General features: G+C 36.0%; 3 protein-coding genes and 1 long non-coding RNA gene across 4 annotated transcripts in view; 2 read left to right on the top strand and 2 right to left on the bottom strand.

The window, feature by feature from the left end:
- LOC105232403 (proteoglycan 4) overlaps positions 1–1,187 on the top strand; it is a 2,234-nt gene extending 1,047 nt beyond the window's left edge. Inside the window, exon 2 of the mRNA XM_011214067.4 lies at positions 1–1,187. This exon is cut by the window's left edge and continues 797 nt beyond it. Coding sequence (XP_011212369.2) covers positions 1–1,111 — 1,111 coding nt within the window. The 3' untranslated portion in view covers positions 1,112–1,187.
- Positions 1,188–8,406: 7,219 nt separating this feature from the next.
- LOC105232479 (uncharacterized) lies at positions 8,407–13,422 on the bottom strand. The gene is made up of 6 exons (XM_049446880.1): positions 13,350–13,422; positions 10,971–11,559; positions 10,731–10,884; positions 10,313–10,446; positions 10,133–10,261; positions 8,407–10,041 (listed from the first exon to the last, which is right to left on the bottom strand). The coding sequence occupies exons 2-6, from the start codon at positions 11,364–11,366 to the stop codon at positions 8,407–8,409; spliced, it is 2,448 nt and encodes an 815-aa protein (XP_049302837.1). The 5' UTR covers positions 11,367–11,559; positions 13,350–13,422.
- Positions 13,423–52,883: 39,461 nt separating this feature from the next.
- On the bottom strand, positions 52,884–58,269 carry LOC105232402 (protein gurken). Its single transcript, XM_011214066.4, has 3 exons — positions 57,484–58,269; positions 54,209–55,018; positions 52,884–53,961 (listed from the first exon to the last, which is right to left on the bottom strand). The coding sequence occupies exons 1-3, from the start codon at positions 57,545–57,547 to the stop codon at positions 53,693–53,695; spliced, it is 1,143 nt and encodes a 380-aa protein (XP_011212368.3). The 5' UTR covers positions 57,548–58,269; the 3' UTR covers positions 52,884–53,692.
- Positions 58,270–62,584: 4,315 nt separating this feature from the next.
- On the top strand, positions 62,585–134,385 carry LOC125775849 (uncharacterized). The gene is made up of 3 exons (XR_007421419.1): positions 62,585–64,204; positions 91,865–92,329; positions 132,984–134,385. It is a non-coding gene; the product is annotated as an uncharacterized LOC125775849 (long non-coding RNA).
- Positions 134,386–144,179: the final 9,794 nt, after the last annotated feature.

Genomic DNA, 144,179 nt, shown 5'->3' with positions numbered 1-144,179 from the left:
CGGACCAAATGAGTGGAAACGTAAAACGGTAAAAACTTCTACAAATACACAAGCCCGACCGGTAGAAGAGCCATCTACAACAGTGCGTAATATACCAAACTTAGACGATTTTCTCAGAGAACAATATAATCCTAGCCCGAAGGCCAAACCAGAATCCGTTACACCCAGCACAACTACTTCAACCACACCTAAAATCATAAAGACTATCAATGTTCAGGACTTACCACCTATAGCTTTACTCAATCCCAACAAGCAGTTAGATGAAGAATTTCTACAACCACTCACACCCAACGCTGACGGTGAACAACCAAGACCCATTAAAACACTGCGGGTGGATAATATACCACCCAGTTCGATTCCAGATATGGATACGGATCGCTTTGAGCAAAGAAAAGTACAGACGCTTACGAAAACCATCCATGGCAATCAGATGCCAACAGCAGCCGATTTAGATCCCAAAATGTTGGATATGTTACAGCGTGCTGGCATAACACCTGAAGACATTGCCAACGCGAATGGACAAACAATAACAAAGACACGCGTTGAACCAGACGGTCGTACGGTGACCACTAAATATAGCATAAATCGCGGCAACACGCTTGCACCTTCCTCCTTCGATGCACCCAACCGTGGTGCTACATACCCTGAAGATACAAACAACTGGCGTCCTTATGGTGTACCGTCGGTTTTCCGCGTCTCGCTGCCACCTAAACATCAGAGTGCTAGCCATTTTGGCGTCGACTTCACACCTTTCTCCGCTGGCTCAGTGGCAGCTGCTGTCACCACAACTACCACTGCGCGACCACTGGTACGCGACCGTGAGCCTTTGGAGCCGCAAGATGAAGATAATGAAAATTCCGTCACTTTAAATCCTTTACTCATTCATCCGGTACAACCGGTCGTCACAAAGACTTTGGCTCCTAGTGATCCGAAATTGATCAGGGTCAGAAGCCCTATCGCGGAATTTTTGGTGAAATGTGGCTTATCGGTGCCTGATTTGCGGGCCAATAAAGGCGAGTATGTCAGAACTTTTCTCGATCCGGATGGAAGTGTACTAACGGCTCGATTTATACTAACTGGACCAATTATGTACCCCGTTTTAAATTACTAGATTAGTTACTAGATATTTTACGAAATCATTTGCTCGAATAAACTATATTTACGATATTACAAAAAATTAGATGAAACATTTGTTTAAAACTTGCGAAAGTTTGTGGAATTTTCAATGATATATTTGACTGAAATCGGAAGCAGATCCTTCTCATTTTTCAGAACTACAAAATATGGATATTCGAAATCAGCATTCTTTGTAATAAAGCAATAAAAAACTTAAAAATGTTAAGAATTTTGTTGAAAGTAAGTTGACGTAGGTGTTAATCGACTGTAAGAGAATTATTGTTTCGGACCCTTTGGTCCGAAAGCCCGAAACCTTTCTTGGCTTTATGAACGTAATATAGATGAGTTTTCAGAATTGTTCTAAGGATAGGTGGGTTTGGAACGGTACGACATTTATTTCTGGCCAAAGACTATTTACTTCAACAGTTTTCAAAAAACCATTTGAAGATTTTGTTGTCAATATCTATAACAAACAAAGTAACTTTACGAGTGCTTTAAGCTTACGAGAAGTATCATTCGGTCATATTGGTATGGATTGAAATTTACATTTTGGTTAAAGTTTTGGGTATGAAGCTAGTCAATACTAGACTAGTACCTAAAGACCTGAATATTTTCCAAAAACAACGTCAAGTAGAACCTTACCTTACTCAAACGCATCAATACTGGCGCTCTAAAAGGAACAGAAACCGAAAAACCGAAAATCACTGAAAGGATTAAGAATTTATTTTGAAGAATTAAGAAGATATTTTAATTAAGATTTGTAGTAAAAAGCGATAAAATTAGTTTCTTGTCTGTCGGGCTCAGATTTGATCAACTGGTAAGTATATAGGTACATATTAAAGACATCTGACTGAATTGATGAATGGATATGGGTCTCGAGCGCACTTTTATTCGAAGCATAACATCAACGAATCGGTTCGATTTTTCAACTTAGCGGATCGAAAAGTAAAAAAGGACACCTTAGGAAATACGATTATTTTCCCTTTGCTCTGGAATCTAGTGATGAACAAACTTTTGAAGGAACTTGAGGAAGACGCTGCCAAGTTACATACGCAAGTGATGTACATATGTAGCTCTTTTGATAAAAGGAAAGTTTCTAAACACCGTTTACGATCTAACCCAAGGGTATCCAAAAGTGGTTACCATATGGGTAGAGGGCTTAGTCATAAATCCAATAAAACTGTTATGATTCCATTTACAAGAAGATACAAAATCGCTGGGACAACTGTCGTTTCGCTGGTCGGTTCCTTTGTTCAACCAGTGGACAGGGTGAAGTACTTAAGGTTTGCTCTTGATACGAAGCTCCCATGGAAGCCAACGATCTAAAAGAGAAGGAGAAAATCATCGGTCATGAAATCGCAGATAAACAAATATGTCAGGTGAACAGCGCATTGAAAAACTACACCAACTAAGCAGTCGGAGCGTGCTAAAACTGTGGCCCTCATTAGCAACTGTGGTGCACTAAGGACAACCCGAACAATTACGCTCAAAATTATTCTCCAATTTGCATTTGTGAACAAAGCTGGTAGGTGCTTGGCGGGGATGGCTGAGACACTCGGATATCTTCCACTGCCTTGACTGCATTCCTGACAATCTAGATCACTGCATCACAGAATCTTCTCCTGGCGGTTCCTTCTTAGCTCGCAAATCTGGGAAGAATTTGTGGGCGAAAGTAGCTGTTGGGTAAGGAGTATAGCGAGCATTTTCACTGATAGATCGAAGTTCAAAAAGTGTTTCTGCCAGGAGCTCTTCATTAACTCTAACTTCACACTAACCTCTTTCAAGCGGATGTAGCTGCCATCAAAGTAGCAGTAGATTTACTGCTCCCAGGTGCGGCTTTCTTCAGATAGGCGTGCATTAACTTCGATAGCTACGTTACTATACTGGCTTTGAGCTCACTCAGTATCGCCGGAAATTCCAAAATTGATAACCTTGCAGAGATGGCACCCTTTTCCCAATTTCAATTGGATTCGATTGGAAGCAAATCGGTGTTCCGCTATCTTCCTGCATTCAAGCGTTGGAACTTTCGATTACCAGTGAGCTCAGCAAGCGCTGGTCAACAATCAGTACTTGTGCAATTGTAAGATCCTTATGGCGCAAAGTGAACCGTAAGAGATCCTCCAAACTACTGGCTCTTAAGAAAGTCAATTTCGCCGCATTAATACAAATGGGTCCAATGGGTTTACAGCCATATACTGTGAAGTTATATACTGCATTCTGTTGCGTGCTCTTTGCCAAAGCTGTTTGTGTTTGAGCGAGTTGAAATCATCTTGTCACCGCCTCCTCTATTGCGCGACTTTTGCCGGACGGAGATCGAGTTATCAAGGTAGACACATCTGTGGCGAACCTAACGAAGTGGCTGACCTTGATATTAGTCGGCCCCATAAATTTGTGTTAAGCTCAGAACGCTTACTGAACTAAGGTGAACATAAGGTCTAAGTGAGACCGTTTCATCGATTTTGGATCTACCTTACGGCCTAACCTAATCACAACTTCTACTTAGCACTACATATGCCAAATGTTATAAAAATTGACTTGCTAATCAAAACAACTTGTTAACAATAATTACAGAAACTCGAAATTACTATTTTCATTAATTATTTTAAAGAAGAAAATTTTTCTGGGTAATGAAAAATACTTGAATTTTTATAGCTGTTAATTTTATATAGGGCCCACTCCATTCAGTCATCAGCTAGTCATCAAGTACCACGTATAAATATATTATTTTGCATTATATATGAATTGAGTGTCAGCACTTATGTACTTATATGTGTATGTTATATACCACTTTATATTCATATATATGGATATATGTATGTATATATATGCACATATATACTAGTGTGTTATATGTACGTAGGTACATATGTGTAGGCCCACTTGCATTATTAATTTAGCTACCCAACAAAATCAATCAGTAGCCCTTAAACAATAAATTTTCTATAACATATTTCCATCAAAATTTTATATATAATTTCCGTTTCACATAAATAAATTTTTTGCGCACGAAAAAACGACAAACAAACATTTTTGCTTTAATTTAAAATACTTACCGCGCTTCCGTACACAAGTGTAGGTGTGTATGTGTGCATAATCTTTTATGCTATTTCTAAATTTTTTCCAGATTTTTTTGCATTTTTTCAGTAATATTTTTGCAATTTTTTCGGAAATTTTTTTGCAATACTTTTCGTTTTTTTTTTAAAATAAATTTTTCGTAATTTCTTTTTCCTAATTTTTTTCATAAGTTTTCCTCAATTTTTCGCATAATTTTTTCACAAATTTTTTTCGTCTAGATTTTTTGCATAATTTTATTCAATAAATGCACTAAAAAGACACTAACACATGCAGAGGCTGACGCAGCGCACACAAAGCAGCAGCGGGAATTAACGTGCAGCGCCGCCATAGGCGAAATAATTGAAACACGCAGATACGCATTTGTCAGATACAGAAAAATCGTGCATAGATAGTTGTTGTTATTGTTGTTGCATTAGTTTTTGTTTATTTATTTTCTACAACTAACATTTTTGCATATTTTAAAATTGCTCGGGCGTAACAACAAAAAACCTGACGAATGCAGCTACAAATAAAAAGCGCAAATTTCTATTATAAAAAAGTGGCAGCGTCGATATATTTTCAAGCGAAATAGCAAATACAATTTTATTTAAATTTTTTTGTATATTTTTTTTTTTATTATTATGTATTATTATTTTATAAACCAAGCTGCGATTTATTAAAATCAAGCGAATTCCAAATGAAACGAAAATGTAAAAAGTAAAATGAAATATGAAGAGAAAAAAAATTGTGAGAGAGGGAGAGGGAGAGAGAGAAAAAATATAAATGAGTACATAACGGAAAAATTATTATAAAAGCATTCAACTAAATACAAAGCATACAACAAACACACGTACATGCTCACCTACGAACATATAAATATAATATTTATATTTGTATGTGTGTGTGTGTGCATGTGCATGTGCGTAAAAAATAAATGCATAAATAAATATATATATATATATGTAACTAAAATAAACGCACGAGATCGATTTAAAGCAAGAAAAAGCGCGCAACAAATCAAGCTTGAATAAAATAAAGCAAAATTAAAATAAATTAAAGTAAGTAAAAAATTTTCTAAAATGAAGTAAATAAAAAAATTGCAAACAATATAAGTAAGTATGTGATAGGTATGATACAAGCAGCCTTTTGTTGTTGTTGGACTGTGCAGATTTGGTTTATGCTTACAGCTTAAAATTTTTTTCTATTTTTTCTAGATTTTTGGGGCTTTAGCTTGACGTTTGTTTATTGCTAATGTTGTTGTTGAAATTTTTTATGATTTTCTATTGTTGTTGTATTTTTTATTTTCTATTGTTCATTATTAATGTTGCATATTTTCAAGATTTTCTATTGCCTATTGTTGTTGTTGTAATTTTTTACAATTTTCTATTGCATGCTGTTGTTGATTTAACTGATTTGTTGTTGTATTTTTTGGTGTTTTTGTACTTCCAGCATTGCAGCCCATGCGCCTACGTGCATTATACGCACGCTACGCTTAAATAACGGCAATAAGAATTAGCGCTAGCATATATACACAAGCTACACAAACTACAAGCGAAGCGTTCAATTGGCAGCCGCCGCGTTAGAAGCACAAGAAGAAGCAGTTGCAGTTGCAGAAGCCGTGCAGTTGTAGCCTTTACACACAAGCGTCAGGATAATGTCTTGTTGTTGCAGTTGTTGTTGTGCATTTTTATCCTCATTAATGTTGTACGCGAGGTGCGTATTGTTGTTGCATTTGTTTTTGTTTGTGTGTGTATATTTTTTACATTTGTTACGTTTCAAGCCAAGCATGACATAGAAAAGAAGAACTAGATTAGTTAAAAATTGCGTTAAAAAGCGTTAAAATTTCAATATAAAATATATGCGGCTAATATAAATAAACAAAAAATATAAATAACGTATGATTGTTTGTGTATTTGTAAGTGTTGTCATAATACGTGCGCATTAGTGGCAGCACCTAATGAGCATACTTTTAGGCGCAGAGTTAATTTGAATATCAATATTTTTACACAAATATTATTGTGTGTATTGCAGAAAGTATTGCCTAATTTTGGGCGTTCAAACATATAGGTATAAGATCGTTGCCTTCTTTTGGAAGTTTAAAATTTCGAGTTTTGAAAAATTTGTTGCCTGCTTATGGGCACTAAAAAAAAGTATTTTAGATGTTTGGAACAAACCATTCGTGACTTTCAGGAGTGAATAATATCCAATATTTGAAATTGTATTGCCTACATTTAGGAATTTCAAATCTGGGTGAGTGAAATTAAAAAAAAATCATTGTATACTTTCAGGAGAAAATAATATCGAGTACTCAAAAGTGTATTGCCTACTTTTATGCATTCAAAATACAGGTTAGCTGTGAGAAAATCGTTGTGGACTTTCAGGGGTACAAAATTTCTCTTAATTAAAAAATTGTTGCCTGATTTTAGGCGATTTTTATTCTTTTGATTTTAATAACAGTTCAAAACATCTATTATTTACTGTGAGGCTTTTCTTATTTCAAACAGTGTTGCCCACTTTTTGCGATTGTCACACGAATAATTTTAAGAAAGTTTTAAATATCAAATTTCGAGTGTTAACCTTTTTCGCAGAGTTTTCAAATGAAACAATGCATTTCTTGCTCTTAGGTCTTCAATCACTACATAAGTGGGCATACCTACTAAGTTGAAAAGAGAAGGGAAATCTCTGAAATTGTTTCATGTTCGCCAAAGCATGTTCATTCGTTAAAACAGAAAAGATGTATTTAACAAATATATTTAATTAAAGATTTCCCTATACTGTGCTTGAGAATGGTATTCTAGAGAGCTTATTTGAAGCATTTCTGAAAGACTTGACAAGGCCTCTTATCTGAAACATCAAGTCAGATACTTCGATAAATATATTTATATAAGTATTAGCGAATAAGGTTAAAAAAGCAGTGTCTGCTCTCGTTTACTTCCAACTTCCTCGAAAAAGTAATTAAAATTGGTTCACAACTAAAACCGACAATGTGTCAGAAAACTATTTTCGCTTTTACAGATATTTCGTATTTCTCTGATATATGGGTGAGTCTTAAAATGACGTCATACATCTTTAGGAAGCATAAGCAAGCGAAAACCTAATGAAGAGGTATGTTGGGAAAGTATTTTTTTATATACGCTTTGTTGTCATTCATATAAAAGATGTCTGTAAAGAGCATAGCATCACCCACCCTCTTACAGGTAAACTTTTGGATTTCCTGAATATATTTTATTTATTGTTTTGAAACAGTATTTGGTTAAAAAAAATAAAAAGATGCTTCTGAAGTTGCAAAAACTAAAATTGTTACTGTGAAATTATAAATTTGTTTTTTTTTTTTTAATTTTAGCAAAGACACACACCCAACCACTTTTTGGTAGTGCATGGTTGCTGCTTTTGGAATCAGATAAATCAGTGCTACAAGACTTCAAGAGTTTCAGCAACTGAAGAAGATGTCACAGTCCTCCGTTACTGAAGAGAAGATTATGCAAATTTCAATTTATCCAAGTTTTTTTTAAATATAGGCAACGGAGATACAAACCTAAGGAGCTACTGAAAGCGCTTGGTTGCTGTCTAGACAAGTTACATATATACTGCTGCAAAATAATGAAGGTATGTTACGACATACCTATAGGTTTAATGCTTTATGAAGATTAAAAAATCTAATATTTAAGAACCCGAAGTGAGAACGGAGCTATATTTTTAATAGCGGAAATATTTCATTCCACAAAAATGTCGTAGAACAAAAAGTACAAGAAAATATAAATTGAGGGATAAATATATTTTTTGCAAAAACTTTACTTTTATTTTTCTCTTAACCTGGACCTAGCATTTTTTTTTTTTTTTTAAAATTATATATTTACCTTATCAAATCAACATAAAAAAAAAAGTTTTGTTTGAGAGCAGAAAAAAAATGTCAAAATTGTCGGCTAGTGAAATTAGTGTTAAGAGAGTCAACAATTATTTCATATTTGAAAAATAATTATATTGTCAGTAAATATTTAAACCAAAATATATAAAATAAAAACTTGAACATCAATGGTGGGTAAAAATTTGCATCATCAGATACAAGTACGAGTATATAATCGGTCTTTTAATAAGATAAAAGATAAACTTAACAATTGCTGCTTGGAAGAGAAAATATTTCAACAAGTAACATTCTCTCTGCCAAAAACAAGTAACTTAACAAAAATCTTAAAAAAAAAATATTCAATTGGGATAAAAAATATATATGATTCCCTTTTATAGCGTATAATTGAAATCATTACTCACCAGGTTGTCAAAGCGCAAGGCATCCTCATCGCTTAGGCCCATGCTGCGTGTCAATTGCAAATATGTCGAAGTGATCGGTTTCAAACGCTCCAAATCTAATGGCGGCAAGCGCGAAGTATACCGCGAAGCTGACGAAGGCGCTGGACGATTGTCAGCGCCGCCTGACGACTTGTACTTGGACGAAGAAGCTCTCACTTCGGTTGTGGAGGACTTAAATGAAAGTGCCGACGACAGATTGCTTTTGAGCACTGTGGGTGTGGAGGTGACAAGCTCTGACAGCGCTGACGAGGCTAATGTTAGCGGTGTGGTTGGTATGACGATGTGCGGCAGAGTTGGCAACGGCTTTGTGTGTGACGTCGAGGTACCATTCGAGCGTGTAGACCTGAAAGTAGAAGTTGTTGACAGATTAATTGCACTGAGCTGTGTGGGGGGAGGGGATAGGGGTGGAAGTGGCGCCATTGCCTCGGTAACCATTTCCAGCTCAGCAGCAGTGGACGAAGCCACCGCAGCAGCAACAGCACTGGCTGATGTGGTCTCACGAGCTTGCGACTCGGTTGGGTTGGTGCGCAGTCTCAAGGTTTTCTCACTTTCTGGTGAGCTTTTGAATTTTTTTATTAAAGGTTCTTGAGTATTAACGGGCTTGGTGTGAATGGAGGGACTTTCTGGCATTGCTGAGCATTCCTGTTGAACAGCGGGCTGCTTTACATTGCCAGTGGCTGGGATTATACCTGAACCACGCGATGCACCTGAGTTCGAATTACGCTGAGGGGTTAACAACTCAACAGCGCTGGTAAACTCAGCGGGCATCGGTGGTAGTGGCAATGGAAAGCTGCCGGCATAGAAACGACGCATCATTTCATAATAACGGAAGAAGCTCTCATGTGTCTTTAAGAAATTCATATCAAAACAAAGGGGATGATAGCCGAGGTAAGGAGGCGGCGCATGCGTAACCGGTTCGCGCACCACCAATGGTGACGGTGACGGCGATGCCGATGTTGATGAGACGGTAGCCGCAACAGAAACTGAAACCGGTACAGGAGGCGGAGTCAACGGACGCTGCAATTGTGGATTGATGCGTATTTTCGGTTGCGCGACAAGCGCTGTCGGTGTCGGTTTAGATAAAGGTGTCGTTCTTTCGGATACCAAATCGATGGTGATAATGGGTGCTGCTGCTGTCGCTGTGGCTACGGCTGTATCTGTTGAGCTAGATCTGGGTAGCGAGGCTGGCGCCGCCAGAGGCTGCCGTGACGGTGCTGTAAGCAAAGCACGTGCAATTGATTGCGATGCTGGAAAAAATTTAGTATTATCAGACGCTTCCTCAAGCTGTGAGTAGCGTCGCTTCAGTGGCACCACTTTGTGTGCAGTGGTTATGTTAGTGGCTGCTCCTTTTGTTAGAGTTTTCGTCGGTCCTGCTTCCACAGAGCTTTCAGTATGCGATGAGTAGTTAAGTCCTTCAACCTCCGATGAGCTCTCATTGCCACAATCCTCCGGCGGATTAATGGATGTGGCCGGCGAAGTGGCGCGTAAATTCTTCTTACATTCTGGACAAATGGATAGAAACCGTGTGACAGCTTCACGCGGTAAAAAAGCATAAGTTTCAGTAATCTGGAATAGTTTTAAGACAATGTTTATCAGGTTAAAATATATTGATGAACTCGAGCTTTGAATGTTACTATCGTTTTGATTTTACACTCACTATGCGATATGTGCGCTTTTGCCCGGCATGCATGCCACTACGTCCACCCAATTCCATATGTACATTATAGATAATGTCAAAGAATTCTTCTACCACGGCCACTTTGCGATAGGTGCGTTTGCCAAAATCCTTTGAAAGAAAATATTAGGACTTGTATTGATTTGACTTACATGGTCTTACCTTTGTGGTTGAAGCTACAAATAGGTCCACTAGACTGGGATTATCGGAAAGCACGGCGTTCGGGGGGAGTGGTTCGAGCTGCCGATGACCGCCAGCAGCTTCTTTGAACTCAACTGGACGTTTTGTGGTGAAAGCTGTGTTAGGTATTCAGAATATATTTTACTGCGTTAGTGTTTTACTTATTACTCTTCAGTAAAAAATTTTACTTTTTTAAAAGCTTTCAGTTCAGCTTTCACAGAAGCTTTCACATATCTAATTTTTTGGTTTAATGTAATTTTACAGTTCAATAATTTAATAAACAGTTATAAATTATTAGAGCTTTCACAAAAGCTTTCACATAAGCTTTCATCGAAGCTTTTTTAAAACTGAAGTTTCGTTACCTAAGTAAACGTTGTATTATTCTCGAAAAATTACTTACCTTTGGTTTTCACCCAAAACCGGAATTTCGAACTATCAGGCCGACTGTGCTCCTTGCCCTCCAACGCTTTCAAAATGCGTGTTTTCTTACGCAACGTTATGGTTTTCGTCTTGGCTTGATCGCCGTAATTCTTCAATGCCCAGGGTTGAAAAAGCTACAAAAGCACAAAAGCTCGTCGGCATTACAAAATTATCTACTACAAGTTACTGCTTCTTCCATTTCCTTACTATTATAATTTACCTCATAAATATGCTGGCGTTCCGCTTGACGCCGCTGCTGTGCGCCCAGGCTCATTTCAGCTGGTACATACGGCATCTTTACAACATCGCGCGCCGCTTGCTCGTGCTTATGATTATCAGCAACAATTGGCATATCAACATCATCGACATCAGCCTCGTAAGCAGCATCAGAGGCAGAAGCGGAGGCCGAAGCCGAAGCAACACCTTGAGTTTCTTCTTCGACCACAAAATGCGGCTGCCGCTGCTGCCTCTCATGTTGCAAGTCTTGCAAATGTTGCTGTTGCTGTTGTTCAGTCAATGGTTGCCGCTCATCAAGTGGCGGATCCTCCGGCCTTTCATATCTACGAGCGTTTTCTTCCCCGGCATCGACGGGAGACTGCTCTCGCGATGAATCCATCTTTTATGATTTTGTTTTAATTTTAACGATTTTTAATAAATTATTAATATTTTTCGATCCCCGTGTTATTGTTTTTTTATATTTATTTAGACTTTTGTGAACAGAAGTTGCATTATAAAAAGGTTTTAGTCATTGAATTTTAGTGATCGAAATCTGTTTCGCAAAAATTGTTTATTCTCGAAGTATTTATTATCTGGAAATAAGTATATAAAAATATCGTTAAATGCAAATAAATTATTTTACATTTGTAAAGTTAAGTATTCCTTGCTATAGCGATTATCCAAGCCCTTTTTGGTGCCAAGATGCTTGTTAATTGCTTCAAATAGACGTCTTAGGAAAATTGCTGTTTCGACGAGGAAAGACCGAAGGGGGAAGGTTATTAGTTCGTTTCATAGGTTAGGTTAAATATTTTCGAAGTATTTGTTCGTATGGTTAGAAATTTTGAAGAAAAGGTGACTCGAATATTATAATTCCTTATTATAACCGAGCGTAATCAAGGGTTCATGGAAATCATTTTTGGACTAATTAGCATATGTAAGTAGTATAGAGCTTATAGTCTAATTTGGTATAGTTTAATTTGGTCTACTCTATAAGGTTTGAACTAGACGTCATCTGTTATTACAATCTCTTTGATTGGAGTATTTCTAAACATCGGATAAACATTTATTGCCACCAGGAAGTGTGCCAAGAACATGTGTGAAAGTTACGCCCAATTTTTGAATAACGTAATCACAGGTGAGGATTAATGGATCTTTGAGTATGATCCCCAGAGAGAGTGGCAATTTTCCGAGTTTTGAGACGATAGAGTATGCACCTCGACTCTGAAGGATATTCCAAAGAATGCCTTCCGTGACGCCTTCAATGCTTGGAAACACTGCATCGACACAGAATAAGCCTATTTTGAAAGTATTTGAAGAATTGTAACTATTTGTTCAACAATTTTTTTTTTTTTTTATTTTTAATTTTAACCTGTATATACCTTAACCTTAGGCTTCTGGTAGATATTTGCACAATAATTCAAACATGTTATAGCTTTAGCTGAATCTCGGTGGAGACAAAACCTGACTTTCTCAGTAAGCGAGCAAACGTTATACAATATTAATGGATAATGGGCCTCACATTCCGACTATTAAAATTCGGAAGAAATGCCATATCAGCAGAATGGGGCACCGTACAATGATTATTGTAGAACCTGCCAAGAGGTAGATGAAGAAAAGTCATCTTCCATTCAAGACTTTATATCTTAAAACAAGCAAAACTTTCGGTCAAGGGTTTATTGGCGATGTCTCACAACTTGCACATATAAAATTTTTCGCATTGGTGAACATCAACAGAAGCACGAAGTGGTTCAGAGCTGATATAAAAGCGCGAAGGCTCTTTGTAAAAGAAATTCACTCGAATCCCAAAATCCTACATGTCTGCAGCACTAGTTGTATCACGGAACTCCTGCACGGTATTCTAATAAATAAAATATCCAAAAAGCTGATTTGCTTCGAGGCTAAAGTACTTTCGAAGATTGGAAAAGTGCCAAAAGCAAATTTGGTTCAAAGAAAATCATTCAGTTTTCAATTATAAGTCTCTACAATTATTCCTCAATGATGAATTAATATCCTTTGAATAATTCAGGAGCATGAACAAAGGAGCTGAAGCAAGGCACTCAGTTTTTGAGATATCGGTCTGAAATTTGATATGGGTCAACTATAGAATATAGCTGCATACAAAGGACTGATTTATATCAAGTGTTTGGGCGGAAACATTTCAATTTGAGATATCTTTACGAAATTATGGATTATTGTGCAAAGCAACCTCCGAAAATTAGATCGGATCACTAAAGCATTTTTGTTTTGATATTGGAATTGCTTCCAGTTTATAACTGTTCCGACGAGTCATGTACGGTTTAAAAAAAAACTAGTAAAGAAATGTTTAGCGATACCACAAGTTTTGCGGAAACACTTTTTAGAACATTTTATTATACAAACTTACACATCACACAAATCTTCGCACGATTAGTCATTAAAATTTAGATGTCAATGTATTTCGCATAGTTCAAGCAGCAGTTTAATGAGTAAAAATGTAGAAATAATGTTACTCAAAATTTATAAATTCTTTGTTTCATAAAAGTTAATCGACACAATTGAAATATTTTTCTTAAAAACACTTCACCGCACAAATTAACAGATCATTAGATAATTATATATTGCTGCCACAAATCAAAAGTCAATTAATGGTTCAATACAAAACTCAACAACAACACCAATCGAAATTTTATAACAAAAGTAAACTTAATAAAAACGATAACGTTAACGAACACGACGCGAGCGAACGCGAACGCTTTAAAAGATCAACAAAGACTGATCGAAATGTGAGTTTTCTTCAAGAAAATCACGCTGCTGTCAAAGGCCGGACCAAAGAAGCTGCGCTGAGCTGGACAACGCAAATGCACCAACAAAGGTGGTGGGGGACTGACCAACGAAAGGGGTGCAGAAAGATGCGCAAGGCGACTCAAATAAACAGGTTTATGACACAGAAGATGCAGCAGTGAAGATCGCAGGAAGCAGGGACAGTCTGGCATTTAAGCGTGTATGTGTGTCGAGTGTAAAATGTGCACAAAAGTAGAAGAAAGAGCAGCTAAACACAGACAAAGTGAAGACAGACGGAAAAATGAACTTTCAACCTCAAAGCGTAGCGGTTTCTGGCGCTGTGAGGTAGAGGCCGCCGTTAGTTTAAATGGGTTGCAAGCAGCGGGGTGGTTGTGTGGTGCTTCAGACGGGAGTTGGTTTCACTGACGCGTCGTTGAACTTGAATTGCTTAAGAAAAAATAATATTTAACACAAAAGATATAAAAATAAAAATGCAAGTACTTATGTTAGTTGTAAATAGGAAAAAGTGCATTGCAAACAGCCACACGAACACAAGCATAAAAAATGTGTAAGCAAATCAGTGTAATGAAATCTGACAGTCAATATGACTACCTCAACAAATTTGTATGTATTTTAGCTTTAGTTATCTATACGACAATGTATTTTTACTTTTACATATACTACATAGAGCTTTTTCTCTTATAATGTTTTTTTGTTATTTTGCTTTTTTTATTTGAAGTACTTTTTGAACCCTTTCTTTCCTAGGAGAAAGTTTCCGCTCAGAACACAGTCTCAATAACTACTTTCCCACAACAAGTTTATATATGTATATGTTTGTATGTCTCGTAAATATATTTCCATTTTTTTTTGTTTTTTTTTTTTTTCTAATAAAGCTCACTCCCCACAACACACCCGATTTTCCTAGCAAATACACACAAACATTCCTACACCACCTTTGCTGTTCGCTCTCTTAAAAAACAGTACAAATATACAAGCAACAACTGGCAGGCTTCGCATAACAACGCGCAATTCTTTGTTTGTCTCTTTAGACAACAAACTGTTGCATATTATTTGTAACGCCTGTGTGTATGCTAATATTTCTTAGTGGTTTGTATTTCTTTGGCTTGCTATATGTGTTGGAGTCACGTGCTACTTACCAACACTTGTTTATAAAACGACGGCTTTGGTAGGCGTTATACAATACATTGAATGTATGGTAGGTAGCTGGCTGGCTGGTGGTGGTGGTGGAGCGAAAGTGCTCAGAGTATACCAAATAGCTTTGATGAAGCGAAAAGAGTAAGTTTAGACCGTAATGTGTTTTTTAATGGAAGTTGTTGACTTGAAACAGATTTGTTTCGTTCTAAGATTGAGAAATAAATTAAAGGACAATAATATGCTGAAGTAAGTTCTAACGAACTCTTTGATTCCAAAACCACTTTCTAGGAAGTTCACCGAAATAATATTTTTGGCGATGAAGAAACCTTTTCAGTTAAAAATTAAGTTAAATCCAAGAAACAAGCAATTTTGCAATTTTATTATAACCATGTATGAGTGCAGTTATTGTTCAAAAAACTAGAAAAAATTTGATTTTTGACAAAATGGCGGCTTAAAAAAAAAATCGTTTTTTTTAAACTTCAGAGAAAGACAGCATGAACTTAAAATTTCATCAAAAAATGTATTTCGCCTATCATAACGTAAGAAATATGTCTCGAAAGGTCGTGTGAGATGGATAGATAGACGGATCTATTTGAACTACTCACACGACCGTCTCGGAGTAACCTTTTTCATTCTCACAGTGTTTCCAGAAACTTTTGAGAGCAGATTACACTAAATGAAAAAATCTTTCGACTACGCTCATACATATCACCGAAACTATTTGCTGGATGGGTAACAAATTTTCAGACAATTTTCTGAAATATATTCAGTCCGCTTATTTGATAGTTACAAGTAGATATAACCTCTCAAATAACATACTATACGCAGCCCAAAAATACATTTTTTCTAACCGAAAGTCATTTCCTACTTCACACTATTTTTCTTTTTTTAATACAGCTCTTCGAGTGCCTCCGAAATGAGGTCATACAGAAATGTCAACTTTTTAAAGTTTGTGTAAACATGTATTAAACTGATAAAACGCGAATTATTAAAAACATTTTGAAACTAACACTGTTATCAAGTAAATATTAATTTGTATGTCAAAAATATTTTCTGTTTTTATTGATAGAGTTAAAGCTTGAAAACTTAAACAAATGCTTCTATATTCCCATTTTCCAGCCCTCCGTTAACCTATAAATGACACCTTTGTTTTCCAATGACCGGTTTATGCCTTCTTCGTCATTAAACTCTAAGCTCTTTCAGTTTGCTCCGATGTTTCCAACACCCAGAAGAAAATGTTGGATAGATAGACAACAAAGTGAGAGTTTGAAATGTTCTTAGGTAGCTTAGAAGGCCGGTCCGTTGCGTTACCTAAGGCTGCTATACAGACGTGTGATAGATCATAAGGCCCTTACAGATCGCTGAAGCGCTTTGATCCTTTCACAAAATTGTTGAGACGGTCTCTTCCCAACATAATTTTAACAACTTGCGTGCGTGAAGATTTTTAGACTTACCACATAAAGAACAATGTTCAGCAAGAATCCTAACAATTGCGGCAAGAATATCTTTGCGTTCTACTTTAGACCATAAGATCTTGCATAGGCACAGCATCGGGTCGTCAACTACTGGCTGCTAAGTGCACGCGAGGTCTAATGGTCGCAAGATACTAATGGAAGTCCAACTCGGTCTCATTCAAATGTGAGCGAGGCAGGGGTGTCACTTCTGGCTAGCACACCGGCTTTGGAGTTTCCAGCGATTCCACCATGACCTGGCACACGAAAGGATCTGTTGACACTTCTTTAGCCTTACCACAGTGAGCGAGCTCAGCGCTAGTATTGCCGCTCTGCTATCGGAGTGAATGCTAAATACCCAGAAAGTCAGTGTACTTTGTAGCAGGATGTCTACTGCCACCATAATAACAGCCATTTCTGACTGAAAACCACTACAATGATCTCGTAGTCTAAAATTAAAATTCACGGTGAGCTCCCCCACAAACCTTCCCTCCTAGCTTCGACCAGTCCGCGCAAAAACTCACTGTTTCTCTTCACTAGCAAAGAGATGCTTTTTCTTTCAATTTAATTAGAAAATTTCGGTCAAAAAGTTAATTTTAAATTTATTAATTAAAACTCGCTGACTCTCAATACAGTTTTTCCGCCCATTTCCTTCACTAAACGATAAACATACTCTTAGTCCATGCAAAAACCTTAACAATGCTCTCTTAGTGCGCTCTTAAATCTACTTTTTACAATTTTCTATTTTCTTCTCTAACTCACAATATTAGATTACACTCTCTCTTAACCAAATGCGTCTCAGACGAAACTAAAAGGTGTGAGAGCACCTAACATGCAAACACTGACACATACATACACTAATTTACCAACAAAGTACAACAAAAAATGCTCAAAGATATGTGTGTGAGGCATTAGAATGGACGTCGGACCTTCTACCACCCAAAGAATTTCAATTTTATAGACACATACATACTCAAGCTGTTGTTGTTGTCTTTTTTCAAATATACCAAAAACAACACATCGTCTTGCATAGAAGTAGGTAGACGTCTAATGCTGCTCTAAGATTTCGGTTAAACAAAAGCATGTAGATAAGGAAGTAGTATTAAATATATATATTTGTACTACTATATATATACATATGTATATACGTGCCAAGATGTGCAGCTAGGCGTTAATGGGGTGGCATTGCCTGCTCCTTTGTCATTTCTTAAGTTTTTGTTGTTTCATAATTATTTTGATTGGTCGTCGTCGGCCTACCTCATCGTCCTTGCAACGCATCCTGCCAAAATTTATTGCTGCTGCTGTGTTTTACTTGCGCTCATTGTTGTTGCTATTGTAACTAGTGTATTGCATACATTCTATTTTTCGGCATTCAAACGCTTAAGGGTGGGCCAATGCTGACTGCTCATTTCTTGTTGCGTGTGTGTGTGTGCGTGCGACTCCTTTCGTGTATAGAAATTTACCCTAATGGTCGACAGGATATGTCCGGTCCAAACTGGTTGCGCAACTTTGCTTGCTGCCGTGATCTGTTGCTGTTCATTTTGTTTGACTTCTTTCTTCGCAGATTTCTGCAGCTTTTCTTCTCAAAATTTTGGTACATTTATCCTTACTTTTTAATTGTATTTTTCGGCTTGCTTTCAAAATGTCCGTTAACTGCAATAACAACAACATCGATACAAAATATTGCTGTGTATTAGCATTTGCTGTTTACTGACCTTATTTCGGCGCCAAACCATTCGTTGCCCGCCGTCTACCTTTGGCCGCCTTGCTGTCGGCCAGCGTCATTAAGCCTGCCGTTGTAACTTCTGTCCGTTTCGACGGTTAAATGTCAGTATGTTATTAATGTTATTACTTAAGTTATTACAATTTCCTGTGTGGACTGGTTTTATAATCTTTTGTAACTTCTAGTCGCATAACTAGATCTGTCACTAAATAATTACATTCTTCCATATTAATTTCCCTTCCCTCGTCTTGATTTTTGTTTCATCTCAGTAATCGCTTTATCGATACTCTAAATCCAAAGACAAATCAGAATTATTCAAAGCTCTCATGTCATTTTGGGCTCCTCTCAGTAATCTCCTCCTCGTTTTCCGCCTTAATGATCTAAATCCAAAAGTAGATGGGAATTCTCTAAACCCTACTTCTCCTGGTCTTGAATTTTGGCTCATCTCAATAATCGCCTCTTCGATTTTTGTTTCATGGATCTAACTCCAAATGCAAATCGGATTTCCTTAAAGTTCTCGTGTCGAGTTTAGACTTCATCTTGATATTAGTTTTAAGACTTTAAATGCAAAGACAAATCGGAATTCTCCAAAGTCCTCATTTCGTTGTTAGGCTTCATCTCATTAATCGTTTCGTCGATATACGAACTAAACCCAAAAGCAAATTGCTCCAAAATCCCACGTCAGTTTTTGGCTACATCTCATTCTCCTCGATATTGACTTTAAAGATCTATGTCCAAAAACAAATCGGAATTCTCCAAAGCCATAGTGTTGGATTGTGGCTCATCTCAGTAGTCGCTTGCTCAATATCCACTCGAAGGATCTAACCTTAGAGACAAATTTGGGAAAGAAGCGTCAAAATATCTTTTCAAACTTGTAGATTAATAGATAGGTAAACATATTGGTAAATCTTGTGGACAACATAATGCATTAGTGGATCTCATAGCGCCCGCCGGGCTAAAGTGACTACTAATATCCACTCGAAGGATCTAACCTTAGAGACAAATTTGGGAAAGAAACGTCAAAATATCTTTTCAAACTTGTAGATTAATACATTGATAAACATATTGGTAAATCTTGTGGAAAACATAATGTATTAGTGGATCTCATAGCTCCGCCACGGCTAAAGTGACTGCCACCGTATACTACTACTATGAAGCACTCCAACTGAAGCTCATTCCAGCTGGCGTAAAGCTTTTGATTTTTAAAGCGATCGGCCACAGATATACTTAAACGGCCTCGGTATGCATTCCACCCTCCCATAAATTGCGTAAGCCGTTCGAAGTCGGCTTGAAACTAGCAGATCTATCCATTTACTGAGGAACACTATACTACACAACGGAGATGTGAAAAGGGACTCCAAAAAATTGTAAAAGCGGGCAAGAAAGTAATCTTTTAATAGTCAAACTGAAATAAATAAACAACGGAGTCTTATAACAAAAGCTAGACAGCTACAACTGGCAGAGTTTGCTGTCTCACAGCAGTGACTCGCAAGATTTTGTCGAATGTTCGAAGTGGATGATGAAGATATAAAATGTTTAGACCAGCACCGGTCGCTGAGGATGGTGGTACGCAGTAACGAGGTTGTAAGAAGTCTATGTCCGATATTTTTGTAGATCTATGAAAGAGAAACAAAGGATCTTAGTTAGCAATAAGAGAAGGGCTTTAAACGAGAGGTTCATCAACATATAAGTTAATTAGTTCAACTGTCGAACAATTCGTTTGTTATACATTTGGGAGCGTTCGGTCTCAGCCATAGGGAAAATTTGCAGCGCTCTTATTGAAATGGGAACGGGTTGGATATCCATTGCCACTAAGCGTTCTATCGGCAGTGTTACTTTCACCGAACCAGGAGGCATAGCCGAAACTGACATTAGCCGCCTCAGCAAATTTATGATGGCCTCAACGCGCCTTATCGATTTTTTTTGAGGGTCTTATGCTCAATTATATTAAGACGTAAGATTCTTGGTAGGATCAGACTCTTAATTTAAACTCGATCTAGTACTATTTGAGCACGCCTCAAAGATGGACACCAGGAAAAAGTTTATGTGTCTTACCGTGCGATTCTGTAACTTGAGACAGTCTCAAGTCTCTAAATTTCAGATTTTAGGTTAGAGACAGTTTTTGAGACTTGAGACGATATTGCTATTCTGTAAGTAACAGTCACAAAATCTATTACATTTCGTTATTCAGAGCTGTTTTTACACTTGAATGAAAATAAATATGTCGATAATAAATATTAAATTTTCTATAACATAATCAAAAAACATTATTATCAATAAAAATAAAATATATGTTGACTTTGTTTCATAATATTTACGAAATTTATGTAAAATTGAGTTATTTTTCATCTTTTCGTGTTTGAGTTGCTTACAAAATATAAAGAAACGATAATCGATTAATATCTATGATGATCTCTCTTCTGTATATTCAAAATGGCAGACAAGAGCTCTTTGTAGTTTTGTGACCAGCTAACTACCAGGTCTCAATATTTTGAGACTAACGCTAGAGACTGTTTAGTGAATAGTATCTAGTCTCAAATTGAGACTTTGTCTCAAAATGTCTCAAATAGAGACTAGAGACTGGTTACAGAATCCCGCTATTATTTTACAGTTCTTCTTCGATGAAGGTGAAATCGGAGGCCAGTCGAAAGCTGAAAATATAAATAGTGTTCATGGTCCTAATCTCGTAACGAAAAATCATTGACAATTATGGTTTCATCAATTCCATTCCGGTAATTTTAATGTTGTGAAGCATGGAATGCCAGTTCTCGAAAATATTGCAAAAAATAATGTAGTCATCGAGTTGGAGCGTTATGTAAGCACTATTCTGATAGCCAAGTATCTAATTATGGCACAAAAAAACGATTGGGACCATTTGAATAAAGCTGGATACAAAAAGAAGCTCGATGTTTGCTTACCCCACGAGTAACACAACAAAAAACCTCATGAACCGAATTTCCAACTGCGAATCGATGCTGAATCGCAACACAATTGATCAATTTCTGAATCGAATGGTTACTGGTGATGAAAAGTGGGTTTCTCACTACAACGCCAAATGAAAACTGTTGGAGTCGAATTGACGGGAAATCATGTACTTGTACCGAAGAGGCTTTCATGACAACCGCAAAAATCGAATCATTCCAAATATGCTAAATAAAATTTGGAATTTAAGCCAAAATTATTAGACCTCAAATATGTATAATTTGAGAACAAGTCTGCATATATCATTTCCGAACTACTAGTTCACTGCATTACGGTTTCTTATAATTTCAGTCATTCGAAAATCCACCGAATCCAAACGAAAAATTTATTAAAAAACCTTACTCATCCCAGCCAAGTTCAAAGTTCACTCCTCGCAGCTTCCCAAGAGTCATGCAAGTTCCCATCACTAAAAGCCAGTTTTGATTTCTGGAAACATTTTTCACCATACAAAGAAGATTTTCTCACGCCACAGCATCACTAAACTGGATATCCCATTCAATATTATTTTATATCCCTTTTCTTGCATCGAAACCGATGAAAAGGTTCACTTTAAAATACTGAACTTTCACATGAAATTTCAACGCGCATTTTTAGTCTCAAAAGTAGCAGAAATCCAAGCACTCTTCTAGTCGCTCTGCAATAAAAAGGGTTGCTTGGCCGGTTTGGCAAACTGGACAACGGTCAGCGGTGGTAGCGGCTGAAGAACAGCATCAACAGCAAAGAGCATCAAACGCTTTGATGCTGATGTCTTCTACTCAGGTCGCTGATGAACTTTGACACATCCGTGCGGCATCCTTCGGCGCCCAAACAACCCCTTCGTAGATGCTGCTGAGCGACTGCCGAAATATTGAAAACTTGTTCCTCAGCGCTGGCATATCTATACAGTTATCTGCTTGTAGCCGCTGGTCAATCGGTCAGCGCATCGGCATCACTGCCGCAGTTTCAAGTGTAGATAGCGCCTATGCGATCGCGGCTAAGCTTTGTTGGGGTAGTTCACAGTTATCTGGTGTGAGTTCGCCTAGTTTGTTGTTGTTATAGCGGTGAAAATATACACATCTTGTGAAGATAAATGCATATGTTTATGTTAGTATGCAAATAAAAACATTTGCATTTTAGAGATTTTTTTTCTTTTCTGAGATAGTCTCTTGTCCAGTCTGAGCGAAAGATTTTAGTGTTTGTTGCTATTCGAAGATTTATCAGCACCTTCATGCTTAACGTAGAACATTTTTTTGTTGACCGAATAATTGTTGTTGTACTATATAAATTTGGCAGTTACATTTTTTTAAATAAGCTGTTTATGTGATGGACGTATCATTGGCTGTGATTTGTAATAAAATATGACAAGCCACAGAATCCAAAAAAATATCGTAACCTAAAAAATATTATATTGGATTAATTTTCAACCCTAAGCGTCAATAAATCCATAAATAACTTAAGAGTGCAAAACAGTGGATTGAAAGTACACAAAATTCATATTGGCACCCGATAGAAAAGACTGTAGGAAAATGATCGGAATTCTAACTGGTCCCAGTCTGGTGGCGACCCACGCCCGCAGATTGGTGCTGACAGATCAAAAGAACTGTTGAAATTCGCGTCAAGCGCAGACATCGTAAAGTATGGCTACTCCTCATGGACCTAGCAACTGAACTCCATTTGGTATCGCATTATGTGAGGTCAGCGACATAGAACGCTTAAGTCAATATTTCTCACAATGCTCTCTCCTTAATTATTCTGCAAAGAAAAAGTGTTGTGTTAGAAATCATTAGATCGACTTTATGAGGAAGGTGGTTAACTTGTATAATGAACAGCCGCTAAAACCAAATATTTCTTCAATTAATTCATTTTTTTTATAATGTAGAAAGGCATATTTACGTAAGCTTACAGATTTGGAGAACTCCAGACTCCTACATTTATTGACCTACATCGATTATATCGTGAATCAGTTAAAAAAAACCACCTTCTATCGACTTTGCCTCACAAAGCCGTGAAAATTTCATAAACATTATACCAGTAATCGTTCAATGACACCAAACTTGGCGAATCGAGAAAAAAATGTATTAGCTGGAGCCAAAGTAGAACCAAAGCAGAATTCAGAAAGAAGCCGGTTTAACACCTCAAATTAGTTTAGGGCGATTTTCTAAAGTTAACAGTAAGAGATTTTGAAATATCGTTGATATATATATGTATTATATCCTATGGCTCCAAGGGCACAATAAACCTTAGATCGTGGTGTAATCCTCATTTACTTATCTAAATGCCTGCGCGAGGAAGTAAAGAGAAACAGTGGGACTCTTCCATTTATTTCAATATTGTACAAGCCTCTTATCTTTATATATAAAAATTACGTGTCTCGCGTTTGTTCGCGTTGGACTCCTAAACTACTGAATCGTTTTAATAAAATTTAGCACACTGTGTCCCGTACGAACCAACTTATAAGATAGCATAGTCAAAACAATTCATAACTAAAAAATATAGTGATAGCTCTATTAAATGGACGTCCTATTAGGGGGTATTAACTATTAACTTGACAGAAAGACTGGTAACCACACATTAAGAAAACGGCCTTAAATTCGTTATTTTTTCAAATGAAATTTATTTTTATGAATATATTCAAAATTAAACCTCAAGTAGTTACAATACCTTAGATTCTTATACCGATCAGCAAGCTTTCGCCTTTATTCGTAAATAAAACGTTCACTGTATTGAATAGTTTATTGTTTGAATAATAGTATAAAATATATAAAACAGCAACGTGTGGCCGAATCTCCTAGTTTGAATATAATTTTTCTGAACCTTATATATTTCGTTGTCTAAATTTATTCTCCAGGTTAGAGCGCTTCTGTTTTTCCATCGGCTAAATCTTGGATTCAAGTCAATAAAATTGGGGTGATTGTGTCTGGTTATCGTCCCGATTTTCTTTTGAGAATTTAGGTGTGCTTAATTTGTGCACAGTCCTGAGTCCATACTAGAGACAGCGATGAGCCAGAAAATTTTAAAAAATAATGAGAAGGCATCGATTAATGAAAACTGTCAGCTTTCAAATGTCATAGGCCGCGAGATTCCATTTTTGGCAGCCGCCTAGAAGTGTAGACTTGCACTGTGTGTCGAGTGGTGTGTGTTCTATATTTTTATTGCGGTACGAAAATTGGAAGTTCTGCAGAGAGGCATTGACAAGCCTTTCTTTGGTTTTGAGGATGTTATATCCGAGGCCTAGTTATGCTGCAATTTTTTACAACATATTTCCTTTGTTTTTTTGCCATTTCAGCTGAGATGTTTGTTATTGAACATATATCATTTGCATAGTCTAGATATTCGAGTCGTATATTTATACCCCAGCTTACTCCTGTCGTTTCTCGCGTACCCCTTTCCACTACTATATCCAATGCATTGTGATAGAACGCAGCCCGGACGGACGCTCACATTTACTTTTGTTCGATTGCTGAGCTCTTCTTCGCACAAAATACGGCAACCCGCCTTAGAGACAAGCGCTGTTATTATTTCATTTAGTTTTGAGGAGGCCACTTTACAAACTAAAACGTTCCAGATTGCATGATGGTGAAGTGTATCCAACGCATTGCGGAAGTTGACAAAGATCAGATAGAAAGGGGAGCGCCAAACGACCAATTACTTCATTATACAAAGTAGGCTATTTACCTCCTACCTCATCCTAGACGAAAGCATGTTTGCTCTTTTCTAAATATCGGTAGCAATACGATTGATATTTAAATTACAAGAGTTAAATCATTCATTGAGGATAATTCATGTTCGAAAGATTTCGACGACTCTGCAACCCGTATAATGGTTGTGATAAAAGAGTTTCATATAGAAAGATCAACTAAACAGTAGAATTTGACTTTTGAAGTTTAAAAATATTTACAAATATTCCGAAAATGAGACCGATAATGAGAATGTGATTCCTGGAAAAGAGTAAAAGAAAAAAATATATTTTTAGCAGAGTCAAAGTATTATAAATGCTTTTAACCAGAATCATCCAAAGTTATATGGAATTTCTGAATTGGCCTGATGTCAAATAAGAATTGTTATGACGGAAGCGTGGTTAATTCGATTCTTCGATACGCTAAAGCTTTCAGAAATCTTGGTGCTTGAAGTCAACAATATACTACTATCCACGATTATATTCGTATGTAGTAAGTGAAATATTGAGACCCGGAAAAACTTCACTGGAAACTCTTCGGATGCCGCCGGCATGCGTAGAAGTTTGTGCCTTACTGACCACTAGCGAGAAAATTTTATACTTCACGAACTCTACTTTTGTTGCTTAGCTTAACAGTTCGTTTGTCTGGATGACAAGTTACCGAAACAGAAACAGAAACAGAAACAGAAACTACATAGCAAATCAAACTAGATTAAACAATATTCGAGTATCCCTTACTGAGCGGACGGAGAGAATCAAGAAATAAAGTAATTAAGGGAGAGATCCATTAAAATGTTTGAATTGATTACTTGGTACGAACTGAGATATTTAAAAAACAACATATAAGCTCTGATTTTGGAGAAATCATACTCAGCCACACTGGGCACGACTACATAGGTTAAGGTCTGATCAAGAGTACAGTCGATTTGGTCAAAAAATAGTGCCATGAAAATCGTTGACAATGATACTGAGAGGCAAAATTCTCAAACGTTAACTATTTTTGAGAAATTCAACCTTGAATACCTTGAAAACAACATTGGATAATACCCTGCTTCCTTAATAAGTTCCCGGTATCAGCGGGAACTCCAGAACTCTGAACGCCAGCAAACACTGACTTCGAACTAGTCAAATCAAGTTATTACAACTTTATTCCGACTTTATAGTCAAACCATTGTTCATTGTTACCCTTCTATATTTTTTAACTCGACACACATTTCCGCGTACAAAGCGCTTTAATTGTCAAAGCATTCAGGCTGTCAAATGCAGCAGCGAAACTACGAAAGCTCAATTTTTTCGTTTCCTCTACTCAGTATTTTTTATTCATACTCATATTTTTTCGTCGACCTCATTTGTTAGCGTCGATTTTTGTGTGTAATAATTGCAATTACTAACCCAATTAACAAATTATATTTATACAGCATACTTTTAGGGGCAAGTGCTCAGCTCATGCAGATGGCATAAATGCAATAATTCTATACAGCGCGCAAGAGCAAACAAAACAAAGCACAATAGAAGTATGAGAAATTGCAGCAGAAAAAGTATTAATAAATAAAATGCTGAATTCAAAATTAAGAAACAAAAAAACTGCAACAAAAATATGCGTCATTAATGCAAACAAATAGTCAGTCAGGAAAAAAATAAATTTTAAATACCGTTGCTGCATGGAAAAAATATTTATTTTAATGCGCTTATGAATAAGGTAAAAAATTAAGCAGCAGTTTGAAGTGTGTAGCTTCTATTATATATGAGATCAAGCAAAAACATGAGTGGGCATTGAGGGCAGGCGTAGCGCGCATAACCAACACATATATAAACGTTAAACGGCTATATGTACATGTAAGTGTGCGGCGCGCTAGAGCGCATATGTACCGCGCCGCTCGATCACACAAGCAAACACTCCAACCCATAGACAAAACACACTTATTGCCATGTAAGCGCACAGGATCCGACAGCGCCTAGCGGCCATTGTTGGCACATTGCTGGACGTCGAACGGAGCGTCACAAGAACCGTGCCCGCTTCCAATTTGTCGAGCAAAAATGGACAAGCAAAAAATGAACGGTACCCAATGCATTTGAGCGCGCACAGCAGCCAACAAGCGGTCACCGTATACAAATACAGCACACCAGGCGCACACTTGTCAGCTGGCGCGGGGGCGCGGTCACTACGCCTGCCTGCCGGCCAGCGCCGCATATGCGTGGCTACCGCGCGCGCTATTGCCACACTACTTTTACCACGCGCTTTTACAATTCGGGCATCTCTTTTTCCTTTTGCTCACTTTTTACCGCGCGCACCCACCGCCCGCGCCACGCCTCACCAAAATTTATATATAGGCGCGCTAGCACGCAGCGTGCTGCATTTTCACATTTTCCATTTTTCGCATCGTATTGGACGAATGTGATTTTTCGTTTCATTTTATTTTTTCACTCACTCACGCATGCAATAAAAATTACACGAAAAAACTGCAACGAAAAATACAGCAAAAAAACGCAAAATAAAATGAGCACAACAAAAATTGCGCAATTACAATAAAAAGAAGCAGCGCAGCGCAAAAAAAACCAAAAGCATATAAGCCGAACGGTCGGCGCAATGTGTGTGCGTGCGTGTGTGCGGTAATAAGATAAAAAAGAGAAGGGCAGGACACAAAAGTACACATGTGCGAAACGCACGAAAATACGCGTGCAACGCCGCGGTCATTGCAGCGAAAATGTATTGAACAGCCAGCGGAACGCGTGCACTTGGGTAACTATGTGTGCCGCTTTCGGTGCATTGGCAACAGCAGCGCGCGCCACTATACGGAGCCTAGTAAATAATATAAAAAAATGAGATATACTTTTAGGCGCGCAACGCTGAGGCTGAGTAAATGACCTGCTGATTTTCGTTTGGATACAAGCGCAGGCAAATAAATAAATAAATAAATAGGCGCGCTGGTGTACATTGCCGCGCGCGGCTGATGTGTGGCAGATGCGCGGCGTCGTCACAGGCGGCATGGATATGTGGAGCGCGCGAAGCAAATTAAGTGCGAGAAGATGAGAAATGAAAAAATACAATGTGATCTATAGGCAGCAGACAGTAAGAGCACCGCTACCTAGTCACCACTCCGCCGTTTTGTTGTTTGTGTTGACTGGCAAGGCGTTCGCGTGGAGGCGCTTCACGATTGTATATATTTACTGTATTTTTTGTGTTGCGCGTTGCAGCAAGTAAGGAGTGCTAACTACAATAACAACACAAAGCGTAGGGTATATACAAAATAAAATAAAATTTATAGCGGATTGGCTGACGCGGTCGCGAAATGCGTGCGCTTATGCCCGCATATGCGCGACAGCAACAGACGTGAGTTAAGCGGCGGCAAGCAGTGAGGGATCGCAGCGTTCCCTATTGATGCCAAGCATTAGCATTGTAAGAATACACACACACAAATGCGCTCACTTTAAAGCTACAAGTATACTGTATGTATGCGCGTGTGTGGCTGCTTGGCCCTCGTGTGCGTCGTGCGGTGTAATTGCATGTGCGCGGTGTGAGCGCTTGTACATGTCCATGATGGATGATGATAATGTGACGCGTAACAGCCAAAACACACATAGAAACAGTCGGGCGCACTTGCTTACCCCGATCGGTGTTCGATAGTTAGGTAGCGCATACATCGTCGCTGCGGCAGCATGTATAAGACAGCAATCGGCACACGCACACACACTCAGACTCACACCCTACGCATTTTCATGCAACATTAACAATTATGTTCGTCTCACATTGTTTTAAATGTACACGCCTCAGCACTCTCGAGCTGCCACTCGAGCGTTACTTTGCCCCTTGCGCGCGCCTTCAATGCTCCACCTGCCCCACCTACGTGCCGACTCAGCTCATTGCGAGCTCATTAAAATGTGCCCAGCAATGCATTTGTATTCCGTCGCCTTGTCCATCTCTTTGTTCGTTTGCCGATGCATTTCTATGTGTTTGTGTGAGAGTGTGTGCGCGCGCTTGCTGGTGTGTGGGTATGTCCGTTCACCGGCGCTGGCACCCGCATCCGCTTGTCGCTTACGCTCCGCACTCGGCTTACACAACTTTTATACAGCGGAAATCGGAACTGATTAAAGTTGAAATTTAATGGATATTATAAAATCTGGGGGAAAATTCGGAAGATACAAAACAGATATATATCCCCGTATGTGTGTATGTAGTTGTCGTCAACAATATTATTAATTAACAGAAAACTGGTAAATTTAAAAGTTAAAAAGTCCACAACTTATAATTACATACTTCGGGTTGAAAGAAAAGTTGATTTTGGTTAAAATAAAAAAAATTAAATTTCAATATTTTTAATTATAGGATCGTTGAATTACCTAAGATCTACCATAAGTAGGCAACCTTATAGGTTTCCTCCACGCGTATTCTGAAGTCACCACTCTCTAACAATGTATTGTCAACAAAAAAACAAATTCTCTAAATTCAGGACATTTTAAGGGTCTTACTGCTCGCAAATGTCGTAATAACGATCTATTATCTTCCTAAATGTTACTCAATAGTCCGTGCCTCTGTCAGTAAAGTCAGCTAAGCTCCTTCTCTACTCTTCTAAAAATTTATTCTCAAAAGCCTTTTGATTACTATGAAGAGACCCCGATCTGACCTGTATAAAGAGAAGACCAAAAAAGCAAAAGTAATCTTTACATGTTTGGAGAACTTATTATTCTGGATTGACCACCGACGCTCAACTCGGCGTTATTTTCCGCTGAAAGTGAAGAAATATTCAAAATAAAGGCAGAAATTGCTAATGAGAATCTTTCGAGATATTTTTACTTTTAACAGAAAAGGAACTAGTAGCGATATATGTACAAGTATATCAGATTTTTCAACGACTTAGCGGGTTACAACAGCATTTTTTAGCTCTGACCTTTTAGGTTGGGTTAAGAGGTCGAACACCGTTCCGTTGTGGTACCTAAAACTTTTACTCAATTAATCCTTACAAATCGATAAGGATAGGCACATCCCAAATTTGTTAAGATAACTCATGGTTCGTCGAAGGTTTCATCACCAGATGTTTCATCCACAGATTTTATGACATAGAAATATAAGATAATAGATTTTGAGCATCCAAACCGTGAAGTGAACATTTGTCGTCCGGGCGATATCAGTTTACTATTTTGAGTCCTAACTACTACAAAGCGGTTAAACGTTAACCTCTTTCAGTGATCAGAACTTTCTTAAGGCAGCTCTTCACATAGAAGGGGCCTATTGACAAGCTAAACAGAGATTTCATTTAAGACAGATTATTTTGGTTCATCGTTAGTTTCGCTTCCAAAGAGAATATTAAATATAACAAGGCAACGGAAATATGATAGTTTATTTCATATAACCCTGAAGACTAATTAGATGAATACTCTAAAACTACTGAGCAAGTATTGCTAGGCTCTCAAGATAAAAACTGCTGACATGCTGTCAAATAAAAAGAAACCTTAAAGAACTTGATTTGATCGTTCTGAAGCACTAGTTCGCGTATATTCCTGTACAGACTGGCGTTTAAACAGGCGGACATGACTAAATCAACTCAGCTCGTCACCCTGATCATTTATATATGAATATGATACATTGAGTCCTTCACTAAGTAAATGATTTCGATGACAACAGTTATTCTAATTGTAATTTTTCGCAGTCAACTTTATACCTAACTGCTTTGCCGTTATACAAGGTGCGTTCCAAATGGTTACTTAAAAAAATACAGCTTTTTGCACGGTTCAAAAGCATGTCGAACGAGTGTTCTAGCTCGTTGGTCGGTATGGCGCCAGTATGCCGTTGCAATCCTTTTGAATGGCCTCTAAGTCTGCATAACGCTTCTCTTTCATGGGCAAATGCATTTTTCCGAAAAGGAAAAAGTCGCACGATGCCATCTCAGGTGAATACCGGGAGTGGTTAAGGGTTAAAATGTGATTTTTGGTCAAATAATCGATCACAACCTCTTCAATGATGTCCTTCGAGGATTCTGAGCAATTTGTGGTCGTCAGTCAATTTGTGCAGAACAAACCGTGTGCACACCTTTTGTAAGCCCAAATTTTCCGCCAAAATGCGATAAATCGATGTTTTGGAGATGTTCAATTCCATTTCCATGAATTTCATTGAATCATAGTTTCGATGGAATTTTCGGTAATCACGGATTTTGATTGGCCCACATGTAGATCGTCATTTATGTTCTCACGACCACTTTGAAAACGTTGAAACCACTCGTGCACTCTGCTACGGGATAGGCAATCATCGCCATAAACTTGTTTCATCAATTGAAACGTTTCGGTAAAGATTTTTACCAATTTTTAAAACAAAATTTAATGTTGGTACTTTGTTCGAAGCTCATTTTCGCACCGATAACACAAATATACTGACACTTAAAACGCAACAACTTCACTTCCAATCTATGTCAAATGTCAGGAATTCTCACTGGATAATCGATACAGATAGCAGCTGGAATGTTGAAATCGATCTTGTTCGATGCAATTCGTCGAATAACAACTCGAGCGATTGCGGAAAGAATAAATTTGTCTAATACCACCATTCGCAAGCATATAAAACGTCTGGCATTAATTACGAAGCTTGACATATGGGTTTCCTCATGTTTTTACAGAACAAAATTTGCTTCTTTGCATTGACGACTGTGATTTGATTTTTAAATATCTAATAAGTGGCAGCATTTTTATAGCTTTTCATTGTCAACGAAAAGTAAGTTGTTCACAATACTGTAGTGCGCAAAAGATCATGGTCTATACGGAAGAGATGTGTTCCGGCAATTTTGATCTTAAAAATGTATTACGTCCTGGAAGGACTCTTGAAGTCGATCTTGTTCCATGAAAATCGTCGAGCGATTGCGGAAAGAATAAATTTGTCTAATACCACCATTCGCAAGCATATAAAACGTCTGGCATTAATTACGAAGCTTGACATATGGGTTTCCTCATGTTTTTACAGAACAAAATTTGCTTCTTTGCATTGACGACTGTGATTTGATTTTTAAATATCTAATAAGAGATCTATTTTTTAGCTTGTTATTAGCGACGAAAAGTAGGTTGTTCACAAGACTGTAGTGCGCAAAAGATCATGGTCTAAAGAGGATGAGGCTAAAACCACTTCGAATGCCAAAAAATAAAAGCTTCTGCTGTCGGTTTGTTAGATTTCAAAGAGTTCGTTGTTCAGCTGAGCAAATGGAGTGATTTAATTAAACGGAATAGGCCACAATTGAGCACCGGGATATTGCGAGACTTCATACAAGTGTGATGACTCCATAAAAGCTTTAACAGCTTGAATGGGATATGCTATCATGCGCACCATATTCTGCAAACTTAGCACCTTGGACTCTTACTTGTTCCGGTCTCTGAAAAATGTTTGAATGAGAGAACTGCCACCTCAAATCAAGATTTCAAAAACCACTTGGTCCAGATTTTTGACTACAAGTATCGAAAATTATACGAGCGTAGAATCAATATCTTGCTCGAAAGATGGCAAAAGGTATTGCACCAAAATGAAGAATTAATAAAATATTTTAAACAATAAAAAATCGTTCTTGAATTGCACTAAAAAACGAAATTTTTTAGGAAAGCACCCAATATGTCTTAGAGAAGCCGACTTTTCTCCTAAAAAACGCTGTACACGATATACATATAAACATTTTAGGTATGTAATCGTTACATGAAACACATTGATTCTTAGTCTAGACAACCCTTAAGCACTCACTTACAATTCTTTCTTAGTAAAGAGACGGTTAGACATTCCGCGTTTCCACCAGCAACAACTAGCAAATAATACCACTCTAAACAGGTGGCAATCAATCAAATATCTTATTCATGCAATGCAATTGAGTAGTTTGAGAAAAAACCGACTTTTAAACAATTATCTTTCTTATATATACATATATACATATATTTAAAATAATATACATAAAAAGTATATATACAAGTATACAATAATATTCATAGAGTTTAAATATTATTTACAAAAAAAAAAATAATATCTTCTCATGCTCGCAGAATTTTTCCAGTTAAACTACTAAATAAATAAATACATATTAGCTTACAAATAATTTTCCTACACCAAATATTGTATGTGAAAAACAAGGTCACAGTTATTCTACTAGCATTTATGTCATTATAATTCTCACCACAATAAAATAAATTTACTCAATAATAAAAATTCAACGGTGATCAAACTTTTCATTTAGATAATTCAATACAAAACTTTCGGTCATTTAATTTACTCAAACACATACTATATACATACATATTTTTGCATTTGATTTGTTTTGAAACTTTTGCTTCGGTTTATCTGCCTTTCCTATTGCCTCGCTGTTTACCTAATTGCCAATCGATTGGCACAGAACTAAGTCCATCAAAACGTTGCCTTCCACCACGAGTTCGGTAACTGTTCCGTTTAAATTTTTAATTCATTGCTAATTTCCAGTTTGACCCTTTCGAAAGCGTGCAGAGAAGAGCGCAAGAAGAAAAGTTGACGTTTTGCAAAACCAAAATGTCTTTGCATGTCTGATGTGTGCGGCTGAGTAGTTAATAATGAAGTTGGACTTTAATTTGACCGATTAGTTTAGCGAGTTTAAATTGCTATTAAATAACTGTAATAACAGTAAGAGAATTGTGAAGAAATTTTAAAAGATAAACATGTTAGATTTGGAAGAAGATTTTGAAACAAAATATGACTTGGAAATTGTACATATATAGCTAGAACTGCGCTCGAGAGTTCTGTAAGTTCCAGGGGTTGTGGGGTAAATGTACTTTAAAAAAGCTGAAGAAAATCACAGTATTAACGCAAAACGCAGAGTTTTCTCTTAATTCGCTGAACTATGTCAATGTCGTCGTATATCTCGTACAGCTCTTCGTTACCTGGGAATATGGTATTTGCCTTTGCCAATGCCCAAAGGACCATAAATCATCCGCAAAACCTATGTCAGGAAAACTCGCAACGTCGACTCATCAGTTGTTGTCATCGCCCATGCCTCTTCACCATTTAGCAGGCCGGGAATAATTAGTGACTTACAGAGTTTGGTTTTTATTCGTCGAGAGAAGACTTTACTTCTCAATTACCCGTAGGCAAGAGTTATTCTGCGTTGGATTTCGAAGCTGACATTGTTGTTGCTGTTGGTGCCGTTTCCAAGTTAAACGAAATTATCTACGATTTCGAAGTTATGACTGCCAACGCTGACATTGGAACCAAGTGGCGAGTGTGACGAATATTTGTTTGATGACAGAATTTCGTCTTTCCCTCGTTGACTACCAGGCCCATTTGTTTCCCTTCCTTATGCAGTCTGGGGAAAGCAGAACTATCGGCGCGGGTATTGAGACCAATGATATCAATATCTTCGGCGTGCGCCAGCAGCAGCCCAATCTTATAAGAGATTGTAACGTTTCTATTTCCACATCAGTTTCCAGAAAAATGTTAAAATTACCAAAAAAGTGGTCGCCGGGATCTTATGCGCGAAGCTGTGTCCCAGGCAACCTTCAAGCTGTCGGAATGTTGCAGTTTCTATCAACCGGAAGTCTTTGTGGCCAAAAAAGCTGCTGAGATGGCTAACAAGAAGAAACAATATCGATTAATATGTCGATAGTGAAGCGACAATAAAGGCAATAATTCCACGTCGGTCACTGAAGTGGGTATCCTTAGAAGCAGAGAGCAGTATGGGGTGGCTTGCAAATCAGTTGCATATATCCAAAGTAGTACACAAGATGCTGAAAACAATACACAATAAAATTTCTGAAAATGGTGACAGACAGATCAAGGTGAAATGGATTGCCTTGCCTTGAGATGGAATTCACTTGCAGCTTCGACAAGACCTCAAAGGAAAACAATAATGCTTTTAAACCTAAGACTTACTGATCCAAACAAGGTTAGAAAAAAAGTTACCCTGCGCATCTTCGTTCTGCTTACTGCAGCAGGTTAAACCTCTACTTATCCGGAATCGACCGCCAACGTACCAGATACGAGTATATATCCCCGCATGTCACTAACCACCTCGTTGCATGTCCAGCCAACTTCACTCATCTAATACCCCTCTCTCAATGGTCCGACCCCGGCGAAGGATCTAGAACTGCTCTTAGATATCTAGGAAATCTGCAGTTCCTGGAACTAAATGATGTATTACAATTAGATGTCAAGTTTCCTTTAAACTTCGCAAATACAAATGAACCTCTTTCTAGCATTACTAAAGGCCAATAGTTCTATGTATGGCGTAACAGCTGGCCACTATAACCTAAGCTAACCTATGATGTACAAATTCAAACTCAAGAAACCAAAACCGGCACTTAAATCGTAAACTAAGCATATGACAGGTCAATTGATAAGTCCACGGTTTGACACTAAGATGGCGCCTTTGTTTCTTCTTGAAATACAATTGAAGCAAAAACTTGGAACCGAAAATTGGTATGCTAAGATCAGACGTGGCGAAATGAGCACCGAAAATGGAATGGAAATACCGAAAGGGAAGTTGTTCGCAGGCGAGCAGGCATTCTATAAGAAAGCTCTATACAAAATGGGTGCCCAAGCTTATTTTTGACGAAAAGCAACGATGAGTGAGCAGTATTTAGATATGTTCAAGTATAATAATCCCGAGAAGGTTTCAAGACGGGAACGCCCAGACGTGATCTAGTAACCGATGCCCAGAGTATACTAAAATTATGGAGGGAACACTTCTCCAGCCTGCTGAATGCCAGTGAATGCATAACACCAGGAGATGTCGAACCCGATTCCCCAATCCATGACGATGGAGCAGACGTTCTATTTCCCGACCATGAAGGAGTTCGAATAGCAATTACCCGTCTGAAGAACAACAAAGCGGCGGGGGCCGATGGATTGCCGGCCGAGCTACTCAAATGTGGCAGCGAATAAATGATAAGGAGCATGCTCTGTGCTCTGTCCAATCCACAAACAGGGAGACCCCACAATTTGCGCCAACTACAGTGGGATACGCTTCCTCAATATCGCATATAAGGTTCTATCGTACTTAGTGAAATACTAAAGCCCACCGTCAACAAACTGATTGGACCTTATCAGTGTGGCATTAGGCCTGGAAAAATCAACAACTGACCAGATATTCACTATGCGTCTTATCTTGGAAAAGACCCGTGAAAAGAGAATCGACATGCACCACATCTTCGTAGATTTTAGAATCCCCGCAAAAATAATATGGCTATGCTGACTCAGATTTTAAAGGAATGTTCGCTGGAAAGAAATTTTCGTTGAATAAGGAGATGATCACCCAGATGGAAGCCTAGTTTGAAGCAAAAGACGAGTCGCACGACAAAAACGGTATCGAAATGTTGGAGGGTCACTATAATCAGTGTATGACTCTTGGAGGAAACCATGTTGAATAAAATAAAAACGAATTTTGTGAAAAATATGGTTTACTATGGTAAGCCAAGGACTTTTTAAGTGACCACTAAAGTTAAAAAATATGGTTACATGATTCATTGGGAAGGTCTTAACTTGTAGACGAAGATGGTTCTTACATTAATTTTTGTGATCTGCAATCATTGTAGCGATCTAAGCTGTGGCTGTTGAAACTTAGATCGAAAGTAGAATATATGTATGTTTACCAAGAAGTATTGCTGAACAATTGTGTTCTCCGTTCGCCTCTAAATCGGATATTCGTGGCAGCACTGTGTGTGATGAAACATTTGTTGAAAAATCGAAAAAAAAATGTTGAATTTAGTAAAATTAACATGTTTTTAATTATCGGTAAGCAAACAAATAGCCTGCGCGCATAAAAGTATGCTAAATATTTAAAAAAAAAAAATTATGTAAAAGTTGAAAATGTCAACAATAAAATCTAATCTTCTGCCAAAGCGCGTCATTAAAATGGGTGCACAATGCATTACAATAACAAAAACAATGCACGTTAATGGTACAAAATCAGAAAAATCTCATTTGAAAAATTAGTCAGTGCAAAAAGTTTAATGAATGAACCAAACAACAACAAAAACCAGCAGAAAAAAATCGAACCGAACAGATAACAACGCCGGCTTTAAGGGCAAAAAGCAAATGCATCACAACAACATAAGCAACAATAAGCACAAAGCGCCAATTTTATGTTGCTGTCAGGGCATAAAATCAGGCAACAACAAATTTAACAGCAACGGCAACAACAACAACAGCTGTGCTGCAAGTAAACAAGTAGCATTAAATGCTTTAGTAACTGACAGCTCTCGCGTTATAAGAAGGGAAAAAATAAGCGAACAACAGCAACAATAACGCAAACAGTAGCAAATGTCGCACACGCACCAGCAGCGGCAACAACAAGCGAAATAATGAGCAACAACAACAGCAACCAGCTGGCGTGCAACGCAATGCCAAAAAAAAGCAAACAAAAATGGCCGCTGCAGCTAACGACCATCGATTGCCCCAGCAGCGGCCATAATAAAAGCATAAAAAAGCCGCAGTAAATGCCGTGAAGGGGCAGGGGGCGCAGCGAACAAAGCGAAAAAAGGCGTAGAAAAACAGCGCTGCATACTTACAGGCGTACAAGGGAGTTGCATACGCGGCGGGGAAAAGTGCGTGCAATGTGAGCAATAAATAAAATTGCAGCGACAGCGCGAACAACAAGAAAAATAAAAACAATAAAAGCAACAACAACAACAATACAAGCGATAAGGCCACCAGTATATGGCGGCAGGAAAATAAATGAAATGAATTGAAATAAAATGAAATAAAGCAAAAAAGTGCAAAAATTCAACCATGCAACCATGCGTGTGTGTGTGTGAGTGCGCATGTAAATAAGCAAAAAATAAAATGCAGCCGCGTTGCGGCACTATGACAACAAAAAATATGGTGCACAAAATCAACGCAGCTCCTCTTACCGCACACTTCGCAGCCCCCTTCGCCCAGCCCACGCGCCCATGTAGGCTTCAGCGGCGCAAAGCGCCTGAAGATAGGCACCAACATTCACAACCACCACCCCTAACACCACCGACAACCGTCTGTAGAGGATGTGCGTGGCACGCATAGTACAACGCACTGCAATGCAAGGCTAACTGTGAAAAGCGCTGTAGAGAGCAGAGGGGAGGCGCGCCGTGGCGGTCGGTGCTGGTGTGTGCCAGCTGTTTGACAACCGCAAAAATTTTTAATTTAAAAAAATCGACAACAACCGGAAAATGTGCTGCGACAACAACAACAACTGCCATAACTATGAAGAACGAAAAGCTCATTTTTGTTGTAGTTGTTGGGGAGGGGAGTGCGGCGCAGGAGAAAACAAAAACTTAATGAGTAAAAAGCGTTGGACAGCAGCAAGCAGAGGTGGCAACGCTTGTTTTTCTGTATTTATTTTTGCATGCCCCTTCTCCCCTCAACGTTTTGTTGTTTTATTTTTATTGTTTTTTTTTTGTGCCAGGCAGCTGGGATGCGGCAGAAAGGCAATAACAAAAAAACGATATGATTTTTTGTTGTTTTATTTTCATTTAATTTTCAGTTCAATGAAGGTTTTTGTAAAAAAAAGCTAGATATTTCCTTGTTGCTTTGTTGACTTTATTTCATTTATTTGTTATTTTTCGCCTTTTTATGCAAAAATTTGCTTAAAGTGAATGTCACCTAGAAAAATGTAAAAAAGAACTAATGAGTTATAGTAATCTTAAAAGAAAAACACAAACCATTTAAACCCATTAAATTTCTATAAAAGCACCAAAACTTATGCAGAACCGATCCTTCTTTCTTTCTGTTGCAATATAAATAACCCTCTAGGAATTTGTCCATAAAATATTCTTAAATATACTATATAAATTAAATATTTTTGTTGAAAGCATCATCGAAAACTATGTTACTTTGGAATTGAAGAATTGTAATTTCGGGATCCCGGAAAAAAATCGGGATCCCGGAATTAGATTTTTTTATTAATTAAATAATTTTCAATTTTAAGTCATGGTTTTGAATTTTTGGACATAGTTTCATTTGAAGGTAAAATGATACATTGTTAAAAATACCATCCAAGAAAGATAACTCAGATACATATGTGTGTGTGTATGTAAATTAAAAAAAAATTAATTTCGGGATCTCTAAGTTTTCATTTTGGCAACCAGAATTTTTTATTTTTTTTTATTTTCGAAGGGAAACGACACATTTTTGTTGCAACGTAAATACCGGTATAGGAACTTGTTCATTATATAATATTAATTATTTATTGTTATTGTTAACATATTCAAAAAAATGCATAATTCAAATAATTCTCGACTAAAAATTGTAATTTCGGGATCCCGATTTTTTTTTTTAATTTTAAATATTTTTTTTCGAAGAGAAAATAATACATTATTGTAAGCATCCTCGAATGCATAACTTACTTGTTTTGAAAATAAAAAAATATTTCGTGGTCTCCTTCTTTTTGTTGCAATATTAATCTCCCTCTACCAATTTCTTCCTCAAAAATATTAGTATTGTTGTTTTTAAACATCCTTTAATGGAAAGATGTTTTGTATTAAAAAATTTTAATTTCGGGATTATGATTTTTTGTTTCGGGATCCCGAATTTTTAACACTAATTTCTCAAAAATATCAGTATTGTTGTTTTAAACTTCCTCGATTAAAATGATATTTAAAAATTAATATTGATTGATACATATATTAAAAATTAAATTCGGGATAGCGAATTATTTGTTCCGTGAGCCCGAATTTTAAATTCTACGGCACATTTTCTGGAAAGGACAACGATGCATTTTTGAAAACATTAACAAAAATTAAGCATAACTGAAATAATTTAGCATTAAAAAGATTCAATTTCGGGATCCTTTTTTCTGGGATCCCGAATTTTAAATTTTAAGGGATGGTTTTCGGAAGTAAAATAACACAGTTTTCTTCAAAAATAATCTAAAGCTCAAAATATTCGGGATAAAACCATTTTCATTTCGTGACCCTGAACTTTTTATCTCAGAATTCCGAATATAAGATTGTGGGTTATAGTTTCAGTCGATGAGAACAAGATACGTTGTGATGAGCATTCTCAAAAAAATTTATAATTAGAAACTAAAATTTTTTCGGGATCCCGAATTTTAATATTTGGGGCATAATATTTTCGTTTTTTTGTTTTTGTAATAATATCTTTCTCAATCACAATTTCAATTATTTGTTATAATAACGACCTGAAAAGTCGAGAATATTTAACGCCCTTTAAACTAAAACTCATGAGATGATTTTTTTTTTAATTTTACACAATCATTCTAAAAAGAAATTGTTAAAAAATAAAAAAAATTCGAATCGAATTTTCAGTGCCAGGCGTTTCCACAGGGGTGGCACTACTGCTCAAGTTTTTATCCGTAGTTGTAATTGTTGTTGCTTTTAAAATTACAAAGCTGCGAGGCTTTAGTTGTTGTTTATATTGTTGTTGTGCGCATAAAAACAACTACTCATGTTTGTTTTGTTGTTGCTTAATTTTGTAATATGCTACCTACACGTGTTGTTGCAGTAATTTTCGAAATTGTTGTTATTGCCATAGTGTTTGTTATTGTTTTTGTTACAGCGAGCTTTATTAGTGTAGGCGCGCTTTCGCACCTACCGTGAACCAACACGCGCACGCACACAGGCGTAATTACACAAAAGCATTGCCTACTTTTGGGGGTTGCACTTTGCCGAAGTATATAATTATCGCTTATATACCAACGAAAATTATATACTAGACACAAACACACGCGCGCCACATAACCCGAAATATATTTACATAATGATATGGCAGCGTACAAATAGTTGTATATATGTATGTGTGTATAAATAAGCGCGTATATGCAATTTAAAGCCTATATACTTATATACATATGTACAAACAAGTATTATATAATTTGTCATGACAGTTGACACGCGAAAAGCGGCGTGGCAGTGGTGCGCGCGGGGGGTTAAGCAAATTTCCATTTAAATATATATTTGTATTGCGTGTATGGGTGTGTGTGAGTGCGCGAATGTCGTTAAGACGGACAGTTCGCGAGGTTTCTGTCAATTTCGCGTATTGTCCGGTGCGTAGTTGAGTAAATATGAGGCTATCGATGCTTAAAACCAACCAACACACACACACATACGTGCATACATATATGCATTTATTATAATGTATATACAAAGCACACAGTTTGGGTAATGGCATGTTGCTTACTCTGCATACACGTACAGAGTATGAGTACAACTGCTTATACATGAGTGTGCATGTGTGTGTGCGCTGATCGCCATGCTGAGTGTGTTAGTCTCCAATTTTATATGCAGAACTCTCCACTCCCACTCGCTAGCAGCGCCTGCTGACTGCTGACTGATAAATATCTGCGTATAACTACATATTTGTGTGTGCGTATTTGTGCAAGTGAAGGGTCTGGCAATTGAGGTAGGCTCCAGCGTACTCACACAAATACAACACTTTCTTTACTGCCGCTCATATGGCAATTTGCAGCCCTTCCTCTTTGAACTTCTAGACGGTATTTATATAATTATATACATATTTCGTTGCCTATCGCTAAGGCGCATCTGCAAAAGTATTCTTAATACTTAAGCACAAAGTGGACAAACCAATAATGTGTGTATGTGTGTGTGTGTATGAATTGGCGTTTTCTTTGCCACAAAGTGCGTAGGCTTGCCACACGCAAATACAACGCCAACAAACGGGCACTATATACGCAAATACATACATACATATACATATACACAAGTTCATACGGCATATATGTAGGTGTATTTCAGTTAAGTATATAAGCTATGTAGTTTCATAATTATATACCAAACGTTCACAATCAATTGATATATAGCGCAATACATGCAATAAGCACACAAGCTACTCACACACACACACAAACACAAACATGTATAAACACACACATATTCATTAAGTTAATGCATACTGCTGTATGTATATATAAGTATATGTTTGTACTTTTAAGTGCCACTGTGCAATGGAAAATTGCATCTGCACATTAAAATTGTGTTGCACATTTCTTCCACATTTTCTTTTCCCTCAATACCACAACTTTTTTCATGCAACAAACACAAGCGCATACATATAAACATCTCAGTAAACGCACGCACTTACATTTGCATGCGTTTATGTGTGTTTATAACGGTAAACTTCTAACCCCAGCTTCTTGCCCTAATCTTCGATTTTCTTAGCTTTTGTTTGGCAAATGCTGTATTTTCCTAATTTTGTCATATTTCCCAAGCACTTCTTGCCGCCACATCCTCTATATATCTAAATGTACTTTCTCAGACGCACTTTATTGCATTTTCTTACTATTAAGCACATAATTTTCATGTTTTCTAAGATTTCCCTTGATTGTTGCTGAAGAAATTCCTTTTTGTAGTTATGCATCCCTTTTGGACTACTTTTGGACCAGTTCATACATGATTAAAAAATGGAAAAATTGATTTTTTCGTTTTTGCAAAATGGTATTTCTAGTTCAAGATCAGTCCACATTTTAAAAATAAATAAATTTTTCCTGAAAATTCGGGCCAATGCTACTCGGAGAATTACGCACTTAACAACCTGTAATTTGTACTGTCGGTGCGCATTAAGATTATCTAGTAAAATTTGTTTAATTTACTGTTAAAATTTTCGGTCAAAAATTTAAAGCTTCTTCACAAGTCCTCCATTATACAAAAAAACTGCTGAAAGTCTAAAAACGGATATGTTTTACTGAAGAATCTTATGCAGATTAAGACCACATTTTTTATTTGGTCTCATGCAAAATGAGGTGCATGAACCACCGTCGTTCGTAGAGGGTGATATTTCGACGATTGGCCCAGTAGCAGCCAAATGGACCAAAGTGTTATTATAGTGTTCCCCAATATGAATAATGAAGCTTAAAATAAAGATGTTAAATTTCTATTTTCTTACCTCAAATTATCAAATTCAGGACTCTGTACTAGAGAAATTTAAGACAGATCCGCTTTGTTGTTATTATTCATATTTTCGCTATATCACCTGAAAGTTTAACGCTATAAGATCAGATGTGCTTTTGCTTCTGGCATTCATCACCACATTCGAGGAGGAAGTGTTGAGATGATACTATCTCATCTACTGCTAAACGGCTGTAAGAGGAAGCACCCGATAAGTTGTCCAATCTTATTGCATGAATCCCAGTGCCCAGTTAGAACTGCTACAGTCATTGAATGATGAACCTTGCCGACAACGAAGAGCTCTCTAGATCTTTTCCGATTTACTCCTGGCCAGAAGGAACTTGCGACTACACAGCCGCTGGTAATCAACAAATCTTTGTTAAGAAGGTCGAAAGATTCGTACCATTCGTGTTATCAAACCACATGAAATCAACGGAGCTCCTACCCATTCCTATTCAGCAGTCATTAAGACTGAAGTACCTGTCCTAACGCACTCTAAAGGTGGCTACGCTCCGGAGCAGTCGATCTAATGCTACCTTTACGGCAGCTACCTCCGCTTGAAAGACGCTGCAGTGGTCAGGAAGCATAAAACTAAAATCAACTCTAGGAAATTTTCCGGCAGTGTGCTCCTGAATGAATACATTTAACTTTTTCTAAAGCAAAGTCAACCAAAAAGCAAAAGATAGAAATAATACTCGTACAATGATCTGAGTGTGAAATTCCAAGGCATTTATTATTTTATATAAATGAGAGAGCCGATTTCAAGTATTAACAAGTAATGATCTAATTATTCTTCGAAGAAAATTACTTTAAACTTTTGTATTATAAATTTGAAATACTCACCGGAAAGATCAAAATGTGCCTCATACCTTTTTGTATTTCATTAAATTGAACCCTCAGTGATCCGATTTAAAAAAAATCCATAATTTTATTATTTCACATTCGGGATTCCAATACTTTTCGGTACTGAGCCTTGAAATTATATATACATATATTTTCCCGTGGTTCCTAGGTGGAACATAGGGCCTCAATTAGGAAATTATATAATTATATAAAACATGTTTCAGAAATGAGTTTAGTAATAAATCTTATATGTTTGAAGACATGTGTATTCAATATGGATCAATATTGTTGACCTCGCTGGGAGCAGTTCGCTTTAAAGTTGTTTAGTTGAGAAGTAATCAAGAAGCTATAGTGTAATGATTACAAATATTTAATGTAGTGATTGCAATAATTACCAGTATTGATTACAGTAATAATTGTACTAATTACAGTAATAATTACAGTAATTATCAAATTAAATACAGTAATGATTACAGTTATTATCAGTAATGCCTAAAGTAATTATCAGTAAGAATTGGATGACATTAATTATTAAAAATTATTGCAATAATTAACATTAATGATTACAGTAATTATCAGTAATGAATACATTAATTATCAGCAATTATTACAATAACTATCTGTAAAAATTACTGTAATTGGCATGAACTATTACATTTATTATTAGAAATGATCACAATAATTATCAGTAATGATTTCAATAAGTATAGCTAACTATTACGGAATTTAATAACTAGTAATTATTGAAATAATTTTCAGAAATAATCATATTAATTATCAGTAATTATTACAGTAATCACCAATATTTATAACAGTAAGTATAAGTAATGATTACAGTAATTACCAGTAATGATTATATTAATTACCAAGTATGTTTACATAAATTATCAGTAGTGATTTAAGTAATTATCATCAATGATTACAATACCTATCAGTAATGACTACATTTATTATATTACACAACTTTACTTCTAAAATCAAAAAAGATCTGCTGGGATTGTAGCTAAGTAACACATAAAATATCTTACTCACCACATATACAAGTACATATACATAAAGGTATATATTTAATATATAATATATTAATATATATTTCTTATGCATGTATATACATAAGCACTAGTCATACTTTGAAATTTAATTATTTAAAATTTTAATACAAAACACAAATTTAAATTTATATTTTCAACTTATTTCTGTGGCAGGCGAGTTATTGCATAAGCATTACTTACAATATACATATGTATGTACATGCATGGCAAACATATACGCCTTGCTGCTTTATTACGAAATTTGTTTTTGTTGCTGGCACATCTTGAGTGCAATCTTATAAGAAGCCTACGCACAAAAATCTATAGGCCGATCACCTCAAAAGCGCCTTTGCCTGGACATTTCTGCAATTTTCTAATGCCGAACTCGAACGCTTTTGTTTGTATTTAATAACTGCGTTTAAATGTGTGTGTATGTATTTATGCACATGTGTGTGTGTGTGTAAGTGCTGTGCAACTACTTCAAAATTTTCTCAACATTTTCATTTAATTGCATTGGCCACAGACACAAACGCTCTGGCAAAGAGTCATACATATATATTTATATTTATATATAATAGAAGCCATTGCGTGCACACACACACACATACATACAAATGTATAATACATTATTTCATATGCATTATATGCTTATAAGATTTCCTCTGTAATTTTCAATCATTTCTAAGTTTCTAATAACCGACCATAAAAAGTATTTGTGCATATGTGAATGTGCACCGTTATTTATGTATTAATGTTGCTTCATTATATGCGTGCGCCTATGTATGTATGCTTATTTGTGTGTATATTTATGCATTGCCAAGCAAATGCCTCAAGTAGCTGCAACTGAAATTCTTTCCCTACTGCAATAATAAAACACACATTCAAATAAATATACATGTATGTGTGTGCGTACGTTCTATTTGCTTGCATTTCTTTGAGTTGTTGTTATTGTAGTAATATTATTTCGGCAAGATTTTGTAATAATATTATTGAAGAAATATCGAAATTGTCATCGACTTCAACGAAACTCATTTAAAATTAAGACTACACAGATTTTTCATTTTGATTTCTGTGTTTTGGTAGGTGTGCGTGTAGATGTGTGTATTCAAGCAAACATAAGCATGCTCTTAGGCGTTTGCAGATACTTAGCTGTTGCATTATGTATAGACAATGCACTTCTATAAAGAAATTTTAAATGAGAATATTTTTTTGTGCAAATTTACATAATTTATGTCAATAAGCAGAGGTTTTTCTTAACCGATGTTAAATGCAGATTACGAAGCTCAACGTTTTCAAAGAAATCACAGTCTCAGTGACGATTTTACTATCAGAGAAGTTATTTCAAATGCTCTTAGTTTGCTGTTTTCTACCCAAAACTTGAAATTATTTTAACTTAATAGGTGGATTGGTCGGTAGAGAGAATATCTGAAGACGCACCTATGCCTTTAGGAGGCCCATTGTGTAATCGCCGGTACTAAAATCCCTTTACTACACTATATGCCGTTTCAACTACCCGTTGCTCCTTAGTAAGTTCATCAAAAATGATTGCAGTAATTACGAGTAATGACTTTGTTAATTAAAAGTAATTATTATAGCAATTACCAGTAATGAAAAACGGGATTATCAGTAATGATTACAGTAATTAATAGTAATGATTAAAGTAATTACCACCAATGGTAATTAAAAGTAATTATCACTGTAATTACCAGTAATGATTACCGTAATTACTAGCAATGATTTCCATAATTACAAATAAAGATTATTCATTCAATGTCAATAATGAATGCAATAATTATCGGTGTAATTAGAGTAATTACTAGTAATGATTACAAAAATTATCAGTAATGAATACAATTATTACCAATAAAAAACCAAATATTACCTCCAAGAAACCCTCGACCGATAGTTGTGATTCTTTTCTTGTACAAAGCTTTGCATTCGCATAGAAGGTGTTCTATAATCTCTTCTCCCTACAGCTTCTACAATAGTCATTGTATGGTGTTCTCCGTCTGCTGGCATATCCAATAATTAGGCTGTAAGCTCTTAGCACTCCTGCAAGAGTTCTTATGTCATTCCTTTCGAAATCCTTCAATAGTCGACACGTGCGGTCCATATTCCATTTATGCGACGTCTGCCTGCTTATTAGGTAAGTTAACGGTTAACTCTACTGATACTCTATTTTATTTTTACTCTACTCTACTCTATTTTATTTTTAATATTTTTGTCGAATTAATATATACAAGTCGCCAGAGGCATATACATATATTTCGACTTAAGCGGAGTCTAATCGTTGGGTCGTGCCTTCTCTGATTAGTTCGTATGCTTCACAGTTACCAGGGACATCACTTTGTCCCAGAACCCATTGCAGGTTTATAATGAAATAAGATGCCAGGTGCACTAAGAGATCGAAGCTTTCTTTCACCATCTAGGATAAAACCCTTATAGACTTTACATATTTCAAACTTTATTGACTATCTGTAATATATGTGTGTATAAGTATCGTCTGGTTCCATCTACCAAGTGACTCTGATATCTAATTTTGCTGAAAAGACGCGAAGAACGAATAGGACACCTAGCTTGGACCCATCATAGATGCTTATTCCTGTATCTCTTCCACCTCACCCCTTTTCCACTCTTCTATGGAAGGAAAGACAATATGGAGGACCGAATTTAAGTTTGATTCTATAGAAGTTTGAAAATCCGTGTTAATGGGTACAAACGATAACTTACTAAGTATTTTATTGAAGTCGCTTATTACAGACGCCTAATACGGAAGATTTCCTCAGTTTAAGAGCTGACTTCGCTACCGGAAGGCCGAAATCGCGGCAGCAATGGAGAAACTTTTTCTAACGATGTCGGAAAGCATCACAAAAACTATTTACTTTTCTTCTTCGAACTTTTTATTATACGTATATACCAAAAATATGTATAAATATACATACGTATCGGTTTTAAAAATATAATGAAGTACCCCCTTTACCCTACATTCTAATAAATAACTTTGGTGGAGGGGTCATAATGTCCGCAGCTTTATCATTCAAGAACAAGAACTTTAATCTCATAAAAGTTGGGGATATGGCTTAATTAGAAATATACATAACTACCCTACTCAATAAGTGGGCTTTAGTCCTTTTTTGTTTAGAGATTCTGCTATATTCCTCCGAACAGACTACACACCGTCTATATTCAGTATTCAAACAATTATTTCATTTAATATACAAATTTTATTCCTATGAAAAATAAAAAATTTTAGTGTGAAAATCCAAATGATCTATTGGCAGAGCATCTCCATGTGATTACTAGTGAAACTTCGACCAGCTGTGTTTGAATTACAAAGAAGTTTCCAGCATTTTCTTTCACAAGCTGTCTGAAGTTCATTTGATGGCTTTACTTCGAAAATGTGTTATTATGACATAAAATCTTTCTTACGATATGATTTCAAATAAATAATAACAACAAGATACTTGAAATTGATTCTTAATAAACTTATGTACCCAGATGTTTTTTATTTGCCGTTAAATTCGAATTTAAGGGATGAAACCAATAATATCAGTGTTGCCATGTACTACTTGAAAAATTAACGTTTCCAGTGTTGTCTTTCTTTATTACCTGCAATAAAATTTGAGCGACCTCTGCAGCAATTTTTTGTAAGCTCTGTTCATTGGTGCAAGTTACTGTAGATGTCGCCCAATCGGAAGTGTGCTGTTCACGAATATGAGAAGGTTTTTAGGTCGTGCGACATCTAGCGGTACATAGCAAAAGAAATTTTCTTATATAGAATAGGTACATACAAGCTTTTATTGTATTTTTTTTTGTTTTTGGGTTAATCGGGTAGGACTATCGTTAGTTTTGGAAAAATTGTATATGTATTGCTCAGACATCTATAAGCGAAGAACACCATTAGATTTCAAAAAAAGGAAGTAATTTTTGACTTATAGCTAATAATTAATAGGTTAATAAATATGTTTTAAACACATACCCACTTTAATCAAAGTATCTCTGAAACTCTTCCAAATATGCTGATAGAAGAAAATAATTAAATTCCCAATAAGATCAGCCGATCTTAGCTCTACTAGTAACGAAAGCTACATTTTCGGCAACTTCCAATTTCCTCTTTCAATTATCTTCGCGAATTTATTATCTAAACCGGCTGCGTGGCATAGCCGTGATGTAATTTTTGATCAGTTTAGCTCCGGGATATTCCTCCCATACCTTGGCTATAACGGCTTTATATAGTAAGACCGATCTCCCGCTGTCCCAGCCAGCATTTCTGCATGACGGTGGCGACCTCGGTTTGCTTAGTAGCATCTCAAGCGCCACGTTTGTCATCGCAGCTTGCACCCATTTTCATTCGGCTCTGGAAATTCTTCTTTTGGAATCTTCCTCATCCAGCACTCCAACGATAATGCGGTTCCTAAGTCACATCAGCAAACGATTTTGCGGGCGTTACTCATTTCGCCTTCGGCCTTTTGGCTGACAGCTTAGCTTCGATGACCTTTGTCGTGTGGCTTCCACTGCTGGCAGTTCCAGCTTAAAATTAGGTAGAACTGCTTTCGCGCAATCAATAGATTCTTGGAACTGCGTTAAAAGCTCCTAATTGGTTGCCGGTTGCAGTTGAACTCTTCTCAACAGGTAACAGGCAACACGTCACTTCTCAACATATCTTGACTTCTTCGGGTAATCGGCATACAAATATTTCACTTCTTGGCAGACGCACTATTAGCAGCGACACCTTTGGTGTCTTCAGCACCAAGCTTAGATTGTTGTTTTAATGCCGGCAGTTTTCGAGCTAAACCGATCCAAACGAGGTCAGATCTCCAAAAAAAACAGACCTTGGCCGGATGAAACCCGGATCAATTCCGATAACGTAGAACCAGGTGTCGTAGGAATTGGCTATTTTCGAGCTATTTGCAAACGATTCCCTCTTCTGGACCCAGTTACTTCACGGCTTTTACGGGAAATCCGGACTCCTTCAATTCTTCTTTGTTATTATTAATTTGGTTTATGTTTTCGACTCACGAATGTCTGTCTTATTACTGAGGACGCCATGTATCAGTAAGCCCCGTTCGAGACTGGGCTGTTTAAGCCGTGTCGATCCTCGGTACGGGACGCATGACCCCTTGGACTCTTTGATCCAGCTCTTTCTTGTAAAGAAAACTTTTTTATTTGAAAATGTATCTTCACGAAATTTGGTAAAGATTATTTTCTAAGACAACGTTACAATTACCGAATAAGTTATTCATATTGGACCACTTTAGAATATAGCTGCTATACCAACGGATCGTTAAATATCAACATACAGATCCTTGTACACCATTTTAAGCTGTAATCAATGTAAGTAAGAAACATTATTGATTCACTCTTTGTTTTGATAACATGTCATGAATTCAATGCCTCGGCTTTCAAAGGATTACAAACAGAGTATTATAATAATACAGCCGAAATTTTCCCAATGAATGCGTGTTAATAAACGAATGCTAATTAAAATTCATGCTGTTGAAAATTAGGCGCAGTATACATATTTGAAATCTGTGTCTAAAATCTCAAAACAACAAAAACAAATATCGAATAAAAACAATAAGCATTTGAATTCATTTGAAAATATGCACATAAATGAAATTATTTCAGCAGAGGCATTCAAAAATACTTACACAAATACACGTACACGGGTATACGCATGTAAAGTCACGAGTCCAAACCGCAGACCGCACACAAACACACGCGGCCATACGCATTAATCATTTGCCCAGCCACCCCCCATCAAGCTGAATCGCACCAAACGAGATGCACATAGCAACCCCACAATGCATTCGTTAGATACACAAAAATATATTCGCAACCCAACACATATAAACGCCACCGCGCATATATACACACAACCGGATTTCGAAAATCATTTTCACTTTCATTCCAGTTTCCCATAAAACTTACAACGAACTTTGCGGCCACCCACCACCGGCGCCCTCTTAAAGCCGGTCTCCAGCGCATTGTTGAACCTCACTCAACCCAACTGCGGTTACCCCGTACACCGGCAGCGAAATCACGTGCTCGTTAAACCCCACAGCGTCTGCCGGCAATGTGCTCTGAGAGCCACCCCATAGTCTAACCCGGTGTCGTTCGCTTAATTTCCGCTCCACCACCTCCGGCTGCACATGCCGCTAATCGCTTACACCGGCTATAACGGCATTTTACACAACAGCTGTTTCGGCCGACGAGGCGCTTGGCAACAATTTTCCAATGTCGTCAATGTCGTTTGCCGTCGGTGACTTCCAGCTGAAAATACCACCGTGCGCCCAGTTGGGAGCGCAAGGTATTTTGTAAAGTAACACAAATATGCCTGCGTTTAACTGTTGTTGTGAGCAACACCTGCTGGGGGATGCCCAAAATTTGTTGCTCTCACCCTACGCTTTCTTACTGCTTTGATAGTACTAATTCAAAGATTAACACTACGCTCTTTTACACACACTCTCTCTCGCGTTTTTTATCATCAGTTTGCTTCCAGGGTGGTAGCTTTCTCTCATCCGTTTAATTGCTGGTTCAAAAATAGCTTTTTCACAAACTGCCTATATTTAGCCACTCATCCTTGTGCCGGTCGCTCACACTCTGTTCTCAGTAACGCGCTCTTTCTCTATCAGTTAGGCTGGCTGACCAAACATTTGTGGTCCTATGTGACCCTAAATACAGTTAATAATCATATACAGTTTTAGCACCCACGTGACAGATGCACACAGTGTCTCGAAGGTGGAGAAAAGTAAGAAAATGAAAAATCTCTGGCATTAGTTAGGTGAGCTTAGGTTACACTTGCTTATTGTCACGCTATTTATAGATTTATAGGTCCTTAGTAATACCAGAAGGATGTTCATTATTAAACGAGCTGAAGTTTACGTCATGCCGGATGTTCTTTGAACTGCGAAGCTCTTAGATATATAAGCCCAGCTCTAGATAAGCCCGAACAGATACAGAGGAGGTGTACCAGCGTCTTTACTTCCCTTGTATTAGTTCATTCTCATCAAAATTCGATCCACGTTTCATTGAAAAATATTTCAATCTCTAAAATTTAGTATGAAACCTGTCAATCTAGAGCATTTTCTTGCCTCTCGGAGTTTTCATATGTTATAAAGAGTCAGACCTAACATTTCTGGCTGTAATACCAGAATTTATCCGTAAATTTTTAGCGATTTGTAGTAATTATTATTCCTCAAAAATTGTTTTGGACCTATTATCCAATCCCACATATTCCCTCTCTCCCACACAAGCACCAACGAAAGGGTTCCTCTCCAAATTTGCAGCCCTCAGCAAGTGACTACATCTAATTTTGTTGTTGAAGCAGATATGTAATTCAAACAAACAAACTTTGCTCTCATTAACACTTCAAAACTCTCCCACCAGCACCCACGCTCACAAAAAAGCTACAGTGCTCCATCACTACTACCCTACACTAGGCCACCTTCTAGGGGTCGATGTTCGTTGCCAAGCATAATAAAATAAAACAATCTCTTTCAATAGATAGCAGTAAATGTTTGTCTTCTCGCCCTTACCAAGTCCACATTGAAGGTAGTTAGGCATAACGTGCTTTTTACGTCGACAGCACGAGCAGCACCAGGCAGCGCGGCGACTTACCAGCTGTTCCGACGAACTCACGTGCGTAACATGTGCCGATTTGTGAGAGCGAGCTTTGCAGTTTCTGCAAAAACATAATATCTCTCGCAAACATTTTATTTTGCTTTGGTTGTACTCACGAGTATTTGCTGTGTAACATGTTGGCATGTTGCGCTTCATTGGTTGAATCAAACGAGTATAGAGGCTATATACATAGTTTGATGGTCAGATCATATATGGCTACGCGGCAATTCTTCCATAAATACCAGAAGGTTTAGTTAAGGGGATGATCCTAACAGGGATCTCGATTCCGCTATGACCAAGCACCCAAACGAGTTTGATGATGCAGTAGCTTGATGCTATTCCTTTTGAGAACAGATACTGTTTGAATAGCGAGTTCTAACCACAGAATCAGGCAAAGTGGACTCTTTTGTTGAGGTTGAGTTGGCCAAACCAATTGACCTTGTCTACCAGTGTTTGATTTTCTGTATAATTAATCTATCCACAAATCTAAAATGTATCTAATATCTATTTATCGTAAACTTAACTTTCTACAAATCTAAAATTTGCATCAGAACATTAAAGTCAACTTAAAAAGCTTATTTGGCATTTTCTAAAGTAAACTTTATCAAAACTTACAATCTTATCCGTTTCTGGCGGATTTTTTGATTAGAACAATATTGGCTAACCATTCGACAAATCTAAAATCTATATAAAAATCTTAGAGAGAGCCTAAAAAGCTTACAGCTTTCGACCGTTATTGATAGATTTTTCCATTAGATCACTACCACCAAAACTTTCCAAAGTTTTAATCCGATGTTTAAAGTGAGCTTAAAAAGCTCTTTTGGTGTTTTCTAAAGTTTCGCTTATCAAAATGTTCAGTCTTATTCGCTTCTGAGAAATGTTTTTATTAGATAAATATTTGCGCACCTTTCCACAATCAAAAGTGATTATCGTAACCTTAAAGTGAGCTTAAAAACCTCATCTTTTGAAGCTTTTTAAAGCACACTTTAATAGAAAGACCACTTCCGAGCTTTTTTCATGTTATTAGTATTTTTTATTTTATTTTTTTTTTTTTGTAAAAAACAAGTACATTTTACGAATGTGGAAAACCGGTTTCCGTTATTTTTTTTAGAAATTTATAAATGTGCATAAATATACTGCAAAATGCAGTGAAAAAGTGAAAATTATTATTAGTACATAGCAATGTATAAAGATATTTGATATTTTTAAGAAAATACTACAAATTTCTACTGAAGCTTCAGTGAACTATGCTTAGAATACAAAAAATATATATGCATAACGGTATTTTAACCAAATTTGGCAAAAACAAAACTTAAATGGGAATGCGCGCTTTCCCCAAACTATTATAAATTAAAGCTATTAAAAAGCACTAACATACTAGTATATGGGAGGTAAGCTTTAAAGCTCACCAAGAATTGGAAAAAAGAGAAAACAATATCTTTCACACGAGCGGAAAGTTGAAGCGTGAATAAATTACTAAAGTAATAAAGCTAAAAAATATTTTTTACTTTAAGCATAATTATTTACAATAACTAAGTATGTGTGCGTGAAAGAAAGTGTTGAAAGCGCTACAAAACTACTGCGTTGCATTTAAAAAGCACTAAGCATAATATATACAAATAAATTAAGTACTTTCTTTCGAGAGAAAAATATTGAATTTGAAATTTGTCTGCAAATAATTTTGCACTAGTCCATAAAGCTTGCGTAAGTGACTGTCTGGTCGACGACTGGATACGAATTCAACAGAATAAGCTCACCAGCGTCGTCATCAGGCAAAAGCTCGATACGTTCTTTCATGGTGTGAGGCGGCGGGACGGGACGCTTGAAAACGATCGCCGCGCCAACCATTATATATATGACAGAGAGCGCCACCAGCATGGGGAAGGAGAAGACGATGCGCGCCATAAGTATTTTCTGTTTCTTGCCAGCGCCTGCAATGGAGGGGATGAAGGAACCTGCAAGGAAAAATAAAAAAATATGAAAACTCATTAATTTTGCTGAGGAGATCTCAGGAACTTTGTCGCTACGACATAATATGTGCGATATTTGAGGCATCACTGCCACAAACTGTCACATATTAAGCGTTTGTAATAAGCTCTCTTTGTACCGTCAGTTAACTGAGTCCCAAACAGCGCTAGCAAAAGTTTAACTTTCTCTTCAACTATTACTTACAAAAAGCTTTCGAAAAGCTCCACTACTCACCATTCATACTCTTCGATTCGCAACGCTCACCGATGTAGCCATCAGCGCAAATACACGAATGTATCGTATCATTGCCGATGGGATAACGAAAGCAGCGTCCACGATTCAAGCAAAACTCGGTATTGAACTGACCACTGCAGGGAAGTGACAAGAGATCACGCACGGTCTTCAAGTCGTTCATAACCTTCTCCATATCATCACCCAGGCTACTGGCGATTGTCGTGGATGCAGGGGTCGGCATTGTTGTGGAGCTCGCTTCTACATTCTGCTGCTCATCCACAACGGCAGAAGTTCGTGCTCTTTGAGTTGTGCTGATCGCACTCTCAGGGCTTGTGCTTTGCTGGTCGATCGTAGTCGCCGACGTTGTGGTTGAGTGTGGAATGGCACTGCTTAAGCTTGTTGTACTCATTTCCGTAGTAGTTGCCGTTGTGGTTGTTGTTGTGTCGAAAGCTGCTGCATCAAATATACCAAGCAGACTTTCAAATGAATCACTATCGAAGTTCCCCAACTGCATTGCAGCACTGAATATATCCGCTTCGGTGCTATTCTCCTCATGCCCATCCTTATTCTTGGAGCGCGTGTGCTCATCTGTGTAGTTTTTTATATAATCAATATCGCTTTTGGCTAATTCCACATAGTGTGGTAACTTTTGTTGTTGCTGCTGTTGTTGTTGATGTTGTTGCTGTTGCAACTGCTCATAATCATCGTGTTCGTAATCGTAATCATCGCTTTGCGAATGGTGCAAACGCTGTTGTTGTACGATCTGCAGTGTGTGTTCCTTGAGCAGTAATAATCGGCTCGAACAACAATCTGTAAGGAAGCGGACAAGATGACAAAGTTTCATTAGTCGAGGTTAGATTTTGATATTTATAGAGATTATATGAAACGAATGACAGTAGCGTCGATATTTGAATGAGAGTGATACGAAAAAACTTAAGAAAGCTCTACAAGCAGACTGCTTTCAAGTCGTGAAGGGAACATCGAACTTCTCCGCCAAAGCAAGTGTCATTCTATATAAAACTCAATAACGAAATCACTGAACTCTTAGAACACTATGGTAACCAAATTTATAACGGGTGATTTTTTTGAGGTTAGGATTTTCATGCATTAGTATTTGACAGATCACGTGGGATTTCAGACATGGTGTCAAAGAGAAAGATGCTCAGTATGCTTTGACATTTCATCATGAATAGACTTACTAACGAGCAACGCTTGCAAATCATTGAATTTTATTACCAAAATCAGTGTTCGGTTCGAAATGTGTTTCGCGCGCGTGTTTTGTTCAGCGATGAGGCTCATTTCTGGTTGAATGGCTACGTAAATAAGCAAAATTGCCGCATTTGGGGTGAAGAGCAACCAGAAGCCGTTCAAGAACTGCCCATGCATCCCGAAAAATGCACTGTTTGGTGTGGTTTGTACGCTGGTGGAATCATTGGACCGTATTTTTTCAAAGATGCTGTTGGACGCAACGTTACGGTGAATGGCGATCGCTATCGTTCGATGCTAACAAACTTTTTGTTGCCAAAAATGGAAGAACTGAACTTGGTTGACATGTGGTTTCAACAAGATGGCGCTACATGCCACACAGCTCGCGATTCTATGGCCATTTTGAGGGAAAACTTCGGACAACAATTCATCTCAAGAAATGGACCCGTAAGTTGGCCACCAAGATCATGCGATTTAACGCCTTTAGACTATTTTTTGTGGGGCTACGTCAAGTCTAAAGTCTACAGAAATAAGCCAGCAACTATTCCAGCTTTGGAAGACAACATTTCCGAAGAAATTCGGGCTATTCCGGCCGAAATGCTCGAAAAAGTTGCCCAAAATTGGACTTTCCGAATGGACCACCTAAGACGCAGCCGCGGTCAACATTTAAATGAAATTATCTTCAAAAAGTAAATGTCATGAACCAATCTAACGTTTCAAATAAAGAACCGATGAGATTTTGCAAATTTTATGCGTTTTTTTTTTTTTTAAAGTTATCAAGCTCTTAAAAAATCACCCTATACAATAGTCATCTGTAGTTCTTGATTTAGCGGCCATAATGAGCTTATTAGAGGTTCCCACTATTACGTTGAGAAACGCGGTTTGGCTCACAGTTCCGATCAATACTTAAAATTTGATTTTCAATTCGCAGTCACAAATCGGTAAATAAACATTCAGGAGTATTCTGGTATGAAAAAGTTTTCCAAATTTTTCACACATTCCAAGGCGCTATACTCGTATAAAATCTAGGCTCACAACATTTTTTGGAGAACAAGATCGTGGTAAGACAACTACATCCCGAAAGGTAGTAAGAACATTGTTCTACCGAGAACTATTTCATCCATTAAAGTTGTGAAATATACTATATTATATCCGTGAACCGCAATCATTCATGGATAAACTTGGACGAGGTGCTCGTACCCGCCCAACGATATATCATAGCTGGTATAAAGTTGTTAACTTAGAAAACTACATCGCTAAATAAGTTTTATTTTAGGTTCGGACTTTACAGAATTGATCATTTAGGAAATTATGACGGAAATTGAAGAATGGAAAGTTCAAGGTTAATAAAAGCGATAGCTCCCAAAAGACATTAGTTCAAAAATGTTCCGTGAGGGCCAAAATATTATATATCTGCAGTAGAATTTTATTAAATACGCAGGCTATTCTTAAAACGATGTGCTCGAAGTGAAAGTCTATTTCGTGGATAGCTATCGACATTAATGAAATCGATAAATTGTGATTTCATAATGAGATAATATATCTTTGTAATCCCGTGGTTGTTTTCAAGTTAAACAATTTGCCAAAGTATGAGATACCTATGATGCATAAGATGAAAACTTCAGAGAGGTGTTAACTCTCCACAAATATTGCTTTGTTCCACGTATGATAGTAAGGACTTGATAGATAGACTCGAAAAGAGAGTGAGGTTGCTGAAGTGAAAGAAGAAGTTCTAAAGTAATTTTTAAGAAATTCGTGCATTTTTATTCAAGCGCCATAAAATGACCTCATAAATTCCTACTGAGTCAGATCTAACTGAAGACGTGCCCATCTATAATTTCAATAATTAGAATTTGCTATATATCTGCGCATATATTTTTCATAAGTAAACAGTTTTCATAAACATTTCCGTTGAAAATTTCATTCTATGAGTAATAACGCTGCAGTTGAAATTTATTCGCTGTCGTCTAGATCGCACACTTGCTTGGACAACAAAGAAAACGCTGCTTTCGTAGACATAAACTATGAGCAGATGTGTTTTTGTTGTATGTTTGTTTGTGTGTACGTACCCGTCACTACGATGATTGTTGACAGCATGAAAATTACTCTCAGCAAATTTTCCGAAATTTGCATTATACAAATATTAAGCGGTCATAAACGATATTCACCACACTGAGAACGTGTGTGGCGAATAAGCGTGGTGTGTGAGAAGAAAAGAACGCCAAAAAGTCAAATAAAGTGGGATTTTTCAATATCGAATTGAAAAACAAAAACAGAAATCCAAACAGTAATTCAGACAGCAGCAGGCGGCGACGACGAGCAGTGAAGCGCCAAAAATCCAACTGAAAATCGGGAGGTTAATTGAAGGTGATGCTACTGCAGCAACACGATCGTGCGCTACACGTGTAACAACCAAAATTCGTTGCAAATATTAACAAGAAAAATGCACAAAACTTGCATGCTCATAGCGGGTACACTGTGAGAAATTGTTTGTATAAATTTGTAGACAAAAAGTTCATTGTCAATGTTGGAACGCGATTACTGGAACGACACACTGCGCGGTTCAAGAGCGAGAGAGACACGCGTTGGCATTTAATATGAGTCACATAACCGCAAATATGTGGTGCTTTCCTTTATACTTTTTTCTTTTTTTAATACATAACTTAATTCACCACTTTTAATATACAAAACCACTTTATTTGAATTAGTTTTTGGAAATTTATTTGAAGTTTTAATAAACGCTGTATTAACACGAAGCGCAAAACTACTCGCTACGTAGTAATTGCTTGGACGCGTACGCGTACGTCGAATCCCGTTGCTCGTCAATGGGCGCACAAAATGAGACTGTGGTGAATGGGCGGCGCGAGCGTGGTGACAGGCCGCCACGGATCTACACTTCGTTCATAGCAGATCGTCGTGCGCAGCGTCCACTGCGTCGAATGTCATTGCAGTACATTTCTTTTTCGTTACGATTTTAGAGAGACACCGCGTTGACGCGCCCGCCTTGTGGGTGCTTGAGGGGCTGGGGGCGCTCGTTGATTTAAGGCGTGCGCGTGGGAGAATCGCGCTAGCTGCAAGGAATGCCAAAATAGCTTTTATTAGCGTAGACGCTTTTATTTGAGAACAATTTGTGTGTTTTTGTTGTGGGTGCGGGGGAGATGTTTAAGTGTTTGCGGTGTGGTGAAGGCACGAAAGTGAATGAAAATTATTGCATTTTTCGTTTATTTGTTTTCTATGCGATTAAAGCATTACAAATGGGCAATCAGTAGGTGAGTGATAGACAAAATGTTTAAGGTGTTGTTGGTGGGTCGACGGTGATGCTCTTCGTGTACGGCGCCAGGAATGTCACGTCAAAAGATTACAAAATAAACGCAATTAAAGTGAAACAATAAATTTGACAGTGACGGCATGTATTTATATACTACATTTATGGCTGTGCGTTTTTTATTACATCGAAATCGATAAAAATAAAAAAAATAAAATTTCTCTTAATAAAATTAGATCCGGATAGATAATTTTTGAACACAAAGAAAAAAATCAAAATTCTGTTAAAATTTCGAGACGATATCTCGTCAAATAAAAAAGTTTTCTATGCGAAGACTTGATTTTGATCGTTCAGTTTGTATGGCAGCTAAATAAAGGGAGATCCATTTCAAGATTACCTCCTTTTTTAAAGAAAAAACACAGAAATTTCATATTTATTGGGAAATAAATATTATCATTCTAAAGAGCACTCTTTGGAATGTATTTTTTTTTTTTTTTAATTTTTCAAGAGGTGACCGTGGCTACGTCTCAGTTTGTCCACCCATTGAGTAAAATTTTCGACGACACGTTCGAGCATTTTGACTGGTAACTGGCAAATGACACGCGTGGTGTTTTCCTCCAAAGTCTGAATCGAAGCGAAATTGTCCGCATAGACTTTAGACTTTACATATCCCCACAAGAAAAAGTCAAACAGTGTGACATCACACGATCTTGATCGCCAATTGACCGGTCAAAAACGTGAAATGATCTGCTCACTGAAGTCTTCTCTTAATAAATCCATTGATTAAAGCGATGTGTGGGAAGTGGCACCGTCTTGTTGAAACCAAATATATCACGAGCTTCAATTTCAGGTATCAAATAATCGGACCTGTAGGGTGACGGGCTTTAGTTTTATGTCCTTTACTGTACATTAGTAAAAAGTTTTCAGATTACATTAATAAATCTCACGCTCTCTCTCCATTTATAATGGATCGACTTTTTTGGTTAAAATTTTGGGTATGAATTTCTAGTTCTAAAATCGTTTTAATATACCTGAATCTTTTGCAAAATTGACGGCAGAGTCGCAAAAAAAAGCTTGTCAAAGTAATTGAGAACCTCACATTTATCAAACTCAGAATTATTGGAGACTCGTCGTGGGTTCATGAATATCCAAAAATAAGCCAAAAGTCGAAAAATCAAAATTCGCTGGAGGCACTGAAGGACAGCTGAGCCAAAGCAAAGCATACAAGGGTACTAAAAATTTTATCAAGCATTGACACGCTTGCATTGGCTCAGCATCTTATTTTGAAGGTCATAATAAAGATTTGTGTGAAAATACTTGAAAATGTGTTTTTTTGTGAATCCGAGTCGAATTTGGTATATATTTTTCAAAAACAAAACTCTATTAACATTTTATTTTAATACTACATGAAGGGTATACAGATGTCTATGCCGAACCTGTTCGAACTGTTGGTATGAATGCCAAATGGTTTAGTGGCAACAATTTCTTTTTATTTTGCTTTCAATCACGGAGAGCACATTGTTTGCTACTCATACTTGTACGCATATTTATTATATTTGGCGCTCACTGCAAATTTTTCTGCAAATGTTTGAGAGAGAGCCAAGTCCCTAAAGAAAAGTAGAAAAATGTTAAACTTACAAAGTCTAATATACATATGTATGTATGTAACTGTTAGTTATTAGAAAAGAGAGATACCTTTAAATTATTCAAGGCAATTTAAAAAACTCTTTGTTCGTTCTCCTTGCATATTCCTACTTTTGCCCTTATCAAAAACCTTCTTGACAGCCGGTGTGCGCTTTCATATTCTTATGTATACATATGTGTTTATATGTATCTTCAGCGCGATGCTTGCGAATGTTTGTGCAGCAAAGCGACAGCCTTAAATGCCAATTGATTTTGTTGTTGTTGTTGTTAGTTTGCTTAACTTAACGGTTGGGCTGAAGAGAGCGCCTAATGTGTGGAATTGTGAATTGTCAAGGGTTAGGTGTGTGTGTGTGTGTGGAACTGCCAACAAATGCATATCCGCTCAGGTTGCTTAGCTGCAGCCTAACGTGAAGAGCAAACTAGAGAGAGAGAGTGAGTGCCAAAAATGTAAGGTAGTGTAATGAGGTGGCCAGTTTAAAATTTTCGTGGATCCCCGCCACGCAGCAGAAAAGGTTAACTGATAAGATTTCCAGATATCTACTGAAATACAGAAATATACTATATATATACATGTATACATACTTATATGCTCTTACTGATCCATTGTTTTAAATTCGGTTATCCCATGTGTTTTACGAATATTACTTAAAACTTTTCGGGCCTTCTTTTCATCAAGTTTAGCTTGTTTTTTAGTTGTTGGCTTAGTCTCTATTATTTTGCTTTCATTATAGGGCCAGACTCAAATTTATTCCATGAACTTCAAATTTCACGATATTTATTATGAGATTTTCAAAGTTTGAACTTCATAATTCAATGAGCTTTAGCACCTTTATAATGAAAGCAAGATCTTAATTAAATCTATATACCTTACCTTACTTAGAAAACAATTGTGGGCCCGAATATAAGCGGTCTTCACTAACATAGCAATGTTTTTTTCACTTTGGTTTACCTTGAAATCCTATCAATATGTCTTTGTCGTGATAGTAAATCTTATTATAACAGTGGGTGTCTCGTCGGAACATTTACGGCTAAGATATTTGCGGTTAATTGCTCTTTATGACCTTTTCGAAGTTCTGGTCGGATAATAGATAACAGGTCAGTTCCCGGCCTACCATAGTAAACCACATTTTTATAGAAAAGGTAATTTTCCTTATTCAACATAGTTCCTTACAAGGGTGATACACTGATGATGGCGATCTACAACTTCTCGATTTCATTTTTGTAGTACAATTTGTCCTTTGCTTCAAAATAGGCTTCAGTTTCGGCGATCACTTCCTCATTCGACTAAAATTTCTTTCCAGCGAGTATTCTTTTGAGATTTCAGAAGAGGAAATAGTCGCTGGGGGCCAGATCTGGAGAACACGGTGGAAACGAAAGCAATTCAAAGCTCAATTCATAAATTTTTGACTTCAGATACGATGGATTTTCTTGGCGAAATAGCAGTTTCTTTTACAGCAGACATTTCTCTATTGTTTGGACTAATCTTTCATTTCCTAATTTACCTTCCATCTTAGTTCTAAAAGCTCAAAATCTTTATTGTTTTCTATTACGCTTACTATGTATCCAATCTTTTTTGTTGGGTGTGCGCTCTCAGCAATTACACTGAGAGCAAGTAATGACGCCTACAGTCACAAACAAAATGTGTGACGTCGGCACAACAATTGCGGTGCGCTGCCGTGTCAGCAATGGAAGCAAGACTATGAGCAGCGAAGTTAGACCGCAAACGGAAGAAGCGCGGTATGCCGTGTTGCATAGGTCAGACGTAAGCTAGTAGGCCAAAGCGACTAACAAACAGCGCCAACGACTGACAGAGAACGAAGCTGTGCCCACATGCTGGTGTGTGTGTGTTGGGTAAGCGATTGACTGCCTGCAAAAATGATTGTGGCACAGAGAAACATAGCAAACTTTAACAAGTGTTTGTTGTAGTGCATAAAACGCGTGCCTCCACCAAGCCAACGGCCGACAACACAACAGACCGAACAACGGAGTGAACCGAGTGAACGACAGAATGCCAAAGTTACTGTGTATTTGGCTGACGTTTGGGTTTGCTGACGCTTATGCGAAAGCTTGCAGCGCTGCGGCGCGCTCCTCCGTGTATGTGGCACGTGAGTGTGCGCTGGCGTTAGTTGCGGCAGCAAATAGTGTTTGCTTAGTTGTTTGTAGCAAGCTGGTTTTGGACTGCTATTTCCACTTTTGCCGCTGTGCTGGCGCTCACCTGCTAGCAGCCAAGAGCCGAGGGCCAACATGCCCCAACCCCAGTAGACACATCATTCGCCAGTTGTACGTGAACGTGTGAGGTGGCATGCCAATCGGTTCGGTCGTTTAGTAGACGCAAAAAGTGTTTGTTTGTTTGTTGCATTGTTGTTGTTTTTATTTGCCGACACTGGGTTGGTGCGGCTATGCGTGTGAGTGAGCGCCGAAGTGTTTGCTGGTGTTAATGTTTAGTGATTTCTTAGATTCTTTTTCGACGTGAGAGCGCGGTTGTGCGGCTTTGGAGCGCGAGTAAACAAGCAAAATGTAAACAAAAGCAACAACAATGTGTCTGAGTAACGTTTGTTTAGTGCAAAGGTGGTAGGGCAAAAGTATTGCGGCTACTAATTCGATCGTTGCACACATATATTCACACACACACACATATAAAATCTGAGCAGTGCGAAATTCTTTGCGCTCGCGAAACTCTCTCAAGCGCTCTACTGAACGCGCTCTCTGTCGCTAGCGGTCAAGCGCTACATTGCATTCGTCTTGTTGCTAGCGTCACTTTTGCACTCTGCGCTGACGCTGACGCGCGCGCCCCCCTCCTTTGATGTGGCATTGTGGAAACTGAGTCGCTGGGTCGATATGTCGATCGGCGCTGGAAATGTGCAGTGAAGTCTGACAAAAGCATCTGCTCAATTAAATGCGATAAAAAATGAAATACATAATATACGAGAGTGAGCCGGTAAGCGCAAACTAAAACAATAATAACAACAAAGCGCAGCAACAACCACCAAATCGAAATAGAAAAGCTTAGCGCTCTAGCGTTGCGAAAGCACGAAAGCCTAAGCAGCTGCAGCGTTGTCGATACCAAACGAAATTTGTAATAACAACTACAACAGCAATAACAAGCGCGACGCATGTAAAGCGCATCATTTGAATGCGCTGCCTCAGCTGCTCGTTGTTTAGCGAATTTTGCACAACGCTTTCGTTGGTGTGTGTGTGTGTGACGGCTGGAAGCTGCGCCGCTCAAGTGCCGTGTTCGCCGCGGCCGTCAGTGGGCCAGCGCTGAGTTGCGAGTTGCTTTAGTAACGCCAACATTCGTTGTAGTCTGGCGTTGTGCGCGAAATTGTGAGGTCGTCGTCGTAGTCGTTGTCGTCATCGTCTTCGTTGATATTTTTGGTGTGCGTGCGAAATTATTTTGTAGTGAGTTTTCGAAAAAAACAACAAAAAAGCGATTAGAGTGAAATTAAATCGTGGCTTAGACCAAATATAGTGTGTTGTTTGGCCAAGTGTATACAATGTAGCGCTTACATTTAAGGCAGTGATTTTAGACAAGTTAAGAGTGAAAAATTTGAAATACTAGAAAAAGTGCTCGAAGGTGTTTTAATGTTTAAAAACGTGAAAGATTTCGAAAATCTCATACAACGCTTAAAATTACAGATTTTTAATGCAGTTTATCAAGTTTATTTTTGCTAAATTAATATCCCGATTTTTTAACAATTTTTGTGTTAATGATTACCTCTGCTGTGTAAGCCTGAGTGATGATAATTATCTCATTTGTATGTAGAGAGAAGTGTCTCAACTAATTACTGTGAAATTTCAAAGTGAATTCTACTAAGCTTCCTTGCAACCAAACATTGCAAATTGTAAATTGATTTCTACTAAAGTGATCCATTGAAGAGACAGTAAGTTTCAAATACATATATTAAATATTTTTGTATTTTTAATTTAAAAATGATATAGTAATATTGTACAAATATATACATTTATTAGGGTGGGTGAAAAATATGAATTTTTTCTTTGCTGGGTACTCTGAAAATAGGTCGTTAGACACCTTTAAGAAATCTGCTCCAAGTATGAGCTTGAAACCACCTTGCAGTTTTATATTTTTTCCTCAATTTCAGATAGAAAGATTCATATCTCTACTTGAAAAATCTCATTTCATCGCATACATACAAACATACATAACATACACAAATACATACTTATACTAAATATTTTTATATTTTAATTTAAAAATGATATAGAAATATCGTAATATTGTACAAATATGTATATACATATGTACATTTATTAGGGTAGGTGAAAAATATGAATTTTTTCTTTGCTGGGTGCTCTGAAAATAGGTCCTTAGACACCTCCAAGAAATCTGCTCCAAGTATGAGTTTGAAACCACCTTACAGTTTTATATTTTTTCCTCAATTTCAGATAGAAAGATTCATATTTCTACTTGAAAAATCTCATTTCATCGCTTGTGTGAAAAATGGAATGCTCCACAAAATGGTTCCTTACTACCTAACCGTTTAAAAGATATTAAAGTTTGATTATTTTAAGGGAAATTTTTAATTTTCGAACAAGATCAAGATCTGGGCTGAGCTATAAGGTGGGTAAGGCAAAACTTCTCAGCCGCTAGTTTCTGACTAGTTTTTAATAGGTATTGTAAGATGAGACTAATATCGGTATTCTGCGTGAGACGATTGTCTCATGTCTCTAATAGTGACTATAGTAATTTAGTGATTTTGTTAGTCAGGAGTCTCGCATTTTGGTATTCTGGCAAATAGAGTATACTACTTTACAGTATACTACTATACTGTAACTGCCAGAATACCAAAATGAGACTCCTGACTAACAGAATCACTAAATTACTATAGTCACTATTAGAGACATGAGACAATCGTCTCACGCAGAATACCGACATAACAGTTGTCATGATGAACGATTATTGAGTCGTATCTAGTCGCAAATTTCGAGTGGTTTTCGGCCATCGCTCGCTTCGATTTGAGGGTTTGCTGCCGGTAGCGTACCTATTAATGATTTTACCGAGGTGTAAGAGCTCATAACTCAGCATGCCTTTCTGATTCCACCAAATAAAGAGCATTATCTTGAAATTTTGTAGTTATATTTGTATGCTTTGTGGTTGATCTGGCTGTTTAGCCAGCTTTCACATATGATTTTGTGCATTTAGCATTGTGGTAATGAATCTATTTTTCATTATCGAAATATTAAAACAATGGAATAATAACTAATTCACACTATATTTTGGTAAACTCACGAAGATAGTGATATACCCAGAAAATAATTCAAGAATTTTGGCAGTAGGTCTCGTAAAACAACGAATATGTGACAGCAAATTAGACTCTAACGAGATATCTTTTTTACTTTTATTCAAAATCAAAGCTTTTTTGGTCCAATACAAAGATTCAGCGCCATGCTGGATTTTTATTGAGCGACAGTCATCTGATTCGAAAAAAATGCCAAGCTACCACAATATTTTACTAAATTGAAGACAAAGACGCGTCAAAGAGCAGCGCATATGATAATTGATTCCACGTAATCGAAATGGGCTTATATTTTTTCCTGACTTAAGACTGCAATTTCCTTTTTTTTACGTTACAACAACAAAAAATGGCAAAAATGTATACCCAAAATAATTTTTTTGCCATCTACATGAAACTCTAATGATAACTCTGCTAAATAGTGATTTACGAAATGGAACTTTGACATTCTTTCAAAACTGAGAAATACATAAAAGTAGAGTGGTACAAAATATGTCCACAAGTGGCCTTATATGGTGAGTTACAAGTGCAAAATATCTGGGATTTAAAGTTGATAAGAGAGGCACATGGAGAGACCACGTGAAAATCAGAAGCTCAGGTTAATATTTGCGCAGCTTTACTGGCTCCATAGATCAAGCTTTCTCTTAAGTCTAAAAAACAAGCTCCTCATATACAAGGCAATACTTAGACCGATCTGGTCGTATAGAATTCAAATTACCCCAAATTCAGCTAATTCCAAAAATTTTAAGTTATTAAAGCCTTTCAAAATACAGTTCTTCTCATTATAGTGGGTGCACCATTTTATGTTAGAAATTACGCTCTTCACATAGTTGTTTGTTAACTTTTAAGTCAGATATCGATATCGATTATGATGACTATATTTTATATTACGTTCCACATTCTGCCGGAATTGTACGTTAGAAATGAAATGGTCATAGAGATATGTATGTATAAAATTTCATACACCATTTACTGTCAAATCATACCTAAATCACGTGCAACTGCCTAAATAAGCTTTCAAGCGTTGTGAGCGGAGACTTCATATCAAATAACTGATATTTCAGTTAATTAAGTGAAATTGTCATATAATATTTATTGCGCTCGATGGCAGTAAATATAAATTAGTGCAAGCACACACACCCATACATGCACACATACATTCTTGGGTGTCACTGCAATGTGACAATTCAACTAATCTAAATTGGAAAAAAGCGCACATTTCAAATTTCAATTACTTTGCATAAATAATTCAATTTAAAATCCTACTGACACTTGGCGCGCGCGCACACATTATTGATTTTTCTTCCCAATTTTGTTGTAATTGCTTTTTTCGCACATTTTGCCGTGCTACAACGAGTGCAACCGCACACACATACACACGCATACATAAAGCAATTCAATATTGAAATCTTAAATTAACTAAAGTCATGCAAAAGAACAAATAACCGTGTTATACTATATACTTATATGTGTGTGGGGGTGTGCAAAGGCGTTTTGGTGAACCTGTGAACCTTTGGCTTCGGTGTGCGCAAACATTTATGCAACCAAATGAAATCATTTCAGGAAATGTCCTTCAATCAGCGCGTAACAAATAAACGCTTAGATCTGCTTACACCAAATATATGACAGGCTGCAAACCTACACATACACACACGAACGCACCTAGCAAATGCTTAAATGCTTTCTCTACGCGTTGTGCTTGTGTGTGTGTGCCGTTAGATATTTTTGTATGCATTGGCATAGAGGTAAATGTACTCGATGCTAAATTACCTCGCACGTTCCAGTCGGTAGTACCGATAGCTGCCCCCCCCCTGCGGGCCCGTTGACGAACATGGCGTTGGCAAGCCAAGAAAACGAGCATTAAAGCCACTTGCGAGTCGGCATAAAGTTCGTGTGCCAATCAAGAAAAACAATTGCTGCCACCGCCACTCCCATTACAAAGCATTCAACCAGCCGTGCCGGCAAAAGTTGAGGGTGTTTGTGTACTTATGGGCGCTGCGGCACAGTGGTGTTGTCGCGACTCAAATGTGGGTAGGTTAGGTAAGTTAATCTGGTAGGCCAATAAGCTACGTATAGACCGGTTTAATTCTTTTCGATATCCGATGGAGTTCAGTTGCTCAGTCCAAGAGGAGTAGTCATCGTTTAAAACGCCTGCGCTTGACTCGAATTTTAACAGACTTTGCGGTCTCACTATTGATATTTCCTCCAGTGTATTATACCGTGGGATGCTCCATTGTCTCCCTGGTGCCCTGCTCTAGACATTTCCGGCAAACTTCTCGAACTGTCAGTCCCTTTCTGCGCTCGTGTGTCACTACCGTCGTGAATTATCCAAAGGAATGGTAGAATCTCCAAAGAAATTTTTCGAATTGGAACCACTATAACATATATTTATCACACAAACTGATCTATCAAAATTAAGTTGTTGTATGGAAAACTTTTTATTTTGTGAATTATTATCGCGAAATGTGACGAGGATTATTATCCAAAGAAACTCTTCAATTTTCTAACGAATTCTTAAGATCAGACCACTATAGCATATATGTACCTTACTGGCCATACAAACTGACCCATATTTTAGACAGTTGATAAAGTCCATTATTTCATGTTTGTCTTTCAATATTTGCTTCTAAGTCAATAGTTAATAAACGACATTTTATGTTTATCATTTTGACGTTTATTTTGCATATTTTGACAGCTGTCACACTGACATTTCATTTCGACATTTGGCATTTCTCTTTATGAACTCAATATTTAGTGACTGAGAAATGACAACGACATTTCTCCTGAACTTTTGCATAAATCATATTTCACATTTCCTTTCGTTGCTAAATATTTGAGCCAGTAATAAAATTATGACATTTTGACATAACGCTTTCGTCACTAATAGCCCACTGTACCACTTCAAATCAATTCTATGTATGAATGTTTGTGCGAATGGGCAGGGCATTGGCACCAAGAGAAATCACTTTGTCATAAATTAAGAAATCTTGCAAATTTTCGTTTATCGTTTATTATTTTTTTCTCTCTTTTTTGCCCTCTGCTGTTCCATCAAATTTATGCTTGACATAAGCTTAGAAAATTACAATAAAAAGGCACAAAAAGGCAGCAAAAGCATTTTAATTTAGCAAAGCTGATATTGCAATTCCAAGTCTAACAGGCAGCGGCAGTTCTAGTAGTAAAAGTAATAAAAAAGTTACTGTGCCGATTTGAATAGAACGTTGAAAGGCACAAAACGTAGTACCAACACAAATCGAGTTCTCACTTTAATGAGGAGCAATTGTTGTCTACCACACTTATGTGTACCGCACTTCGCCCACTGGTAAACGCTTTTATACTTGGCTTTGGTAGGTGTGTTGTTGTACCCTTTAATAATTCCGCCGCTTCTCCACGTTGGCTGGCGGCTATAAGGATCCATCAAATGCCTGCAGTTGACAGCTGCCAACACCAACACCAATATATCTTAAGCCAATTTTCACACGCTTCTCTTTGATTCGCGCCAAGTTTTTTCCCCGTCTTCCGTACCTCGCACTCTTTTATATTCTTTGCATAGTGTTTTCTTAATTATCTTCATCGTGTTGCTTTGGCGATTTCTGTAACGTTTTTTATTTGACCTTTCATGCCTATGGAGGTAAATAGTCGGTAATGTGAGATAAAGAAGTGCCAGGAATATGTTAAGCTATGAACTTCATAAATAAAAGATGACTGAGGTGTTTCGTAATCATGGATCTCAGATGATAATTTTGCAACATGGAGGATTTTGTTTTATTTATTAAGCAAATAAATTATAGCTTATCGAAAGCTGTGTGTGTCTGTGTTATTATACAACGAGGCAATTGGAGGCACTTTTTACCCAAAGAATGTTTCTTAAGGTCAGTATGTTTCCAAGGTTAGATATTCGGTGCGGATTTAAGTCCGATTGTAAGGTTTTTGTTAAAAATTAGACTTTTCCTCGACCAAAACGTAAACTTTTCTGCTTTGAACCTGTTAAACCTTATAAAAGGTTCCGAAACTTGGAAAAAAGACTTCTCCACGACCAAATAACCCTTACTGGTCTTCTATGAATATGAAGGATTTTAGAAAAAGCTTCCAAAATCCAAAAATAGTAGTCTTCTCCTCGACCAAAAAACAAAGTTGTCTTCGTTGAATATGAGGGTTTTTAGAAAAATGTTTCAAAATCAGAAATCAAACAGCAAGATCCATTAACAAACTAAAAAATAATTTGACGAATATTTTATTCTCGATTATATTTTTCTCTTTTTGGAATAGTTTTGTAAGAAAATTATCATATTCCATAATTCCTTTATCTGAGAGCTGATCTTATAAGATCTTAAGTTCTATGAAACTACAGAAAAACAGCTTAGAGACTGGCTGGAACATCTGTAAAGTCTCGGATCTCTATCGGCATACTTTCACTGGTTACGCATTTGATTCTTCCCTATTGATATGAGCATACGTATATAAATGTAATATAAGATCTCTTCTATGGAATCTATGGGAAAAGACGAAAACTAATCCTCTGGTATAAAGAGCAAACCATTTCAATATAGATGGTTACGATAGTAATATATTTTGGGTTATCTTTCATATATCCCTTAAAACTATACACATTGAAATTTTCGAGAGGCTTAACATACTGATCAGGGTGAAATGGAATACCAAGGGCAAGAGCTCCGATGAAAATACGCATGCTTTTTACTCACACGTTCTCTAAAAGGGCTGAAGGACGGCTGTCGACTTAAAGACAGGTCACATGTGAGCCGGATAGCAACCAGTAACGGCGATACATGCAGGGAAGTAGGCATGAGAGAGACCCTGGAATACTTCCTATGCTTCTAACCAGCTTTATCTAGGAGCTTCGCGATTCAGAGGACTAGATAAAGTATCAAATTTAGTTATCAACGCGCTCTTAAAGTTCGCAAGTAGCGTTGACGTCTTAGTTGGTCTAGGTATGGCGTGACAGCTTTCGAGTATAACATAACCTAACCGGCCAGTATAAGCTAACCTAAATTAATACCCAAAAATAAATTATACTTTATCGTATTGCGTAGCTAACTATTTTGACATTCTGTAGGCAAAAATATTGTTAATGCTATTGAAAAATAATCCTTCAGAAAGCGTCCAGGTCCTCTAAGAAGAAATTAGAAAATTAAGTTTTGTCTTATAAAAGTCTAAGTTTTTTGAAAGGTGGACTGTTCTCCACTCTCTGTACTGACCTTAGCTGACCTTGAAAAAGACAAAAAGGCACAATAAATCTCAAAAAGAAACCCTGCCTTTTTATGACTCTCATAACATAAACGAATTTCAGGTCCGTCTCCAGCACTGCGGTGCATAACTAAGCAGAATTGTAATACTGGGTACATATATACCTTAGTGCAACTATATATCTTCATACATATTTACACTGTATCTATGTGACAATAGCATCAAGCAGGTTTTCAACTTGAACATAAAATGCCGTAACTACAAATTCTTACTTAATGCCGGAAAAAGTGTACGTATGTATGTATGTATGTTCGAAACGATAAAAAGCAGTTGCTCATAGTGGCAGAAAAACGTTTAAGAATAAAGCTAAAACAAACTCGCTTTAAATATTATATTATCAGAGTAAATATATATTACATACACAAACACACAGATGCATTGGGCAAATAGAGAAGTTCGCCGTGAAGATTCTAGAGCCGCACAAAGTAGCAAAACAGCTGTCAAACTTGTTATTACGACGAGCACCAACATTCTGGTGGATACACACCGCTTTGCCAATATGCAGTTACAGCAGGCACATCAAGAAAAGCTTAGGACACAAGAATATTGCTCTCCCGGCACACTGCAAGCGCTTAGTATAGACATATGTGTATAAGTGTGTACATATGTACATATGACGGCGAGAGCGTACAGAATTTGTGTTTGGCCATAAAATGTTTATTAGCCACATAACTATGCTTGTAACTGTAAGTCAAGAAGCCGCAAGAGAGCTGAAATTGTAGAGCAGTTAGTCTTCCTTGAAGAAGACTGTGTAAACAGTAAGAGTTTATAATGAAACGGTTTTTTGTAAAGAAACGAGAGAGAAAGAGGAGAGTACTTAGTTTAATTTTTTTGATTAAAAAATCATTTCTATTAATAAAAAATCTATTCCCCTTTAATTAAACTCTTCCATCTCGCAATTTCGCTATCGATTTATTTACCCTTATGGCATGTTAGTTTGTTAAACGTCTACAAACAAGAGAGAGAGTAGTTTCTACCATTACATTGTGCATTACAAAACAGCTGAGCTAAAGAGAGCTTGCAATTAACACGCTGCTAGCTGAGTTTACATGGAACTTAGCGAGAGCGCATTTACATTGTAACAGTGAGAGTTGATTACATGAGCATTGAGAGCAAATACAGCGATAGCTTTCACTGTATAATTGTATGTATAGTATATACCTACTAAATTTGCGTGGGTGGTTTACTAAACAAAAATTTCATTAGGGCAGTCGATGTTATACAATTTTTTTATACACTGAAACTTAATAAACCCAGAGTTTGCCACGAATTTTTTAACACCCAAAAAAAGCGCCGATGGCCGTATAAAATATATACATAAATAGTTAGCGTGTCGAGCTGAGTCGGCTTAGGTATCCCCTTCTCTCTGTCTGATATAGATTAGATTGAGAAATCGATCTGAACTCTTCCACACATCTTTTTCTTTTACAGAAGTCAATCAGTTGTCTGAATGACTGATATCGGGCCACTGTAGCATATAGTATCAAAAAACCGACCGAACAAAATCGAGTTGTTTTTTATTCAACGAAATATCTCGTACGAAACTTGTCATGGATTGTCGTTCATGGTAACACTACAATCTTTAAACAAAAATTGCTTAGATCGGACCACTACAGAATATAGCTGCCATACAAAGGGATCGAGCACACTTAATTTTTTATCGATTAGGACGTGCAAAGTCTATTAATGACCAAACTGAACTTGTGGAACACATGTAAATAACCAGGAGTAGATAATGTAGTTTCAATGAGGATTTAACCTTTCCAGAAATGGATTAAATATCAACAAAACGCACAGATTGAGTGAGCTTACCGACCACTAGCATTAAAAAAATATATATTTTGAATCCAGGGTGTAGTCAACAGTTAATTTTTGAGTTTTAAGAGTATTTCTTGACTGGATATAAAACAACAAACACATATAAATAATAATAAAATAAGTTGAAATATTTTTTCTAGAGTTTTATTTCATTTTCTTAAGGTTTATCCAAATTTAATGCTATTTTTCAAGAGCCTCCGGGCATTTTGTATGCACATAAAAATGGTATGCTTATTTTCCAATACTTTCTATTGTATGCAACTCGCTCAGCTGTTTCGGCACAAACTCTACGCTCTGTTACTTGATTATCTCATCAAAAGTCCTCACGCGACTGTAACGCTATGTACATACCGACCGCCATATGTGATATTGAACAGCGCAACGCTCTCAGCTGATAGCACTTTCGCTTCCTTCGCTAACTGGCTGACTGCCATAAGCTAACAGCTGGCCGATTGCAGCTGTTGCAGTCCGCACGAACCCGTTGGCTGTTACTGCACGCTGTCACACTGTCACGCCGCTCTTCTAACATCCTGTTGCTGTTACTTTGCAGGCTTGCAATCTCAAAGCTATCGCACTGTATTGTCTGTATGTGCGCTAGCATCAGCTCCACTGTGAACTTCATCCATTTTGTCTGCACGCAACTTCGTCTGCCACCGAACGTCACATGGCGCTGCGATTCCTGCAAAGTGTATGTATGTATATCGTCCTGTCGCCTCAGCCTTTGCCGTGTTGCCTGTTTCGTGCGTCAATTTGTTTGTTCGCCTGCTTATGCGCTTAATTTGCACCGCTGTTGTTGTTTGTTTTTGTTTGTTCGCCGGCTGCGACCGAGCTTTCTTCATAACGCACGCGCTGCAACGGCAGTCATTGGTTTTGTAGATAGCAAGGCGTTTGGTCGAATTCGAACAACTTCAGACAGGACAGTGCCAGCGAGCCAGCGAGCCAAGCCAGTCAGCCAGCCGAACAAAGGCAGTACGCGGCCTCAGACCGGTAAATAGTAGTTGAATTGTAGTCTGTAATAGTGGCGTATTTTTTGGTACCGTAAAATACGCTGAGTTACATTCGTGTGAATAGTTCGATTTTTAGTGAGATTTGCGTTTAGAAATGTTGAATTTAGAGTTTTTATCGGCTCATTGTTTAAATACCGGCATAAAATGTGAAATGGTAGGCTGATAATATATTTGAGGGTATATAAATTCTGAAGTGTGGACCTCTATTGTAAAGGAAATGTATTTTTAAGTTCAAAGCGAAGTTTGTGCGGGTATGAATTTTTCTTCACTTCAAAACTCTCTTTGTGGGTCTTCAATAGAGTTCATATTTTAAATTCAGACAAAAATATAAAGAAATATCTTCCGGAAATAACAAAATAAAATTGTCCAATATATTATCTAATATTTCGTAGTTTTACTAAAAAATAGCGTCTCGATCTCGCGTTGCATTTCTTAAGGCATATAAAACATGTATAAATTATATGGGCTGGTAGTTTTATGATTGTAAGGTTTTTCTGGATGTAATCAAATAAAGTTTTCAAAATATTTTATAGTGTATACGTATACAATATCGTAACTTGTACCTCATAGTTTTTTTTTAAATAATGACTTGAATTAGTGTTGCATACATTAAGGCGAATAAACCATGTATGAATTATCTAAGGTTCTAGTATTATAGAAAACAGTAACGATATGAAATTTCTGGCGTTAAAGTGAGTTTTCAGAAATTTTGATGAGATATTTTGTTGCTTCATTTTTTAGAAATAGAATATTATGTTTTAAAAATGTTTCATAATTATAAATTTTTGATCAAGTTAATTTGAAATAGTTCTCAAGATAAGTGCATTCTTTGAAAACTGTTCATTACTCTTTAATTTTACAAAATTCTAGTTTTAAACTTTTTTTAGTCTAGTACTAAAGTTCTTTTCACTAAGACACTATTTAAACAAATATTTGAAGCATGATAAATCCAAAATTTTATTCGTCAAATAATAATAAATAAAAACCTTGAGTTTAAATATAATTTAGAAGACAAACATTAAAATCATTAAAGTAGTAAAATTATTAATTAATTAATCTTTAAATACCTAGACCAGTGGGTAAAATTTAACAATGTCCTATATTTTCCACCTAAAAAAGGAAAAGCAACTCAACAAAATTTCTCAAAGGCTTTTGGAACAATACAAAAATTTTTGGAAAATGAAAAGCGGGTGTCAAAGTTAATGTTCCTGTCTTCATTGAGTTCTTATCTAGCATCTAACAGATTCTCTTAGGGGGAAATTTGAAAGTAATCAAAAGTCGAAAAATCAAAAAACATTTTTATTATTATACTATAGTGGTATACAAGTAATGATAGACGGTTTGATTTTTCAAAATGATGGTTTTTCAAAATAAAAATAAATTTTACTAAAAAAAGGAAAAATTTCAAATTGGTTTAAAAAATTATCATCAGAAAGCGTATCCCTTTCATCAAATATACAAAGTTGACTTATAAAACAGCGTTCGGATAAAAACAGTTTTGGAGCTTTCTACAACCTAAGTTAAAAAATTCTTGCAATATTTGTAATCCCATATTTCCGAAACTTTTTGCCGGATCAATTTCAAATTTTTCGGATAATATATTCAAATACATATATGCACATATTCACATTCAATATACAAACAAAATCAAACTTTTGAAATTAACAAGTGGCTATAACTCCTCCGTTACTAATTAAATAAGTAATTAAACTTTAAATAGTTCAGTAACTGATATTTAATAATTTCCTATATTTTCCCCTTAATAAAGGAAACAGCAACTGAACAAAATGCTATACCAAATATGAGCACGATCTGTATATCAGTTTGTGATTTTAACAATGGATAAAATTGTCGAATAAAGAATTCTTTTCAAAAATTATGCATTTCTTACCAAATTTAGGGTACGCAGTTGTTACGAATGTTGGAAAATGCTTACGGTTATTTAGACTTATCAAAAGCAAAAGCATATGAGTGATACAAAGCTTTCAAAGACCGTTGAGAGATCGTTGATGAAAATATTAAAAAAGTGAAGATTTAAAAATCGTCAGGAAAGTGTTATAGAGATGGGAAGAGAGCACGAAATCTCTCGCGAGTCCGTTCGAATGATTTTGGTGGATATTTTGGGTATGAAACGCATTCTTGCTCGACTCATGCCGATAAAGCTGATTTTTTTTTAAATAGTTCTTGAACTGAAATTGCCGCTACTAAATATCTAAGCTCAGCTACCACAGATATTTAATTTGAAAATCATTATTTATATTGGTATATAAGCGCTGAAAGCAGATTTCAAGTGTTTCCAAACATCATAGGATTTGAGTTGTCATATGCCTCGGGTATAATTTATTTTAAGTTGTATTTAGTTATCTCTGTTGGTGCCTCTTTAACCTATTAGAAATGCAAAGACGTTGACTATTGTTCTATTGGCAGTAAGCGTGGTTGTTGCTGCACCTTATAAGTGTTATGGGAACCTTTCAGAACAAATTTCAGGTTGAACAGATCAGTTAGTTTTTGAGATATGAAATAGTTTCTAACACTTGTAAGTCATCTTTGTTTTGAAATTCAACGTTTCAGTCTATATATTTCACACATTGACATCATCAGTTTAAATGTTTTTCTAGAGTTTGCTTAGTGTGCAGATTCATTCACTTTATTTCTTCCTTCAACCCACAAAAGTTCAGCATAAAGTTTTTGAAAAATTTAAATATACAACTCGCAAGTACCGTAACCCAGTTTCGGCTAATTGAAAACAATTTTATAAGAGCGCACCTCCAGTGTCCTAACACTGTTTATTTGCTTACATTGTTGTTGCTTTTCCGCAGTCGAATTATTACCAAATTTGTAGCACAACTTTTCACGGCTTCGAAAATTACTGGTAAATTTAAACGTAACTGGTTCGAACACGAATGATTTGTTTATTTATTTTACGCTTAAATTTTTGTAAACTTGCAGACACATTTATTTTATTTTGTTTTTATTTTTGTAATACAACTTTTTTTTTAATTTTCAACGGAAACCGGCTTTTTGTCGCAAACACGCTGAAAGAGTTGAGCCACAACTCCATGGGTGCCGCCAGCGCTCCAAGCTCCAGCAGCTGGCTGTCTGCGCGGCAGCGCGGCTTGATTGTGCCGCTGGGCAGCATTTTGGCAGTTTTAGCAGTTTTCAAAACAGCCAGCTGCCGCTTTTGCATAATACCTATAAGTACATTTGCGGTTGCTTACCACACATACCAAGGCACACTCTATTAGATCTCGAGATATACTCCGTGCATATGCAGGCGCAGACCGCCGAGCAGACATGTTTAAGTATTTTTTAATGCGCCTGCCCCGCACCAGCATTACAAGGCATGGCTTACAAGCGGGCAATGAGTTCAGTGTCTGGTTGACGATTAGTTGCCACACCAGCCAACAGCCACCAGAAGCCGCACTTTTTGTTTATTTTTCACTGCTTTAGACACTTTAAAGTGTTTCTGTCTACCCGTCTGGTCATTTCAAGCCGTCGGAGTCGTCGTCGTCATCAACGTCATTCTTTAAGTTTAACTCTTAGGCTCAAACGTTGATTGACATCTATGTTTTGACTTCAATTCGCTTTGGTCGTGAAATTCGTTAGCGCTTTAATGTAAGAAGTTAATATATAACTCAAGCGTATAAAGTCACTCTAGCAAATTAATAGAAGTATAATATTGCTGGTAGAGATCGTTAACACAGTCCATTTTGTATCGCTGGAGAGCGTAGAATAAGCTCCCTTGTAAAAGTGGAGAGAAAAATTCTGGTTTTCTAGGGACTACATAAGAAGAATTTAGGCCTTAATAATATAATAATTAGCATACAGAAATTTGATTCTACTAATAGATTATTTTAGTTCAACTCTTTTATGGAACCAATATAATACATGAATATTTTAATCGAGCAACGAAGTGTATAAAATAAAGCTTAAAACTGCTGTTCCTTGACTATACATTATATGGATATTAAAGTGAATTCCACCGGAACTAAAAAATCTTCGCAAGTGAATTAGCATAGAGCTATTGACTAAGACTATTTAAAGAAATAAGTAAGGGCTAAGTTCGGATTGGATTACACATTAACCGGATTTAAGTCTGATAGAATAAATCACTATATGAAGCATATGGAATTTGGGGTAATGCTGGCGCCAATTTCACATATTTTCGGAATTAAATTATGTTTTGAGTCTACTTTCCTCGAGAATTGTTAATTTGTTGCGTAGATGGGGCTCAGTAAGTGTAATGATTCTGAAAGCTATGACAGCGGTTGGTTAGCTACTGACAGTTCCTCCCAATCCGGTAAGATTTTACCACAGATAAAACATTCCACGTAGCGAAATGCTCCTGATCATGGTCATAGCATCGGCTTCACATGGTAGTGACAGCTACAGCGGTTGTCTGATTTGGAGCAAACGACTCGCGTTATAAACGTGTATTTTTAGTGCAGGTTCGTAAGCCAATGTAGCAGCCACACCAACGAAATATGATACTTGGGCTCATCATCCATCTTACTCGACTACTTAAAACATATTTGGCCCTAAGATCCAACTAGAGTTTAAGGAAATATTATAAGGTTTTTCAACAGGGCACTACAAAAGTAGACGTCATATTTTCCCGCTCTCTTAAAATTTCTCTTCAGTAAGATTTGGCATTTCATCATGACTAGATATACGATTCAACAAAGAGTCGAAATTATTAAAATTTACTACCGAAATTCGGAGTCAGTGGCCTCAAATTTAAGAGCAGGTTTTTCAATAAGAGCGCTACAAAAGTTTTTTTTTAAATAAAACAAAAACGTTTTGGGGTATCAATGAAATTCTTTATTCCTTTAAAAGTGCATTCGTACATACTCTATGAGTCACCATTGTGTCCCGAAAAATTGCGGTTTGGTGCTATTTATGTGCCGGCGATGTCATTGGGACGTACTTCTTCCGTGATGATCAAGACCGGCCCGTTACTGTGAATGGGATTATCTACACAATTAAATAGATATACTTCCTTGATTTCTTTAAGATATCCAACATATTGACCCGGTATATACGGTATAAAGTCAACCGGAAACTCGAAAGTGTTACATATATTTGGTATAAAAGGGCTGGAGGAACTTTTGACCCTAGAGATATTAGCATTATCTTTGAATTTCGATAAATACCTCATAGTTTTACCAATATTTTTAGTAAAAAATCAGCTAGACCACTGAGCTCAACATATACTGCACTTGGGTACTAAAGTTCTATTGAAATAACTTCATTGGTGCTTCAGTTATGTATATGCTATAAAATTAAAGAATCAGATGGAATTTATAAGTTATATTTTTATTTGAAAAGCAAATTTAATTTTTGACCGATTCCGCTCATTTTCACAATGTAACAAAAACACGTCAAAACACTGAACCAAATTTTGTTGGAAATGGTCGAGTTAGTCCTGAGTTAAAGAATTTCACCTTAAGGTGAACGGTGCAACGAACATCGGTAGTTCTTTTTTGATACTCGCTCTGACTCTGAGGTATCTACCACTCACTATATCTTTCTTTAATCTGAAGCTGAATGAAAGTCACCCACACTTTGAGAGATTTTAGCATAATACATTTGTTTATACAGAGTTTAAATGTTCTATAATCTCTTTGATCTAACAGTAGAGAGTATACAGATCCATTAAATCTCCCAAATGCTTAATTAATCGGTTTACTTACTGTCTGTGAAATTACTGTTCAAAACTTGAAGTTTATTGTTCGAATCAGAAGTCATATATGTGAATATACATATTCAATTGTGATTTGTTTTGGGAGACAAAGCTGATCTGAAGAATGACGTTTATGACAATCTCTCAAAAGCCCCGTCGGTCAGCGATCAGTTCACATCAAAACTATGTATACAGTCTTTTGACGGCAGTAACGACGATTCCTTTAAAAATACCCTTAACTTACGGGACTAATGAGTTAACCGAGTGACATCTTCCCGAATTCTGGCTGATTTCTTATATAGCTGGTTCGATATTAACTCAGTAGTATAAAATAAGAAAGAAAAAAGTTTTACATACAAAGACTTAATTTTGATTGGTTTGTTGTTTGTATGACAGCAAGATGCTATAGTAGTCCGTTCCGAACTATTTATATACCATATTTGGCGATTATAGCTTTATCTTGTGTAGTAATCTATGCTGAATCATGATAATTTATCTTGTTAAATGAAAAAGTTTCCAAAGAAGATCTTGATTTTCATCGACCAGTTTATATGGCAGCTTTATTTTATAATATTTAATAATTTCTACACAGATTAGATTGTTGTCCTTAGCAATTATTCTAGCCAAATTTCATGATGATATCTCATCAAATAAAAAGTTGTTGAGTTTAAGGACATGATTTTGGTTACTACATCTGTATGGCAGCTATGTCTTATAGTAATCCGATCTAAAAAATTTGTTAGGAAACTGTACCGATGCCTTAGAAAATAATTCTGTCACAATTTCGTGAAGATATCTCGTTAACTAAAACATTTTTATGTAAGAAGACTTGACTTGATCATTCAATTACTAAAGTAGTCCGATAAAAGAACGTGAACAGGCGGTCATAGCTAAATTGTGACACTCTTTATATACTCTGTTTAGATTATAAAGATCCGACCGGAAATATCCACTTTAATACGATATAATCGTTAATGTCGCTATCCATTCGTTTGCAGAGTTCTCTTGGCTTCATGCTTTCGCTTGGTCTTTTGACGATTACTCCTTGCTATGCACAACAAAATAGAGTTTCCCTTGAGTTCCGCCTGATCTACGCCATAAAATAAAGCTTTGTGCTAATTATTTTGAAATTTTAGAAATCTAGAGAATTTTTATAAGCCGATTGATCTTTAAAAAGTAAAGAAAAAAGTTGTTTAAGCTTTACTTTAATTTCACTTCAATCTTGCATTTCTTGCAACTTTCTGGCGAATTTCTCTTAGTCTCGCCTTTGCATAACAAACTACTTTAAATACGCTATTTAGTTGCGCCAATAAATGAACCAAGGGCAGCAAAACAGCAGAAAAAAGGAGAAATATGTAAGTGCAATAACAACAACAACAGCAGGCAACAAAGAATAGAGCAAAGTCGCCAAACTTCTTTTTTCGTCAAATCGCGATTTTTTGCTTTTTTGCTTGCAGATTTCTTTCACCGCTTGCAGCAGTTCAACCGACAAACAGATATATTTATGTACGTATATTTATGTATATATCTATATATACAGTTTTTGTCTGCGGCGAATAAAGTGAAAAATAAAGCAAGAATTATGTTTTGCTTTAAGCTCAAAAACTCAAAAACTTTGCTGCTTTGTTCGATTACAGCAAAGATCTTCTGCTGAGTGTTGCTCAAGCTGGCAGCTTCTATTCCTCGTTTTGTTGCCGCTGTTGCTGTTGTTGTTGTTGGCAAAGTTTAGTTGGTTTCTTTATGCTGAATTTCAGTATTTTCCGTTGCCTTTTTTTATTTATTTACTTATTTAATTTTTTAATTAATTTTTTTTCGTGCTTTGTGTCTAAGTTTAGAAATATATAACATGTTGTTGTTGTTATTGCTGCGCCTCCACATTGGCCTCGGCCATTTGGACGGTTCGAACCCTCTGCGACTCGCCATCTATCAAATGGTGCGGATACTTAGCTACTAGTAGCCAAGCATATGTATATAAATTTCATATATACATAAATATATATACATACATAGTGATAAACATATGTACAGACTTTAAGTATATGCTCACATGCTTCTATCACAGCTTGGCACGCTAACTTGTTTTTCATTGCGGCAGCAGCTTAAGTTGTTTCAACGTCCAATTCTACACAAACACACACGCACATACATATATATTTGTACTTTTGTTCATGTTGTTGTTGCTGTTATTTCATCTTTCAATTGTTGGCTTTGTTGGCTGCTTTTGCCACTTGTGCCTGTGTACCAAGCTCGGACTTGTTTCGAAGCCAACAACTCTCTTGTTCATTACTCTTGTTCTGTGTCTATTATGCTGCGTCGCTTATTCCATTGTTGCTGTTGTTGTGATGTTGTGGTTTTTGTTGCTGTTGCTATTATTATTAAAATACAAACGAACGCAGTTAAAGCACTTGAAACTAAAGAGTTATATAATTCATTTTAACAGTAATTGCGCCAGCATTAATACGCGTGGAGCGCGAAAAATAATTTAAAATTCTTGTTGAGAGTTGGAAAAAACAGCAACAACAACAAACATTATACTTAAAAGAATTCATATTAATGATGGTTGAAACTACTTGTGAGCCACTTGAAAACTTATGCTGTTGTAAAACTATGCGAACAGGGTGCCACACCGAGCGTTGCTAAATAAATTGCGAATACTTCACTAAAATAATCTATGAGGAATGTTACTAGGAGAAAATATTCTTAAAACAAGAAAACAGCCCTTTCACAGGTGTATTCATTTCAGCCTAAAAGTGTACAAAATGATCTTTATCTCGATTTTAATTGGCCAGTTTGTATGGCAGCTATATGCTGACCTCATTCGATTTGAACAATTTCTTCTAAGATGACACCACTTCTTCAGCTAACAATCCATGCCAAATTTGAAGAAGATATCTTGTCAAACAAAAAAGTTTTCCATACAAGCACTTTATCCTGATTGTTCAGGATGGCAGCTACATGTTATAGTAGCTCGATATCAGTGATTCCGAAAAATGAGCATCTTTTTGGGGAGACAGGACAAGGATGTGTGCAAAGCTTCAGATCGATCTCTAGAAAACTGAGGGACTAGTTCGTATATATGCAGACGTGAGGAGTGGCAAACGGTCATAGCTTAATCGAGTCAGTTCGTTAATGAGATCATTCATAAAGATATATTATAGGGCCTACGACGTTTTCTTCTGGGTAATAGAAAACTTCGTGGCAAATATAATATGCCCTTTTCAGCGTATAAGGACAGTATACTACCATGCAGTATACTACTACGACTATACTGTATCTGCCAGAATACCATAATGAGATTCCTAACTAACAGAGTCATTAAATTACGATTGTGACAATTAGAGACATGACAATCGATAAACGTTCGAAGATTCTTACAACTACTTTCTGTGAGTTTACAGATCTTAATCAAACATTAATCCTTGAGTTGACAATGATAAACTTGATTAATGGTAGATCGAAAACCTTCAGTTATTCTGGAGAACTAGTTGGAATAAGAATTAGTTACTTTGACAAATTTGTGAGAGAGTATTGAGCGTTTTTTAGGAAATTTTAGGTTGACAAGAAATTGGTGTACAACAGTCGAAGTCAAACTTACTAGCTACCTTAAAGAAGTTCTTGATCATTACTGGCTAGTTATAGGATACTGTAACCTCGCATCTTTTGGCAAACTCTCAAATCTATCAAAACAGCTGAGGTTAAGTTAGCCTGGTGGAATGATTAAAATTCTCATTGAGGGATTTCTGCAAAATAGCATTTTTCGATGTTTTAGACTTTTAGCCCTTAGTCGAAGCAGCGATTCATCTAATGGCAGAGAGGTAACTAATACGACTACGCTAGTGCAAAATCTCTACATGAAGCTCTCAGAAAACTGAAGAGCTTTGTAAATAAAACCACAAAAAAGCTTTATTGAACGTAAAGCTTCAAGAATCGAAACAAAACAAGTTAGAATAATATTGAATTTTTTTTTAGTTAATTACTTACTTAATTAGCAATACAGTTCTTTAATTTCAGAAGGATTTGATAAATTTTTATGATTTGAGAAGGCAGAGAAAGAGAACAAAGCTGATGATTGAGAAAACGTAAAAGCTTTGTAAAACCAGTAAAAGTTTTATTGAACTTAAAGCTTTAAGGATCGAAAAAAAATTAGAATTATATTGAATTTCTCTTGAGCTAACGCATATCTCTACTATAAACTATTGTCTTAAACTTTCAAGAATAGAGGCAAGAATATAGCCAGAAAAAAATATTTTTTTTCAAAATTTATTATTGGTAGTTAATGTTGATATAACATTAATGTTATACATTATTGGAGTTAGGTGGCAACCCCAACGAAATTAACTTATATATACTAAAGTGAAAAATAGAAATGAAAGTAGTTTCAAAAATTCTTTTTAAAATTTGATCTCATGGTATATACTAAACTTTGTGTAGAGATGGCAACTCTTTTCTCTTAAATTTCACTCAAAAACTGTTCTCAAACAAAATTATTGATAAAATATTTATAATATTTAAAAATGGTTGCGATTTTTTTAGTAAATGGAGATAGCTGGCAACCCTATTAAATGTATTCTACTTTAAATTTATAGGTATACTTAACTGAAAAATGTAAATAAAATTAGTTTCAAATTATCATTTTTTAAACTTGAAGTAATTACATTTACCTAAATTTTTTTGTAGATGGCAACTCTTTTCTCTTAAATTTCACTCAAAACTCTGTTTTCTAAATATAATATTGAAGATATGAATATTAAAATTTTTTTGCGAATTATTATACTACTTATATGACATACATTTTATCATAGCCAGCTGGCAACTCTGTCCGAAAATATTTCTGAATATTTTATAGTAAATACTAAAAATACATTTTCAGTAGCAGTGAGTTAAAAAAAATAAATATTTAATGCCCGAAGTCATTACCGTTTTCTACAGCTAAAAAGGTAAAAAAAATGCTGTCAAGTTGCCACTCAAAAGCATTTTCATGTGCTAGAAGTTTTATTTTTTATTTTTATTTTTTCGTTTACTCAGTAGTGTAGTTATTTGGTTATTTCTGCAAATTTTTCTACTCTATTATTTCATCACTTATTTTAGTTATTTTTTCTATTTTGATTTTTGTTGTATTTTATGACCATGTACAAGTATTTGCATTGTTGTATTTCCTCTTTTGTGCAAACACTTCCATTTGGCGCATTCATTTGGGGTTTCGCTAATCGCTCTGCACATTTGTCAAACGTCGAACAAAATGTTGAAAATGTTTTTTTTTCTCTAGCAAATTGTTGGCTGCGCACCGTTTTACCCCCCGCGACAAAGTATTTACCTATAAGTATGCTATAAATGCATGTGTGTATATTTTTTATGTGTTTGCGTCTAGGCTTATAAGTATGTGTATGTATGTGGTCAGCCGTGCTGGCGTTGAAGCTGAAATGACTTGTTGGCCAGTTGGCAATTTGAAAAGGTCAAATATGGTTTAATTGCTTAAATGCAACAATGCATGACCAATTCACACTGTGAATGCAAAAAAAAATACATGAAATGAAAAATGTTGAAAAAATTATCGCATGTAATAAAAAAGTATGAAAAAAGTCGCAAAAAGCGCTACCAACTAATGACCAAGCGTCTGAAAAGCGTTGAACCACGACTCTAGTGAGCCATTTGCTAACAAATTATGCGTTATTATGATATACACATGTATGTGTGTGTGCCTACTTATTTGTATTTGTGTGTAACTGCCGTAAACACGGAAATCAAAAAGTTCGCAGCGAACGCAAAAGCTTTGCAGCTTATGTTGTGGTCTTAAAAAATCATAAAAAATAATTAAATGAGTTTATTAAATTTTTGCCGTTATTTATTTTCAATATTTTTTCATATTTCTCATCGCACGCTTTGTTTATGTTACCACAAGTCGCCGCCTACAACTTGTTAAATAAACAAATGCGCCGAAATTAAATGAGCGGGCGCGTACTTTTCACCGCGTACGTGTTTTAATATGAAATACTAACGGTGTTTTTTGTTTTTCGGTAACTTTTTGCTGGAAACTTATGCTTGTCAGTGGCTAATACCTGCCTTTCGCACACCTCAAATAAACAAGGAATGCGTGTTTAAGGTAAAAACTGAAAAGCGAAAAAAAAAATTTAAGAAATATTTATTGAATTAATTGTGTGTTTTCATTTGATAACTGTGCGTATGGCGCTCACCTCGAAGGCCTTTTAGTTTTTGCACGCATTTTGTTGCATTTTTGTGCTGATTTCTGTCGCATCTGTAGCTTTTTTGGTCGGCTATTTGCGGTTATGGGTCATTAGTGCAACGGTTTTTTGGTCGTGTAGTCGCGCTTTATTTAATAAATTTTATATTTTTTTTTTAAGTAGTGAAGTATTTTGCAAAATATTTTAAAATCTGTTTCGCAATTAGTGTTTTTCTATTAAAGTAAAAATTGTGTATTAAAAGTTGTAACCTTTCAAACTTAATTACTTATAATTAAAAAAAAAGTAATCAATGCCTTTAAAATATTAAATATTAAAACTAAAATTAACAATTAACTGATCTCCGACTTTTTATTTCATAATAATGAGTTTTGTACTCAAAAAGTTTTAAACAAAAAGCAAATTCTTTAAAGGATTATATCCATTTCCAAGGCAGAAAAAAAGGTTTTTTCTGTGAATTTTTTATAAAGCGGCATTTAATATAATAAATAATTAAAATTTATGCACATTTGCAAAATTCAACTTACTACAATAGATTTTTCAAAATTTTGAATTCACTTTATTCCGCGGTCGATCAATAGAAGTCCCTCCGAAAAAATTTGGTTGGCGGTGAGATTTTTCTGCTTAAAATTAACTCAAATAATCCAAAAATAAAAAAAAAATATTTTTACCAGAAACGAATACAGATTTTGAAAATTTTACATACACTCGATCCCGTAACCGATCTTAGGGGTTATATCCCTCGTATATACTATAGCTGAAGTCTTAGTAATTATTTACTAAGGAACCCACATACCAAGTTTCGTCGATATATCTCAATTTTTATTAAGTTACATCCTGATCATTTATATATGTAACCCTACATATATCTATCCCGATAGGTTTAGGTGATACGTATAACCGTTAGGTGAAAAAACTATAATTCTCTGTAGCAAGTGGTTACAAGAGTATAAAAGTCTATTAAAAGTCATCTTCTTAGCTCGTTCTCCACTCGACTTATTATTTGCTACTTTTTGAAAGCTTGCTTGAACTTTTGGTTCATGCCGAATACCTCAGCCGGCACGCGTTACCAAAAATATACACAAATGTGTATTTTACCGTTCCAATTCCAATAATGACATGTAATTAAATGAAAAAGAAAGTTAACGCCTTCAAGGTGAAAGTAAAACATCCTCAGTCTACTCACCTTCCACATATTTGCCCGAATATTTACATAAATGAATATATAAATCAAGCACACACCCTTTTCGTAAACCGAAAATGAAAAAAAGAGAAGAAAATTTATAACAAAGCAACTTTCTTTCATTTGCTGTTCGTTTAATGCGCGAGCTTCATGGGCCTACCTCAACTTTTCGGCTTTCAGAGATCGCCAAATTGACTATTTTTGGTTGAATTCATTTACTTAGCGGTGGAAATAAATAAGTATGTATGTAAGTTGGTTGAGTAAAAATTTGTAACTAAAGCAATAAATCATGTGTTGCGTTTCGGGAAATTTCAGTCAAGATATTTGTGTTGCTAATCCCCATTTAGGTTATGGATGTATATACATACAAGTACATGTATTTGTATACTTGTATTCTAAATGTATATATTAACATACTTATAATTAATGATTGTAGATATATGTATGTACATTTTTTATATATTGGTACTCCTGTTCAATATTAATGGCATTATTGTCTTATATATTGGTTGTCGAAAAAGTCTTTTCGTATTTCTATTTTCTATACTAATAAATAAACAAATATATACCATTTGGTCGACCAGTTTTTGTCATTTTCCGCTAGAGCCATTATTCCATAAAAATAAAAATTAAATTAAAAATTTTAAAATATGGCCAATTACTTCATTATTTTCATTAATTTTTGAACAGCTTTAACTTTTGTCGAATTTAATTTTTTTTGGTTACATGAGGCTTAAAATCTCGCCTTACATAATGTGATTGATATCACTGCAGGTATACGATTGCAACGACATCTTTTGACAAAATACGAAAAGACTTTTTCGACTACTCAATATGGATCTTCCCAATAGGATACCAATATGATTTTCGAATAATCAATCGTGCTTTTGGTTAGCAGAGACCACTGCCCTGACACAGATTCTGAAAAAAGTGGTTTAAAGGACTCAAATCAGTCATTAGCTGTAGAATTAAGCTTAAAAAAACAGGTCACGTTGCCACCCAAAAACATTTTCATTATATTCTAGAAGTATTCTAAGTGACAATTTGACATAACCATTTCTTGATTTAATTCGGTCAGAAAGTCGGATTTCATATTCTGAAATTTTTATTTTTTTAGAAGGCCATTTGACAAACCTATTTGGCATTTCGACGATTGGCAATGATAAAAAATCCCCCCTCTCACTATTCTCTGTGACATAAGTTCTACCCATAGTTTTAGAAAAGTGTGTGATATCTTCCAGCCATGTTAGATCTGGAGCTCTCTTAAATTGCTCGCTAATGATTGCTATATCAGTGCCGAGTTCCAGCAGCTGTCGCAGAAGGCAGTTAACGGTTTTGCATGTTACATTTCACTTTGCTCTGTTCTAGGCAGAGTTAGCAGCTTGGTCAGTTTTTGCAATCCTTCAACTTGTGACCGGGTCTCCCACATCGTATGAATAGTAATTGGCCCTTTCTGTTAGGTTTTTTGCATACCTATTGCTCAAGGCCTAAGTTGAAACATCTGTAGAATTTTTTAACTTCCTTCGTAAGCTTTATTCTACATCTGGTCCATCGTACTTTTATGTGTCCTGCCTTTCGTACTCTGTTTGCGCAATCGGCTGTCAACGTCACATACATACATATGTACGTATTTGTTCTCGAATTCCATCTTTTCTTGGTTCATCATGACGAATGTTATGAAGCACCTCGATATAACTAGTCAATATTTAAATTAATTTTGACAAATCTGCTGAGACCCTACTATATTGAGCACCTATTTGTAATTTTAAGCTTTATCCCGGTGCAAATCCACACATGGTAATTTGTCAGAGTGTGTGAAGAGAAATGTCAAACATGCGCTTATTTTGATAGTTAGCTTTTTGATGAATTTTATATTCCTAAAATCACACCCTATATTTTAGGTATTAACTAAGGCAATATAAATAACTGAATTATAGTAGTAACAATTGATAAATTCAATTATTTTTTTTTTTTTGGAAATTTTAATAAATAATTTAATTTTCAAATTAATTCTCGATATTTTTTTTTCAATCAAAAAACTACGCAAATATTGCACAAAAGTGCAATAACTTTATTTGACAATTATTGCCATCGATTTCTTTAATCTCCATTTCTGTCTAATAATTACAATGGCGCGGCACGTTTATCTACACGCTTCCATTTGCCATTTGATGTTCATGCTCATGTTTGCACATGTTTTTAAACATTTTTTGCTAACATGCAATTAATTTTGTTTGCTGTCAGCAAAAATAAGGCAACACAAAAAGCAACAACAACACACAAAATGTACGCAAAAAAATAAAAATATCCATCAAATACAAATATCAAATATCTAGGCAGTGTATTTATAACTACAGTCAATATACAACAACAAAAGCAGTGTGTACTTTTCGTTGCCAGCTACAAGCAAACGGCACTTTGTTGGCATGGAGGAGTAAAAGAGGCCTGTCCGCGTGCAGAATTAATATGTTCATGTCACGAAAAAAATTAGTGAACACATGACTACTTGACACTCGCATGGGTCGACAAGCACGCACACAAGCACCCATACATACAGAAGTCTACAAGAACACGGCAATATTTTGTTTTCTAAAGCAACTATGGTAAGCAATTGATGACTTTCCAAAGGTTATTTGGCATAAATTATTTTTGGTGCAAATGTTCAAAATTCATATTTCCTTCAAAAATTGTTAAAAAAATCTATTAAAAATGTATTAAAAATATGTGTTAAAATTTAATACGTTTAAAATTATTTAAAAATAAATTTTTTTAAAGCAAAAATAAAAAATTGAAGAAAATAACGGGAAAAATTAATTTTGACAGTGAAACATTTTGAAACAAGTTTTTAAATGTGAAATTAATGAGGTTGAGAAAAGAGAAAATTAGAAATATTTGAAAATACTATAAATACTTAAATTTTTGAGTTCGAAAATTTTTAAATATTTGAAATGAAAGTAGAAATTTTTTCAAACTTTTTTAAAATGGTTTATATTAGTATTGAAACTAAAATTTTTAATTTTTTTTTTGTAATATTGAAATTAAAAATGTTGACAAAATTTTCAACACTGAAATTTAAAAAAAAAAAATTTTGAAAAAAGTTTCGAAAATAGTTTTGAAATTATAAGTAAGAAAAATTCTTTTTCAAAACAGTTTCTGTTTTAGTTTTAAATATTTTATAATTTTTTTTTTTATAGTTTTTTGAATAAGAACTTTGACGATATTTTATTTTGTAAAAATTAAATGAAGTTTTAGCCATGTTTAGTGTTTAAGAAATAAGAAAAGAAGAAAATGTTTCTAAATAATTTTTAGTATCGAAATAAAATTTTTTTAAAGGTTTTGAAAAAATGTTTAAGCTTTGGTAGTATTGAAATTACAAATTTTGTAAAAATTTACTCATTTTTAGTATACAAAATTTAATACTTCTTAGTATGGAAATTAAATTTTTATCAAGTTTCAACCAAAGTTTTGGTTTTTTGTAATAATGAATTTTAAATAATTTTTAATATTAAATACTTGTTTTTTTACCAAAATATTTTAAGAAATAAAAATTTTTTAATAATGTATTTTATATCCAAACTTGTCCTTTTCGTAAATTTTTCACAGTGAACTTTTTTGTCTGTAAAATAAATTAAAAAAAAAAGTTGGTTCCAAACTGAAGTTCGCAAAATTTCTGTCTTACCAATTCTAATTTCCTTTACGAGAAAAAAAAAAATTGCGGAAATAAAAATTGCTTTCCAAAAAATATGGTTTTCGAAAAATGCTGTTTAAAGGATTCGCAAGGAAAAATCCATCCTTTAAGCAAATTCATAACAAAAAGTGACTCTGAAGTCGAAGATGAAAAAATCCAGGCATATCATGCGTACATACTATATATTAAAATATAAATATAAATAACTTCCTTCCAAATTTAAAAGAACGGTTTTAATGGTTACCAACATTAGGTTCGAGGCTTCCTTTAAAGTTATACTTGGAATTCTAAGCAGCAAATACTATATCAATAGTTGTTAGTGTCAAATAGAGGTAACGTTTCGTAGTATCCTCCGGTATTTTATTACTAATATTAAAAGATAGTTTTAGCAAGTAGTACATAACCTCAAAAGTGGCTATTATGAATACTGGAGCTTCGGAGATTGGCAGTCTACCCTTTCTCTCTCTTTATGTAGAACTTTTTTAGTTTTAATTTCGATCCGGTTTCGAACTCAAGCTTACCAGAAGAATACCCACTTAAACGATACACACTATTTCACCAAAAGCGCTTCGTACTTTTTGGTCTAATTCGACGTTAATGTCTCCTCAAATAGAAATAATAGGAGAAAATACTTTTATGCATACATACATACATACATATGTACATGGCCGGTGTCAGTCAGTCTCGCATTGAGCACCATAAAAATGACAGACAGCCTTCGTTGAAAGTTGACCAGCGTAAAAATCGAGCCAACGCGCGTTTTCAGTAATTACTTTTGCTCTGGGTGTATATATGTGGGTGTGTACATACCCCTGTGTGTGTGTGTGTGTATATATGTATATACGTACAGTTATGTGCAGTACATTTGATGCCTCTAATTTATTTATGTTCTGAATGTGCCAATTGTTTTGAGTATTTTTGTATATATTTTTGCCTTTTGTTGTTATTTTTGTAATTTCAGTTTTCAGTTTTTAGTTTGTTGTTTTTATTTTTGTAATATTTGCTTTTATTTCTGTAATTTTTTTTTATCGTGTTTTTGTAATTTTCGCTTTGTACTCGGCGAGTTGAAACAGTTCAGCGAACAGCTATACGGCACTACGTGTACTTTGTGGTCAAATAACCGACCGACTGGCTGACTGACCGCTCTCGCGCCAGTCTACTTGTTGCTAAGCGGCAAGGCGGCGCAATGTTTCTCGTTCCACCAACACAACAAAATCGCGTGCAGTTATCCCCTTTTGTGTTTGAGTTTTTATTTTTTTCGCTTTTTTATTGTTGTTGTTGCCTTACTTGCGACTGCTTTGTTCTCATTTTTATGGTTAACTAATTTCGCGTTGGCAATTTGGCTGTCCATTATTAATCATAACTGAAATAGGTTTATAATTAATTTTAAAAATTTATGAAAAATTCAACGCAAAATTTCTAAATGTTTGTTGTTTTTACTTTCTTTGCAGAAAAAAATGTGTGAACATCGGCTCTCTCATATGATAATTTGCAAGTCTGCCGTTGATATTTTGTGAGATCCCCAACTAACTGTCGCTTTTCGGATGTGTGTGTGTATGCATTTTCCAACAGTTTAATGTAGAAAAAACAAAAAAATTTCAATAAAAATATTTGAATAATTGATATGAGCAATATTTGTAAAGCAAATTGAAACTAATTAATTGAGAAAACAATGAAATGAGCAATTTGAACGCGGAAAAATCGAAAAAGTGAAAAATGAAATTTTAAAAATTGTGTGCAGCATTTTACTGCGCCAAAAAAAGCAAATAAAGCAAATAAAATATAATTGGTGAAAACAACTAAAACTAATTACTTCGTGTGGTGTTTTAAATGAAAAAATTATGCGACAAACAGAATAATGATTAGAAGGTGTATTCGTGCATCAGCTGCCTTTCTATTGCGGGAAAATATATAAGGTGAGTACAATTTATTAAATTCTTGTTTATATGAAAGCTGAGCAGAAAACTTACAGCCAAAAATGCTTTAAGAAATTTTTTTAATAACGAAATAATGAAGAGGTTCTTCAGAGCCCTTAGCCAGAGTTCGCAAGTAGTTTTATGATTTCTTATCTTGAACTCGAACCAACGCTATCTCCAGTACAATGCTTGGTACAATTTCTCTAACTTCAATAAGTCAGGAAACTCCTTCTAGCTTAGTAGAGCAGATTGATGAGCTTGGTAGGTCAGTTACTTCAGTTTCATTAGTTGCACATGGAGAACGTTTGGAAGCTCCACTGGGTTTTGCGGTTCACACTAAGGGCACTCAAGTAAGCTCGGTAAATCCCAATTAGATACCAGGAAGATCCTTCTGTCCGAGAGTATAGGAGCAGTAGGAGATCCAGTGAACTTCTTGCTTTCAGTAAGGTTCACCTTTCGATAGATCTAATTGGACACTAACCAAACGGACGTCATGGAATGGTATGAGACAGCATGATCAAAACACTTTTTTTTGGAATTGTCGAACAATTGCCAATTTAAGACTTCCTAATCTGCGAACTCTGGTTAGATAACAAGAAGACCTTCAAGCTAAGAGCAAGTCTTAAGAGGTCTCTTAAACTCCTCGCCCTCAGCAAGGTTCACCTTTCAATAGCTATAAGAGTTCCTCTCAGACACTAACCAATGGGGCTGCATGAAAGAGTATGAGATAACATGATCTCAATACTTCTTTTCTGATTGTTCAGTCATTGCCAGATTAAGACTAAAAATACTCCTAAATACGTGAAATAGTGTAACAGGATATATCCAAAGTAACCAAATTTGTGATAGGTAGAAGGTTGGTGAGTCGAGAGCTAATATCCAACTTCAACTAACTGCATCATGATAACCTAACCTATTTTCAGCTGAACATTTTTGAAGTTCTGAAGTCACCAAAAAAGCATATTGTCTGTACAAGTTGCTGGACGTGTATCTACAGGTTTCTAGTTGTAATTTCATTTACCTACTGCGTGCTTTTCTCTGTTAAGAACTATAGCACTTAACGCCTTCTAACCTTTCAATCTATAGTAAAACATATTTTTGACCGATCTGGGGGGATATCGCGGGAATTTTTAAAGTTTGAAAAGTCAACTTTCTAAATAAATATGTGATGGTTATTTTTGAGAAACGAAAATTAATTGGTGAAATTTTAGTTTGAATGAAAAAAAGAAAATTCCTATGTAAAATGTATGGGAACCTAAAAAAAAAATAGCGACCACTTAGTGTTAAGCTACAGCGCCTGGTTTCAGGGAGGACTTTTGTTTTGTCAATCACTACCATTTGAGGGGATAAGAGTTGAGAAAATTTCAAAATTTTTTTTTGACGCACCCTAATACCAATGTATAGTATATACACTTCAACAAAACTGAGCTTTTAGTACATCAAATAACGACTTAAGCAACGCTAAAGTATTACCTCAAATAGTCTCTTTTATAATATATAAAAATTCACATTTTCATATAGAAATTCACCACTTTACATATATTAAAATTCAACACTTTCAAAAAAATTAAATAATCTCTTTTATATCAAAATCCATTATTTCGTATCGAAATTCACCACCTAGTACCGAAATTCACCACTTCATAACGAAATTCACCACCTAATACCGAAATTGACAACTTAATATCGAATTTCAACTCTTTGAAAAATAAATAAATTCCTCAAAATTTTTTTTTTCAAAATTGAAATCCACGAGATTTACCACTTTATATTGACTTTCACCACTTCACATTGCATTTCACCATTTCAATGGTGTAATTACCTTATGGAGATTCTCACTTTAATATCGTAGCCAACGCACATTCACACCGAGATGCATACACATACTTTTTTTCTCAGTTATGCGCTCCCTGGTGCCCATTTGCCACGCGTTCGGCGTAAAATTTCTGAACTGTTCGTAATCTGCCAATTTTACGGTATTAGAAAATCAATTAAATTCTAATTTTCAAGCATAACACAATTTCAACTGGCTAATAATGACAAACAAAAAACAACAAAAGCAAAAGCCAAGTCGAACCAACAATAAATGCAGCGAATACAATTCATTATAAATTAAGAGCTATCAAGTATATTAAAAACAAATAAATGCTCGCCATATTAGTATGTTTATGTCGACAAACGATGCTAATGCGAAAAATTTTAAGCAGCTGAAATTAGCGAGAATACATTGGCGATAACAATTTCAAAAACACAAAATTTATTATTAATCATTTGCATATTTCCGTTTATGGCCGCTACTGTTGTACAAATACAAAACTTGTATATGTGTATGCACAGTGCATAGGTGTGTTGCTGTGTTCGCTTGTAATATTGTTTGTCACTACATTTATTGCTTTTTCGTTTGCCAAAACATTTATTAGTGTATTTAACTGTAAATGGTTCTTATGTGCTATCCAAATGAAATTGGTGAAATAACCAAATAAATCGTTAAACTGATTTTAGTTGCATAATTGAATACCGTAAACAATATAGTAAGTAGCGATTTGAAATGAAATCAGCAAAGACAATAAACGATAAATAATATTTAATTTATTTATTCATAAGTTTAGCAAGATTTCCGCATAATATTCAATTTAATGATGCAGTGAATGAGGAAAATGATGGAATAGAAAAATGGAAAATATATAATGTATATTATAACTTTGTCTTATGGAGCTATAGACTTGCCGACAGCACAACAGGAAGATGGCTCTAGAATTTGATTCATATTAGTTTTAGGTAGACCTAACCTTCACAAGACACTTTTCACTGCTGTGAGACAAGTTATTCATGCGATATAATTTTCTTTTGGTCAGTTTGATAGCAGCTATATGTTATAGTGGTCCGATCTGAATAATTTTAACAGAGTTTAGACAGTTCTCTTTAGCAGTTAATGGAGCTAAACTTCAGGAAGATATGTATTTAAATAAAAGAGTTTTCCACATAAGAACTTGATTGTAATCATTCAGTTTGTATGGTAGCTCGATGGTATAGGATCCGATCTGATCTCATCAGACATTATATGCTATAGGGATCTGATGTCACCGATTTCGACAAATGAGAAGTTTTTTGGCTGAAAAGGATATAGGCAAAATTTCATCATCATTTTTATAGTACTATATTCTTTGTAGAGTCTTTGACATTTCCTTCTGGGAATTACAAACTTCGTGGCTAACTTAATATACTCTCTTCTGAGTATAAAATGTGATAAGTACATCGGGATTCGATATGAGCAAAACAGCAAAAAATCCACAAAATTCAAATGTTGGTGACTTTACAATGAGACTGGTCGAAAGAGTTAAAACTGTAAACCTGCGTATTAAAGAACGTTTTGGATATTGGGTGAACTTTTAGATATGCGAAAGCTTGTAAAATTCAATGAAATTTCCCTTGAAACACTTTCGAATCCACCGTATTCTCCAGATCTGATCTCCGTCGACGGTTTTCTGTTCTCAGACCTAAAATAAGAAAAATCCTAAAAAAAATCGATGAAACAGAAGAAAATTTGGACATGATCTCCATATACAAGTATGAAGTTGAAAAATCGGTTTAGTTAAGGTAACTGCCCAAAAGGTATCTTTGTACAATAATTAAATCGGATTTGAGAAAAATTTAGCTTTTTCTTAGAGTTGTACCTAAATTTTAACCTATCTGGCACATAGTAAAAATATAATTATAAAAGAGTTACCTATTAAACGGTTACCAAAAATTACTACTATTTTGATCGAAAATATGTAGATAAAGTTGTAATATTCTAAATTTAATAATAATACTTATCCCTATAAACACCCCCTGTATTTTATGGTTTTTTTAGGCACCGCTTGCCAGGTTACAGTTTCTAAATTCAAATAAATTATCAATAAGTTACTTACTGATGCAATCTGAATGTGTTAACTTGTGTACAACGCGCCTGTCTTTAACTCTCGACCGGTTTATAAATATATATTTATACATAAGAACCCACATAAGTATATACCGACTAGCAGATTCATATGCACGTGCTAGTCTTGTTTCGTTTTTAGTTGCTAAGATGCAATTTAATTATATGAAAGATTGAATCGTTGTAGTAAAACAACAAAGAGATCACTTATGTCAACACTTCCGTAATTTGCGTTGGTGGCTGATATCTCATAAATGATTAATTATGTGAAAATCGCATGTAAAAGTAGCGATTAATTAATAAACTCAGTGAAATAAACAGACACATTCATACATACATACATCTCTGTACTCATATCTGTATATTTATATATTTGCTGCGCTCTTTTGTGAATTCATCACTTTGATATACTTCACCTTCTTGAAATGAAGAGGGTCTCAACGTAATTTATTACTGCATTGTTTGGCGGTTTTCCTAAAGCAGCAGGTGATAATCACTCTGTGAAATACATTTCTTCTAATTTTAGCAAATCAAATGTTAAGTGAGAGATATAAGTGCATTATGTAAACATCAAATACAGTGATGGTTGAAAAAGGAGGTTAAAGTTTAGGGGGTTTTAAGCCCCGCTGAATAAATATTTTAAAGAAAATTATTAGCTTTTGTGATGGTTCATTTCACTTGCAATCGTTTCCTTCGAAGTTTTTTTTGCTGACATTTAGTTTAAGTGAAAGTATATTGAGCATAGTATATTTACTGTACTGCAAGCCAACTATCGGTTAAATTAAACGTTAGCTACCCGTTAGTTCTACCACCCAAAAGCCAAGTATTGGTTAAATAAAATGTTAGCTAGCCATTAGAGCTACCAGAGATTGCTGTTAAGGTAGCTATGAGTTCTTTAAAACCAAATTGACAAAACTAAGTAAAACTCCTGAGTATATGTGATTGTTTATTCCTTTCTTAAGCATGAAGCTAATGAGTTGTAGCATGTATTTGAATTAGTTTCCATTCTTCAAAGTAATCGAGTTTCGGTAGCTGTGACTTGCAGGGTAACCTTTATGAACTTTTCAGCTCTAAATTTCAAGTAAATTTTGGAGATTTTAATTAATGCTTACCGCAATTTGACATATATTTATTCCCTTTCTAAATTTAATTTACTCTCAAAATTTTCTTAATTCGGGTATCCTTTCACTTAAAGTTTTTCTGTTAATAAGTACATTCACTTTTTATTATTTTTAGTTACACTTTGCAAAATAAATACTCAAAATATTAATAGGTAGTAATACATGTTCGTATATTTACATACAAACATGCATAGCTAGGCATTCGTTTACAAACTATTAATATTCAGTCACCAAGATCATCAATCACGCCAATTTTAAACATCTCGTGGTCTGATTTTTTCAAGTCTAAAATAACAATTAATAATACTGCAAATATATTTTTGCTTAAGTGGTTGGTAAGCTTAGTTACCTTTTGCTAATACTTTTTAAATTTTTTAAACAGGAAGTGAAAGTTGTGATGTAATGAAAGTAATGTTAAATAAAATTTATGTAAAAATTCACTATAGTGAGAAAAGTAATCTTCTTTATTGGCGTAGACACCGCTTAAGTGGTTGTACTGTTTTTCAAAGGGGAGGTATTTCATTCGAAGCTGTTTTTTATTTTCATTTAGGGTGTTTTTTACGTAGCGAGTCCCAAACCCAGTATACCACCCTTTGGAAGATTGTTTCGCCTTCTCACTTTAGCTTGCCTTCAAAAGGATGTTTTTTGGTTACCCAGAAGATACTTGGTCTAAGACCGAAAATCGTTAGCTACTTGAGCTATATGTAAAAGAATCGTTTCTGGTCACTCCCTAATGAGCAGCCTTCAAAGAACTGTCCTCACTTGCGTGAACTTCTACACATGGTTCCATTAGTTTGAGTTTTTCATAGTATCCACTTATACTTATACTTATACCTATACTTATACTTATACTTATACTTATACTTATACTTATACTTATACTTATACTTATACTTATACTTATACTTATACTTATACTTATACTTATACTTATACTTATACTTATACTTATACTTATACTTATACTTATACTTATACTTATACTTATACTTATACTTATACTTATACTTATACTTATACTTATACTTATACTTATACTTATACTTATACTTATACTTATACTTATACTTATACTTATACTTATACTTATACTTATACTTATACTTATACTTATACTTATACTTATACTTATACTTATACTTATACTTATACTTATACTTATACTTATACTTATACTTATACTTATACTTATACTTATACTTATACTTATACTTATACTTATACTTATACTTATACTTATACTTATACTTATACTTATACTTATACTTATACTTATACTTATACTTATACTTATACTTATACTTTTACTCATACTCATACTCATACTTAACCTTAAAATTCATTTTCGAAATTTTAAATCACTAGAAGTAGCCGAACTCGCGAGAATGCGAAAAAATTAGAATTATATCTTTAAGTTTTCGAAGAAATGTATGCCAATTTTGTGACACGCACAGTCGCTTATGCGTGTACTTATTATTGCCCTTTGGCTAATGTCGCCTTCGTTATTCTTTAAAATATATTTATATGGCGATATGTAGATATACTATATAGTATACTATTTATATACAATATGTATAACCGCTTTCTGACTTCATGCTTCGCGCACTTTGCTCGGTTTTGGCTTCAGCTTCGGCTGCGCTGTTTGCTATGCTGTCAACTGTCAACTGCCAAATGTCAGCTGTCAGTTATGCAAAAATTACGATGAAACAAGATACAAAGGCGGAAAAAACAAAACGAAAATTAAATAAAAAAGTTGAAAAAACAAATACACAAACACAATAAAAATTGGGAAAATGCTTTCCAAAATAGTGCCGTTACAGCACCAATATATGCAATAACAAGAACTAATAGTCAGCTTTACAAGCCAGAGTGCGGGTATGCGCCGATAGTTTTACCGCCAGTGTGGGGGAGTATGCGCAGAAAACAATGTATTACCAGGCGTGTGTGTTGTTGTTGTTGTAAAAAGCTTGTACGTGTTAAGAAAGATGGCATTCTAGCATCGTAGAATCACCGAAAAGTATCACCTGTCGGCATAAATTATGTGCAACAACAGCAGACTGTAAAGCAAGAGGCGCAGCAACACTTCAAATAAACAACAAAGTCTGTGTAGTGTGAGCGTTGAAACACAAAAAAGAAACAACAACAGCGACTTAAAGCAGAATAGTAGAAAATCAGCGAACCGACAAGCAGCACAACCTATTTAAACGCTCATCCATCTAGCAAACAATAGGTAGCAACACAAGTTATTTATTCGAGACAACGAACAGTGACTTGGAGAAATTTAACGCCGTTGTAGTGTCTTGCGCAAAAAAGGCGGAAAAAAGTAGAAAACCCAAAATCGCTGACAAAGAAATTTTTTCTCATTTCTCATTACGTCTATTTATGACGGCTTGTAGTATTATTCGCCTGAAACTACGTAATGTGAAGCATCAAAGCGGCTTGAGATTATATAATTTTTGACTTTTTGTATTGGAAATTGAAGAACGAAAATATATATTACTTTGCTTATGCAAAAGCGCACCAGTAGCACAAACTAGGAGATCCGGGTTCAAGGTATTATCTGCTGTAAATATGAAGTGAGCGCAGAATATTTGCGGATAATTAATTAATATTGGGTAGGCGTGAAGCCTACCGAGTCACTGAATCTGCTTGTAGTTGCTTGAAATTAGACCCCATCATAATTGATGGTCCACGAACTGTCTAAAAGAAGCAGACATAATGCATTTTTTTAATTACAGTTTTGGTTTTAAACAGCAAAGCCAATAAATTATGATTTATAGTTGGGAAGTTTGGTTAGAAGTCAAACCGCATTTGTAGGTTTTCGAATCGTCATATTTTTTGTAAAATACTAAGACTGTCGGAGCAGTGAAGCGAAGATCGAATCGTTCGAATGCCACAGAGATGGAAAAGCTAACTTATTCGATTTTGTTTCTAAGAGATCGAACTGAAATTTTCTACTCATCCTTCTCAAGAAACCGTTTATTTGTCGGAGCCACCGATATCTGACCCTTATAGCTTTAGCCATACAAACTGATTGTTAACACCAAGTTCTTTTATGGAAGAATTTTTTCATGGTACAGTGTTCTAGCTTCAGTGAAAGTTAACGTTTCTCTTGTTTAGTTAAAGGTTTGGCTGAAATATTTCCAGGTAATTGCCAACCATAAGAGAATGTGATATCTTGCAAAAAGTTCACCTGAGACTTTTTCTAGGATTATTTCTGATTCTGCCAATAAATACATAAATGGTGCATAAACCTGAGAAACAGTACTTTGATCATTGTTTCAGCCAAGAGAACTAAAAAGCATGTTTCTGCAGCCTTAAAAAGTGGAATCAAAACGGGATTGTAAAGAAGCTAAAACTGTTCCCAGGTATATTTATGATTCTGTCAACTATGAACTTATGAAACACCTGTACAAAAATGGTACATAAACCTGAGAAACGGTACTATTATCTTTGCTATAGTCAAGAGGACTATGAAGTAGGTTTCTGAAGCCGTAGAAAGTGAAATCAGAAAAAATTTGGGGAGAAGCCAATGCTAATTTCAATAGTCACTTCTAGTTCTACGAACTATGAACTTAGGAAACACTTAACTGAAATGATACATATAACCCAGAGATGGCACCGTGATCTTTCTTTTTGCCAAGAGAACTATGAAGTATAATTATGAAGTTTTAAAAAGGTTAAAACGTAATTAAAAAAAAAACTTCTAGTATTTCTTGGATCATTTCGTATCCTGCCTGCTATGAACTTATGAAACACTTGACAGAAATGTTAGATATGTGCGAGGAACAGTAGGCTATAGCTCAGAAGTGCCTTAAAAAGTGGATTCAAAACAACTACGGATTTATGAACCAGTGGACAAAAATGGTAAATAATCTCGAAAAACTGTACCGTGACCTTTGTGTACAAAATGATTATCAAGTATATTTCTAAAGCCTGGTTGAATCTTCGCATCTATATATAATCGTACGGTCTGCGTCTTGATGTTATCTCCATGTTATATTTATAATAATTATGAAGAAGAAGTCGGAAGCTTTTTGTCAAAGAAATATGGAATAAGGAGATGTAATCATCTGGGGACTTTCTTCTCTATTGCACAGCTTTTGCCAGATTGAGATGAAAATACTCGGTGAACCTAGTGTTATGGCTGGTATTGATAATAACGGCCTTAATAGAAATTTGGTCAGCTCAAAACTTTTCATCGATTTATGAAGATCTGCTGATCCATTTTTTAGAGCTTTTGGTTTGTGTTTGGAATCATAAAGTAGTAAGCTGTCCAAGTCAAATCAAGCACTCTATGTAGCGCTAAGATCAACCTTTTGATCTAACCTTATCTATATAGAAGCCTTTTCAACTAAGTAATTCAGAATGTAACGGTTGACCTCAAAACGGACTTTTTTTAAATCTCTATTGCTTCCAAAAGAGACAGAGATATCAATTAAGCTGAGATTATGAGAGTCACACCACCAAAATTAAGTACAATGTAAGTTTTGCTTGCCTTTCAGGCACAAACTTTAAACTCAAATAAGAGTTCAAACACACAAAAAAGAAGTCACAAAGTATATGAGATAAGCCCTTAGATATGTGAGCGCGTAACTAGGTGGATAGATAGCTTGATGTAGATAGGTTACAGTGTTCTATACAGACTAAAGAATATGTTCCTTTTATAATTCCAAAGATATACGCAAACACGCACACAAACACACTCGTACACTCATATTTACTTACACATGTCTGCTGTTGCCGGCAAAGCCTGGTCCATAAGCCACTGGCACGTTGCACGATTGCCAAGCAAACAGCGCACCATTGCGCCAGCAACTCCAAAGTGGCGTAGTTAAACTTAAGTGAAGTAGTCGCTGTTGTTGTTGTTGCCACTATATACTTTTTTCATTGTGCTGTTGCAGCATCACGCCGGTGTTGCCACTTTAGCAGCAGTCTGCAGCAATTTCAACTGCAACACATTGTCAACTAAGATAATAGCAGAATAGCTGCGCCATCACAGCGACGCCTACGCTGGGCTTTGTCTGTCCGCTTGCCTTTATATTTGCCATAAAGCTTATGAGTGGGGGAGAAGGCATGCAGATTTTTTATGATTTTCATTCGCTGTGCTTCTTAAGTGCGCGATACTTATGCAAACGCACGGCGCGCGCTGCATTTATGTAGGTGTGTGTGTGCGTGTGTCTTTAGAGGCACTCATCCGCTCTATCTTGGCTCGGCTCACAGACGTTCTCTGGAGTTGCGTCCAGCTGCAGCAGCACTTGTTTGCTGTGCCACATAAACTTTAACACTTTTCTGTTTATATTTTTCATTAAGCATTTTTCAATTCTCCAGCCTCGCTTTGCTACTTTGGTAGCTTTATGCTCCTCATGCTTCCCGGTAATACTACTCAGGTGCAAGCAAGGATGAGAAGTAATAGTTGTATGGAGATGTAGTATGGAGTTGTGGCGGAAACGGAAACTGTCTGTTGAATAAATGTGCATACGTTTAAGGGAAGGTTTAAAACTAGTTATTACGGTAAAAAATTATGAGAGCGTAGATAACTTTATCAGCACTTTCTGCTTGATTTAGATAATGCATAAAGTTGTCTCGACTATTTTGAATATTACACTTAAATCGGACGGTATCCTCTAATTTTTCGTTTCTTTATTTATAATATACATCTAGCTCTTTGAGATGAGTAAGAATCCTGAATTTAATCGATAAATAAAATATTCTTGAAAAAAGCTCTGAAAAATTACCATAACTCTTCAATATTTTTTCAAGTTCTTTTATGATCATATCTGACCACTCTAAGCCAATTTAGGAGTTTCAGAAAGATTTCGCGAGGTGTATTCAAAGAGTCACGTGAATGTTTTGAAAAAAAAAAAATGTATTAATTTGTCTTCATTAAGACACTTCTCAAACTCGATGCTTGGGATAGCCTTCAGCTATTTCCTATTTTCCGCTACGGCCCTTTAAGGACCTCATTATTTTTGAAAATAGGAAAAGTATACGAGCCATAAAGGTTTTGGCCAAGAATTCACGAGCAAGCAACGAAATGTGAGCTTTTAAAAAACGAAAATCGCCAAGCTCATAAAAATATGTCCAGGTAAGCAATGAATACAAGCTGTACAGCTTCTGTTTCGTAAGTTTAACAGCTGATGCTCGGAAGCTTTTAAAATTAATGGAAGCTTTCATCGAAATTCTCATAGCTTTTAAATTTCGCATTAATTCAGAGTTCACTAGAGTACCCACACGTTCTTGAGCAGATCAGAAGTTGTTATTAATTTCTTTAGTTAATCAATGGAAGCTTTTCAATGAAAGATAGAACTTTGTCTAAAATGAAATGGACTAAAATTGATAGATTTTAGTTTTACTGCGTGAAAATTTTCATAAACCTAAGAACGTCATTGTAGGTTAGCTAAGGTAAACCTGGTAGGCCAATAAGAAACACATGGACCAGTTTAGTCTTTTGCGATACCAAATGGAGTTCACTTGATAAGTCCAAGAGGAGTGGTTATTGGTTAGGAAGCCAGCGCTTGATTTTAACAGACTCTGCGGCCTCACTGTCTATAACTTCTCCAGTGTATCATACTGTGGAGACCCCAGATGCTTACAGCGTAGTCTTGATAATGCGGAAAAGGGACAGTAAGCTACGATTAACAATAAAGTTGGTCTATGTATAATTTCTATATTCTCCATATGGTCAGAAATAATGAAAGTACTCATACACATACATACTTGCAAACTTAAGTGCTTGTTTGCTACTTCTTCAACTTTTTTTTATAGAAATAACTGGCTTACTTCTTGGCTGACCAGTTTATTTCTTCTGCAGAGATACACATACAGGAAAGTTTATATAAAAGAGTATGTCTCTGTGTGTGGTCAGGCATTTATATTCCGAGATCTGCATGCACTTCTAACATAGTTTCTTTGGAATATGCAGTGAGTGGAGAAAAGTGTTATGTCTCCTATCAGCGATTGATTTCTTGTTACCTAGCAGTAACAGCAACAACAATAACAACAACTATAATAACAATGAAAGCACCAAAGCGTCACACCTCATTTTGTTTGCTGTGCTGTTGCATAACTGTATATTGAAGGCCTTCATTTGCCATTTGCCGTTCTTCGTTGGTTGCACTCAAATCAAAGCCAAGCTGCATAACTGTTCCGTTTTTCTTTCTTTCGCCACTTTTCTTATACGTTTTGCGCTTCTATTTTCTTTTGTTGTGCCTTTGGTTTTGCTAAACTTCGACTTGAATGCATTATAACTTGACTAACGACAGCTTGTATTGCATAACAGACCGACAACACCGTTACTAAACACTATATTTTTTGCACCTAAAAAAAAACAGCAGCAACAACGAGGTATGGATAAAATTGCGTTGACGCTGTTAACCGAACGATTTGATCGGCGCAAATAATGCAGTTTACTATTCATAAATAAATACTTATGTATGTATGTGTATGTATATATGTAAAAATTATAATATAAAATAAATATCACAGCAAATTTCTACAAAAAGTTGTGACATAAATAAATATACATCCATGTATATACATATGTATACATATGTATATATATGTATTTCAAGTATTTTTTTATAATTTGTGTATATATGTATGTATGTATAATATATTTATTTATGCCCCACCTTTTTTGCATATCTGCTTATCTATGTATTTGTTTTTCGAGTTTTCAGTAAATATTGTTTACAGTTATTGCTAATAAAGCTAAATAAGCATCATATGTATTTGCATGAAAGCTTTGCTGGGCAGCTGCTAATCAATCATTTAATGCAAATCATCTTTCCTGCTGATAAAATATGTTTGCACAAATTAATGTAAATACACATTTATTACTTCCTTGTTAGCCAATTTTTTAATTAGTATATATTAATAATATAGTATATTCATATCCATATCGCTTAGGGTCAGCCAAAAACTAGACTATTGAAATTGAGTGTTAAACTGAACATATGAGCAGAGAAAAAAATATCCCCACAAAGAAAAGTTTTAAACTTAGTTTTAAAAGATGTTTATGGGCACTGATAATTTCCCAATTAAAAAACACATTCATTTTTTTCATTAAAAATAGCACAACTTGAGATAAAAGTTTTTACATTACCTGCGAGACTCCAACAATCGGAATACAAACGATAAGCTGTCTATCAGATCCAACATTTTATCCATAGAATCAAATGTGTATCTTAATTCCTCTAAAAAAATATATAACAAAGATCTTTATGCTCAAACTATAAATTTTTGCTCTCTTAGTTTATGACTTTTGAGCTTTTTAGTCAACTGATTGGCTTTCAATGAAGCACTGATTTCGTTAATTTCATCTTTCTCCCAAATAGAAAATGCATTTTGTCTCTACAAATTCCAGTGCGTGATTAAATCACACAAATTAAATGAGCAACTAATATTTGCTGGCCTAGCATAAAATGCCTGGCAAAAAATACAGCAAAAGCAAGCGACCATTGCGTATACGTAATGTCCACTTCCGGTCATTTTCAAAACGAAATAAATTTCATTTGAAAGCATTTAAATTTCATAAATCTCTATGGTGCAATAAATGAGAGAGAATGAAGCATAAGTATTCGTTGTTGCTGTTTCGAAAAGTTCGCAAACAGTTGGGGACAGCAGGGTGGCTAGCAAAGCAACGCATTGGGTCATAAGCGCCGGATGTGAGTGTGCGTATGTACATAGAAATATGAGAGGAAATAGTGAAATGCATTTTAGAAAAACAGGATCTATGCAATTTGCTGACAAAAATAAATTAAGCAACAGCGTAGTTAGGTAAAACGAATGTGTTATTGCAAAGGAGTATAGGGAGTTTACTGTATGTATATGTGTTTGTGGATGACATACATATTGCTGTATATTTCTTGAAACTCAACGGAAGCACGTATTGACGTGCTGGCAAGATTAAAAGTGCATTTGTGCAAACGTACTTAGAAGTATGAAATTCACATATACATATATCTTCTCTATGAAAGGGGGTAAGTTGAAGTTAGTAGACGTTACGTAATTTTATAAAATATTTATTAGAATAAATTGTAAGCTTTTTGAACTGAGGAAAAAAAGAAAAAATCTTTTTGTTTCATCATCAAAATCTCTGTTGAATATTTTGGTATGTTTAGTAAAAGCTATCGTGAGCTTAAAAGCTTTAGAGAATTTTCATTGTGCTTCTATAAATCAAAAAAGTGTGAACTTGCTACGATTTATAAAGAAATGGTTTTTCGAGGCATTTTTTAATCCAAATAAAAGCTAAAAGCTTTTTTAGTTTAATTTCGGTGAAACTTAAAAAAGTTAAAAAACTTAGTCAGCTCTTATTGTGCTTCTAAATATCAGAAAGGAGAGTCAAAGTGTAAATATTCTAGTTAGCATCATCATCCCAATCATCCTTTTCTCAAAATAATTAGCTAAAAGCTTCGTTCAGGGATTTTGGATCTTAATCCATTTATTATTAATTTACGAAAATTTGACCTCAGGAGCCAATACGAGTATTAACTTCCCGCATTTACTCAGAGAGTAAGATATATCAACTTGATGATTGGTTGAGACAGTTTGGTTGCTTTATGCTTAAAAAAGTAGTGCTTTTATATTCGGTTAGCTTACTTTTAGGAACATATTTGGTTAGCATACTTTTAGGGAGATATTTAATTTTCCTATTTTGTCTTTTTGTTTGTAACCGGCTTAAAGCTTCTGTAAAGCTGTGGAAACCGTAAAAGCTGCAGATGACTTTTTGACTTGACTTTTGAAAATTTTAAAATTTTTTCATAAATTACAGAAAAAATTATTCGAAATCTAATAAATACAAAATTTTTAATAGCTATGATTTAACATGCCACCATATCGCACCACCAGGTTTTCTCTTATTCTTCTCTGCTTAAGAAGTATACAAAAAATCTCTACAAATTTTTACATATACAAGGCCATTGACATTTTTATATCCCTTTAATGGCTTTGAGCCTCACTCTGTCATTAAATATTTTATTGTGCGGCGACAATTTCCATTATTTCAAGTTCCATTTAGCTTAAGTATGTTAGACTTATTCTGAAAAATGGTAAAATAATAGTAGTAAAGGTCTTAAAGAAAGCAACTAATGTTAAAAAGGCCAACTGGCCAACTGATTGGCCCCTTTTCTTGCGAGACATGTGCAAAACAGTTTTCTTTTACGTTTATTTAAGTGCAGAAATGATAAAAGCAAATAAAAGGTTGACAATAAAAGTAAAATACTTCTAGTAATATTACTCATACTTATATTATATGCTCGACGCTTTTTGCGAATTTAATAATGCGATTGTACTATATATAAATCCAGCTTCAAAGGCACTCCCACGCACACTCACCTTACCGACTGCCTTATAAGCACTCACTCAGCCAGTCAGTTGCACTTGAAGGTGTTGTAGCTACACGCTCTTAGCACCGCCAGGACTCGCCAACCTGAAACAGACTCTGCGTTTGCAGAGCTTCTTCATTCCTTTGTAGCGTTCTTGTTGCTGCTCAACAGTCAGTCTTGCAAAATATTCATTTTATGATTGTCCAGCGCAAGCAAACATAAAATTGATTGCATCAAATGGTGCAAATGTGGGCTGTCGGTGGCATGATGATCTGTCTGGTCAGCAGAACGCTGTGAAGGCACACATAGTCATGTCTTGTCAGGCGAGTGTCTGCAAATGCTTGAGAAATGTACTGCATAAAATGGCTGCTTAAAAGTGATAGCTTTACAACTCATTACATGCTTTAGGAGAATTCTATTCTTTACAGACAACAACTTGCTTTGTTAGTAGTATACATAGCTAAGTATAAGTACATTGTATATACATAAATAAGTAAGTGCAAGTGAAGATATTTGTGTATTTTTTTACATAGGCTAGAGCTGTACATTAGGGTGAAACTTATAGAGAAAACAAAATTTATCATATTTACTGGTGAATTAGTTGCCTTCGTCTTCGAACCCACTGCAAGTTCGTTTCGCCTTCAATGACAACAAATTCCTTGCTCGGTAAGCCCATAGTTAAACTTGTGAACGTCTTATTTGTATGACGTCGTGTTGATACACTTTTTTGTCGGCATAAGGAATTTAAGAAGAGCTCGCTGTGTTATAGGCCCATGCTATTTATGAGTACAGAAAGTTATTCAGTTTTAAATATCGTAAAGATCCTGACCAAATCTGAACGAATCCAGACTCAATTTGATATTATAACAAGAAAAAAATGTGTAAAAGGTAAAAAAGCCATACATAGTGGTCCATTCAGAAGAGTATGTTTGAAGAGTTAGAGCTTTGCTTCGGAATGAGCGAAGTCCATATCAAACAAAGTGAATCCGTGCCAGCCTCTTAGATCATGATAGAGGTTGTAGAGCGAATGCTCAATAAAAAAAAAAACAAAAGGAATATGTTCCAAACACTTAGATAACGATATAGTCCGAAAGACCGTGGAGTTATTGCTCATTTCGGAATGAGCGAAGCTTATACCAAACCAAGGTAATTCATCTGAGATCTTCCAGACTAGATCACCATAGAGTTTGAAAGAGCACAGATTTCCTGATTAGTTTGGAGTTAGCGAAGTTCATACCAAACAGGGAGAACCGCTACAAGACATCTAGGAGATAATGCTTGAAATTCGTAAAATTCATTTAAATAAGAAGTGAATGGATCACACGATTTTCAAAACTTCCCAAACAGTTCTGGTCAACAGTTATCATCAATATGACTCCTCTTTCATGGAAATATCATAACTTTCCAAAAGAGTTGTCATGGTTTTGTATAGAGACGTAGTCGTCGTCTTGCCTTAAGAAGAGCTGGTAAACATTTTGCAGCAATTCGGATTTGCCACTACGAAAAATTAAGATTTCCCAAAAGGGCAGTCATCGTCTTAAAGGAATGTTTATACAAGCCAATAACTTTTCGAGAAAAGATTTTTATCGACAAATTTTCTCCATTTAGAGGAATCCAGTGCACTTAATGTTGCTTTTAGACTGTATTCCTGTCTTCGAAAACTATGTTCCAGTAGGTCTCTTCATAATGTAATTACTTCTACTGTTGCTATGACTAGCCCAGAACTACAACTACAGCTCTTGTCTGATATATAATCTTATTGGAGTCGTGGTTTCACATCTTATATTTCTCAACGCAGCTTCCAAACTTGCTGAATATTCAACAGAATATTAATTTTGTAACTTTCTAAGCATCTCCCGTCTACCACTGGGTTCTTCGTAGCAGAGTGCAACCTTCACTTCCAAACATTCCGCATATCTACCGCTATAGCTCCCACTGCCATGTGAATGTTGTCTAGATACCACTTGTCACTCAGCCTCACAGTCCGCCCGTCACTCAGTCAAGGGCTAGTGGACAATGCAGACTGCCCTTCTATGCACCATACCACCACCGCCCCCACCAACACCATTGCCAGAAACCGGTTGTAATGCAGATCGGCCGCCAGCGGCCAGCATTTGAATAACAACTGATGCATTCAATGCCAGGAAATGAAGGCTGAAACGATTTTCATAGCAATTGGACACTGAGGCAGATGAAGAAAAAATTTGCAAAGCCAACAACAATAACAACAAAAACGAAATAGCAACAAAATATGAATACACCAAATGAAGCAAAACTGTAGACAAATAGGAGAAAACGAAAATTTAAACAGCACAAACTAGAAATTTACCAGCGAAAATTATACGAAGCGCTGAGCGTTGCGAAAAAGATTGAAGAATGCACGTAGCCACCTACTCGCTGCTCGACTCACCACCAGCCAATACAAATGGACAAAGTGTATGCATTCGAAATAAATACTCGGACAGACTCGAGTCGGGCTAATGCCATGCCCGTTCGTTGCTATTCCTTCTGCCTTCCTGCCTTCTTAGAATAGAATGATAAACGTGTCTTTATTTCGTTCGTTTTTTTGTTGCAAATTTACGCTGCGCAGTGTGCGCGCTGGTGCCTAGTGCCTGGTGCCTGGTGGCTGCCATGTTTTGGCGTACGCTCGGCACATGTTGTTATTATGTTAATGTGATTTGTTGTTGATATAGTTGCAGCTGTTCGCTATGCGCTATTTTTTCGATATTCCTGACTTTTCTATTTTCTATTTTTTTTCAGCGAAACGTGAGTGCATTCGAGCAATGCATTTATTTGTCTAATTTCGAGGAGAAGGGTGCTTGTGTACTCAGTTGTTGTGAAAGCTTTGCAATTGTGTGGAGTTCTATTTCTGTTGTTGTTGTTTTGTAGCTTTTGCAAAATTTGAAGTAGTCTCGCTAGAAATTCTGGGAAATATTTATTCCTATGCTAATAGTCTCCCCAATAATCGTAGCTGAAATAATTATTTATCAGCATGCGCGCATTTACAATAACGGTTCCAAGAAGTAGGGCTTTAAAAGTAAACGATATTGTCGGATTATTTCTAACAACAATCAAACGCATTTTTGATGAGCCGTCAAATAGTTGTTATATACTCTAACTCATTGCCCATGAGTTGGTGTGTGAGACAAGAAAATAATTTACTATTTTTAAAAGTCATCTACAGTTCTCCACTTCAGATTCATAAATGTATCGCAGAGATACTTGTTGCTCCCTCGCATTTGTTACCTTATCTGTTATCTAACGCATTCTCGATCAATGTGTGAGTTCAGAGAGTTATCGCGGTTTAAAACCTGTTGAGTTCAGAATGAGCGAAGTTCAAGCCCAACAAATTGAAAATTTAATATTATTTTAACAAGCAGTTAATCTTGTGATACTTCTCAAAACTTCTGAAGCAGGTCTGGTAATATTCTCTAAAATAAACAGATTTTTCTTAATGAAAAGATCTTGATTTACAGTGGTCCCTTTCTGGTTCAAAGATGAATCACAGAATACTTATCTCTTATTCTGAATATGCTAAGAGTCGCCTTGGTAACTGGCGAATGACACGTATGATGTTTTGTTTCAAGGCCTGAAACGAAACGATATTGACCTTATATATCCCCAAAAGTAAAAGTCTAACGGTGTGATATTTCATGATCTTGGTGGCGAATCGATCGACCCAAAACGTGAAATTATCTGTTCTCTAATCTAATAAATCCATTGATTGATGCGATATGTGGGAAGTGACGACGTCTTGTTGAAACCATATGTCGCCGAGACCACGAGTTTCAGTTTCAGGCATCACATAGTCGGCTAACATGGCGCGATTTCCATTGACGGTTACGTTCCACCGGCTAACAGACCCCACCAAAGCGTTATCTTTTCTAAATGAAATGGCAGCTCTCTGATCTGATGAGTTATTTCCAAAACCGACAGCAAGTCATAAGCCCACAACGGCATCTTTTGGAAAGTTCAATTTTTTGGGGCCAAGTGTGGAGATACAAAATCGTATATTTTATAAACTGGAATGTTTTATTCCATTCGGATAAAATGTCCAAATCAGCACAGTCGCTTTAATTTTATGCGCCACACTATATCCATATCTCTGAAGAGCTGATACAGCTCATTATTTAAAGTAATGCAGTGCTCTCCTTCATACACGCATACTTTTCTCTTCAATAGTCCTTAAGAATGTTCACCGCTATTCGCCATCGTACGATCCAGAAATATAAAACACAAAGAGAGTGAAACACCGAACCTCCCCAGTTTATTGATATAGGGCTTGGGAGTATTCTCTTAGCAACTTTACAGCTACCTTTGTTTCCGATATGGTTCGCCCACTACTCTCATCAAAAAGTACCTCGATGCCAATGATAACTAGGTTGGACATTCCTGAAGCAGCTTTAAATGCGCGGTTAGAGTGCAAAGTCACTTCTCGGAAGGAGCCTGCGTTCCGGAGCAGTAAATCTCAACTAAGTCTTATTTGATCTACCCAGGCTGCGCGTAGGTAGTCTGTAGCTTGCCTCTCCGCCGCTGATAAAGTTTTGCAAGATACCGAAACACGAAAATATTGAGGATGAAATGAAAAATGTTCGCAATGCGATTGGAGTTTTATGGCTTTTGCTGAAAATTAAAAGAAATAGCGCAGATATTTGCTGCAGGCAATATTTCTGTGCACACGGCTCGTAAAAATATTTAAAGCTTTTAACGCGAAAAACGTAATTAAAATTTTTGTGCCGCTCTTTTTAATACCGCACGTAGTACTTATAACCCCACTCGACGTTTAGAAGCTGTTTTCGGTGCTATATTGTTCTTTGTGTTTGCTATTGTTGTTGGATTTTTTGTTTAAAATACTTTTATAACTTAGCGACGAACAACACACAGCTTAACGGAGTCCAACTGAAAGTCGCGAGGTCGTAAAATGCACCAAAACATATGCGATGACCAGAAATGAAAATAAAATTTACGAAGATACCCGAAGCAGACAGCAGAACAACAGAAAAAGGTGACTGCAATTGTTATTGTTGTTGTTAGTAAATTAAGCACGGAATAACAGGATGGCGATTCAAAGGAAATAATAGCACATAGAGTTCAGCGGAGCAGATAAGATGCAGCACCAGAGCTCCAGAGCTACAACACAAAACTAAAAACAACAGGAGAGCACAGCCGACAGCTCAAAAATAGTTGGCATGGCAATAAACTTGTTGAAGACATTAGACAACGCTAGCGAAGCGCTGAAGAACTAACTGGCAATCAACTGGATGTAGAGCTCAACTCAACTGCAATGGACAACTGGACTCAGCTCAGATTGAGTGACTGGCTGGTCAACAGCAGCAGCAGCAACAACAGTATGTGCATATGTAAGTTAGGAAACAGGTAGTCGTCGACCAGCCAGGTTGAATGAACAGATCTGCTAGTACGTTTGCGTTTAGAAGGCAAATTGATGGCTGTGCCGAGCAGAAGCAGAGCTGCAGGGTGGGACGAGGTAAGCGCTGATGACGACGGACGGTGACGTCCGCTGTGGAATGGGCGGATATCAGCGTTTACGAGCGGACATATAAACCAAACAAGTTATGGTGCGTCGAAAAGTGAATAAAATAAATACTTTAGTTGTGGAAAGTGAGGTTAGAGTGAGTGAGTGGCGGTGTGTCTCGAATGGGTATTTGCAGAAATTAGAACAAAAGGACTAAGCGTCTGCGAAGCGTTGGCGACATGGCATGAAAAAGGCTTAGCCACAAGAACCGGTTCCAAACGTAGGTAAGAACAATAAAAGTGTCAATGTCGTAGGTAAAGGCCGTCAAGTTGAACGAATGTGGCAAGCAAGGGAACAGAACGAGCAAACAGCGAGGTAATAAAAAATCACGAGTGGCAGTTACTTGAAAAATGGGGGAAACTCCATTAAAATATTAGTAGAATGTTAAAGATTTTTAATTGTGTTTTGAGATACAGAATACGAGATCAGAGCAAAGTCCTCAGTATAGTGGTTAGCGTTGATGGAAAAGCATTGATGGCAAAATTATTAGTTAATTCTTTTGTAAAATGGTTGTGCTTGGGTTAAGCGAAGACAACCCTTGAATTACTTTGGAATGGGTAGGCAATTAAGAAGCAGATCCCTTTCTTGTCGAGCAAAGTTACGCTCCATAAGTCTTTTATTATTCCCATCGGATGATTATCATTACTCTCGGACGATGACGAATCGATATGAGAACTTTCGATAGAACTGTTCTCTACAAGGTTTTGCAGTCGTCTGCCTGTGCGATGAATACTGAAGAAGATGGAACCATTAATAACGAAGCGGATTCGTTCCCATGACAGTCGGATCTACTTGTATTATTCGGCCAAAGACTGTCAATTCAGCAAAATTCTGCCGCTACAACTTCACTACAAAAATTATGCTCTATAAGTCCCGTTTTATTATACGGGGCAGAAACATTGACGATGACGAGCCGGGATGAGAAAGCACTTGGAGCATTCGAAAAAACAGTTTTCCGACAGGTTTTGGAACCGTTCGCGTTCCCGATGAGTTCCGAAGAAGATGGAGTCACGAGCTCTATCAGATCTACCTTATCATGGACATGTTCAATCGCATAAAAATTCATCGAATGCTCTGGTCTGGTTTCATGTCGTATGTATAGAAAACAATGCAAATCTCTTTCCATTTGTGACCTGTGGGTTTGCAGTGGAAGCGCGGGTACCTACACATCCAAGGATTACGGAAGGACCTATCCAAGGAATAAGGCGTAAACTCACAAATGATATATGCATCTGGCGAAATTTCATGTTCTCGACCCAGACCGACCTACAGTAGCCAAATAAGTAGAAGAAAAGTTAAACAAATAAATGTTTCTATAAAGGTGTCCGGTTGGTGGAAGTCGGGACTAGCCAGTGCTTCCAAAAAAACAAGACAGCACTGACAAAAAAATCTCATAGCTCATTTTTAAATATTTGGAATGCTATCTCCGTCAAAAGATTGTCAATTGTTCGTTTTAGCGCCTCTAAACAGGATTTATAAACCTTGGCCAACACACCCTTGGCCCCCGCGACTTAACCTTACCGTAGACAAATGCTCATCCATAGTATCTCCCTGGATTTGTTATACAAGCAGAGGGAAGGAGGTGACTGTAATTAAAGTAGCATCGCATGTACTATTGGCTTAGAGTTCCATTATCAATGGGTCTCTGTTGACAGAGGAATTATGTTGACTTTTTAAACTTATGAGCCTGCAATGAAATGTACTTTTTTCTCAATATTAGTGGAAGAGGAACAAGGTGGAGTCGTAAAAAAGTACAAATATTTCCAACTGAAAGATATTTTATGACTCATTGTCAAATGATGTCCAATGCTGTAAGGCTGGGATTCTGAGAACTTGTTGACTTTTCCGTCTTTGCAAGATAAGATTAAGGCTGAAATACCTTGGACTCCATATCGTGTAAAGGAATTTATGATGAGTCTCAAGGAAGTTTTCTATAAGTGATGTCAAATATCAGGAGGCCAACTGTGAACCCAGTTTTGAATATACGAAAAAGAACTTAACCTAATCTTAACGCGATCCAAACCTCTAAATGAGTTAGATAGCTTTTGCAGAACTGAGATTTGAAAAGATTTAGGGTTTACAAGAAAAAAATTAGCATATTTAGTAAGTTACTAAAAAATATTTTTTCTCATCTGTTATAAACATCAAACTTTAAAGCATATTAATTCCCGGATAAATGATTTTTTTCCAATTGACCACTCTCATTAAATAGAATACATTTGAAATGTATTGAAACTTAATCGCATTAACATTTATTGAAACAATAGCGCAAATAGCTGAATTTGCTTTTCAACTAAAGTTTCACAAAAAAATAATGTTTTCGCCGTAAGCAAATCGGCTCAAAGTGCAGCTGACAGCGGGGGTTCTGTTTTTGTAAGTGAAAAACAAAAATTTTAAAATTTTTTCGCTGAAAATTAGCTCTGCTTTTGATGTCTGTGAGTTTAATGAAAAGTTTGGATGTAGCAAAATCCCAATAAAAAATGATGTAAACAAAATAGAAATAAATAGAAGAAAACAACATTTTTTATAATATTTTTTAAGCATTTTTTTTCACGTCACTCCATTCTGCTGACAAATTTTTCGCGACTGTGATTAATGACAGCCTTTCCGCCATTGCTGCATGGCGCTAAATAAAAATCTGCTTGTGTGTGTATGTGTGTGTATATACTATGTGTGTCATGTAACTGACATGCCATGCAACATGATAAATAATCGTTTTGTACCCGAGCAGCAGGCAAAAAGTAAATAAATATCCAGCAAAATAGTTGTTACGGAGTGAATTATAGAATTGTCCTTGAAATAATTCGCTAAAGATACAATAAATTATGCTGTTTATGGAGCTTCATTGGTTAAATACAAGATTAATTTATAGTTATGTGTTTGTGGTAGAACTTGCATTGTAGTTATTAGCAACAATTTTAACAAGAATTAAGTTTCTTTCCGAGAAACATTTTTTTAAATTTGTTATCAAAATTTCAAGTGAAATTTATTAAATTCTAATTGAAAACAACCAAAATGTAGGCTACATACAATTTTATAGCAAAAAACGTTGCCTGCTTTTAGGGTTGACATATATTTTTAGAGTTTTTACGCAAGAAGTTTATGGTTTTGATAATCTTAAGGCAATAAATGTTAATTTTACATATATTTTTCGAAATTTTTTATCGTTTGTTTGAGGTATCGATTTGAAATTTTGATCGGTTCCTTTTTTCCCTACAAAGCTGCTCATTTGTCGGAACCAATATCGAAATAATGTAGCGTATAGCTGTTATACAAACTGATCGTTCAACCTCAGAGCCTTGTATGGATAAACTTTTTTATTTGACAACCAAAGACAAGTGTTTGTATAAAAAAATATTTTTGTCATTTGACAAGACCTCTTCACTATATTTTCCAGAGAATATTCGCCAAGTCAACGTTGTTCAGATCCAATCACTACTACTTATGAATAAATTATTCATCACTTTATTTCACCACTATATCAAGTAACTGCCATAAAACCTGATATATCAAGATATCTTCCCGAAATTTTGCATTAATATTTGTCCTAGGCAATCAAAGAATCTCTGAATAAATTACTCAGATCCGACCACTAGAGCAGGCCATACAAACTGACAGCTCAAAATCAAGTTATCAAGTTTTTGTATGGGAACTTGATGATTTCTTGGGTGTGTTCTAGCTTCGGTGAAATTGATGTTAACGTGTTTTCCTGTTAGCAATTAATAGTACTAAAAATTTGAAAATGCCTTTTTGAAAACAGCCAAAATGTAGGCCATGTTTATCTTCACCACTAAAAAAATGTTGCCTACATTAGGCTTAGTATAGGTTAGTTTACTATCTCTCTGCAAAACTTATATCATTTTACTTATCTAAGCAAGTTATTGCTAGTTCTGCGTAGAATTTTCTATATTTTCTATTTAAAAAAGTTTAAAATCAATTTATCTTCCCTCAAAAATCGCTTAAAATGTACGCTCACTTTGAACTTTATACAATTTAAGCCACATTGTAATCACAATTTTTCGGAAAGAAATCACTTTTGCGAATTTCAAGCATCACTCAGCAGCTTTTAAGGATATCGTGGCGGCCTGTTAGCTCTGCCAGCCACACAGCAGCTCCAGCCGTATCAGTCACTTCACTCACTTGGCTGGCTCACTTCAATACGCCTGTGAGTTGCGCATGAATTGGCAAAAGCGCCTTAATTACTGCCGCTGCCGCTGTCGCTGTTGTTGTTATTGTTTTTATATTTTATTGTGGTATGTACTTTTTTCGGCATTCCTGGCAACTTCACTGCCTTTGGCTATGTGGATTCGCCTGCATTTCGAGCTTAATTAAAAATTATTTTCTACATAAAAAACATACACTGGGCTTTATTGCCGGCAAAAGCGCGCAAAAACGTTGGCGCAAAAAAAAAAATAAAAATACTATAAATATGCCTGCAGTGCAAAAAAGAACGCTCAAAAACTGAAAAGCATACACAATTACAGATACCAAATAGCTCAGGCCACTTCATGGCACGCTGAAATATTAATTAACAAATACGCCGAAGTAAGCAAGAAAAAACAATAAATAATAAACAAAAATTTAATGAGTGAAAAAGCTTGTCAGAAATTACTGGTTAAATGGATTTTGAAGCATATTCGCTTAAATTCTGCAATTTCATTATATAATATATATGTCCATACATATATGCACGTCGCCTGTGTCAATATGCTTTTAGTGCAAATAAATGCACGTCGCTTTTAATGCGAGATTTATTTATTTAGACAGTTCAGCGCTTTGAAATGCAAATAATTCCTTTATTAATTTTTTGAACGTTAAAATGAACAACGGCAGGTCTGAAGTGGCTTTGCTTACACAAGAATTTTTTTATATTTTAAGGCTACAGGGTGCAACAACTTTTATTACGTTATATAAAGACAGGCAGAGTGGATGTGTGACAACATATATTCGTGGTCCTGTGGGAGGCGTATTGTGAAACCACCAGAACTAAAATTCATAACTCTATTTTGCCCACTCTAAACCATGAAGACCAAAAGTTTTCTTTGTGAAACTTTGAGGACCACGCCAAGGAACTCACGACCATTAGTTGCGATTATTTTCTTTTAAAAAGCTTCGCATAGAAGATTTTAAACATTCTTTTTCTCTTCTACCTCTTGTTAGCTTCTATAGTAAACTTTTTATGGTTTGCTAGTCTTCTGGCATGTCACTTAGACACTGACCGGTTAACACTTGAGCTATTATGTCATTAGTTTTGAAATTTTGTAGTCTGAATATTCGGTATGTATTCAATCCCTGCCATTTTTGTCTGCTTGTTGATCATGTTACCGAGATTCAGCTGTATTTATAAGATATTTGTCGATTAATTATCTACAAGTAGCCATAGTCCTTACATATTTTTCACAATCTTAGTGTAAGCTGGCACCTGTTCTGATTAGATCATCTACTATGCAGTTACCAGGAATACCAATATGTCTTGAAGAGATCACTGCATTCTTTCACTATCTTCGAAGAAACCTTAAGGAATTTAATTGATTTCGAAGCCGCTTTGTTATCTGTACTCACATATAAACATATATATAATTTTTATTCTGAGTATATACTTTGCCTGAGCAAGAAGTTTTTAACAATTGTTAAAATATCCGCTTGGTTTGGTAGTTGGAAGACAATTCAAGCAACCTAACTTTGCCCTTTTTTCCACTCTTCTCTGGAAGAAAAAGCAATATTGGGGACCGAATTTAAGTTTACTTCTGCAGAATTTGGAAAATACCTAAATAGTGAGGTAAGAAATGACTGAAACGACTTTTGTTTCAAATTCTGTCAGCGAAAAAATCTGTTGGAAATCGATATTGAAATTATGAAAAATTATTTTTTACAGCTGAAATTAGAATATGATCTCTATCGACAAATATTTCTTCAGAATATGTTGTAACTTGTTCTTTCTTATTCTCATAAACTACATAAAGCATAGGTAGCTAACGGAAAGCGAAAGGTTTGCAAGCAAGCTAAAAACATCTGGCTATAATAACGCCAAAGAAAATTATATTTCCAAGAGAACAGTTCACCAAAAATTGCCAAACTAAGGCAAAGTCGAAGGGTAAAAACTCCTTCTAGAGGGGGACTTCGACTGGGGACTTCAAGTCACATCCTGTCTTAGTCTGGAGTGCGGTGTTCTGATTGTCTGTCTCTTCATCAGCTCTGTCTTCCTGCATCCTGTGTCTCCTGGCAACCATTTTGGGACTGTTAAAGACCGGCCGACCGATTGTCTTATAAGGGTGCAGTGGCGCTTATTTGTCCTTCCCCCCGATGCTTTCAGCTAACGACTTGAGACTCTTGTTGCAGCTCTGTACTTGGCAAAGACTGAAATCGTAAATTGAAGTCAAGGGATACAGAATATAAGACGAAACACCCAAGATTTTAGGGTTGTTCACTGCCGGTATTTTATCATTATCGGCATATATGTTGAAAAATTAATCTCTATAATTTCATGCGGTTGGTCAATATGGTTGCTGGTCATTTAGCAGGGTAGACTTTTCAGAAAATTGCGGTGAACAGGTGGTAATGGACAAAGAGATAGGTAAATCCCACAACAGCCGATACTTTGATAACGTAATAGACCTGGACTTCATTCGGCTAAGGCTTGTTATTTCAAAAGTCTAACCCTATTTTGATCAGTAAATAAAAGATCATCCGAAAGAGAGTAATTTGCGATGCTTATGCTTAGCGTCAGTACCATCCGATCAAATTTGACCAGGACTGATCCATTTGAACTCTGCACAACCGAACCGCAAAAAATTTTTTTAGCATCAGTGCTATAGGATAGGATCTCAAGATATCTTACGAATCGATGCAATAATTTTGGTTAATGTTTTGGATATGACGTGTATCAATTCTCGTCTCGTATCAAAACACCTGAATCGATTTCAAAAGCGACGTCGAGTAGTGGTCGCAAAAGAGATGTTGCACAACGTGGCGGTGCGCCCTACATTCATCAATTGCATCCTTACTGGTGGCGGGGCGTGGGTTCATGAATATGACATCAAAACTTCCCAACAATCTAAAGAATAATGCTCCCAAAATGAAACCGAAAAACAAAATACAATGAAGGCACTGAAGGCCGTCACAGCCGAGACTGGATTAAGTTAGATTAAATTAAATTAAACAACTAAAGGCTTTAGAATCCTATTTTGAGGGCGTTCATAAAGATTTATATGATATGTAAAAATATGGATTTTTTTCTAGTCCGGTTCAAATTTGATCATTCGGTGTATAAAGAATTTTTGTGAGTTCTCGAAACCTAGCAAGCGAAGAAAACTGTCCATTCCTTTCAAAAACACCAAAATATCATAAAGAGGGGGATGAGTTTGAGTACCTCATTTCACTGTGTACATAGCCTTAGGTTAAATTTGAGGTACACAGAATATGAGAAATTATTAATTTGCTAGGGAATTGAAAATTTTCGTGTCTGTCTTTATGAGTACACAGATATTTATGTATGAGTGTGTTGTTTATTTATCTAGTTGTTGTGTGTGTGTGTGTGGGTATACTACTGAGTGACTAAACGGAAAACATTCTAGGGTGAAACAATTTTTCCGCTAAAATTCACAGCGCAGCAAAATCCATATGCCAATCACACAATAATAACAACAAATAAGCACACATTACCCGCACATTACATGAAGGCTTTTTTTGGGTCATTGAGGACTCTAGTCGTTTGATGTGGAAGTAGTATTTTTGCACTGCTTGTTGTTGCTTTTGTTGTCTTCGTGCTTTACTTCACCGACAACAATTTTTCCTTCATGTCGATTGGAAGAAGCGTTAAAAAGCAAATATATCGTAAACATGCATGTCAATATACTCTAAATGCACACACACACACATACTTAAGCGTTGGTAGAACTACAAGAACAAAAGACAACATGCTTGTTTGCGCGCTTGAAATGAAATTGATGTGTTTATTTTTTGCGCTTTGCAATTTTATCTAGCCAAACATTGATGAGGAACGCACAACAACAGCAACAAATGCGTCGCCAGCGCCGGTCTGCACCGCACACCACGAGCTTGCTGCCGCTGCGCCAGCGACTGTCACCGTCGTCACTATCAAAATCATCATCACTGTCGCCATTAACATCGCTCATCGTGGAATATATATTCCTCATTGGCGCTTTATCAGCACAATGCAGTGGTAGATAGCTGGCGAGGGGCTTGGGGGCTGCAGGGTATGCATTGCAAATTTTCTCCAGTCGTCGGTTCGCCTGTGCGACTCTACTTACCGTAGTTGTTTATTTTTTTCGACTTCTTTCACCAGCAGCTAGACAAACAAACAAATAAAAATGTTGCATATGAGTAAGTGTGTGTGTGTGTGCTGACGCTTCGATAGACAGTTAGGCGAGCGTTTTATTTGCGACAAATAAATATGTGCATGAAATTTCGCAAATATCCAGCTATGTGTGTGTGCGAAACTATGCTTTCAAGCGAATCGATAGCTTTTTAATATTGACACATGTGCCCCTGTGTGTCGGTGTGTCGGAGTGTGCGCGCTTGCATGTGTGCTTAATATTTAAAAATATTAGATAACACGCAACAGCGAGGAAAATAAACAATTTCCACTCAACGTGTGTTAGTTTTATTGCACTTCCATTAAAATGCTCGCTGCAGTTGTTCTAAAGCCGCAAGGACGGGGCGGGTGGCATGCAACTTATTGATAAACACATTTGCACTTAAGAAAGTCACAGTCTTAGTCTCATGACTCATGTGAGTGTTGAGTGAAAGGCGATCCGTGTTGGCGTCTCAAATGTTATTGATATGCGATGTGTTTATATAGTGGCTACGTGACTGCTCCCCTTTGAACTGATGGCCCCCCACTTGCTTTTAGCGTGCAGAATAAATGAATATATCAGTGATTGGCGAGTGGTTTTAAGGAAGTTTATTTTTTAAGTGCAGGACAGAATGTTTCTTTCTGTTTCAATGAATTGCATTTCATAACCATAAACCTCTAATAAGTTCATAAAAAAGCTTCTTAATTTCATTTAATAGTTCTTTACAGCTTTTTGTCAAAGGATTTTCTTTTCTTTGTGCCATTTGTTACACCTTAAGATTTTTTCATGTCAGTTGCTAAGTTATATAAAAAGAAGTTCTTATTGTCCTACACTGACTAGGATATACATACTAAGTTTATCACGAAGCTTGTAACACCCAAAATCAAACGTCAGAGATCCTATAAAGTATATCTATAAATAATCAGCGTAATCGTGTTCGTCTGTCCGTACGTCAGACCGTCCTCTGTATATACGCCCCCTACTTCCTCAGTTTTTTGTGGATTCGATCTGAAGTTTCCCCTTTTTCTCATGGAGCTGCTCATTTGTTGGGTCCGCTGATATTGGAGAGCATATAGCTGACATGCCAACTGAACGAAACTAAGTTCTTGTATGGAATATTTTGTATTTGTGAATGATAACAGATCAATTGAAAAATCTCCAGCCTCTAACATAGTTGACGCTACTAGTTAACATTTATCTTTAAAGGGCGTATGTATAAATTGGGACGGAAGATCAGTTAGTGGATTGCATCTTTTTCAGTGAAGCAATTTTTGTTATTGTGAAAAAAATGGATAAAAAATATTCCGTGTGTTCATAAAATATCTCTTTTTGAAGAGAAAAACCCGTTTAAACAAAAACTTGGCTTGAAGATGAGTTTCTGCTAAGTTTGCTAAACTTTGACATGATGAAATGAGCACCGAAGACGGTGAACGCAATGGACACCCAAAAAACGCTGGTACCGACGAAAACACCAAAAAGTCCACAAAATAACTGTTGATGACCGTAAAGTAAAGTTCTTTGAGATAGCAAACTCTCTAAAGATATCAACTGAACGTGTACATCATATCATTCACGAATATTTGGGTATGAGAAAGCTCTGCCAAAGCTTGAGCCAAGATTCTTTGTAAAAATTTGAAAGTGTTTACCTGGTTTGGAAACTTGGCTTGATCTTGGGAGGCAAAAAAAGATTTGAAGATTCGAAACTGCAAGCTTTACACGATGCTGATTGTTGTTGTTGTGAAATACAAAACTACCACGCATAAGCTTTTTAAAGCTTATCAGTCCTTTTAGAATATTTAAAAACGGCGGAATACATTCACAACCAAGGAAATTTGGTGCCATATGAGTTGAAGCTAAGGCAACGTTGAACGACAATTTTGCATGTCAAAAATGCTGCTTCAATGTTTCAGAAAGAAGTCGTTTTCGGATTGTAACTGGAGATCAAATAGATTCATTATGACAATCCCAAATGTAAAAAATGCTTTGTGAAGCCTGAATATCCACGACGCCAAGGTTATGTTGTAAATTTGATAAGACCAGATGGGCGTGTTGTGCTATGAGGTTCCAAATCCGCTACCGACAACAACACATAAAATTAAAGCCAAAACATTTTGCGACTAGACACGTGGCAAAAATTTTCCAACACGCCAACTACTTCCTTTTTTTCACGCCGGTGAAAAACTATTCAGAAAGCAATCCAAACTTTGCCTTTTCTGACTACGATTTGTTTCGGTTGCTCCAAAACGCCGATTTACTTTTGACCAGCAAGCCTTGGCAGTTCAAATATGGGATTCCATAAATTTCCAAAAAGAAGGAAAAGTGTTATTGCTGCAGATATTTTCATAAATGTTATTGTACATTACATAAATAAAGGTTCAAGGGTTGAAAAAACGAACAAACATAGCTATAGACCCTATATGGAAACAAAGTATACAATTTTTAGACTATTTCTTAGTTGAGAGCTTAATAAATCCATTGATGAAGTAAGATCTCTCGCTGTCACGTAACCAACTATCCAAACAGTCTTTTATATTAAAATGTAAGCATTTTTGTTAGACCCCTGGTGAACTATCAAAACCTTTATACTAAAATACTTAATATTGACTACGGAAGATTACATACCGATAGATTATTTCTTAAAACTCTATATACCATTGCTTTTTCTCTAATCCCTATTTCGAATTTCTTATTTTTGATCATTAATGAATGCACTGAAGAGTTTTAAACTAAAAACGTTCTGAAGAATTCCAGATATACACTGAATATTTCCTCAGTTTAAAATGTTTTGTAGGTTAAGGTAAACGAAGTTGAGTGACGTGATTGTTTGTTTTCTTGTTTTAGTGATATACCGAAGGCAGTTTCAATATAATTTTCTTTGGATTTCAAGCATTCTGTTCAGCTTAACGTCAGAAGACTATTCCTGTGGAGTTTTCCAGCCTTATTTGTTGCGCTTTATTAGCTCATAAAGCCTTCGATAGGCGTTCTTGGCTTGCTTGCATTAGTTGTTTTACTCGATATCGAGTTGTTTTTCTCTGAATATCCTGAAGATAGCTCTATTTTGTATCCTCTTGATATTATATAATTTCTATGGCCTGAATCAAAAAATAAATTCAAAGAAACTAACTTTTGACGTCTAAATGTTTTTTGGTCCCCTTAAGTGATCTACGTGTGTTTTGATGGCCGAAAAAAGCCTACTTTCACCAATTTTTGTTCATATAGTTAATAAAATAATTTATTATAGCTTTTGAGCATATCAAAGTGCAAGGATTACATGGATTTTGACGGCAAAAATTGCCCATTTGTTCACGTAATAAATGAAATAATTTATTGTACATTTTCAACATATCAAAGAGCAACATTTGAATAATATTTTGTGTGGTTTTAATACAAAATTTGTGGTGGAATTGCAATTGACAGGTGATTTCTAAAGGCTCCGCCTTAAAACGCCTCTTCGCGGTGGTCAGCATAATGCACGAAGAATTTATCTAAAACCAAAAATATCAAATCTCATTGTTTAGAAGTTGTGTATCGGGCGTGACTATTCAAAGTATTTAAAAAAAAAATTGATTTTTGGTAAAGTTGCTTACAAAACAATATGGTCAATATGATTTTATGTCATTTTGTACCAGAAATTGACTTGAAAAAATATATTGTAATCGAAAAAGAAATCCTTTCAGCAATCACGAGGTCCTTCTATTTAGAAAAACTGTGAAAATTTTTCAATAATATCGCTAAACTAGCTTCTGAGAAATCAAGACAAGCAAGTTTTCGAAAAAAATACAATTAAACATTGAAGTTACCGACCGACCTAGTCCGACGTTCGGCTCTCCCAAATGGTCTATCTCCTACACTTTTATTCTAATCGCTTGAAAACTTTAGGAAATATTCTAAACACAGAAATATATAAAAAAGTAAAAATCGTTGTTTCAAAATCCACTAAACCCCTTAAGGAACATGAGCACATAAAATCTTTTTAGTTTAGTTTTGATGTAATCGAAATGGACGCACTTGGCTAGAGAAATGCCAAATAAATTGTGTGAAATTAGCAGCGCTTACGAAACATTTTTTCGCAGAATTTTCACGCGCTCATCAAAAATTATTATGAAATCCAAATATATTTAGAAGATATGGGTCACCATTAAGCAATCCATCGTCACTACATTCCCTCTAGAACGCCAGGACGTATGAGTAACATTTTAGTGAAATGCGTCAGCAACAAAATTACAACAGCAAAATGCGCACAAAATTAGTGCCAAAGTAATTTCCCTTGATGTCTCGGTGTAACCCAAAGAGTGGCAAAGGATTTTAACAGTCAGTGAGCGCTTAAGCAGCAAGTGATTACTCATGAGATTTATATGGCCGCTCGAGGCGGGTGCGCGGTGGCAATTGGACATGCTCGCATGCCTGTGTGTCTGACGGGCACGTGACGCGTTGGCAAGGTTTTAACAAACGTACACATATACAGGCACTAAGAATTCACGGTACGCACACACATACACACACACACTTGTAGCCTTGTAGCTTGTAAGACCTGTCAGCGCTTAGACATTTTTGCCCACTAATCCATATTTATTAGAAACATTTGTGGCTTTGTTCGGGCGTTTAGCATTCTTTGTGCGCGTATTTTGTTCAACAGTAATTTCATTTATTTGCTGCTTTATTCCACTGTGTTTTATTGCTATTTCTTTATTATTGTTTTTCGTTTTGGGTTTTTTGCTCAGCGCTCCGATTATATCTACTCCAATTAATGCCACCCATATTTCGGTCGATTATACTAATTTTCTGTCAGCGATTAGCATCGCGCGTACACGTCGCTCGTACACACCTACTTTCATTCGCCTGCCACTCACACAGCGTTACATATAAACACACACACACGCGTGTAAATTTGAATGTGCCGCGCAGTTGTGTTGGTGTTGAGCGAAAGGTGTGGTCGCTTGATGGAAATTGGAGTGGCACAAAAAGCGAGAGAGAGAAATGTGTGCTGCCAAGCTTTGCGGTTCGTTTGTACTTTGCGAAGGACACGTCTCGCGGTCAAGGTCGTCGGTGCGCTGTGTAATTGGAAATTCCCATTTATTTATATTTATGTGCGTGTGAGTATGTATGGGTGTGTATACGCGCGCTGTGTCACTGCATTAGTAACACAATATGTTGTGCATTAGAAATGGCCTCAATTAATTGTCAAGTAAATACTTTGCATATCAAAGTGAGAGTAGTGGGCGTGGAAAACCAGATTTCTTTCAACTCATATTTTTTAGAGGACATACTATTTTCATTTTAATTAATTAGGGCTGCAGCGAAAATCAATTGTACTATACTCTGAAGGGCTTTACACGGAGTAGATAGTAGATTTGCTAAGTAAATTAGGTTAGGTTACTGCATGAAACCCAAATGGGAGAGGGAGAGAGAGAATAGAATCAGAGAAAAACAGAGATACAAGTCACAGTAATTTTTCAATGATGTGTTCATCCAAAATGAGCATAACATTTTGGGAAAAGTATGAGTCGACTTATCTTTCAGGATACTTAGTCACATGATATTTTCAAGAGTTAAAAAAAAAACATAGATAGAGATAGAAATACATGGAAATGAAAAAAGAGAGACAGATATGTCAAGAGTTGTATATACTTATAAAGAGTTGTAACGGGTGATTTTTTTGAGGTTAGGATTTTCATGCATTAGTATTTGACAGATCACGTGGGATTTCAGACATGGTGTCAAAGAGAAAGATGCTCAGTATGCTTTGACATTTCATCATGAATAGACTTACTAACGAGCAACGCTTGCAAATCATTGAATTTTATTACCAAAATCAGTGTTCGGTTCGAAATGTGTTTCGCGCGCGTGTTTTGTTCAGCGATGAGGCTCATTTCTGGTTGAATGGCTACGTAAATAAGCAAAATTGCCGCATTTGGGGTGAAGAGCAACCAGAAGCCGTTCAAGAACTGCCCATGCATCCCGAAAAATGCACTGTTTGGTGTGGTTTGTACGCTGGTGGAATCATTGGACCGTATTTTTTCAAAGATGCTGTTGGACGCAACGTTACGGTGAATGGCGATCGCTATCGTTCGATGCTAACAAACTTTTTGTTGCCAAAAATGGAAGAACTGAACTTGGTTGACATGTGGTTTCAACAAGATGGCGCTACATGCCACACAGCTCGCGATTCTATGGCCATTTTGAGGGAAAACTTCGGACAACAATTCATCTCAAGAAATGGACCCGTAAGTTGGCCACCAAGATCATGCGATTTAACGCCTTTAGACTATTTTTTGTGGGGCTACGTCAAGTCTAAAGTCTACAGAAATAAGCCAGCAACTATTCCAGCTTTGGAAGACAACATTTCCGAAGAAATTCGGGCTATTCCGGCCGAAATGCTCGAAAAAGTTGCCCAAAATTGGACTTTCCGAATGGACCACCTAAGACGCAGCCGCGGTCAACATTTAAATGAAATTATCTTCAAAAAGTAAATGTCAAATTTTATGCGTTTTTTTTTTAAAAAAAGTTATCAAGCTCTTAAAAAATCACCCTATACTTTATAAAGAGAGAAAGAAAAAGACGAATATTTATAAATAAAGAGAGAAAGAGCTAAAGAAAGATAAAAAACAAGAGACATATACAAAAGAGAGAGTTAAGCGTTTATCTTAGAGACGTATTTTATTTAGCTGAGTGACAACTTGATTTATTTTCAGTGATCTCTACACCTAAAATGAGCAGAATAAATTCTGCAAAGTATGAGGTTACCTACTTTTGGGAAAATTTTATCACAGAATCTTTTCAAGAGGTAGACATAGAAAGACGCCGAGTCAGAAAGAGAGAGGCAGATATATATTTAAATAGAAGGAAAGAAATATGCCTTTAGATATAGAGAGAAAGGAGACATAGTGAGCTACAGAAACAGGGAAGAAGATAAAAGAGAGAGATAGTTCAACCAACAAATATTCTTTTTCAATGAGTTATAGCTAAATTTATTTTTCGGGATCTCTAAACCTTAAATAAACATAATACAATATATAGAAAGGTTTGAAGTGAATCAAACGGATAGAGAAAATAGAGACAGAGAGAAACAGAATAGAGATATAAACAGACAGAGAGACAAAGAATGGGAAAGTTGGAGTCTGAGAGAGATAGAGATAAGTTAGTTATAAATAAACAGAGAGAAAGATATGAAGAAATAAAAAGACAAAGAGGTAGGGAAAGGCGATAGAGACAGGGATACGAATTTAATGGATCTACGAGTAACAGCTCATTAATCTCTTTGAAGGTTCGATCTTTTTCAGGAGATGAAACCAAGTATTTTGTCGTCATTCTATATATAGGTTTTCTCTTCTTTATACCAATGAACTACTGAAAGTACGAACTGAATCTTCCTGAATAGAATTGACCCTTTTTTTGTTTATAATACAACCAAGTGAATTTGGTTTCTGGGAATTACTGATTACATTGAAGTTCCGAGTAAACATTCTATAATTTATTGAGTAGTAGCTCAAATATCCAATCAAATACAGGCCTCAGTTTACCTTGAACTAGAAGTCAATTTAGGCAGCGCGCTCAACAGCCGCATTATTGCAGATATTTGCATGTCTGCATGAGAGCTAAAATATTTGCATTAGCCCAGAGGTACAGCTACACTTATTAACACACACAGTCACAACTAATATTTCACTGTTATTACTGTTTTGTAATACCGTTAGCTTGTTTGTTCGGTGCGCGTATATCGCCGCTGTCGCATGACTAGCCCCAGTCGTCGAGGTAATGTTTTTGGTGTGGATAATGGAAATTCCAGCACACCCGCCGTTAAATTAAATAACAAACAATAAAAGCTTTTACCAAAACCAGACACTAAGGCGTCGCATAACGGTATGCGGTATGTTCCACGAATAAAGAACCATTTATGCGACGTTCGTTTGCTTGTACACACATGGCTTTGCATGTGTGTGCGCGCAAGTTTTTATGCCACACATGGCCCGTAGCAAATTGCTATGCGCAGACAGAAGTACTTACTTATTGTAATTATTTATTTGTTGAATGCAATATGCATTCACAGTGTCCTTGGAGGTTACTATGAAAGGTGTGTGCAAGGAGCGAATAGTGCATAGGTGGGTTAAATGATTGTTTGGGATTAAGTAATAGATAAAGATATGACGAAAGTGAATTAAAACAAAGAAAAAACATTAACGTTTGGACAGAAGCTATAATACCCTTCACAGCTTCATTTCTTATAGTACATAAGGGTATACAAAAATGTGTATCTTTATTTGAATAAGTCAGTTTGTATGACAGCCATTTACCATAGTAGTCCGATCGAAACAATTTTTTCGCAGATTATACTATCGTCTTGGATAATAATCCGTGTCCATTTCCGTGAAGGTATCTTGTTAAATCAAACAGTTTTCCATAGAAGAAATTAGGGTCGATCGGTAAGTTTATATGGCAGCTACCTCAACCTCAGGTTTGTAGATTGAAATTGTGCCCAAAAAATAAGGTGACATGACGCGTTGCCAGATCAGGTGAATACGGTGGTTGCGGATTGATATGGGTTGAGTTTTTGACGAAATGATCACGAATTACGAGGGCAGTATGGGATAGTGCATTATCGTGGTGTAAAAACGAAGAATTGTCTTTCCACAATTCCGGCCTTTTTAGGCGAATAGCGTTACGCAAACGACGCATAACGTTCAAATAATATTCCTTGTTGACTGTTTGACCGGTTGGAAGGAATTCGTAATGCACAACACTACGATAATCGAAGAAAATAGTCAACATGACCCGATTTTTGAGCGACTTTGGCGCGATTTTTTTGGTCTCGGCTCTCTTTTGACACGATATACGCTCGATTGATCGGTTGTTTCGGGGTCGTAAGCATAGATCCAAGTTCGTCGCCAGTTACAATGCGTTTCATGACACCTTGGTAGTCGGAAAGCATCGTTTCACACACTTCAACGTGACGCCTTTTTTCCAAAAAATTCAATGTTTTCGGTAAAACATCCTTCAAAATGGTATTGGCTGAGCCTTTCGATATACCAACTTCATCAGCAGGGTCTCTTATTGTTAATCGACGGTTTTTCAACACCAAATCTTTGATTTGTTGAACGTGAGCTTCGTCGGTTGAGGTTGATGGTCGCCCTGGAAGCTCTTCGACACGTTCACGGCCAGCTTGGAACTCTCTATACCACTTGTAAACATTTCTTTAGACATAGCCTTATTATGAATATTTTGTCATGAAATTTGACATAAATGTGAGTGAGTACTACCAACCTAAAAAAAAAATAATTCTCCAAATCCTTCGACGCGCGCAGTTTAAATTCAAATGTCACCTTATTCTTTGGGCACAGTTTGTTTGGCTATTATGAATAATCCGGAGATGAGAAGCCCAATGAAATTTGATTCTTTTACTTTAATGGTCATGATGAAAAAAGCAAAAAAGGTATTGTGATTCAGAATCCTTGACTTTAAAATAACTAATAATCGTCTTTGAATGGCCAATGCATTTTTGACTAATGCTGTATCCTTAAATTTGAAACAGAATGTGTTTTGGATACTCCTAACTGTAGTATCTTCCAGAAATATATGCCATCAGGAAAGCTGCTAAGAAAGCTAAATGATTAATCTAATGAAGAAAATTATTATATACGTCGCTAGTCAAGCGGCAATGATTTAATCTCACACCGCATTGTGTCAGAGAGAGTCCTTAGAAGAAGGGACGCAGTAGAGATGGTAGCTGCTTGAAAACTGCTGCAAATACGTAAATTGGGTTCTAGTTCCCTAAAGCATACCAGGAAACGAAATAGCTGATGATGCCAAAAACGCAATCTGCTTAGCTATCAAACCAGTCCAGGAAATAAGCAAGAAGGTAAACAATGCAATTTTCGAAAGGGCTGAAAAATTGGGGTATGCAGGATCGCCAAGACCATTTTCAGGGGAGTGGAATGAAAAAACGAAAGCTTTCTATAAACACTGTCTCCATAACACTGTAGGGCGGACTTACTGGCTTCACATGCGAGTCGTTGGGTATTACTGGCACATGTAGATAGTGCATGGAAGTTTGTATGACAGAGACGCTGGAATACCCCCTCTATTTCTACACGACCTGATCTAGAACTTGGCCTGGGTATCTAGGAGCTTCGAAGTTCAAGGAACTGTATGAAGTATAGTATATAAGTATATTAGATATACAGTCGCTATTAATTTTGCAAAAAGCATTGACATCCTGTGTGATGAATTTGTATTACGTGACAGGTACTGGCTGGCCTAACCTAACCAAAGGCATATACAGTTAAGATGAGGAAATGATAGACATTTTCATTTTAGTTCTTTGTAAGTCACAAAGCTATGAATTTGATTCGCTCCTATTACATGTATATGTTGCTGCTGAAACTGCTTCATTAACTTTAATAATATGGATCTTTCTTGCACAAGAAATTTAATAAATCGGATTCAATCAAAATCCATAAATGATGATTTTTAAACATTTTCAATTAATTTATTATTGACGGTATTTAATAATTATAACCTAAATAGGATATAGTAAGTTTTCCACAAAGTTTTCAAATAATAGCCTGATCAGCCTGACGAACTGATTCGATTTAGCCATGCTCATCTTTCCATTCACCTCTTCGTCTATACAAACGCGAACTAGTTTCTCAGTTCTTTGGAAATCGGATCTTCTTTATTTGACAAATTACCATTACGAAATTTGGCGTGGACTTTTTTCAGAGCATCGCTATAATTTGCGGATATTTTGTTCAGATCGGAGCATAAAAGCTTTTATGCCACACAAACTGACCGATCAAAATCAATAGAAAGATATTTGTATACCCTTTTGCACTTTAAAAAAGCACATTTATTTTTTTATATTATTTTATTTTATTTAATTTTATTTTACTTTATCTCCTTTTTCCTTTTATTTTAATGAAAAGTAGTAATATTTATTTTAACAAAATGTAATATAATTAGTTGTTATATATTTTTTATTTTGTATGTTATCCTTAATCTTGCTCAATGTGCGCCTTACAAATAGTTCGCTCCCACCTCTTCTCCAACCATAAAAGTCTGCACCAGTCTCCACACAACAATTTATTAGCGGTAAAATTTTCTTGTGACTTTCAGGCTTAAAATTTCTCCTAAGTTAATCCTTTTTATCGCGGTCGTCTGCTACTGTACAGAAGAAAATTACCACATACCTTCATTACTTACATGATTACATATGATTACACTTTTCTTATTACCAAAGTGCCACACAAAACTCGTGTAATTTTCGTAAATCAACAGATAAACAAAAACATTGCAACAAGACACCGCAAAATTACATTTCCCAGCTTAATCGCCCACCACCAACCCCCTCCAACTTTACATTACCTAAGTACTTAATTTTAACTTGAAACACATTTAATGTGATTTTTTCTTATACTTCTTCTTCTTCTTGTTTCTACTTGCAGGTAAGCACTGTGAAGCGTTAATGTGGTTTGGTAGATGGCAACCAGACAGCTAGACAGCAAATAAAACCTCGAAATGAAGGAAAAAACGAAAGGAGTATGAGTGACATGAACACCGTAACGAAACACAATAACAATAACAACAACGCTGGTGCAACCATGGAAATTATAACTAACACGCCGCGCACAACATCACGTGATAATTGCGAGTACGAGTGGGTACCAGCAAATAAACTAAAATGAAATACAGAAGAAAGCTCAACTCATATATGTATGTGTGTGTGTGTGTTTGTGAAAAGTGGAGTAGCAAAGGTGCGAGCGTAGCTGACACACGGAAACGACGGTGATAGGGTAATCAGGATGGCAGGCCGGTAGGCAGGCGAGCAGGCAGTCAGACAGGCTTTTGTGTTGCATCGGCTGAGGCATGTGGTTAAGCAGGAAGTGCAAACCCAGAAGGCATCTCCAGTACACAGCCTTTGTGCCACGATACAAAAACAAAAAAAAGCAAGCAGAAAAAGTGAGGTTATAAACCGAAAATGCGGTGAGACATGAAAATGTCAGAAAATGCAAGCGGTAAAAATACTAATTCAGTGGGAAATGCAGACGACATAAAATTTATTTATTTTTTCGTTGCTGCTTTTTGTTGTTTGCCTCACTTAATTCGCTTTTTTTTTAATAAAATGTTGGTCGAAAAGTGAAAAATTCACCGAAAAAGATAGCAACAACAACAAAATTGAAATGAAATTGCATGAAAGAAGAGAAGGGCGCCTCTCGTGGGCAAACACTTGGTTGCAGGAAATTTTATTTGTCGAGCGGAAATGTTGTCTCACAGCATTGGTTGCGACGGCTATGGTGGTGTGGTGGTGGCGGTGAATGGCGGTGTCGCCGGCAAAGTGAGCGTGTATTTAATCTGGATTAGATTGCACAAAGTGCAGTTGACTTTGTCACTGGAGCATTTGTGGGTTTGCCTTTAATTCACTTTTTGCCAGTTGCGGTTAGCTTCCAAAGATTTAAGTGCCGTCGAAAATTAAGAAACAATGAAAGGTTGTTAATGAAATTTCGGGTGTTAAGTGGTGAGAGTTGTGTGGAGTAGGAGAAATGCAGAAAATGAATAATTGGCGGTTTGCGACTTTAAACAATTTGCTTTGAAAATAGAGTTTGGGGTTAAAGTGTAATTCCAGTGATATTGATTGATTTCGTGAGAGCTCGTTGGTGTTTACAAGGGTTATAAATGAGATCATAATTTCTTTTAATGCTAATAAAAGGGCTAGCAAAGCTTACATAATTTACAGGTATGAATTTCAGCTAACTTCTTAAAGTACCTGTTAGAAAAGATATCAACGATTGGATGTTCGAAAACTTCCTTAGTTATTTGAAAGCCTTTATAGATAAAGAGAGAGAAAACCGTTATCTAAGATGGTGTTACTCCAGTCAGATTGTATGGATATCAACTTTAGTGTTGAGCTGTTTGGTCGAAGAGATCGAAACCCATATCGTCGTCTTCCTCAGACTACTCCTTTTTGGCTTCTTCCTTCTTTTCGGACTCCGTTAAAAAGTAATTAACAAATGTATTGTAAAATACCGTAACTGTTCTCTTTTAGGTTTAATAGAAATATATATTTCGACGAGAAGCTTAAGAGAAAGTAAAGTTCACACTCATGCCCTTCCTCCTTCCTTTTATGTGTTATGTTAGGATTCTCCACAAATAATGTTAAAAAATCAAAATGAAGACAAAAATAGAGTGCTTTTTATTCTCTTTTATGCTATAATAAATGCCCTTATGAACATTATTATAGTTCCAGTACAGCCATAGTTAAACTTTTGTTTGATTTCGGATGAGTTTTTTTCCTGTAAGTATTGAACATATATTCCGAGAGTGTCGATATTTTAATCTAAAATCTAAAAGATTTTATGACTCTTGGCTTGTTAACTGGTTTAAAAAAAAAATAATTTCTTATTATTCTTCTTTTAACAAATAACTGAAAATTCAAAACAAAAATCACCTGTTACTTAAGCACTGCTTAAGTGTCCCATTTTCAGTACCTAAACATAACTTAAGTATGAACTCTAAAACACTATGATAATACGTTTCATGGCATCCTGGTTGTCGGAAAGCACTGTTTCTCAGATATCAACTTGTGGGTGTTTTTCAAAAAAATTTAATGATTTATCAATCGTGCTTTCACTTTCTTTTCGGTCCAAATGATATTTCAAAATGATTTTCTCTGATCGTTCCGATATTCCATCGATGACAGTAAGATCTTTGACAGTTAACCTTCGATTCGAAGGCACCAATTCCTTTGTTTTATTTACGTGTTTTTCATCATTTGATATTGATGAATAATTTGCACCAATCAAAAACACTTGCACGCGACGAACAGTTATACTGAAGGCCTTCTCTAACATTCTGAATATTTCGGCACCAGAAATCTGACTTTTAGTTGAGAAAAACTGAAGTCCTCTGTGGAGCGTATAAAAACACCAAAACCTGCGATTTAATGACCAAGTATAAATAACTGTCTCAAAGCACCCCTTTTAGGGTCTTATTTGCTATACACAAATGCATTTAAACTTCACATAATCATTTCAAACACATGACTATTTACTGTTATCAAATCTAAAATATGTATACATAAATATAATATTCTCAAGATATTGCCAGACTTTTAGATTTATTGTCGCAAACAAGCAGATATTTAAGGCAATTAAACACACAAATATGAAGCTCATATCAATGTCCTGTGATTTCTTGCAACACCAAGCAGCCATTATATAAGTCCATATGAGCATTCAATAGCAAAATTACACACATACACAAATGTATTTTGGTGTTTATATCTGTAGCCAGCTGGTCGGCCAGTTGCTTCGGTGGCGGCTGCGCTGCTCGCTTGGCCGGTCAGACAGGACAAAATTAATGATCTGCCAAATCAACATGATTGCCGTCATTGCATTTGCAATTGGTATTTGGCTAACATTTCGCTTGTAACTTTACCACATACCTACTCACGAGTGCTGATATGCCTGCTGTACAACACCAACAACAACACAAGTGCTGCACGCACACTTAGCACATTGCTAATGTGAGCTAAGAGCTCTGCGTATTTACTTGAAGCCTTCAAAGACACAAAAATGCTTTGTATAGACCAGTAGGGGGCTGCAGTGAGTGAGAGGGGGTGTGACAGGTAACCTCAGCCATACGAATTTCCTCCATATAAGAACCGGCTAGCCAATGTGTGGCAGCTGTGGAGGTCAAAGTGGAGTTTCGTTGCCGCAAAATAAAAGGACACTCTGGCATTTGTGTGCATTCCAACGGTTTAAATGTGAGTTTGCATGTTTGTTTATGTGTGCGTGTGCGTTTTATACTTTGCACTTGCATCGTTGGCTGCGTTCATGTAACTAAGCCCGGGATGAATTTGTAAATTTTGGCTATTTTCGTGCGTTATCGACTGTGACATGACCAACTTATGGCCCATTCACATCAATAAGAGAGAGAGAGAGAGAGCAAGTCAATTGTAAAATATTGTTTAGTAGAAATCTTACGGTGATATATGAGCAATCGTGTGCCGAAAAGTTACACCAGAAACGGTAGAGAGTGTGTTTGTGCGTTGAGTAACCCAATAGGAAATGTGAGTGTTGGACTGTATTTTCAGGTAATTTAGTTGCTGTGGGTAGTTCATGATTAGCTTTCATAAAATTTTATTTTTTCGAATTTTTTTTTATCAAAAATCAAACGAAGTTGTGAGATATTCCTGGCTTGATGAAATTTACTTTCTTTCTAATCAATTTCTTTCTTCCTATTTTTGGCACTTGAAACTATTTTTTTTTATTCTCTTCAATTATGGTCTTACAGCTTGGTGAGTTTTACTATCACTCTCAATCAATTGGATCAATTCATCTTCATATCTTTAATTTACATCTAAATCATAATTTTTTTACATTTTTTCAAATTAAGATATTTAATTTGTTTGAGGCTTGGCCTTTATTACACAAAACTATATTTTTCCTTTGATTTCTAAGAGAATACTATAATTTTAGCTTAATATTGACAAAATAAGAAAAAACTTTTTCGACTACCTAATATTAAGTGAAATACCCAATATATTCCTACAAAATATAAAAAAAGTAAAAATTTCAAGTCTTGAACTTCCCGTTTTGCTGATTAGTTCTTCTTACATTAGGAGATCCATGAAATTTTTGTTCCTCATATTGAGTTTATGTTATGGCACAAACTATTAACAAAGGCTAAAAGTGGGAATCGCTACAGTTTGTGTAATGGAATATTTTATAGACTCAGCTTTAGTAAAACTATTTTCAAAAGCGATTAAATTTTGTCAGTGAGTAGCTAAATGAGATATTTTTTTCTTCCATAAACAGCATAGGTTGCAGAATCCAGAAACGTCAGAGGCCCAATAGTGTATATGTATAAAAGTATAATTGCTCACACAAACCGATTCGTTTTATCTAGCGTCTTCAGCCTTTCTGTATATACGCGTACTAGTTCCTCAGTTTTTGAGATATCAAGCTGAACGTTCTTTTCTTTGAAATAAGCAACTCGAATGTGGAAACTGCCTATATAAGGCAACTATAACATATTACTGCCGTACAAACTCCCGAAATTTTGTATAAGCATTGGTCCCAGGTAAAACTATAAGCTACGAGTAAATTTTGCAAATCGGATGACTATAGCATACAGCTGTCATACAAACTGACCTATCCAAATCAAGTTCTGGTTTGAAAAACTTTTCGAGTGGAAGAGATATCTCCACGAAATTCGGCAGAGATTATGAACCCAAGACACTCTGCAATTTGCGCTGAAATTCTTGTTCATATCAAACGACTATAGCGTGTGGCTGCTATATAAACCGATCGATTGAAATGAAGTCCTTGTATGGAAAGCTCTTTCATTTGATAAGTTATTGCCATGAAATTTAGCACAGGTTATTTTCAAAATCAATAGTGCAATCTCCAAAGAAATTGTTCAGATCGTACCAACTCAACATATAGCTGCCGTGCAAACAGACCGATCAAAATCAAGATTACAATTTTGTTATACCACCTTATACTAAGAAAATGCAACTGTAAAGGTCATAATATCGAGTTAACGTTTTTTCTTCTTTCTCTTCGATATACGATTTCAGTTTAATTTTATTCTCTAAGTGCCAGCTCCTTTGTTTCTGCAATGTCAAAGCTCATCTCCAATTCTCGCAATCATTAAAAACATGTCAGCTTGAAGGTAAACAAAACTAGTAGAAGCAAAAAAATATATTTTCTGCATTTTTCTTTTTGCCCTTAACCATTTGGACAACTGTAAAATTAATTGAAAAGCACACATTTTACGCCGGCGATCAAATTTCACATTGGGCTAAATGCTTGTCATGTATAGCAAAGACACGCACTCAATTGTGCTCACTGCACCCCCCGCCAGCGCTTGTAGCAACATAACAATTTTGCAATAACAACATTGTTAGCGGCAGTTAAATTCGTCTGCGACGCTGGACTGTACGGCAATAACAACGACAACAACAACAGTAATAACAACAAGCGAAGTACTACATAGTACACTGTGGACTGGTAGGTATAGATCTGTAGGTCTGTCGTACAATAAAGCGAATTGGAATTTTCGCACAATTTGCAATTGCAATTTCGCACTTTACACAATTTACAATTTCGGCCATAAATCAATGAGCAATAAATTTGCTCAAACGTCACAATGTCCTGTGCGCATCGCCGTCGTCGGCGTCGCCGTCGTTCACGTTCTTACCTCGGTTCTGCAGCCGTTTGCTCTCCTCTTCGGAAGATTCGAATTTTTGCTAACGTACGTGCAGCACACACAGATACACACTCTTACATAGACACTATGTGGATAAACGCTTTGCTTTTTATTTCCTTCATTTTTGCTCTCCGCCAATGTGCACAGCCTGCCTCGTTGTTGTTACTGTTGTTTTTGCTGTTACTTGCATTTACTTACTTGAATGCGCCGTCCGGCTGCGGTAGTGTGGCAGCAACTGGCAGAAGTTATAGCATCGGTAAATGAAAAATTCAGCTGCCATCAGCAATAGTAGCCAAAAGTGTAGACAAGCAGCATAACAACAAAATAGCAGGGCGCTTGGAGAATGGCCGTGTTGGCGATGCATAATAGTGTGGCTTGTTTTGACTGTTGGACAAACTAATTCAGTGGCTGTATTTGGTTGATTCGAGTATATCTTCAATTAGTTTCATATCGTTTGCTTTCATTCAATGCAAAATTCTTGTGACTGAACTCCATTTAATTAATTGTATTTATTAAAATCATTCTAGTACTATACTAATAACAAGAAAAAAATACCCTCTATAACTACATTTCATAGTATAAGAGGGTATAAAACATTTTTATTTTGATTTTGTTTAGCCAGTTTGTATGGCAGCACAATGCTATCGAAGTCTGAACCGAACATGTCCTTCGCATATTGGACGGTTGCCTAGGAAAATGATAAGTGCCGAATTTCGTGACGATAACTCATCAAAAAAAAAGTTTTCCATACAAGCATTTGATTTTCATCGATCAGTTTGTATGGCAGCTATATGCTAGAGCGGTCTGATCTGAAAAATTTCTTCAAATATTATTTTTTGCTAATAACTTGTATCTTGCTGTTGAGTTTCTCTGCCAACTGCATGATAGAGTGGTCCTATATTGGCATTTCCTACAAATGAGCAGTTTCTTAGGGAGTTAAAGGCATATGAAAACTTTCAGGTCCATAAAATTAAGACGCTAGTTCGCGTATATACACAGCAAACAGACCGGAACTTATTACAATTACAATGTAACTTAAATCTGCTCATCACACAATCGTGATTACAATGTTATTGAGTGCGAAACCTCACTAAATAAAAATGCCCCTAAATATAGACAAATTTTTTTTCTAATCACACTCTTAATTACTTTATTATAGGGGCTAAAAAGTACGTTGGAAGTAAATGAAGACATACATGCAGCTGTAGGACCTAAATGCAGGCAATTTTTTTATCAATTCTTTAACTACTCTAATAAAGTACAACAGAAATCAAAAATGCCGATTTCACTGTAAATGGGTTATGTGACTTTGCTAAAATGTAAGTGGCGCCTAAATGCAGGCAATTTTTTTATCAATTGTTCAACTATTTAAAAAAAAATATATTACAAATCAGAAACGAGAATTTCATGAAAAAATGTTGGTATGTGACTCGGCTAAGCTGTAACTGATCCCCAAATGTAGGCCATATTTTTACCAATTCTTCAATTAATTTGATTAATTACATCAGAGATCAAAAACGAGAATTTCTAGGAATAATGTGGATAAGGAACTTCGCAAAACTATAATTGACCATCAAATGTAGGCAACATTTTTATCAAATCCCGAACTACTTTGACAAACTACATCAGAGATCAAAATCGAGAATTTCGTGAAAAATTTTGGTATGTAACTCTGCTAAAGTATATCTGATCCCAAAATGAAAGCAGCATGTTTTTGGGTATGTGACTCTGCTAAACCCACCCAAAGGTAGGCAACATTTTTATCAAATCCTTGTGGGCAACATTTTTTTTTATATTTTTGTACAATATTACGCTCTTATATTTTGGTTTTAATTTTGAATGTTTCTGTTCCCCTAATAAGCCGATTTCAATTCATTCGCACTACAAAAGCGTAACTCATAGTAAACTTAAAACCGGCTTAAATATGCGCCTTAACTATGAACCATTCACATGTGCACAGAGCAAAACAATTAAGAGCTAGCGCCGAAAGGGAGTCCCTTCCAAAAAATGCAAACATGCGCATTGATTTTTTTTCAACTACAAGCTACACATGCTAAAACCGTACCCGGAATATACATGCATATATCAACACAAATAGTGAGCTACGCGATGTCTGCTCTGCTGTGTATCGGCAACCAATGGACCTCCTGTGGTTTTCCCTACAATAGTATAAGTGCAACGGTTGGCCGGCTGTGTTGCAACGATGGCGTGGGAGAAACACTAGTGTGCTGCCTGTATTCCTGTGTACATTTGTATCCCTACTGTATATGTGTGTGTGTATGTGCAACGGTCCCTAAGTATATGTGCGGGCTTAAAAGCTTTGCTGCCATAATACTCGTACTCGAACACCTACAAGGCTCAATGAGCAGTACATTTCGGTATGGTGGGTTCGAGCGCCACTGTCCAGCTGAGAACATAATCTTGATTGATTTTCAGTTGATGTGAAAGCCGCCATACAGACAGAATACTCGAAGCGTAAGCCAGTTAAGCTGCTCGCTCATGGCGGGCGCCGCAGCGAAGCGAAGGAAAAGGATTGTGTCGTTGAAAGTAGCGGACGGCTTAAGGGCAGGTGTGTTCGGAGTAAATCGCAGGATATGCACATGGTTCGATTTTAAGTGCTGAATCGGCTGCGGAGATGCAAGCGGTTTAATATTTTAGTGCTCTGTATTATGACGTGAACGATGTGTGTTGCAGCGTTCAGCTTTTTTTCAGACAGTTCGATTTTTTGTCATGAACATAACATATGTCAGTCCAAGAGAGTAAAATGCAAAAAATATCTTTTTATTGATTTTTAGCGCTTTATTTAATAAAATTGTAAATCTTTTGTATTTACCCTTAAGAGATTTAATATTCTGCACATAATTCTTGTATCATTAAATGATACATTTCCCTTGCTGAGTTGGCGTATTTCTTGATATCCCTTTGTGTGCTACTTAACCTTATTTAAAATGCAAAACCACATCAACAAAGTAGAAACAAAATTAGCAGATTTTTGGGGTCCTTTTGATTAAGATTCCAGCGAAAGTGCGTGCATGGTACGTGTGTTTGTGTGGCACTTAAAAATGCTGCTTTTTCACTTGAAAAGGTCTGTCAAATTTACAATCTTTTTTTAAGAGCTAATAAATGATTTTTATGGCAGTGAGCAAGGAGCAAACGACCTTCTTGCAGGGTCCGAATTGAGTCAGGCAGATTTGAGGACACAATAAACTTTATTTGTGTATATTTAAAATTAAATGAACAAATAATATTTGTGGAATTTAAAGTGTCTGTTTGCATAGCAGGTGGCTGCTGTGTCCTTTAATGACCGAAATTTAATACTCTCAATAAACTTTGAGTTGTTTAAGAGTGCAGAAATATTAGACTTTTTGTGAGTTCACTTTTGCATAAGAGATTGAATTTAGTCAGTGAATGTCGCAATGAAAATATTAAGGAATTTTAATGATTTTGCTTGATTGGTGATCATATTATTGACAATATTTACTGTCTTATATAACTTTCTCATCTGATCAAGGACTGTCGGCACCATTCCTCCAAATATCTTTAGAATTAATTTCTGCCACTACGAGAATAACAACTACAATGTTTTAAGGAAGATTTTACTTTAAGCTCTAACAGTAGTCTAAGCCAAACTTACAGAAGATATCTCGCCCAGTGTAAAAGTTTTCCATACAAAGCAAGTTTTGGTTTTGATCGTTTAATTTGTATGGTAGCAATATAATATACTAAGCGGGTTACCTTTTCTTAACTTACGATTAGAGAAGAAGAACAAATATTACTTTTCTACCAAAAATCGTCTTAAAGATTTTCAAAATAATAAGATGTCCGTACAAAATTCATGCGATTTGTTTTGGAGTGATCTATGACCTCGGGTCCCGCCTTACAATCGACAAACCCTGGACGTTGATGGAGCTTCATTACTTAAGATTTAATTAAGTTCATCGATGGATTGTTGCTGAGATAATTCATTTGAAAGTTGTAAGAATAATCACTCGAAAATCTTCTCGACTTAGTTTAATTTTTTTGGCCAAGATGAATATTTTAAGTTACTGTAAACAACAGAAATAGTGCACGCATGTCAAAACGCTCTGAATGGGGATAAAATCAGAAATGTCAAGTGATAAGGATAGTTATTAATAACCAGATTGCAACACTAGGGTTATCAAATTATTAAAGGTATCATGGGTATAGAGAATAGATCTCGGCAATTGCTTTTTGGAGCAAAAATTAGATGTGCAAAAATTCAGATAGATATCTCAAAAATTTTCCGCCTTTATATAAAAATTTGATGTTACATACAATTATTTTGCAGCTCTTTCCGAAAATAAGTTTATATTCAAAGAGATGAGAACAGAAATAGAGAGAGAGCGCGAACGATAGACGCATATGAAAAGTAGAGGGAGATAGAACATAGACAAGAAGAGAAATAGATAATATATGGAGAGAGAGAGAGAGAGAGAAAACGGACCATAAAAGATTAGATAGCAAATGTGGAGAGATGATATGAAGAGATAAATATGATGAAAAGAGACGAAAGAAAATAAAAGGAAATGATGAAATGTTATGAAGTGATAAATATGATGAAAAGAGACGAAAAAAGGAAATAATAATGTTTTGCAATGATAGATGATACCAAGATGAGAGAAAATGAGAAAGTGAGGTAATGAAAAAGATGAAAAGAGATGAGTGAGGAGATACGGTAAAGAATTAGAGATAATTAAAAAGGCAAGGTGTCCTGAGAGCATTTATAACTTATTAAGCAAAATTAAAATTAAGTGAAAGCAGATGCTTTAGATAACATTTTCTTCGTTTTCTTTGTTGTGATAAGATGATTGTGGATAAAATAAAATATCTTTATATGACTGAATAATAAATTCCTTAATTTTTATAGCAGCTCATATGAAATAGATGATTCTTGGTATAGGTGGAGCGTTAATAAAAACAAATCAATTGAGATATTCACTTGATGACAGTGTTGGTGTCAAAATGTTGTTATTCTAGTTTTCAATATTTTCTTCATATCAGCGATTTTTTGTCAACTATCGTAAAAATTCCAATAATTCGCGTTTTATCAGTTTAATACATGTTTACACAAACTTTAAAAAGTTGACATTTCTGTATGACCTCAAAGTTGGTTATTTGGTTACTCATACGCAATGTCGTCGCTATCGCCGAACACTTTAAGTACTTGTACTCATATTTGCCAAAATATTATGTTAAACTTCAAAACACTTCAATATATCAACTACTTAATTGCTGAAGTAAAAATAAAATCTGTTAAAATACACCGTTATACAAATATGCTACCAGCGGCGCTGTCGAACTAACTATGCATTCGTATGCAGCAGAGATCTGCAGTACATACGCTTAAGGAAATGCGAGGATATTTAGTTAGCTAAAAGCATATTGCTTGTTTTATTTAGTTAATTTTT

Source organism: Bactrocera dorsalis, chromosome 1, assembly GCF_023373825.1.
Source record: "Bactrocera dorsalis isolate Fly_Bdor chromosome 1, ASM2337382v1, whole genome shotgun sequence".
Lineage (NCBI taxonomy): Eukaryota > Metazoa > Arthropoda > Insecta > Diptera > Tephritidae > Bactrocera > Bactrocera dorsalis.
The sequence above is the reverse complement of the archived record's forward strand: the minus strand, read 5'-3'. Positions and strand labels throughout refer to the sequence as shown.

What these genes read in the sequence shown, in the direction of transcription:
- LOC105232479 (XM_049446880.1), bottom strand. Translation starts at nt 11,366, where the DNA reads ATGGATTCATCGCGAGAGCAGTCTCCCGTCGATGCCGGGGAAGAAAAC. An exon ending in AACGCCAGCATATTTATGAG is followed by an intron (nt 10,885 to 10,970) that starts GTAAATTATAAT and finishes GTGCTTTTGTAG; the next exon opens with CTTTTTCAACCCTGGGCATT. An exon ending in AAAAGCGCACATATCGCATA is followed by an intron (nt 10,042 to 10,132) that starts GTGAGTGTAAAA and finishes AAACTATTCCAG; the next exon opens with ATTACTGAAACTTATGCTTT.
- LOC105232402 (XM_011214066.4), bottom strand. Translation starts at nt 57,547, where the DNA reads ATGCAAATTTCGGAAAATTTGCTGAGAGTAATTTTCATGCTGTCAACA. An exon ending in AACAATCATCGTAGTGACGG is followed by an intron (nt 55,019 to 57,483) that starts GTACGTACACAC and finishes GCTTCCTTACAG; the next exon opens with ATTGTTGTTCGAGCCGATTA. An exon ending in CGAATCGAAGAGTATGAATG is followed by an intron (nt 53,962 to 54,208) that starts GTGAGTAGTGGA and finishes TTTTCCTTGCAG; the next exon opens with GTTCCTTCATCCCCTCCATT.